At 34.5% G+C, this 134,458-nt stretch overlaps 17 protein-coding genes, 1 non-coding gene and 4 pseudogenes across 36 annotated transcripts; 12 read left to right on the top strand and 10 right to left on the bottom strand.

The window, feature by feature from the left end:
• The first annotated feature begins 1,582 nt into the window (after positions 1 to 1,582).
• Positions 1,583 to 4,252, top strand: LOC106446024 (DExH-box ATP-dependent RNA helicase DExH18, mitochondrial-like). The gene has a single exon (XM_013887694.3). The coding sequence runs from the start codon at positions 1,812 to 1,814 to the stop codon at positions 4,137 to 4,139; it is 2,328 nt and encodes a 775-aa protein (XP_013743148.2). The 5' UTR covers positions 1,583 to 1,811; the 3' UTR covers positions 4,140 to 4,252.
• Positions 4,253 to 5,008: 756 nt separating this feature from the next.
• Positions 5,009 to 9,623, bottom strand: LOC106446027 (adenylosuccinate lyase-like). 12 transcript variants are annotated; one of them, XR_007338979.1, is made up of 13 exons: positions 9,385 to 9,623; positions 9,261 to 9,294; positions 8,062 to 8,642; positions 7,852 to 7,959; positions 7,440 to 7,631; positions 7,231 to 7,338; positions 6,835 to 7,011; positions 6,626 to 6,733; positions 6,078 to 6,201; positions 5,950 to 6,007; positions 5,718 to 5,820; positions 5,493 to 5,561; positions 5,009 to 5,249 (listed from the first exon to the last, which is right to left on the bottom strand). XR_007338979.1 is itself a non-coding variant. In XM_048777442.1 (3 exons), the coding sequence occupies exons 1-3, from the start codon at positions 9,406 to 9,408 to the stop codon at positions 7,759 to 7,761; spliced, it is 303 nt and encodes a 100-aa protein (XP_048633399.1). In that variant the 5' UTR covers positions 9,409 to 9,623; the 3' UTR covers positions 7,616 to 7,758. The 12 variants fall into 12 exon arrangements, 1 of the variants encoding a protein (XP_048633399.1); XR_007338982.1 differs by having other exon boundaries at positions 5,894 to 6,007; XR_007338985.1 differs by lacking the exon at positions 5,009 to 5,249 and having other exon boundaries at positions 5,364 to 5,561; positions 8,062 to 8,238; positions 8,427 to 8,642.
• A 180-nt stretch (positions 9,624 to 9,803) lies between these two features.
• Positions 9,804 to 11,098, top strand: LOC106446025 (40S ribosomal protein S9-2). 2 transcript variants are annotated; one of them, XM_048777441.1, is made up of 3 exons: positions 9,804 to 9,950; positions 10,261 to 10,642; positions 10,713 to 11,098. In XM_048777441.1, the coding sequence occupies exons 1-3, from the start codon at positions 9,923 to 9,925 to the stop codon at positions 10,924 to 10,926; spliced, it is 624 nt and encodes a 207-aa protein (XP_048633398.1). In that variant the 5' UTR covers positions 9,804 to 9,922; the 3' UTR covers positions 10,927 to 11,098. The 2 variants fall into 2 exon arrangements, with proteins under 2 accessions (XP_048633398.1, XP_013743149.1); XM_013887695.3 differs by having other exon boundaries at positions 9,806 to 9,950; positions 10,743 to 11,098.
• A 1,649-nt stretch (positions 11,099 to 12,747) lies between these two features.
• LOC106448270 lies at positions 12,748 to 13,239 on the top strand. The gene has a single exon (XM_013890179.1). It carries the CDS (start codon positions 12,748 to 12,750, stop codon positions 13,237 to 13,239), a length of 492 nt encoding a protein of 163 aa, XP_013745633.1.
• A 3,041-nt stretch (positions 13,240 to 16,280) lies between these two features.
• On the top strand, positions 16,281 to 18,803 carry LOC106446023 (serine carboxypeptidase-like 7). 5 transcript variants are annotated; one of them, XM_022718067.2, is made up of 11 exons: positions 16,281 to 16,535; positions 16,620 to 16,771; positions 16,838 to 16,914; positions 17,007 to 17,129; positions 17,243 to 17,485; positions 17,555 to 17,713; positions 17,782 to 17,853; positions 17,927 to 18,045; positions 18,124 to 18,237; positions 18,322 to 18,381; positions 18,459 to 18,803. In XM_022718067.2, the coding sequence occupies exons 1-11, from the start codon at positions 16,396 to 16,398 to the stop codon at positions 18,667 to 18,669; spliced, it is 1,470 nt and encodes a 489-aa protein (XP_022573788.2). In that variant the 5' UTR covers positions 16,281 to 16,395; the 3' UTR covers positions 18,670 to 18,803. The 5 variants fall into 5 exon arrangements, with proteins under 5 accessions (XP_022573788.2, XP_013743147.2, XP_022573787.2 ...); XM_013887693.3 differs by having other exon boundaries at positions 16,328 to 16,535; positions 18,322 to 18,367; XM_022718066.2 differs by having other exon boundaries at positions 16,485 to 16,535; positions 16,996 to 17,129; positions 18,322 to 18,367.
• A 220-nt stretch (positions 18,804 to 19,023) lies between these two features.
• On the bottom strand, positions 19,024 to 25,987 carry LOC106446022 (disease resistance protein RPS6). Of its 3 annotated transcripts, XR_007338989.1 has the most exons (9): positions 25,768 to 25,987; positions 25,049 to 25,496; positions 22,153 to 23,263; positions 21,686 to 22,063; positions 20,594 to 21,540; positions 20,079 to 20,517; positions 19,798 to 19,984; positions 19,309 to 19,615; positions 19,024 to 19,175 (listed from the first exon to the last, which is right to left on the bottom strand). XR_007338989.1 is itself a non-coding variant. In XM_048777444.1 (8 exons), exons 1-7 carry the CDS (start codon positions 25,964 to 25,966, stop codon positions 19,811 to 19,813), a joined length of 3,696 nt encoding a protein of 1,231 aa, XP_048633401.1. In that variant the 5' UTR covers positions 25,967 to 25,987; the 3' UTR covers positions 19,024 to 19,615; positions 19,798 to 19,810. The 3 variants fall into 3 exon arrangements, 2 of the variants coding, with proteins under 2 accessions (XP_048633401.1, XP_013743145.2); XM_048777444.1 differs by having other exon boundaries at positions 19,024 to 19,615; XM_013887691.3 differs by lacking the exon at positions 25,768 to 25,987 and having other exon boundaries at positions 19,024 to 19,615; positions 25,049 to 25,666.
• A 1,586-nt stretch (positions 25,988 to 27,573) lies between these two features.
• LOC106449561 (uncharacterized protein At5g39865-like) lies at positions 27,574 to 29,444 on the bottom strand. Its single transcript, XM_013891302.3, has one exon. The coding sequence runs from the start codon at positions 28,983 to 28,985 to the stop codon at positions 27,753 to 27,755; it is 1,233 nt and encodes a 410-aa protein (XP_013746756.2). The 5' UTR covers positions 28,986 to 29,444; the 3' UTR covers positions 27,574 to 27,752.
• Positions 29,445 to 36,797: 7,353 nt separating this feature from the next.
• Positions 36,798 to 38,340, bottom strand: LOC106449560. Its single transcript, XM_013891301.3, has 2 exons — positions 37,934 to 38,340; positions 36,798 to 37,633 (listed from the first exon to the last, which is right to left on the bottom strand). Exons 1-2 carry the CDS (start codon positions 38,291 to 38,293, stop codon positions 37,055 to 37,057), a joined length of 939 nt encoding a protein of 312 aa, XP_013746755.2. The 5' UTR covers positions 38,294 to 38,340; the 3' UTR covers positions 36,798 to 37,054.
• Positions 38,341 to 44,657: 6,317 nt separating this feature from the next.
• Positions 44,658 to 46,107, top strand: LOC106446021 (plant cysteine oxidase 2-like). Its single transcript, XM_013887690.3, has 5 exons — positions 44,658 to 45,066; positions 45,162 to 45,277; positions 45,371 to 45,500; positions 45,579 to 45,797; positions 45,866 to 46,107. The coding sequence occupies exons 1-5, from the start codon at positions 44,811 to 44,813 to the stop codon at positions 45,988 to 45,990; spliced, it is 846 nt and encodes a 281-aa protein (XP_013743144.2). The 5' UTR covers positions 44,658 to 44,810; the 3' UTR covers positions 45,991 to 46,107.
• A 275-nt stretch (positions 46,108 to 46,382) lies between these two features.
• TRNAA-AGC lies at positions 46,383 to 46,455 on the top strand. The gene has a single exon. It is a non-coding gene; the product is annotated as a tRNA-Ala (tRNA).
• A 1,080-nt stretch (positions 46,456 to 47,535) lies between these two features.
• On the top strand, positions 47,536 to 47,958 carry LOC106448269 (heat shock factor protein HSF8-like). The gene has a single exon (XM_013890178.2). The coding sequence runs from the start codon at positions 47,536 to 47,538 to the stop codon at positions 47,956 to 47,958; it is 423 nt and encodes a 140-aa protein (XP_013745632.2).
• Positions 47,959 to 49,160: 1,202 nt separating this feature from the next.
• Positions 49,161 to 52,797, top strand: LOC125607922 (annotated as a pseudogene).
• Positions 51,544 to 54,441, bottom strand: LOC125608165 (zinc finger BED domain-containing protein RICESLEEPER 2-like). The gene is made up of 7 exons (XM_048778124.1): positions 54,328 to 54,441; positions 54,036 to 54,228; positions 53,869 to 53,948; positions 52,963 to 53,288; positions 52,667 to 52,805; positions 52,114 to 52,611; positions 51,544 to 51,891 (listed from the first exon to the last, which is right to left on the bottom strand). Exons 1-7 carry the CDS (start codon positions 54,439 to 54,441, stop codon positions 51,544 to 51,546), a joined length of 1,698 nt encoding a protein of 565 aa, XP_048634081.1.
• A 9,096-nt stretch (positions 54,442 to 63,537) lies between these two features.
• On the bottom strand, positions 63,538 to 66,508 carry LOC106449558 (polygalacturonase QRT2-like). Its single transcript, XM_013891300.3, has 9 exons — positions 66,330 to 66,508; positions 66,091 to 66,228; positions 65,199 to 65,372; positions 65,082 to 65,102; positions 64,792 to 64,999; positions 64,617 to 64,698; positions 64,397 to 64,505; positions 64,136 to 64,249; positions 63,538 to 63,945 (listed from the first exon to the last, which is right to left on the bottom strand). Exons 1-9 carry the CDS (start codon positions 66,477 to 66,479, stop codon positions 63,676 to 63,678), a joined length of 1,266 nt encoding a protein of 421 aa, XP_013746754.2. The 5' UTR covers positions 66,480 to 66,508; the 3' UTR covers positions 63,538 to 63,675.
• A 1,093-nt stretch (positions 66,509 to 67,601) lies between these two features.
• LOC106446020 (uncharacterized protein YtfP) lies at positions 67,602 to 70,816 on the top strand. Its single transcript, XM_048777448.1, has 16 exons — positions 67,602 to 67,888; positions 67,969 to 68,028; positions 68,472 to 68,585; positions 68,658 to 68,745; positions 68,831 to 68,976; positions 69,063 to 69,164; positions 69,242 to 69,313; positions 69,394 to 69,493; positions 69,580 to 69,662; positions 69,745 to 69,822; positions 69,914 to 70,012; positions 70,099 to 70,149; positions 70,244 to 70,300; positions 70,412 to 70,453; positions 70,539 to 70,590; positions 70,688 to 70,816. Exons 1-16 carry the CDS (start codon positions 67,646 to 67,648, stop codon positions 70,789 to 70,791), a joined length of 1,491 nt encoding a protein of 496 aa, XP_048633405.1. The 5' UTR covers positions 67,602 to 67,645; the 3' UTR covers positions 70,792 to 70,816.
• A 2,086-nt stretch (positions 70,817 to 72,902) lies between these two features.
• LOC106446019 (GTPase Der-like) lies at positions 72,903 to 75,827 on the top strand. The gene is made up of 9 exons (XM_013887686.3): positions 72,903 to 73,286; positions 73,360 to 73,657; positions 73,750 to 73,974; positions 74,045 to 74,295; positions 74,373 to 74,596; positions 74,677 to 74,802; positions 74,887 to 75,072; positions 75,142 to 75,279; positions 75,365 to 75,827. Exons 1-9 carry the CDS (start codon positions 73,100 to 73,102, stop codon positions 75,674 to 75,676), a joined length of 1,947 nt encoding a protein of 648 aa, XP_013743140.2. The 5' UTR covers positions 72,903 to 73,099; the 3' UTR covers positions 75,677 to 75,827.
• A 3,217-nt stretch (positions 75,828 to 79,044) lies between these two features.
• On the top strand, positions 79,045 to 82,451 carry LOC106446018 (beta-glucuronosyltransferase GlcAT14A-like). Its single transcript, XM_048777450.1, has 5 exons — positions 79,045 to 79,835; positions 79,917 to 79,974; positions 81,108 to 81,125; positions 81,207 to 81,322; positions 81,661 to 82,451. Exons 1-5 carry the CDS (start codon positions 79,259 to 79,261, stop codon positions 82,173 to 82,175), a joined length of 1,284 nt encoding a protein of 427 aa, XP_048633407.1. The 5' UTR covers positions 79,045 to 79,258; the 3' UTR covers positions 82,176 to 82,451.
• A 68-nt stretch (positions 82,452 to 82,519) lies between these two features.
• LOC106446016 (AAA-ATPase At5g40000-like) lies at positions 82,520 to 86,641 on the bottom strand. Its single transcript, XM_048777449.1, has one exon. The coding sequence runs from the start codon at positions 83,930 to 83,932 to the stop codon at positions 82,520 to 82,522; it is 1,413 nt and encodes a 470-aa protein (XP_048633406.1). The 5' UTR covers positions 83,933 to 86,641.
• A 3,723-nt stretch (positions 86,642 to 90,364) lies between these two features.
• Positions 90,365 to 92,324, top strand: LOC125607923 (annotated as a pseudogene).
• A 12,099-nt stretch (positions 92,325 to 104,423) lies between these two features.
• Positions 104,424 to 106,894, bottom strand: LOC106446015 (annotated as a pseudogene).
• Positions 106,895 to 107,196: 302 nt separating this feature from the next.
• On the bottom strand, positions 107,197 to 109,768 carry LOC106446014 (annotated as a pseudogene).
• Positions 109,769 to 129,846: 20,078 nt separating this feature from the next.
• On the bottom strand, positions 129,847 to 132,095 carry LOC106446013 (serine/threonine-protein kinase D6PKL1). Its single transcript, XM_048777451.1, has 2 exons — positions 131,299 to 132,095; positions 129,847 to 130,862 (listed from the first exon to the last, which is right to left on the bottom strand). Exons 1-2 carry the CDS (start codon positions 131,919 to 131,921, stop codon positions 130,004 to 130,006), a joined length of 1,482 nt encoding a protein of 493 aa, XP_048633408.1. The 5' UTR covers positions 131,922 to 132,095; the 3' UTR covers positions 129,847 to 130,003.
• Positions 132,096 to 134,458: the final 2,363 nt, after the last annotated feature.

A 134,458-nucleotide genomic window follows, 5' to 3' on the forward strand; every position in this document is an offset into this window, starting at 1 on the left:
TTAAAATAGTTACAAATTAACTTGACTATCTAAATTTGCAGTAAAATACAATATTAATGTCATATTTATTGTTAAACTACTACAACCATCTTTAAAATGTGATTACATACAGGGTTTTTTTTATCTGAAACCATCGAAAAAGTTAGTTGCTTTAATGTTAAATAAAAGAAACAAACAAGTGTGAGTGTGAGGTCACACGGGAAGAGAAATGAAAATGGATGTATGGCTAGACATTTGATGACTTTTTACTAGTATTTTCTTTTTACATTTTTATATTAGTTTATCACTTATGACTTGACATGTAAACTGTATATATTTCAGTTAATATATATAAATGATGAAGCGCAATTACCTATATAATTTTGTTTCTTCGGTAAAACTAGTGCATATAAAATGGTTTTATATATTTTTATTGATATATTAATTATATTTTCATAAAAAGTTTGTAGTAAAATATTAATATGTTTATCTTGAGCCTGTAAAATACTAGATACGTACGTCACTTTATAGGTGTAAAGCTAGTTGATGAAAAGTTCTTTGGGCATGAAGATTGGAACATTGGGACCGTGCATCATGAAAGGAAGCTCGCAACTGATGCATAGATGTCTTCTTTCTTGAGGATCACGTTTGGGATTGAGTGTTGGTTTAGACAAACAGATGTTGCTAAACCAGCTGGTCTAGCTCCCACAATCACCACTACAGTCTCAATATCTATATATCTCGTGTGTTTAGGTATGATAGATTTTCTCTTTGGTTTGTTCGGAGATTCATTAATTCTGTTGTTATATAGAGATACGAGGACATGGTGATATGTGTGAGCAAAAACATTGTAATACGGAATCTTAAAACATTTATTATTTTGAGATTATCATACCTAAATGTTTTTTATAACATAAAATTATAGTTTCGATATGTATATATTTTATGTTTAAAAACAATTAGAAAATACGTAATTTTATTTTTTATATTTTTATTTTCATTTGACATACAAAATATCAAAAAATAGTTTAGACTATTTAAAATTTTCTCTAACAAAGTAAGAGTTATGATATATATAAAAAAATCAAGACATAAAATTTATAAATATTTAAATATCTAATGTGAATAATTAATTAAACTTCAAATACAAAATAAACCAAAAGTAAAAAAATCATTGCAATAATTGTCAATAACATAAATAAACTAACACTGAATCACATCAACTAATTTTGGTTCTCTCTACCATCGTTCATTTCATTTTCTTCAGGTGGCATAATGAAATCTTTGTCAAAATCTAAAAGTCTCAAATATAAAACTAAAAAGAGAAAACTTAACTTTTTTTTTTGTTAGCACATAACTTTTTAATTGGAAACTTAAAATATAAAACATAATTCAAAAACATAATTAAAAACTAAAAAGAAAAGAAGTAAAATTTATTTATTAATTCAACCGATAGTTCAACCAGTATCACATTCCAGGTTTTACTGGGTTTTTACGAAGTTTTGCTGGTTTCTAAGTATTGGATTTTTCCCAAAACTCAAATGGGATTTTTCTTGGTTCAACCACGGGTCGAAGTCGGAATTCAAAACACTGGTCGTAGGGTTTTAACATCACTCTGTAACCTTAAAAGCCCACCATCTCTCTCTCTCTCTCTCTCTTCTTTTCTCAGGTACGATTAAAAGAAACTAGCTTCGCCCCCGTTTACCATTTCACTTCTTCCCCAAATCCACAAACCCATTTGAAGTAATACGAAAAAGGAGTCGACTTTTATTGAGCAGGATCAAAATTAACTCTGCAAAAGTTTCTCAATTTCAGTTAGTGATTCGAAGCTCATGACTATGGCCAGAGGCGTCGCTAGAGTTTTGCGTAGAGCGTATACTTCCAGAGCTAGAGTTCTCTCTTCCACCCGAAATCTCCACACTTGCAGAGAAACCCATTGTAGATCTCTTGCTAATCCCGAATCTCATGTTCTGCCCGCGACCCGGTTCTTCTCGGATAGTCCGGTTCGGTTTCGCCTCCCATGGAACGATTACACACTTGGGTTTGGTAAAGTTAGATGCTTTTCTTCAACGGTGGACAATAACGACGAGAACAAACTCGAATCCAATATAGAAGACTGTGAAGAAGAAGAAAGTCTCCTCGATTCTGACTCCGAGAGTGACGGTTACGACGAGGAAGGTGTGGTTAACGAGCTTGGCGATGTGTTTGATAATAACAACAGTGCAGAGAGTAGCGAAGCTGCTCGTGCTCTAAACGCTGCGTTTCACGACCCCGCGGCTCTATACAAAGAGCTTAGAGGTAGTGAAGTGCGTTCTAACCTTCAGCGTAGCGAGTGGGATACGTTACATGAGATCTTCGGTTACCTTGCTCAGTCTGGTTGGGCAGCTAATCAAGCTCTTGCCATCTACATCGGTAAATCTTTTTTCCCAACAGCTGTTGCCAAGTTCCGTGACTTCTTCTTCGAGACGTGTAACCTCGAGGTTGTCCAAGGACTTGTCCGCGTTGGGGCAACAGATGACGCCGTTAAGTTTCTCTTCCCTGTGTTTGTTGAGTTCTGTATCGAAGAGTTTCCTGACGAGATCAAACGTTTCAAGAGCGTTGTTGATTCTGCAGACCTCACAAAGCCAGCTACTTGGTTTCCTTTCGCTCGAGCTATGAAGCGTAAGATTGTTTACCATTGTGGACCGACTAATAGCGGCAAGACTTATAATGCTCTGCAGCGGTTTATGGAAGCTGGGAACGGTTTGTATTGCAGCCCGCTTAGGTTGTTAGCCATGGAGGTTTTCGATAAGGTGAATGCTTTAGGTGTTTACTGTAGTCTCTTGACAGGACAGGAGAAGAAACACGTCCCCTTCGCGAGACATGTTTCTTGTACGGTTGAGATGGTGTCTACAGATGAGTTATACGAAGTGGCTGTGATCGATGAGATTCAGATGATGGCTGATCCTAGCAGAGGTCACGCTTGGACTAAAGCTCTCCTCGGTTTAAAAGCAGACGAGATTCATTTGTGCGGAGACCCGAGTGTTTTGGAGATTGTGCGTAAGATGTGTAGCGAAACAGGAGATGAGTTGGTCGAAGAGCATTACGAGAGGTTTAAACCTTTGGTAGTTGAAGGTAAGACTTTACTAGGAGATCTCAAGAACGTTAAGTCAGGAGATTGTGTTGTCGCCTTCTCGAGAAGAGAGATATTCGAAGTTAAAATGGCGATAGAGAAACACACAAAGCATCGCTGCTGTGTTATCTACGGTGCGTTGCCTCCGGAGACGAGGAGACAGCAAGCGAATCTGTTCAACGACCAAGAGAACGAGTACGATGTTTTGGTCGCTAGTGATGCCGTTGGGATGGGGCTGAATCTCAACATAAGACGGGTTGTGTTCTACAGTCTGAGCAAGTATAACGGCGATAAGGTTGTGCCTGTACCCGCTTCGCAGGTGAAGCAGATCGCCGGGAGAGCTGGAAGGAGAGGAAGCGTTTATCCAGATGGACTCACGACGACGTTACACTTGGAAGATCTAACTTTTCTGATAGAGTGTCTGCAGCAACCGTTCGATGAAGTTAGAAAAGTGGGGTTGTTCCCTTTCTTTGAACAGATTGAGGTCTTTGCTGCCAAAGTTCCCGACATGGCGTTTTCGAAGCTCTTGGAGCATTTTGGAAAACACTGCAGGCTGGACGGTTCTTACTTCCTGTGCCGTCACGATCACGTCAAGAAAGTAGCAAACATGCTGGAGAAAGTACAAGGGTTGTCTCTAGAAGACCGGTTTAACTTCTGTTTTGCGCCGGTTAATATCAGGAACCCGAAAGCGATGTACCATTTGTACCGGATGGCGTCTACTTACAGCCAAGATATGCCGGTTAATGTGGCCATGGGGATGCCGAAGAGTTCCGCTAGGAACGATACAGAGCTGTTGGATTTGGAGAGCAGGCATCAGGTTTTGTCTATGTATCTTTGGTTGTCTAATCAGTTTGAAGAGAAGAACTTTCCGTTTGTGGAGAAGGTTGAAGCAATGGCGACGAATATTGCAGAGTTGTTGGGTGAATCTTTGACTAAAGCTAATTGGAAGATGGAGTCGAAAGAAGAGGTGATGAAGGGTCAGAAGAAGGAAGATGGAGGAGGATATGAGAGACCAGTTTCACTGATTAAGTTAGTTCGTAATAAGTAAAGCAAATTCAAGATTATGGGGTTTTGAGAGAATCTTTTGTATCTTTGTGGATTTTGCTGAAAGTTTTGTCTTCAACTAGTTATAAAAAGATGGGTATCAAATCTTTATACATATACTAGAGTCTTTGTCCGCGCTACGCGCAGAAAATGCTTTTAAATATTTTAATTTTAGATAATAATCTACAATAATTTGTAGTTAGCTTATATTATTTAATATATCATTTATTTAATTTAAATCTTTATATATTTTAGGATTAATACTCTTTGTTCCTACGTGATTTTCTTTTCCACTTGCTAATGTTCAATAATTTTATTAAAAAAAATATTCTTTCATCCTATATAATTACTCTCACAAATGTGTATTTCCAATAGAATTTAATTTATTAAACCTTCAGTTTCATTGCATTGCATGTTTTCTATTGTCTTTGTAGTTAGGTGTAACCTCCTTCTTACTTCATTTTTATTCTCGATTTAGAAGTTTATCTTTGTATAATGTAAATTTTGTCATTTATGTTTCCAATCTTTTTTGGACCATCTTTTTTTATATATTTAATTATATTCAGCTTTTAGGTATTTTCTACCCAAGAGAAAGATGAGTTTTTGGGAGAGTTTAATTTTTTTAAAAAAAATTATTTTCCCTTTTAAAGGATATAGTCAAAGATCGTAAATGTTGGTTTAGCGAAATATATTACCTTCCTTTTCAGCTGAAGATTTTTGTAAATATGTGATTTTATATAAAGATTCCTTACAAAATTAGTAACCACGTATCCTTAGAAAATTTTGTGAGTCGTGATTTTTTAAAAAATCTAGAAGAATTATTGTGTTGGGTTTTAACTTTTAAAACAGCTTCATGGGCTGAGGAGAGAATTATTGGTGGTCAAATATTTATTTTTTTCCAATCACAACCTGTATGCTTATTATGGTGCATAAGAGTTAAATATGGTTTGTGTGTGTGTTCCTGACTCTCTATTAGTGTTGTTGTGAAACTACAGTGTTCAACAATCTTATAGGCTTGTTTTTTGGTGGTCATAGACCTCATGGAACTCCATATATCTGCTGGAAATTGCTTCTATCTCTGCTATTGAGATTGTCAAATCTAGAAATTTTAATTCTGAAAAAATGTTGCAAACAATACAAAAAAAAGTTAATGTAAGTAATGGTTTAATGTTGTAGTTTTTAATATGTAATAACCCAAAAAATTCAGAACATGAAAAAATTATGGAAATGAAAGTTTAAAAAAACTTTGATTGATAGAAAATAAAATATTTTTTTAAGAGATGAGGAATATAGAGAGAATTATTGTAGTAGACTTCAGCTCAAAGTTTAGATGACCACTTCATGAGTGATTACTAACTTTGTATGAGATTAATAGTGTTGTCACACTAAAATCGAGTAGCAGGAGTTGTGGCGAGTATCAGATTTCCTGTAGTCATGTAAGAATAAAAGAGAAGCCATTGTGAACCACAAAGTAAACCAATAATCCATATAAATATATAAAAAAACATGTTGAAGTGGAAGTTTATTCATTCTAATAACTAAACAATATCTATATATCCCTAAAATAATTGATAATTATTACCTTTAAATACTCTGGGATTGATGCTTGTAATGATTACAACTTTGTTTTTCATGATTGTCATGCTATGTAAGTCTCTAAACTGGGCAAGCAGACCATTTTTGACCTGTAGGAATTGTGTGAATATATATAAGTTGGCCTTACGCAAAATTTTAAATAAACGGTTGGGTTTAATGTACATTTTTTTTCAAAAAAAAAAAGTTTGGTATCTGTTTAGTAGTAGACCAATTCTGACCTCCGTTGTTGCCCTCGGAGATCGTTACCTTGAAACATTCTTATTTGTCCAACTACATCTGGGATAATGTTTGTCTTTCATGTCAAATTTTACTTTTTAAGAAATAATCAAAATAAGTGGTTGTTTACCTGGTAAGTTGTTGGTACCAGTGGCTATGTCGATCAACTGTTTGTATCGGAGGGGATGGAATGTGGTAAGAGGCATCATCGGGATCATTTTCCTCTATTTGTATAACCGTTGTGAACCTTGTTGCTGAAAAAATAAGAGAAAACACATTACTTATATGGAGAATAATTTTAGATTATCGGATCACCCAATTTGATATTAGATGAGAATAGCACATTTCTTTCAAATATTTCATAGAATACAGTTTTATGAACAATAACTTCATAAAACTCCTAAAGTTTTTGCTTAATACAAAACCTAACTAAATAAGTCTCTATTTTCTGTTAGACAACAGATGGTTGACCGTTTTGTCATTTAGTTACATTATCTTTATATTGGCTAAGACGCAACTTAGTCTTCCAAGTTAAAAAGAAAAGCCTGAATACAGATTGCAATACGCTTTGACATTCATGGGTAGCACTATCTCTAGGTGACCATTTTAACTTTCTTATGATTGAAAGATTATCAATGTGTATTAGTCAGAGACTGATAAATGATCCAGAATTCTCACCTTTTGTACATAATATATAATTCTCGATGAAGACCTTAGCCATCCTTTAACAAAAGCTAATGCAAATCCACCGACGAATGTAGATACCAGCTGAATAAACTTCCCAACCTGCAAGATTCAAGAAAATATAATCTCTTTGTTAAAAAAAAAATTTAAGCTTCAAAGTTTTATTATTTTAAGCTTCAAAGTTTTATTTATTGTGGTATTACCTTCTCACCCATGGCGCGTCTTGTAGAAGAACAGTATCTCCAGACATTCTACCAACAACCTCTCCTGTGTTTGTTTCCACATTGAAAAATCCAATGTCTTGTCTGAGAATTGTTTTCAGATACATACTCCTTATCCTCGCTGCTTGTCTCTCTACCGTGACATCCAAGAAGCCACCTCTGCAGCAACAACAACAAAATAAAAACTTGTGTAAAAAGCAACGAAGAAACAAAAAAAAAATGATAAAAACTTGATGAGCTCATCCATGGACGGGAGTATAACGGAGCTAAGCGATTCTCGAAGCATCAAACGGTGGGAGAGGTTGTAGATGTCCTCAGAGGTGCAAGCGAAATGGAAAACTCAAGAACCTTAGCAAACTCTGGATGAGATATTCTCACCTTTTGTACATAATATATAATTCTCGATGAAGACCTTAGCCATCCTTTAACAAAAGCTAATGCAAATCCACCGACGAATGTAGATACCAGCTGAATAAACTTCCCAACCTGCAAGATTCAAGAAAATATAATCTCTTTGTTAAAAAAAAAATTTAAGCTTCAAAGTTTTATTATTTTAAGCTTCAAAGTTTTATTTATTGTGGTATTACCTTCTCACCCATGGCGTCTTGTAGAAGAACAGTATCTCCAGACATTCTACCAACAACCTCTCCTGTGTTTGTTTCCACATTGAAAAATCCAATGTCTTGTCTGAGAATTGTTTTCAGATACATACTCCTTATCCTCGCTGCTTGTCTCTCTACCGTGCTTGTCTCTCTACCGTGACATCCAAGAAGCCACCTCTGCAGCAACAACAACAAAATAAAAACTTGTGTAAAAAGCAACGAAGAAACAAAAAAAAAAAAGATAAAAACTTGATGAGCTCATCCATGGACGGGAGTATAACGGAGCTAAGCGATTCTCGAAGCATCAAACGGTGGGAGAGGTTGTTGATGTCCTCAGAGGTGCAAGCGAAATGGAAAACTCAAGAACCTTAGCAAACTCTGGATGAGATATTCTCACCTTTTGTACATAATATATAATTCTCGATGAAGACCTTAGCCATCCTTTAACAAAAGCTAATGCAAATCCACCGACGAATGTAGATACCAGCTGAATAAACTTCCCAACCTGCAAGATTCAAGAAAATATAATCTCTTTGTTAAAAAAAAAAATTTAAGCTTCAAAGTTTTATTATTTTAAGCTTCAAAGTTTTATTTATTGTGGTATTACCTTCTCACCCATGGCGCGTCTTGTAGAAGAACAGTATCTCCAGACATTCTACCAACAACCTCTCCTGTGTTTGTTTCCACATTGAAAAATCCAATGTCTTGTCTGAGAATTGTTTTCAGATACATACTCCTTATCCTCGCTGCTTGTCTCTCTACCGTGACATCCAAGAAGCCACCTCTGCAGCAACAACAACAAAATAAAAACTTGTGTAAAAAGCAATGAAGAAACAAAAAAAAATGATAAAAACTTGATGAGCTCATCCATGGACGGGAGTATAACGGAGCTAAGCGATTCTCGAAGCATCAAACGGTGGGAGAGGTTGTTGATGTCCTCAGAGGTGCAAGCGAAATGGAAAACTCAAGAACCTTAGCAAACTCTGGATGAGATTCACACTTTTGTTTCAAGAAGTACTCCACTGCCTTGACATCGTGGTTGGTTACTTTCTCGATCTTCTTGACTTCCAACGCGGCATCCACGTTGAACCCATCGATGATCGCTTGCAAGTAAGCCTCAGCTTCTTTACTAAAGCTTGGAACTTCGGTGAGTTCGGGAATTTTTGAAAGCTTAAGAAGCCATTGAATCTAACAAACACAAGAACATGGGTGCATTAGGACCTATCAAAGATCTCTCAAATATATGTTTTTCACTTTCTGATTCAAGAAGCAAAAGCCATAAAAAGGTAAAAAAGGAGATTTGTACGTGAATGGACCAAAACCAAGAAAGCTGGAGTTTTTTAGATTCTAACAAACAGAGCAATGGAATGAAATATCATAATTTCCACCACTAAAAACAGCGCAGAACATGATAAGATCTCATCAAAATCCTTACACTCTGGTGAAACCAAGATTCACAGATGAGCAAGAAAGCTGGAGTTTTTTAGATTCTAACAAACAGAGCAATGGAATGAAATATCATAATTTCCACCACTAAAAACAGAGCAGAACATGATAAGATCTCATCAAAATCCTTACACTCTGGTGAAACCAAGATTCACAGATGAGTAATGAATGACCAAAACAGAGAAAGCTCAAGCCTTTCATATTATAAAAACAGAGCAAAATCAAATGAAAATCATAACTTCACCGCATAGAAACATAGCAGAACATGATATAATTTCATCAAAAGCCATACACTACGGTGAAACCAATCAACACAAAACTGACCAATCTGAGACTGAACAAATATTACTGTAACAATACCTGTTGGGAGCAGGTGAGAATTGGAGAGAAGCGTCTGGTTGAGGGAGGCGTTGAAAATTTATTGGTTAATAAAATTAGTTAGGTTAAGTGGTTCTTTCTTACTAAGCAAAAGAAAATTTCATACCCGTAATTGTGGTTTCATCGCCATGGATTGAGCTTTGAGTGGTTCTAGGGTTTTGGTTTGTACGAAAGAGAGAAGATCAGTACATACAGAAAGAGGAAAAGAGGAAGATGAAACGGAATCATTATTGAATCGAAAGTATTGATTGTGTAGAAGTGGTTCTCGGCTTCTTTGCTCTTGATTGGAGAAGACGAAATGGTAGAGGTGAGGAGAAGGCTTTCGACGTTTTTTTTTTTTTGATCTGTGAGGTCTGTCTGACGTGTCCAATTACATGTTCCTGATTGGTTGATTTAATTGTTCTACGTGGACACTCTCCCTGATGCTCATATAACCCTTTTAGTATAGGTTAGATATGACACGAGAGGCAAGCATTAAAACCCAATGGGCTTAACTAAACAAGATAAAGCCCAAACAAAAATAACTGATTTAGCCGTAAAGCCTCGTAAGGGCTTTTTACACAGTTTATTATAAAAAGAAGGTTCTTGCTTCTTCCTCTTCTTCGAGATCACTCTCCTCTCTGTTTTGTGCAAGCACAGCAGCCATGGTGCAAGTCAGGTTCTACCGCAACTGTAAGCTCTCTCTCTCTCTTCTCTCCATCTTTGTTTCTCTGACTTGATCGAACTTTCACCTTTTAATATAGTTTCTTTCCCCATACCTGAATTTGGATTCTGTTTTTAGAAGAAAAATTATTTTTGTTCCGTGGTTTAGATCATCTGGGTATCATATATTTTTGATTCTTTATGGATGATGCATGCAAAGGATAATTAAAGGTTGTTCCATTAATCAGCAGAGCACTCTGTTTTGGTATGGGGTTCTCTTTGCTTGCATGTTATGTTGTGAAGATTTTGTTTGATAATCTTGAGTTTGTGTGTTTTGCAGACGGCAAGACCTTCAAGAAGCCGCGACGTCCTTACGAGAAGGAGCGTCTTGACGCCGAGCTGAAGCTTGTCGGAGAATACGGTCTTCGTTGTAAGAGAGAGCTGTGGAGGGTTCAGTACACGCTTAGCCGTATCCGTAACGCTGCCAGAGAGCTTCTCACTCTCGACGAGAAGAACCCTCGTCGGATCTTTCAAGGTGAAGCTCTTCTGAGGAGGATGAACAAGAATGGGCTTCTTGATGAGTCCCAGAACAAGCTCGACTACGTTCTTGCTTTGACTGTTGAGAATTTCCTCGAGCGCCGTCTCCAGACTATTGTCTTCAAGTCCGGTATGGCCAAGTCCATTCACCACGCCCGTGTCCTTATCCGACAAAGGCACATCAGGTAATCAAAAGTATATATATCTTTGGAAACAACTTTAAACAGTTGTAATGCATATTGGTTTTGTCCTCAGCTTGACTTGTGTAAAGAATCTGTGCTTTAGGGTTGGGAGGCAACTTGTGAACATTCCATCGTTCATGGTTAAAGTAGAGTCACAGAAACACATTGACTTTTCTCTGACCAGTCCATTTGGTGGTGGTCGACCTGGAAGAGTGAAGAGAAGGAACGAGAGAGCTGGTGCTAAGAAAGCTGGTGGTGTTGGTGGTGATGAGGATGATGAAGAGTAAAAGTACCAAACCCCTTTGTTGGATAAATAATGTTTTTTTTTTGTTTAATAGTTTTCTTGAACTACAAGAAGTCAAGTGTGTTGGTTTGTAATGGATTTAGCCTTTATGTGTGTTTTGCAATAATGTGGTAGTGTACCTTTGTGTTGTTGAACAATGATGCCACTTTCGGATCTTGCTTCTTAGTTCTTACAAGACAGTAAGTAGTAGTTAATATTTGGGAAAATTGCATTAAAAACTCTCAAATTGGCGTATTCACTAACATTTTATTCACTAACATTTTAAAGTTCTAATATTTTTTACTATCACTTTAAACCATCAACGGGCATCTGTATCACAAAAACCATTCAAGTTGACTTACCATTCAATGAGGTGGCATCAGTTTTTCAATTCAAAAAAAAAAGCTGAAAACAAAATTAAATAAAAATAAATTAATAAAAATTAAATAAAAGTTAGGAAAATAAACTTTTTTAAAAAGTTTTTACATGTTCAAATGATTATCTTAAACTTTCTAAAACTAAAACAACATTCAAATATACTTATAGCAACCACCCTACGGTGGTATCATTTGAAAAAGCCGTGCAATGTTGTTGGATGTTCTTGTTTCTTCTGATTCATTAGCAAGTGCCGGTCCTGACTTAAAACTGAGAAAACACCAGCTTAAACGCCAAATTAGATTATATATTTATGGGCATCACAAGAACCAAAACTTGCATGTATCCTAGTTTGTCGCCAAGGGTGCCTGGTTCGAATTATACATAGGGCGCCAAATTTTGTTTTTGCTTTGGGCAATATTTTAGGAGTTGATTTCTCTTTAAGACACATTTGTATATTTTTAACACTATAGGACACAATGTGCTGGAGGCACACTTTCTCCACACTTTCTCGAATCCCTAGATGTTTTTTTGACATGAATGCCCTTTGTTTATCGACATGAAATAAAAAAGTATAATTGTTTTATTTTGTTTAGTTATACTTCTATGAAATTAGTTTGGTATTTGGTTAGGCGTCTGAAAAGGTGACTTGCATGAATTAGCCATTGTCGATTTGATTCTATCAATGGAGGATCTGATTGACACTGTGTCAAGAAGATGGAACGTGACACGAGTTAGGCAACTTTTTGAAGAGAAAGATGCTAATACAATCCTCAATACTCATTTCAATGTACAAGCAGTGGATACCTTGGTCTGGGGTTTCTCGAGAAATGGATGTTATGACTCCAAGAGTGGTTATAAACTGCTTGAAACCATACAAGAGGTACAATCCCCTGATAGTCAGTCAGTGCCTCCTCTAGAGAAAAAGTTGTGGAGTGATCTCTGGAAAACTAATTAAGACCTCTCCGAAGCTTCGACACTTTCTATGGCGAGCTTTGTCTGGCGCTCTTGCAGTTAAAGAAAGACTTAGATCAAGGGGTATTAACTTGGACACAACCTGTCCTCTATGTGCAGTTCAGCAGGAGACCATCTGCCATGTGCTATTATTCACTTGTGATGTGGCAAAGGAAACATGAGATCGTGCTCAGATTCCACTTCTAGCGGGAGGTTTTTCTAATAAATCGGTTCTCCTGAATCTATATCATCTGCTCTCAATCAGTAAAAATCATAGGATTGGACGAGCTGAGAGATTACGATTTCCTTGGATCCTCTCGCACTTATGGAAAGCAAGGAACAGCTTTTGTTTTGAACAAAAAAGTATCTCATCTGTTAACATCTTCTCCAAGGCTGCAGAGGAAGCCGCTATTTGGTTTAATCTCATCCAAGAGGAGCAGAAGGAAAAGATTCAGTACATGGGGCTCCAAACATGCTGGTTTGGCGAAAACCGGCCATGGGTTCCGTAAAATGTAACATAGGAAGCTCATGGACAGCTAGTTCTCAGCATACGGGTGCGTCTTGGTTGATACGAGACTTTCAAGGTCAACCTATGAAACACAGTCGACGTTCATTCTCAGAGGTTACATCAAGATTGGAAGCTGACATTACTACAATATGTTGGGCAGCTAAAGATCTTCAGACTCTGCACTGGAACAGAGTTATCATGGAAATCTCATCAACTCAAGCTCTGGAGGCCTTGAACAATCCACACAGGTTCCCGGGTTTGTCCTACTTAATTGAGTGTACTCATCAAGCTCTATCTTGTTTCCAAAGCTGTTTGGTGGAAGTTGTGAATGTTTCAGCAAATAGAGTAGCAGATCAGATTGCTGTCAGAGTTACGAACGATGGACGATGGAGTTCTTATATAGCTCGTGGAGGTCCAAGTTGGCTCAATGACACTATTCTTGCTGAGGCAGTTAACTCTCCATCTTCATACTCAAGTTGAAGCTGCCATAGCTTGCCTTAATGGAGTATGAAGCCATGGTTTTATCTCTTTGCCCTTCGTAGGGTATTTGTCTCTCAAGCACCTAGTGGTGTTAGTTTTGTCTGTTATTTTTCTTCGTTTCTTTCTTTCTTTCAAACTTTCTGTTGGAGTTCAAACACTTAAAGTGATTTCAATGACAAAAAAGAAAAAGAAAGAGACTGTCAATTTACCGTTGTTTCTTTATACTTTTATTATTCATTCCATTTTTGATTTTTATTTGTTTCTTTTCAGATTTTAAGATACACAAAAGAAATATAATTATTACAATAAATTATAATTTCTTTTTCTCTATATTATAAGATCCATGTTCGCATATATATTTTATATATTTTTAGCAATTATATAAAAATGCATGGACATAAAAAATGTGGATGAGAAAAAATTGATCATGTACAAAAGAATACGTAAACAAAAAAAAGATGTGGACATGGATAGATAAAAAAGGTGAAAAAACTTTGAAAACTCGAACACAAAAATTGTTTGTGTTCGTGGTTTCAGAAGATTAGCAAAAAAATGCTTGTGGATGAATCCTTTTTTGTAAAACATTGGAGGTTATAATTCTGTCAAACAAAGCTTTTAATGATTTATCTTTCCTTAGTAAATATGATTAAATTTGTGGACATGAAGACAATTAACCAAAAAATATAACATGTTCAATAAACAGAGGAGGGCCGATTATATTACGGGGCTTTATAATAGTCAACAAACAAGAGCTTACATCATCTGTTAAATTTCTAAGTAAAATCTCTAATAGATACATTACAAAACATAATCACAAACTCATTGTGAAAGAACAAGAAAAAGAATTTGAGGTTTTTTGGAAGCAAACGGAATCACAAACAGAGAATCCCTTTGTGTTTTGGTTTTAATGCATGAAGAAAAAGAAAAAGAAGAATCTGGGAATTTTGTGTTAAGAGTTATCGTATGCGAATTCAGATTAGTTCTCACACCTTTCTTTGTAAGTCTTCGGAGATGTTCAAAGTGAAAGCTTCAGCTACTGATACCATAAAAACTGAAAGCCGAAGAACGCAAAACCTCCATAGCGGAAGGTGTAGTGTGAGGAGGGGATTTGGCCACCGGACAATCATTTACCAGATTTGGTTTCAGTAACCACGGAGGAGCTCAGGTAGTTTGATGGAGGTGAGTTCGGTGACTTTGGAGATCACTTTTGATTCGACGAACGAGATTTGGTTGACTCCATGGCTGAGAGATGGAACCAGAAGTAAGAAAAGACTCAAGAGAACAGAGCCGGACAGCGACACCTCCGTTACCAACAACGTCAATAGATCGGCGCAAGGAGAAGAAAAAGAGGAACAAAGGAAATCACCATGATTAGGGTTCATAAAATTGGAAAAATGATTTTGAAAATCAATTGAAAATTGAAATAGGAGAGGGTTGGCGGATTAGGGTTAGAAGATATTTGGGAATGTGGATCTGATTTTTTTAAAAAATGGATAGAGAAAGAATATTGGTTTGGTTTCCGTATGATAAAAAAAGAAGCTTTATCCATTTTTTTTTAAAAAGAAAAACATAAAAGTATTATAGTTGGCGAAGTGAGAAGAATTGTAGTTAAGAGATAGTCTAGTTAGTATTGATCAAAAAAAAAAAAAAAAAAAAAAGAGATAGTCTAGTTAGTTAAATGGCAAGTAGGACATTGCATAAAGAAGAAGTGTTTTTTCAGCTACGAGTGTTTTATAGTGTAATTTGAAAGATAAAAAGTGTGTTAGAGAGTAATAAATTCATATTTTAGACTGAGTCGGGCCTGTTCTTAACAAACCCGAAACTCTTTTGGTGAGCTCAACTTCGCGTGGCCGAGTTATAAGAGAAGAGACCGGGTTAAATAGCTCTCCTAATGTGGACCCTACTTTCGAGTCGTGACACTAGAACACAATGGTTACGTTGGAAATTCAGCTATATTGACATTTTTTTTTGAAACACGAAACACAATCAACTATATTGATTAAAAATTGGTTTATGTCCCTGAAAGTATTAAATCCCCTAAACTAAATTTGGGTATTCGGATCCTCGGATCGGACCCAGAGTGGTTCATATCTTAGATAGTTGGATCCAATAGGGTAATTAGAGTTTGTCGGTTCGAATTCGGTTCGGTTCCAGATCTGGCCCAAAAAAAACCCAAAACACACAAAAATACCTGAAAATATTTAAATACTCAAAAATATTTGAAATTTTATCCAAAATCTGACCCGAAAACATGAAAAATACCCGAAATTTTATTTGATTATCCGAATTATATTTTTGAAAATCTAAAATTTTACCTGAAACTCAAAACCATACCCGAAAACTCAAATCAGAATTTTTTAAAAATATATATATAATACCAAAATATATTGAAACACCTATATATATGCTAGAACTAGGTTGAAATCCGTGCAGATAATTATGGTTAATTTTATGTTTTTTTTTTTGTAACAGGTTAATTTTATGTTAATAATAAAATTTAGAAAGAAAGATTGGCAGGCTCTCCAAGGAAAAAAAGTCTCAAATGCTCTCCTTTTTCATTTATTTGAACTAATAAGGGAAAATACAAGAAACCCATAAAAAAATCTAACTAATCACAATGTAAATGTTAATCTGCATTATGTTACTAGTTCTTATTGTAAAGTCTATCACAAAATTGAAAATTTGATATAATATTTAACGTTTTATCAAAAAGAAAGAAGAGAAGGAACGGAAACATTGGAAAGGGAATGATGATAAATTATACGAACGACTATACAAGCGATTGTGTAATCGTGGAATGGGTTAGTAGTAGTACTTGATGGCAGTGTAGGCAAATTGAAACTTGGGTACTGTCCTCTTATACTGGAGCGAACCTAATCTGGTTTTACTTTTGAATCTGTTCTTGTTTTTTTTTTAGTAATGTATGTTGTGGACCTTGTGGTCTAAAAGGCAAACCGTCACACACTTTGGTTGGTTGCTCGGCCACTTGATTGATATTAACAAGCTTTTTCATTAATTATTTTTTTTTTATTTTTTTTAAATACGTGACAGATTCAAAGATGGAGACAAGTGAATTACGGTACGGCTTTTGTTTGTGTGTGTTTTCTACTATTAAAAATTTAATCGTTGGTCTTGTGCCGGTTTATCATAACTCCAATGGCTAACGCCAACGTTTCCTCTGTCCTGCAGCTTCTTTTTCTTCTGATTATCTTATCTGGCAATGCTGTTGATTCTACCTCTATCGTCAAGTATCTTCCTGGCTTTGAAGGTCCTCTTCCTTTTGAGCTCGAAACCGGGTTTGTTTGCTGAAAAACTCTACCATACTAAACCGGGTTTTGCTCTGAGTTTGGAGTTGAGTATCTATGACTTTCTCTTGAAAGGTATGTTGGTGTTGGTGTTGGTGAGGAAGAGCAAGTGCAATTGTTCTACTACTTCATCAAATCTGAGAGGAATCCAGAAAAAGACCCTCTTCTCCTCTGGTTAAGTGGGGGACCTGGTTGCTCTTCAATCTCCGGTCTTCTTTACGAGAATGGTAATTTGACTCACTGTTATGTTGTGTCTCTGCTTTGTTTCTGAATCAAGATTACAAAAAGAACAGGGCCTGTGACTGTGAAATTTGAGGTTTACAATGGAACTCTTCCTTCCTTGATCGCTACTACATATTCATGGACTAAGGTATCACAAAGTGTTGTACATTATTCAAATGTGACAGATAAAAACTCCCAATTGTTTATGCCTCATTTTATTTTTTTCAAGTTGTGCATCAGATATCAAGTATAATATATTTGGATCAGCCTGTTGGAACTGGCTTCTCCTACTCAAGAACTCATCTTGCTAGCAAACCAAGTGATTCAGGAGAAGTCAAGCTGATCCACGAGTTTCTTCAAAAGGTTTAAAAAAAAAAAAGAAGATTAATTGGTCATCTCTTGAAGCATCTCTTATTTGTGCGGATACATACATTTACGAGCCTTTTATTTTGTGTGGTTGTTGTTTGGTTGTGCAGTGGCTAAACAAGCATCAAGAGTTTTTGTCCAACCCTTTTTATGCAGGTGGAGATTCTTATTCCGGTATGGTTCTTCCCGCACTCGTTCAAGAAATCTCAAAAGGAAACTATTTATGCTGCAAGCCTCCAATAAACCTTCAGGGCTACGTGCTCGGAAACCCGGTAACCGATATTGAGTTTGATCATAACCATCGCATTCCGTTTACTCATGGAATGGCACTGATCTCTGATGAACTTTACGAGGTATGAAACTACTGTTGTTGTCTGAAAGTAGATAACAAAAGTAGCTGAAAACTCTTGTTTTGTAAGCAGTCGATGAAGGGAATCTGCAAAGGAGAGTATGAAACTGTAGATCCAAGTAACAAGGAATGCTTGAAACTCGTTGAAGAATATCATAAGTGCACTGATAGAATAAACTACTCACTTGTCACGACGCCATTGTGCGAAGATGACCCATCTCCCGATTGCTATGTACGTGATCCATCTTACGTACACTCTGTTAACTGTTTGATAATGTTTTTACGAGTTTGCATTTACAGGATTATAGGTACGTGTTAACTACCTACTGGGCCAATGATGAGAGTGTGCGCAGGGCTCTTCACATTAATAAGGTAATAGATGAGTATGACAAAAACTTAAGATTCACAATCTCTTTTGGTTTAGGACGAGAAACTATGATTGCAGGAGAGTAAAGGGAAATGGGCACGTTGTGACTGGGATATGGCTTACACTAATGACATCAAAAGCAGTGTACCATACCATATGAATAACAGCATCAATGGATATCCTTCTCTCATCTTCAGGTGAGCAGAGTTTTAGCCTCTTGCTATAAAATCAAAGGCTTTTTTTTCTTCTAAACTTATGTTTTGTTGGGTGAACAGTGGTGATCATGACATGTACGTGCCTTCCCTTGGAACTCAAGCTTGGATTAGATCGCTTAATTATTCTGTCATTGATGACTGGAGACCTTGGATGATAGGCGATCAAATCGCCGGGTATATTACCTTCTTTTTGTTCATTCTCTTGTTAATTTATTTCTATTGTTGTATGAACTCATTAGATTTGCTCTATTTTGGCAGATACACTAGGACTTATGCCAATAATATGACATTTGTGACTATCAAAGCAAGTCTTTCTTTGTTTCCACTCAAACATTTTGATAGCTGTTTTTGTCATTTTATCTTTATTAACTGAACCGTGTTGGGTTTGCTTGTAGGGAGGAGAGCACACTCCAGAGTATAAACCAGAGGAGAGTTATATCATGTTCCAAAGGTGGATCAGTGGCCAACCTCTTTAGCAACAAGTCCAAGTTCAGGACGGGTCCTGGCTATATAACTTGGCTATGGGCTATTCTGAAACATTGGTCAAGAACCCCCAATTTTTTAAGAATAATCTACATAAAGTATATAAATCCCAAATTATTATAGCAAAATCTTACCAATGTTTTTATTAAATTGTTTATAATTTCCAAATTCTCAGAACCGGTCCAACAACATTATTATTTTATCGAAGCATCTGTATATGACTATTTCGTCTTATCGATAAGAAACCTTTACTCTTCTTTTTTTTTTTTTGAACACAGAAACCTTTACTCTTCAAGTGAACTTTTAATGTGCTACATTATGTACTTTGATGTAGCACTTATATTTGAATCTTTTAGAAGAAGAACATGTCCGAGTGTTTTGGTCGGATGTCGAACCGAAATCTTTTTTATTTTTGTGGTAAGCCTAACCTTAGCAAGGGGAACTGTTTCAACCATCATTTTAAGGTTTTTTTCTTAGTTTATGATTCAGTTAGTGAAGAACCAAAGATGTGTATTGTGATTATTAACGAGAGTGCTAAGATGTGGAACTAAGTAGAATCATACAACTTTCCCTGCACCTAAACCTTGTATCTTTAGGCCCTTCTGGTCCAAAACCTTCAGACATGAACTCTGTTTGCAAGTACAAACTCAACAATGAAATCATATTTTTGATGGTGATGACAGAAGAGCACAAACATAAAGTAGATACTAACGGAAGCCGGATCTTGTACAGAAAACAGGAAGATCAAAATTACGCAAGTACCTATTCTGAGAATCCTCTCCTGCTATGTTTGCTGTAAGTTTCTCTTCCTCTATTCTGTCCTTAGCAAATCTTTTCCACTTGATGTATCACAATATGTATATATATATATAGTTGGACGACAAAGAATGAGACCAAGTGCAGACATAAGCGAGTATATCCACTTTGACTGTTAAAGCCTTACTCTGCCTTTTTTCAAGAACGAGGTTGATCACTCTTTTTCTTCAGAGGGCAACGACACTGGCTGCTTCATGGGATAAACAATGTAGGCTCCAGTTAAAATACGTGTTGCCTTTTCTCGGCAAAATATCTGTGATCCAACCCAAAAATAGAGGATCAGTAGCATAAGCATTTAATAGTGTATCAAACTGGATAGGTAGAGTATAGCAGATTAGCAACGAATTCCACATATACAAACTAGAAAAAAGGTATAAATCATATCCATAGAAATGCAAAAATGAAGAAAGACATAAGCCGATGATAGCATCTTACCCATCAGATATTATCAAGTCATTCCCACAAAGAAGAGGCCTTTTACTAAATGAACTCTGACTTGTTTACCGTACAAACTCTTCTTGAACATTCTCAGAAACTGCAATTTTTTCATTCCTCTGAATCTTTCATCCCTTTTCGATGTCTCTGATACTTTAAAAGAAATGACAAACATCCTCTCATTACCCTGAAAAAAAAAAATTTTTAAGGGAAATATTGATACCCTGAAATTTTTACAAAATTTACTTGTTCAAAAAACGATGCTAAAACGAAAAACTTACAGTTTGATCAATAAGAACGTCGCAACCCTCGCTAGTATCCATCAAGAATTGACGCTTTGCAGGCTGGTTAATGAATGGTCTAAGAACTATATTTCTGCCTAATTTTTGCAGCACAGGTTTCATACGTATGACTCTCTTTTCTGATATTCGTATCAGAGACGTATGCAACAAAATATTAAGACCACTTCCAACATCCAACTCACTGTCTTCCAGCAACCGCATCACATTCTCATATGTCTTATTATTGAGAAAACAAGCAATATGACGAAACAGAACCTTCTCGTTCCAATCTAACCTATCGTACAGTGCTTCCCCAGTTTCCTGGTTTAGACTACTAGGCATTGTTGCTCCCACCACATCTAAATATTCTTTTGGTGTAATATTTAGTGCAAAAGAAATATCGTCCGCCATTTTTTGAATTATCTCTGCTTCAGAGTCGCTGATTGGAAGAAACATGATGGAGTAAATACTTTAGAACTTAAAATCCAAAGTAATAGATAAAACAGATAACTTACCAGTCTGGGAAATAATATCCCTTAAGTTGGTTTAATACAGTCAAAGCTTCCACCCTTTGCTTGTGATTGTCTACTGTATACCCTTTCTTGGAGGCCTTTCCAAGGTCTAGGATCTGAGTTCTGATATGAGCAGGTTCCACACCGTAATAAACGGGTATCACTTCTTGACCAATCTCTTTGCCGCACTTTATGATCTCCACCAACCCATCCAAGCACCAGCTCGAAGACACGTAGTTATTTGAAAGCACAACTACAGCTATTCTTGATTCTCTTATCCCATGTTGCTCATCGCCTGGCACAAGCATATCATCAGTACATGCAGTGACCTTTCTGATACTGAACTCCTTGTACAAGTGACTGATTAAAGTTTTGCGAACATCCTTCCCATAGAAGCTTAGGAAGACGTCATTCTTCCAACTGCGAGAAGAAGACCCACTTGATACTGGAATGTTAATCTTGTGTGCACATTCTTGTGTATAGTGACTCTGTTCATCCAAAGAATAAGAGTCTGAAAAGAATATCACCTCCAGTTTCGAAATGTTTGGGGATATTCTTTTTAAATTTTTGCAACCTTTCATCGATACGTAACTGAGTCTAGAGATGTCTTCTATCCGCTCAGGAACTTCTTCAATCTTGGTTTCATCTAGAAAGAGATGTGAAATATTCCTTGAGATATGAGGAAAACTTCTTAACTGTGAGCACCCACTGAAGTTGAGGGAATGTAGAGACTCCAAGTCAATGTTCGCTGGAAGATCCCGCAGTTTTGTGCATCTTTTCATGTCTAGCTTCCTCAGTTTCTTGAGACTACGAATAGAGGAAGGAATCGTCACCAGACTACAGCAATCTTCAAGATACAGTTCCTCAAGATTGGTTGCCTTTGAAAGATCTGGGAATACTTTCAGGTGTTTAGATCTCCGCAAATCCATCGTCTTGAGGCTTTTAAGCACCTGATAATTACACAAGAGGGCAACCGGAAGTTAAAGATATGTAACACATGTCATAACTTCATACAGTTCAAATTTAAACTTGTTCATAGTAAATCTGATTACTCTTTCATTTGCCAAAATTTAATATATATCCATTGTTCTATACCTCAACTCCTTCCCACAATTTGTGAAGTTGACTATCCGGCATTCTGAGCTCAACAAGATTTTCTGCACGAAAGTTCAAAGGCATGCTTGTCATTGAGCACCCCCACCATTCCAGTAATCTAAGTTGGCGCCAAATATGGTTTTTGCCTTCTTGTAAATGCATGGACCCCCACCAGTACCATTTTCGTAATCCAAGTTGGCGCCTCCTACGGTTTTTGCCTCCCCGTAATTGCAAAATGGTTTCTTTATCCTCCTCTGAGACCCCGTAGATTCTTAGAAACCGAAGGTTTTTCATCCCACTGAATGCTTCCTCGCTAATAGATAATTCATCCTCGATTTCACGTAAGTTCAAAAATATGCCTAAAACACTTTTAGTTCCCTGAAAAGTATTTAGAAACCAAATCTATTGGTAACTAACATGCTTAGAAAAAAAAAAGGTATCAAGTGAGGCCAAACATAGAAACTTACAGTTCCATCAACAAGTACATCATAGATCTCCTTAGAATCCAATAAGAATTCACGTTCTCCAGGGTCCTGAATACATGGTTGCCGAACGATTTCTCTACCCATTTTTTGCAGGAAATCGTGCATCCTTATGATCTTATCCTCTGATATCTGAATGAGGCACCGTTCAGCTAGAGTAACAAGTCCAACATCCACATCCAACTTACTATCTTCAAGCAATCCTTTCACGTAGTCACATGGTTTATGATTAAATAAGCATGCTATGTGACGGAATATAGCTTTATCTTCTTCTTTTAGCCTGTCATAGCTGTCTTTTAATGTTTTATCAACCTGTCCAGCCATACGATTTACGAGCTTAGGCATCCTCTCTTCCAACTCCTCCTTCCTCAACCCAGCGAGGGATGAACCCAAAACGTTGAGAGCCAGTGGAAGATTCCTGCTGAGCTCTACAGCATCACTAGCAAGCTCCGTAAAACCATCAGGTGGAGAGTCTTGTCCGAACGCACATCGGCAGAACATCTGGGAAGCTAGCTCTTTAGACGGGTATTCCACCTCATAGATACGATCAGATTCAATTCCGCAGGCCCTAAGAAGCTCCCTGTCCTTCGAAATCACTACAATTCTACTTCTAGGACCAACACATCTAGTTTTTCCCAACACGGCATCTAAGAGGACTTGGTCATCCATATCATCAAACACAACAAGAACTTTCTTCTGCCCTAACCTATCTATCATCGTATGTAAACTATGTACCTTTATGTCCTTCTGGTCCAAAATTTCAGACAGAAACTGTGCTTGTAAGTCCAACTTGGTGTTGTAGTCGTAAGAGTTGGCCCTAGTATAAATCTCCTTAGTCTTGTCAATAAAAATGCTTCCTTGGAACTGACAGGAGAGTTGACTAAAGAGAGCTCGTCCTATGCTAGTCTTACCAACACCAGATGGACCCCAAATCCCTACCATTACCACCCTCTCTGACTCCAACTCCAACAACGAATTCATGTTTTTCATGTGAGCTTCGATTCCAACAAAGTCGTCAAAATCATTGCATGCTGTTGAACACAGTTTGTTGGAAACATCATTGACGATTTTCTCAATCATCTTTGCTTCGTCAGACCTAACACAAACCGAAAGTAGATAGTATTTAGAAGCAAAATCACTTTATATTTCTTCCTCTAAAATAGACATTACTATTTTGAGCTATATATTTAGAGAAAGGAATAGCATTCATGTATAATGTATAATAGAAACACTAGATTTTGACCCGCACGCCCGTGCGGGTGTATTTTTTAAAAAAATATGATGCTATTTGATTTTTATGTCACTATTTAGGGTTGGTAAAAAAACTCGAATTCGAAGAATTGAACCGATCTCAATCCGAATAAGTAGTACTAAATCTGAACCGGAATTGATTAAATATCCGAATTATTCAAAATTTTAGTATTTGAAGAACTGAAATCTAATCCGATCCGAACCGAAGTATTTTAGGTATCCAAAATAGATTTATATACTTATATACATTAATTATTTTTAGATTTAATATATATAAAAACATCCAGAATATATATGATCTAAATATATACAAATAATCAAACGTAAATACTTAAATATATGATGTAAATATTTAAGTTGCTTAAATGCTTGTAAATATGATGTAAACTTTTAAGTCCGCTTAAATGCTTATATATTCGCTTAAATGCTTGAAAGTATATACAAATAATCAAACGTAAATATCTTAAATAGTTAAAATATACTCAAAACTCCAAAAATATTTAAATAATTATTAATTCTCTATCCAAATATTTAAACCAAACCTATTTAAATTAGTTATCCAAATCCAAACCAAATCCTCAAAGATCTGAACTGAACACGAAATCCCAAAAAGACCCGAAAACGAACCCGAACGCCCACCCATAATCACTATTATATATATATCATATATGTGTCATCATAGGTTACAAAATATGTGTTATCATATAATTAATCATATTTTATATGTACCATCAAATAAGTTTTCTTATAATTAATAATATTTTATACGTACAATCATATAAATAATCACATATATTATATTTTAAAATTTAATGTGAAATATAAAAACCATACTTTAAGTTGGTGTTTGAAATTGGGCGTTGTATTGTATTTTTCTTATATATATTGAAAACATTTTTATAATAGTTATTAGAAAATATGTTAGTAAAAATCAAATTTTGAATATATATATATATATAACAGTTATTAGAAAATAACTAATAACTATTATAAAAATGTTTTCTATATATATATATATATTTGAATAAATTTTTGATATAATTTTAAATTATTATTTTGATTTGAATATATTATATATCAAATAACATAAATCCATTACTTTTTAATATAATGTAATGGACTTCTAATTTTTAGTAGCTAAGCCCATTATTTTTTTTCCTAAGTTACTACTATCCATGTTTCCAAACATTACTATTTTTTTAACTACTATTCATATTGCCAAACAATCTCAATGTGTACTTCAACTTTAATAATATAGATACTTTTAAATTTGCAATGATTTTTTAACTTTTTACTCTGACAATTATAACCAAAAATAAATATTTTTAATGAAATCTATTGTTTACATAATAGTTTTTACAGGAAAATATAGTGTAAATAATTTCATAATTTTATGAAATGTTAAAATAAATTGGGTTTGTTTTCAACTTTCACAAATAAAAAGTATTATTTGTAAAATTAGAAAAAAATATATCAATAATATTTTTTTCTTAGAAGAAGAAATAGAGGAATATATTGAACACAAATCCAACAAATTCATCTCTATTATAGAGTTTTTCTATTTTAAAGAGAGAAAATAAAGAAATACATTGGAAATGAGCAAAAAATGAATTCGAAATTAAGAATGAACCAGTTCCGAGAATCCTCTCCGGCTATGGTTGCTGCTTGAGTCAACGCTCGACGCCACCGAAGCTTCTCTTCCTCCTTTCTGCCTTGGCAAGTCTTCTCGAAGATCACACCAAAGCCTTCAGTTTGTTTCTTGACATGAGAAGGATCCACGTCATAGAAAATTGGTATCACAATTTGGCCAAGTTCTTCCCTGCACTTGATGATCTCCACCAGCTCATCCAAGCACCAGCTGGAACTTGCGTAGTTATCAGAGAACGCGACAACAGAGATCCTCGATCCTCTAATGGCGTTGATCAGCTCATGGCCAATGGATCTGCCTTTTACAATCTCATCGTCCTTGAAGGGAGTGATTAGTTTGCGGTTGAGCTCCTTGAGAAAGTGGGAACGGAATCTGACGCGCACGTCTTCCCCTCTGAAGCTGAGGAAAACATCGTGTGGACAGTTGATCTCTGAAGAAGAAGAAGCCATGTGAAACTCAGAGAGAAGTATGAAAGGCTTAAGAAGAATACTTAAAGTCAAAAACAAGGAAGTGGTCAATATTTAAAGAGTCATTGTTCTCTAAAGAGAACAAATCCTATAGGGACCACAAACAAAACTACTTACTTTCTCAGATTCCAAACACAATAAGAAGAAAGATGATGACTCCTTTAGACACTAGTCACTAAGAAGAAAAGAACATCCATGAATTTTCATGTAATATAAAAATCCAAATAAACTCACCATACTCCGTAACTTTGGTTTTCTTGTCATCTTCACTTGAGCTTGCGATGGAGATCGAGTGAGGAACTGAGAGCTCAATGAACAAACACAAATCCCAATGATGCCGTTTGTTAATTGGTTTGTGGAAGAAAAGTCTCAGAAAGTCATTGGGCCCAGGTTCAAGTTTTTTTTCAAAGCCCAAATATGAAATATTTATCATATCCAAATATGACAAGTTTAAATCCGGAGTTGTGTGTTCAAAAAAAAAAAAAAAAAAAAATCCGGAGTTGAATTTATTTTCTATTGGTTTTGTGATTCATAAATTTTAATTCAAATTGTGTATTATTAAATCATATGCATAATAACTTTTATTTTATAATGGTTTTTGTTGAATTTGAAGAGAATTCATTGATAAAAAAACTACATAGACTTGAAGCTGAATGAAAGTTTCATATTATTAAATAGTAAATTAAATCTATATGTTAAATTTTGAAATCAAATTAAATTTACTGATTTCCAAATAAAATTTGTTGACAAAAAAAACTAAAATCAGTAATTTTTCTTTGGATTTGTAAATTTATATAGAATTTTTAAATCAGTTAAATATATAAATGGATAGGTTTTTACAGTGCTAGCTCTCTACTTCTTTCAGAATTAGAAACTAAGCTAACTACTGTTTGAAGTTAGTCTAATGTTTATATTGCAACACGCACTATTTGGTAAATAAAGTAGAAGCAGAGCTTTAAATCAATAATTATCTTAGATGTTTGACAACTTGATTCATTGCTTTATTTGCTTGGAATTAATTAATTAACCGATAATGGATGGAACATGCTTAAAGAGAAAATTGATGTTGACCCATGTTCAATTTCTAGTGTTTTGTTTCATTCACACACCACTTTCCTCGGAGGTCAGATTTTATTAGCTGATTTATCCTCTCCACCAACCCTACAGTCTCAACTTGCTTTAATTTGCAATCTAGTCTAAGTTCATGAACTATGGAGTGTGAACAAATATCAATTTACAATCTAGTCAATGTTACATGAACTATGGAGAGTGAGCAAATTTTAATTTACAGTCTAGTCAAATAAAGATGTAAAATTATAACATTAATGAGATCAACACAAAATTATTCTTTCTTTTTTTACCAAAAAAGCACAAAATTATTCTGCTGAATACCTCCATAGGTTTCAGAAATGTTAATTTTGCCCAAAAACATACACTAAAACTCTTTCTCAAAAAAAACATACACTAAAACTTTGTCTAAAATCATTTTCATATAAGGTTTGTTTGTTTTGATTTATTTTGTTTCACTTGTTTCCTTTCCTTAAACCAATTCAGGTATGCATTCTCTTATGTACTGCATCTTAATTCATATGAAATACATAAACATTATGAAAAAACAACTTCCGTGAAATAAAAAGCTAAGAAGTAAATAAATAAATAAATATATATATATATATGTATATATATATATATATTTATTTATTTATTTATTTATGAGATCAGCAGAAAAGCAAGAGATGAATACTATTTAATACTCCGTTAGGTTTCAGAAATATTAATTTTGACCCAAAACCAACATTAAAAATAATTAATACTTAAACTTCTTCTAAACACTAATAATTTTTATTTACTTGATAGAAAGGTTTGCTTGTTTTGTTTCATTTGTTTCATTTCCTAAAACCAATTCAAGTATTGATCATAATTCATATGAAATACATAAATCATGAGAACACCAATTCCCGTGAACAAAATTGAAGAATATATATTTTATGTTTGAGTTTGGTTTTGCTTTGGAATAATAACAACAACCCATCCCCAAAATTAATAAAAAATATATGCATTTTATTTTTAAATACCTATAAGTCTCTTTTCACTATCAATCAGAACATCACTGTACAACAACAATACATTCTCCAATCTCAGCAACAAAAAATCCCACAAAACGGAATTTTAATAACCCCAAAGTAAAAACAAAAGAGATGAATTTGATTTGAAAGGACTTAACCACAACAAATAGGACATCTGACCAACCCATTCTCATTACAATCTGGACATCTTTGGAACCCATACTCTGTTTCCTCTGTTCCTTCTTCCTTTCCATCTTCATCTTCACTGTCATAGTATATTTTACAGCTTCCTGAACACGTCTCACACGGCACAAACCGAACATCACCACAAGCCTCACAGTCAATCCCACAACCCGTTAACCCATCCTCCACTCTCTCGCAGCCATCTACAACCTTTTCAAGCGTCCCATTTTCATTCAACTTCTTTATCTCTTCCACTCCGCCGAGATACTTGCTCCCCAAGAAAACTCTAGGTAGGGTTATTCCAACGCCACCGTTGAACTCATCCCTCAATAGCTCCTTCAGCTCATCTTTAAAACCCGAATGCATCGACACATCGCGCTCATCAAGACGAATCCCTAAGCTCTTTAGAATCACCCTGACATTGCAACCGTCTTCATATGTCTTCCGTATACCTCTAAGACTTGTGAAGTAAACTATCACCTTCTCTGGCTTTCTTCTACAGTCTCCTTCTTCTTCATCTGAAGACCCGGATGATACCGGATCCACATTAGGGATCCGGATGTGAAAAGGATGATCATCTGGGAGTTCTTGAAGCGATTTTCTGAAAGAGGACACGATCTCAGGAGGATCCAAATCATGAAACCTTGACTTAGGTCGATCAAAGGGAGCAGGACCATCATCACAAGGTTGGACACGAACAACATCAAAGGAGAAGCTTCTCAAATGATCAGGCGGTCGTAAAGGACACGCGTCTTCAAGCCCTTCCATCAACTCCCACGTATTGATCGTCTCCGGCTCACCGGGAGGCGTCACAATCGGAGTTTTAGGCGGCAACAACTTGGGGATTCTCTCGTTCATCATACTCGACCAAACCTTGGCTTCCATAAGCTTAGACTGCAACAACTTCTCTGTTTCGAGATCATCCTGGTGAAACCCATCACCGGGGATTAGCTTCTTCTCATCGGAGACGACTCGCTTCTCTCTGACGCCTTCCAAGTGTTTGTCAATATGGCTGAAAGGACATTCGCAGAGGGTGAGAGATCCGACGGTGGAGGATGTGAGAGCCACCGTGTGATGGCTATCTCCGGAGTGTTGCGGCGGGTGGTGAACGTGCATTGAATAGCTCCGGGGCACAACCACCGGAGATAATCCTCCTCGGCAATCACTGCAACGCCTTTTATGCTTGGAGCTTGCACAGCCCATTGTAATGATCAAAATCGATCGGAGGAAAAAACAGAGCAAAAGGGAGAGAACAAAAACAGAGGAAACAGATAAAGGTTTGATTTTTTTTTGGGAGCGAGATTGACGCAAGGATTAGATTTTGAGACAAAGGGTTTGCTAAATTCGATGAGATGTCACAAACTTTGGCGAGATTTGTGAAAAGAAACGACAGTTGAGAAAATGCGATCTAGAAAAAGACGAAAGAAAGAGAAAGCAGAGCTTTTTTTAATTTCTTTTTTCCTATTTTTCCTAAGAAACCGACAATCGTTTTTCTTTTGAATTTGGACAAATATGTGAAACAGAGGCGATTCGTGAATCAAAGAAGAATCTCCATGATCATCTCCTTCGTTTTCCACCTTTCTCTCTTCGTTGGACGATGTGGTTGTATGGTCCCACTCTCTTTCTCAATCTCTCTGCAAGTTATAGAGAGAGAGAGTCGTCTGGTACGAAAGGAAAAAATTGTGCATTTAAGAGATTTTTAATTGTTTTTTGGAAGATTCATTTTTTTGAATTGACTCTTGCTTTGGTGATAATTTTATTAACTTGTTCTGTTTTAAGTCAAACTTTTATATACTTAATTTAGGATATATTATAATTGAAAATAAAAGAAATTAGGAAATGTATTTATTTTACTTTCAACCCTTCTTTGAATTCTTTCTTTCTAGTTTTTCCAGGGACCTCGTGACACTGGTCACACATATGTTTTAGAACTTTAAGGCTCTAATTGATGTTCATGTTAAAGGAATAAAAATATGGTGAATTCTTTGTTTCTCAAAATTTTTACTAGTTATATTGAAAATTTTAGTCAAATTATTAAGAGGTGGGTCCCATTTTTTCCTCTAAATTCCTCATTGAGGAATGAATTTATGAAGAAAAAATTTCCTATGCAATTTTGGGTGATGAATAAAATGAATAAAAATTTATATTTTTTTTTTCAATTCCTCAAATGAAATTTTATTTTTTAAGTTTTTTTTGTCAAAAGCAATTTTCAATTTTTTCTGTTTAAATTATATTTGATTAAGCTATTTAAATGTTAGTGAATTAACATAGAACTAGGTTAAGATTTGCGCCTTGCGTGGAATGAGTATATATATATATATATATATATATATATATATATATATATATATGTTTTACATATTATGAAATAATAAATTTATATTGAATAATTAAACGTCAGTAACTATTACATTTATAATTAAATTTTTGCGAACATATAAATCAATTTTATTAATCCAAACAATATTTTTTCTATTTGATAGGATATATAACTAAATTTAAATAATACTCATCTATTAACAATTGATGAATAATCATATCTAATAGAATTATATATTATAGGATGATTTAATTGGTGTTCTAACTAGTTTTTTTTTAAATTAAGAAAATATTTTTTGTTACATTTTGTAAACAATACATCATTAATTATTTAGCTAACCACAATTCAACCAATAATAAAATAGTAGGTAAAATATCAATGATACTATAATATTTGTTAATACATTTTACATAGAAAACTGAAAACGAACAAAAAGATTTTCCTGAGATTTCAAATATCAAAAAAGAGTATTAAATGTTTTCAAGCAAGTCAATATATTAAAACGAAGTTCAAAAAAAAAAGAAGTCAAAATTATTTTACAACAAAATACAAGATCAATCGGGGGAATGAGAACCATTACAACAATATATAGAAATTGAAATATAAACAAAAATGTGAAATATAACCAAGAATTAAATAGTAAATTATATATTAATTACCACAACATAAATATAGAATCACCAAAGTTTGTATGGATACCGAGGTGTGGTTATCTGAAGTGGATTCTCTCTTTTCTAGTAGATGCCGAACCTGCTGCCATTGATCATTGTATTTAGGGTAAGCTTAACAAAACTAACTTATTTAAAATAGTTACTAATAGATATTAAATAAATGTTTTCCATGTTTGTTTTTGTAATTGAATGTGCATTTAGATGCATCAAGATTTATATTCAGATTTTGAATTTATAGATGTAGATGTTGCATCTAAGAGGTTATTTTAAAAAGACTAGTCTCCTGCAGAAGGAAGCGTCAGCCATGTCTGCGGGACCATATTCCTCTGTCTTTGCTGGTGTGTAATCTGCTGAAGGGTCTTTCATCTCTACTCGCTCTTCTAGTTTGTCATACCTCCTGCATTCTGCGGGTTTCTTCTCAGTCCTGCCTACTGGTAGTTTGGTTTTATTTCTTTATGGTACTGTCTCCTCTTGGTTTTATTTCTCTATGCTCTGTAACAGTCTTGCTTTGTTTTAGAAGGTGAGCTTTGAACTCTTGAATTCAATGAAATCCAGTGTTAAAAAAAATAGATTAGCTGGTTGCCTGCAAATTCACGGATAAAATAAGTTTTAAAGCTTGATACATATAATATTTAGTATGTTTTGACACATTATAATATATTTTTATTCAATAGTGAATACAATTTTTATTTTTTATATATTTTCTAAATAAACAGAATTATATCTTTTGTTATTTTAATTATTTTATTACTTTACAAAAATATAAATATGACCTTTGTAATATTTTATTAGATTTTTTATCAACACCTATAGTAAAAATAGTTAATGTATGCTGCAATTTAATTTTCTATAGTCTGATTATATTGTATGTAATTTTGATTTCCAATTTTCATTAATTTAATATTAACTAACATTTATACATCCCAATAATATTTTCTAAAATAATATATATGATAACACAAATAATATTTTCTAAAAATTACTATGTGGCCCATAATAATTTCTGAGATCACAAAATAATTTGATTTCCTAATATGCTTTAGAGTAATTAACCATATGAATTATTTAATGTTAAATATGAAAAATTTGATACAAATAAACAAAAGTTTTTTGAATTTTAAGTTACATATTTTGCATCAAAGTTCAATATTTTTGCATTACAAATATCTAAATTTTCAGTGCGTAGATTTTAAATCTAGCCAATCTTTCTTTCTTTTTTGCTAACAAGCACATCTTTTTTCGTCGCTCGATAATAAATTACGTGAGTGCTTACATGGAGCCGTCTTTCAATTCATTGGGTCAAGAGAATTAATTCAAATCATGAAGGATGAATAGGATTCGAAATCACAAGATGACTACTGCTTTTCTTTGACAATCTTCGATTATTTATTGGTAACGTTTTATAAAAATTGTCAAGTCAAGACCTGATTTTCATGCCAAAAACAAAAGTCAAGACCTGATTTGATTAAGTGAAAGATATTTTCTTAACGTTCACTCCTTCAACTGATTTTAATTTGTTATTTAAGCTATACGCATTTGATCTGAAATTAACACAACAGTTGCGCATCATTCACTAGCACAGAGAGATTAACACAACAGTGTTTAACTGGAAATGAATTTTAGTAATTGTATGCGTAGTTGTTAAGTAAAGCACGTACTACAGGAAACCTATAACGATATGCAGAACTGATAAACAGATTTTGCTAGACTGTGAAAGGAAAATGAAAACTACGAATGTAAAAACTAAAAAATGTCGCATGGTGTGGATCCCGAAATAAATATGTTAACGAAGGTCGTGAGTTAGTTGAATTTTGCATTAATCATTTCCTTTTGTGGTTTACAAGTCTTATCACTTGTTGTGTGGTAAGATTTCTTATCATAACTTCGAAATGATGCACCCAACCGCCATATGAGCAAATGATATGTCCAGCCGTATATATTCAGCAGTAGCCAATTAAATATGTCATCGTGAAAAAATATTTTCCCAAATCATGCATGATTATAGCCAATTAGATCTTTTTTCAACTCGACATTAAAAAGTCGTTTGTTTTTTTAAAAAAGACCTTCAAATTTAAACAAATAAACAACAAAATGTTACCCAAAAGACAATTTATATTTTGGGATGCATTTCCTAAATAGAAATTTAATCCACCTCAAAACATAATTAAAGAAATAAAATGAACCCAACTTTCCGTAAGAGTAGAGAGACATGATAAAATTTGTGATTAGTGCAGTCAAATGGTCGTCTAACTAGACTTACCCAATTGGATCCTTTCAGTTTTGGATAGTAATAGGTGTTTCATATTGGACGCGGTTAGGGTCTTCTCACTGTGGTATTTAGTGTTGTCGTCTGGCCTTTGTGGCGTCTTCTCTTCTAGCGGACTTGTCTTCGGTAAGGTTTCGATGCTCGACCTTTGGGCTTCAAGTTGTATTGTTCTGTGTGATGCTTCGGTGAGACGAGGTTGTGCTGTTCCTTGGTGTTTAACTGACGGGTTTCTCTGGATTTTTTGGTAAGAAACTGTGGAGTTTAGCTTAATCGCGTTCGGTCTTTGGGTTGTTTAATTGTCAACCGTTTCTTCGTCATCTGCTCGGGTGGAGATTCACTTTCTTGTGGATATTAAGTTGAATCTTGTTCTTGAGTGGTGGATGTTCGTGGTTCTTTGTAGAGATCTTCTCTCACCTCTAATAATTTAGACCGTCAATGTCTTCTTGCTTATTTTGGCTTCTCTTACCGTCTTGCTCACATCCTTATTGTATTTTGGTCCATAAAATCTTGTTAATCTTGTTTTCTCCATCGCTCATGTTTATTTAGTTTCTTTCTAGAGTCTATCTATGTTTGGCTCGGGGATATATAGTGTTCATGTCGCCGGCTATTTGGCTCTGAAAAGGTGTGTGTATCTTTACCGGTTTGGGTATGTTTCGACTGTATTTCAACTGTGATAATATTATTTTTAGATGACAAACAGAACTATTCAGAATTTTAGATGAAAATGGCTAATTTAGAGAATAAATGCAAGTAAGGGACGCACGTGGATCAAGACATAGAGATTGGCCAGGTTAATTATTACTTCATGTGGGCTAAGTGGTTTTGCCATCAATCATGCAAATGGCTCCTTGGACCCTCCTCTCAAAGTTCTTAATTCAATTGCAATTTATGGAGAACAACACCAAATTAACATAATAGACGAATATTGTTGAGTGGTGTTTTATGATATAAATCTATTCCGACAAAATATAGGACCAAGCTTAAGATAGTACTAGATTTTGACCCGCGCAGGCGCGCGGGTGTATATTTTGAAAAATATGTTGATATTTGTTTTTCATGTAATTATTAGGATTTGGAAAAAGAATTCGAGAAACATAACCGATACCGATCCAAAAATATAGTACCAAACCCGAACATAAATTGATTAAATATTCTAATTATTCAAAATTTTGTTATTTAGAGAACCGAATCTGATCCGAACCGAAGTATTTGAGTATCTGAATTTATCTAAAAATAGATTTATATACTTATATATATTAATTATTTTAAGATTTAACGTATATAAAACATCAAAATGATACTTTTAAATTGGTTTAAATACTTGAAAATATATATAGATAGTCAAAAGTAAATATCTGAAATAGTTAAAGTATACTCAAATCACCAAAAATACTTAAAATAATTATTGATTCCGTATCCAAAATTTTAAATCAAGCCAATTGATATGTTAAGCTTAAGTATTATGACATATGTTATTCAAATTTATACGTAATATATTATTTTATTTATACATTTTGAGAAATTTAAAATATATAATGATTTAAGACTTTAAAAATAATTTAAATTAGTTATCCAAACCCAAACCAAACCCGCAAAGATCCAAATCGAACTCAAACCAAAATTTAGAAATATTCTAATAAGGCTGAAATCTTTGACCCCGAAAACCCGAAATACAAACCGATCAGAACCAAACCCGTATGGGTACCCAAAAGCCCATCCCTAGTCATTATTATATATCGTATTTTATCATCATATAATTAATCGTATTTTATATGTACCATCATATAAGTAATCATATAATTAATAGTATTTTATACATACCATGGCCATCATATAAATAATTACATAGATTATACTTTTAAAACTTAATATGAAATATAAAAACCATAATTTGAGTTGGTATTTCAAATTGGGCTTTGTATTATATTTTTATTATATATATTGACAATATTTTTTTATAATGGTTATTGAAAAATAGTTTAGTAAAAATCCATTTTTGAATATATATATATATATATATATATATATTTTTTTTTTGAATCAATTTTTGATATAAATCAAATTTGAATTATTATTTTGATTTGAAATATGTATATAAAGTTTAAATTTTGTTTTATGGTTAGTTTAGAAAAAAAAATTTAGGCAATTAGATTGACCCATTTTGGTATATTTTAAAAGTGGCCTAGATAACTTTCAATTTTTTTAAAAAACATAAGCCCATTATTTTTTTTCTTAATATTACTATCCTTGTTTTCAAACAAAAATAATTTTTTTTTAAAAGACTGCAATCCATGTTTCCAAACACTCTAAATTTTTTAATAGTCCTATTCAAGTCTCCAAACACTCCAATTTTGTACTTGAGTTTTAATAAGATAGATATATACCAAATAACTTGATTGCATACAAATAAAACAAAAATTTGGTTGATTTACATGCATACCTCATTCTATAAATTCTTATGAATATACAAGTTAGTAAGCACCAAGCACAAATTAATTAATCAACATTCCACACCAACAATTGCATCGCTGCCGATATGTCATACATCGTGGCGAGGACGAATGGCATAGCTAAACATTACAGAGGGATAACAACAACTACTGTCTTTCCAATCCTGTCATGCATTTTTGTAGTCTTAGAATGAATTCTCAAGAAAGAATTCGAGACATAATCATCAGTTAGCATGCTCCTCTTCATACTCCCATTCTTCCTCACTGAACACCCCAATTACATTTGCATATCATTAACTACTGTCAATAGTCGCAATTCCTTGTTAGGACAATCATGACCTTTGAAGCAATTTCCATTACAATGGAAACAAATATGATCATGCCTTCTTTTTGCATCTAACTCAGCATTTGTGAATCTTTGTTAAGGTCTCTGATCAATATTCTCCTTGGATTGACCAGTTTCCGCGACGACCAGTTAGGACCGCGAAAATTTTAATTGAAAATTACGAAACATAAAGCATATAAACGATAATATAACTAATATAACGACTAAAAACGTTTAAGAAATTGTAAGGAAATAGACGAATTCACGGAGTCGAGATTTGATGTCTTTCCTTAACTCAATAAATCGCCCGTAATGTGTGACGGTTTGATGCGATTTTTGAACACCATGATACAACCGTGATGAGACTGTTTCGCAACACCCGAAAAAAAATTTACGAACTAATACGATACTCTCAAGACACTTTCTTTAAAAGAAGATCCAAAGAGTTTTTCTTTTCTTTTATAGTGAGAGAAAGATTGTATTGTGTGTAGTGAGAGAGATCAACGTGAATTATGAATGTGTTTTGACTATGGAGATGACCATGGATATTTATAGTTGAGTTTTGGCTTGGTCACCAAGTTAGCAAACTTAGCAACCAAGCCTAAGCCTTTTCATCATGGGTTCAAAACCAATAAGTGAATCAATTTACTCAGCACATTTGGCTTGTAAAATGACTCCAAAATCTTCATATCTCTTCATATAAAATCAAAATTTTACTCAGCCCTTTTAGCTTATAATTTTTTTCTATTCCCGCATCAAATTTCATACTCAGCCCATGGAACTTATATTAATTGGTTCCAACACAGATTTCCCTTGATATTCGAAATTAGAACCACTAACCTTATAGTCTCTTAGGTCTCGTGAATCAGATTTCTAATTTTCACCCATCACTCTACAAAAAAAAACAATTGTTTACAACCGTAAAACAACTTCAGTGTGATTTTAATTTATGTTTCACTGCATCAATGATTAAGTAACGAGAATGAGAACGTACACCTTTATTGATAAGAAAAAATCGATTACAAAAAAATAAAGATCACAATCTCATGTCGATCGGATCTATGACCTTATTTTAGTCACCATCTAGCAGCTTATATCGCTATGATCATTATAGACAAAAGAAATTTAAGAAAAAAAGTAAACATATATATGGCATATCTTTAAACTAAGTCTTCCATCTTCAGTATTATTCAACGACAAAAATTCGGAAAAAGATAGAGAGACCGCAGTTTCCTTTCTTCTAATCCAACTCATCGGCCGCCTCAGCCCTCAACCTTTCTGCTGTTTTATTACGAGACTGGTCAACACCTCCTTTCTTTTTCTCTACCTTACCATACTTGGACTGTTGATTCTTGGCATTTTCACTACTTTTTCCTTTGTTTTTGCTGCTTTTATCATCATTACTTCCTCCTTTAGATTTAGCAGAGCCCTGACGCCCTTCTTTACCTCCACGCTTCTTCTTCTTTGATTCTCCCTTGTTGTTTTTCTTATTACCGCTCTTCTTGTCAGAATTTTTATCACTTTTTGTGGAAGATTTTGTTTGAACCAATATTCTCGGTCCAACATAATTTTCTTCCTTGCTCTCTTTCTTTGTTTCAGATTCCATGCTAATTTCGTCTGCTTGCTTTGCGATTTGAGTAATTACTTTAACCCATTTTAAGATCCCATCTTTTATTTCTTTTTGTTGTTTTGTGGTTAGTTTTAATGTTCCGTTTATCTCTGTTTTGTTATTCTGCCTGCCGGTAATCTTCTCACCAATAGATTGCAACATTTTGACGGTTTCCATGGCTTCTGTTTTCTCCTTCTGTAGCTTATTCACCTAAGTAAACCAAAGGACCCAGAAAGTATGTTAGGCCATAACTTCTAGGACAAGTCATATGGTTTTTATGTTTTTCTCTTTCGATTTTTGAGGGTTTCTATATTTGTGATATGTATTCAACAAGAATTAACTTTCTTTTTATTTCGAATTCGATTCGGCGTAGGGTGAAAATAACCAATAATAATAAAATTTAGTCTTAGACTGGCACGTCGGTTTTAATTTATGCATAAACCCATATAAATTGTATAGAGCTTTCTCGGTTTTATGGACACAACAAATGCAAAATATTTGATCACGTACCATTCCTCCTTTAGATCCATTTTCATCGGAACCTAGAGCTGATATGGCTTGGAAAAGGCTACCTGCCTTAGCCTTCATGTGAGACTCATGATCCATAGAGACCGAGCATACGCACTTGGAAAATGCATTAACTTTTTCGAAGAAGTGCCTAAACTTCTCTGTCTTGGCGCATTCTTTTTCCAGGTCAGCCACGAAAGTAGACACAATCTTAACAGTATAAGGCTCGACATCACCCACACTTATTGGATCTCCGGTCTGTGGTAAAGCAAGTTTAATTTTTACGTGAGCTGAAGCTACATTGAAGAAGGTTACGGTTGCAAGAAGGATCGTAAAACATAGCAAATTCTGAAATCTTGACATTGTATGAGAAAAGTATGAGATTTAGATTTTTTTTTTTTTTTTGAAAAAGAGCTTCTTGATATTTAGATTTTTGTTTAATCTTTGAAAAACTCAAGATATCTTATATAGAAATATGAAAGTACTCTATCTTTAGAATCACGAAAATAAGGGATTAATTGAAGATAAATTGGTGGATAGAGAGGCAAAAAGAAATAGTAAAGAACCTAAGAGCACGCAACAGCGAGGAACTTTCACTGGAGATTTAAAACAAAAAGTAATGCTAAATAACTAAAAACTTATTTTTTAAGAGTTATTAAGTGTCCATATACACATAAACACCTTATATTTGCACTCTACTTCTCATAAACAAAAAAAAATAGTTTCAGTTCCTATTTTGTCCTTACCTATTTAATCCAATAGTTTTATGTAGGTGTGTAAAGTGTGTAAGCTTTTTATCAGAAAAATATTCTTTTTTTTAGCCTTCTCTCATTATCTCTTTTACCTCTTTATCATCTTGTTCTATTCTTCTTTCTTTTTCTCTCACAAACACGATTCTCATCTATGTTTTATTTTTCTAAATTTTACTTTCTAATTATTATTTCAGTTTCTTCCATTACAAATTCAACTCATTTTGTATTTTAACTATCTCCAACACAAACACCAATCGATATGGTAAAACACTATCTTTATATTGGAACCAAGTCTCCTAAAATTCTATTTTAAAAGTGTTCTATTGGGAAGCTATGGAGACTAGATCCTCTTTCAAATGAATAGAAATTCTTGCAAAAGGGAAATGCCTCCAAACAAATTTATCCAGGCAGCAAAAAGTTAAGGTAAATAAAATATTCAAAAATATTTATTATTAATTTTTATATAATTTATTAGTTGCTAAATATTTTGATAATTGATTTTTCAGTTTATACATTTGTTTCACATATGATTTTTAGCTGATAAGTTAGTTGATACGTGGTTTTAACTTGATACATTTTTCTTGTGAAATGATTTGTTATATGATACATGTTACATGTTATGTTACGTTATGTTATACATAGTTTCATAACAAATAAATGATACATAGTTTCATAACAAATAAATGATAAATGGTTTGTATGATCTTACAAAAGACTTGTCGCTAATTGATATAATTGGTTGTGTATCTTATAAATGGTTTGATAAGTGAGTTAATAGTTTATTTAATTGAGAAATAGTTTATTATTTGATAAATAATTTGTTACTTGGTATATGTTTTGTTAGTTGATAAATAGTTTGGTATCGAAAGTTGAGACATTGTTGTAAGATGTTACCAAAAACTTGTTGTTAATTGATGCATTGTTTGTATAGCTCATTAGTGAATTTATAAATTGTTTGTCGGCTTGTACATTATTTAAAACTTAATTTGGTAGCTGGAAAATAGGCTGATAATGATTTTTTTATCTGATAACTGATTCGTTATCTGTATAGTAATTGATTCTTTTTTATTTGTTATCTTTGTAGTTAAAAGATTATCCTAGGTCATCGTCTGGTCTATGTATGTGCTCATCTTTGGACTCTCATCCGGTTCATAAACTTGTCAGAATATAACTGTAAGTAGCGGATACATGTATGTTACCAAAATATATGTTATTTTGATAACATACATGTATCCGGTCCGGGTAACGAACCGGAAATTTTTTGGGTCATGGGTCATTGTGGTTCGACCGGGTCTAAACCAGGTTCGATCAGGTTTACTTAGATTAAACTTAATTTAATGATATTTTATAAATAATATGCATATCTTTTTAATAAAAAATAGATCATATCAAATAAAATGTTTAAATAGCCATAATGTGTAGAAAAATTTTAAAATAACAATTAAAATCTCAAATCAATATGAAAAGCACATTTAAACTTTATACGCAGATCTTATCACTCTAAATCTTCATCACCTTTTAAAAAATTATATACACATTACGTAAAAGTTATATTTTGAAATACAAATTTCAGAAACGAAAATGTTTCAATTATTTAAAGTCTTCAAAACAAGTGATCATGAAAAAAAAATTAAAAAAATGAGAAGTAGACCAAAGTAATATCTTGATGTGAATATTAAACTTTGTGAATCTTGTAATTTATGAGTTGCAGAGACGACAAAAAAAAAGTCGAGAGATGATACTTTATTAATCTTTGATAAATTTTATTTTTACTTAAAAAGAAGAAAATTAATTGTTTCATTAATAAAATTTTGGCTTATATACGAACCGGGGTTTGGCCGGTTCATTGGGTCGCTGGTTTCCAGGTTTTTGACGGTCGATAAGAGTTTTTAACTGGTTCGATTTTAGTTAGGTTTTAGCATTAACCTAATCCGAATTATTTTCAGTTCATGGTTCAAACCTGGTCCGACCGCCGGTTCGGTCTGAGTTTAAAAACACTGTATATAAGATATTACTAGATTTTGACCCGCGCTTTGAAAGCGCGGGTTTTTTTTTGTTTTTTTTTTCAATTGACAAATATTTAGTAAATGTCACATTTTCATATATTTGTGTTTTATTTTATAAAAGATTTAAAAAATTTATCTTTATTTATCGTATTTCATTTTAAATGACTGTTTATGTTAAAAAAAATTAAACTTTATTTTTTTAATGAATTAAGTTGGTATAACTCTGATAAATTAATTTTATTATGGGGTTAATATTTTAATTAAAAAATTATATACATTTAATAAAGATTTATACTTTTCAATAAAAAAATTCAATTATTTTTATGAATGCTTAAATTATATTAAGAAAAGAAAAAAATAATAATTAAGAATAATTGAAAAAAAATTATTTGAACTTGGACTCAATGGTCCAAAGGAAAAAAAAGTGAGAATTGAATCTGATTTTTTAATAGGCCCAAATGGTCCAAGAGAGATTTGATTTGGGCTGGATCCAAAAATAATGACCCAATATAGATTTGTTATTAATATTACTTAATTGCCCTTAATGAAACATGCAATGTTAGTGAAGGAAACATGCCCCTAAGGTAATTATGACAATATGATCCTGCTTTAATAGTATAGATATATCTTATTTTCGGTAATACTTGAATATTAAACCGATATGATATTTTGTCATATACATACCTTCATGTACGAACTGACCAATAATAAAATAAATAAATATCAAAATATAAAGTATGAATTACCATAAAGTGTAACGACAGTTATAGTTACCATCATAATAACCATGTCATATAGTGTTTATAATCAAGTATAAACTATGAATATAGATAGACATAATTCTTAGAACAATGAGTATAATAATGGCTATGTGTAAATTGTATTTCAGTAAACCGAGATTTTGTATTTTTAAAATGAAACCGGCTTTGAAATTGAATTATTACAAAGCATTTGGTGTAATGCATTAACTGTTTTGATGTTGATATGAAATATGACAAATTTTTAAACTTAGATATAACGAAAGTGGTCGAATAATTTATTGGCAATGGTCAAATCTCAAATACAATTTTCCTAAGAAGTTTAATGCATTTATTAGGGATGCTGAGAGGAGAAGTGATGATGACGCCTCAGCTTAGGGATGCTGAGAGGAGAAGTGACGATGACGCCTCAGCGTGATACAAAATGTTACAAACTTAAACAATGCTCTTCAATTAATATATAGAGGATATATATTCTTTTTTGGAAAAAATACACAAATTACCTTTTATACCTTAAAGAAGTTTTTTTTGTTGGATGGTAAAAATTGTTGTAACTACAACCAAATAAATTTAGTTGCTCTCAATATAAATTTTTGTAAATATATATCGATCTATATTTCTTCGTTTTTTGGTATGTCTTTCCCTCCTTGATTGTTTCATTAGCATATAGTTATACAAAAAAAACAATAATGAAGATGTGTAACATTTATTTTCTATACTAAAAAGACTCACATTTAAACAAACTAAAAATCCAAATACTGAAAACCAATGTTTTTAAAACTTAACCGGATACCGACTCAGTATAGCTGGTTGAGTGGTCGGACCGGTTCAACCGATTAAACCGGACATTCTATTTAAAAATAAATAAATCTATATAATCATATATTTACACTATATGAACTTAAAATATAGTTCTACATATAATATGTTTTCTTTTATTAATTAGATAATAAACAATAATCATAAGTTTAGTTATGTATAAATTTAACAAGTGAATACCATATCAACTGAAATTGATATTAAAAAAAATGATTGACCATTTAAATTACATATTTATTTATTTTTACAACTAAAATTTTTAAATTTTATGAATATCGCAAAGCGAGAATAAAATATGAGAGTCAAAAAGAGATTTTTAAACATTTTTCTTTAAAAAATAGAACTAAGAGAAAACCAATTAAATAGTAAAAGTTAAACATTGATTATGAAATATTAAATTTTAATAACAATTGAAAATACATTAATTATATATTGATTTCTATAGAACCGGGTTTTGAAGTTGAATCGAATCACCGGTTTTATCCGGTTTTACCGGTTTTTCTCAAATCTTAAACGGAACCGGACTCGACTTCTTTAATGAGTCACGGTTGGACCGATTCGACCGGCCGGTCCGGTCTGGTTTTCAAAACCTTGCTGAAAACGTACAAGTTCTTAAATTTTTTTATTCCAGTAGTAGTACAGTTAATATCAATTCAAGATTGGAAAAGGAATCTTTAGAAGTACAAGATCTAGTCTAAGCTTCAAGTGTTGAGATGAGGTTGTTGATTAGTGTTTTGTTGCTGCCAGTGATTAGCATATCATCAACATAGAATAGGACATACAAGAGAGTAGTGACTGTCGATTTGACTGAAGAGTAATGTGTCTACAACAGAGTTAGTTGACAAAACCAAGAGTGGGCAAATAATTTTGCAGTTCTTGGTACCATGCCCTTGGCATTTAACGAAGACCACAGAGAGCTTTTTTTAGGCGACACACATATGTCAAACGATCTTTGTCGGCAAATACTAGAGGTTTCTTGACATATACTTCATCAGCTAGTCGATCCTGTAGGAAGACATTACTAACATCAATTTTCTCATGTCATTGTTGACAGCCAGATGTAAGACTGAACGGACTGAAGTTGCCTTTATAACATGTCTGAACGTGTCAGTAAAGTTCCTGCCTTGTTGTTTATGGAAGCACAAGCCACCAATCTTGCTTTGTACCTTGCAAGAGAATCATCATGATTGTATTTTAGAGTAAAAATCCCACTTACACCCAACAACATTTTGATAAGGATCCGGCGGTACAATTTCATCTGGGCCATTGCAAATCTGAGCATTAATCTTATCTACCATAGCATTGCGCCAGTTAAGATCCCTCAGTGCATCAGCGACTGTCTTTGGTATTGTGGGTTTGGTCTTTGCGGTGGTGTAGGAGAATTTTTGTGTTGGTTTTGTGATGTTGTTTTTGGCTCTTGTGCGCATAGGGTAGTTATTTGGAGGTGGGTTTACTGTTGGCTGAGAGGGTATGGGAGGTGGGTTTGGTGTCGGGTTTGGTTGAGGTGGAGTAGGAGTAGGAGTAGGAGTAGGAGGTAGAGGAGTTACTGGAGTTAGAGTAGGCGCTGAGGTTGGTGAAGTAGTTGTTGTGGTGGAGTGTTGTTGTTGTTGTTGCAATACCATAATCGGTTGTTGTTTTTGTAGCAATACCATAAACCTTATACGGGTCATGTTGTAAGAGCAAAAACGAGTGAACAAGTCAGTACAATTTTAGTAGGGTGGAAGGCTAGAGTCGATTCTGGTTGATCACTGTGAGACATCGGTGTGGGTATTCTAGCTTTGGAAGGGAACACGCTTTCATCAAAGATAACATGGCGTGAGGTGTATAGATGACTAGTAGACCTCTCGAAACATGTATGCACTCTAAGATAAAGAGTACCTTACCAAATATGCCGCTGAACACCCGTAAAACCGAAACCATTTTTCTATAATAATAAATTAATAATATTCCTACAGCTAAAAAATGTTGTTTTTAAAAAGTAAAGATTTTACAACCATTTTTTTATTTTTTTTTGCTGTAGATTTGAAATATGATTTCGACATTTCAACCAATCACTCCCGTGTTTTTGAGGATCAGGGTTTTAAATTAATACAAATCATCAATTTTTATTGGTTATAGCCGTTTTCTGGTTTTTTTTTTAATTATGTATTAGATCTAATCAGTTTTGGCTTAGTAAACGAGTTTATGGTCGGAATGGTTTTCAGAACTGGTAATTTCCTATGTTCGAAGTTAATAAACCAGTGTTGAATAATTAATGAAAAGTAGATATAGAAAAACAAAAAGGGTGTAAAAAATGATATAGTGAGAAAACAAACCCGCCGTTGGAAACAAACCCGCCCATAGAAAAGGAACTTATTTTGACTGATGAAAAGGAATAGCCCATGGTTTCGCTCCACTCCTCCTTCGAATCTCTCTATCTTCTTCCTTTTATCGAATCCCTTTCCCCTTTTAAGACACATTTCCTTTTTTCTCACCGCCTCCTCGTTTATACCAAACACTGTTCTTTTATCTTCCTGTCCGAATCATAACCAAAAAACCAGACTGAATGGGAGCTGGTACAGTTGTGAGAGATCGAGTACGGAAAGATCTCTCTGAGATTTCCAACAAAACGACGAGACCCATCGTTTCTGCCTCTCCGGAGATTCGTTCAAACTCACGGAAGAAGATCCAACGGCGGAGCAAGAAAGCTGTGATCTCTCCGGTGCAGAAGCTCTTCGAAACTTGCAAGAAAGTATTCGCTAATGGCAAATCCGGAGCCGTCCCGTCCCAAGAACACATCAACATGCTTCGAGCCGTTCTGGGTAAGTTCCATAAACCACCCTTTTAGTAAAGTTTGAAACTTTGGAACATGAGTTGTGTCTGAATCTGTATGTTTTTTTTTTGTCTGTTGCATTAGACGAAATCAAGGCTGAAGATGTTGATGTGAGCTCTAAGATGCCGTGTTTTCGATCTAAATCGAACGGACGGCCTCCAGTGACGTATCTCCACATCTACAAATGTCATAGCTTCTCGGTACTAATCTTTGTTTCACTTCAAAGAATCTTTAATTCTTTCTTGTTGTTTTTATTATATACTTATTTTGTTTTGTGTGTATGTAATAACAAGATGGGCATTTTCTGTTTACCACCGTCTGGTGTAATCCCACTTCACAATCACCCGGAGATGACTGTGTTTAGTAAGCTCTTGTTTGGTACAATGCACATCAAATCCTATGATTGGGTCGCTGATTCTCCCCGTAAGTTATCAAAATCAAAAACATTTGTACTTGTTACTAGGATTAGGTGTTTGATTGTTTTTGTGGATCAAAATGTAGAGCCGAGTTCGGATACTCGTTTGGCGAAAGTGAAAGTGGATTCAGACTTCACGGCACCTTGTGACACTTCTATACTCTACCCTGCCGATGGAGGGAATATGCATTGCTTCACCGCGAAAACTGCTTGTGCGGTTCTTGATGTTCTTGGTCCTCCATACTCCGATCCTGCAGGACGTCACTGTACTTACTACTTCGATCATCCATTCTCAAGCTTCTCAGGTGCGCTACTCTTCTGTTCTAGTTTTGATTTGTTTTTACAAGATCTGATTGGAGAATTGAATTGACAGTCGATGGAGTTGAGGTTGGGGAAGAGGAGAAACACAAGTATGAGTGGTTGAAGGAAAGGGAAGAGGAGCCTGAGGATTTGACTGTTACGGCGATGATGTATAGTGGACCAATCATCAAAGAATGAATGTGTAGGAGAAAGAAAAAAAGTCTCTTTTTGTTGTTGTTTCTTTAACTTTTCTTCGTGTGGATTTTGGGTTTCTGTTGGCTTTGTCTGTATATAAAAAGAAGTCTTTTGAAAGTACACACAGCACAAGGACAAATTTTGAATTTGGATCAACGAAAAATAGTAACGCAAGTACAGGTTTGTCGGAATGTCGTACTGTTTAGACATCATCATGATCCTTTCTTAGAAGTTGTTGAGGTGTCTAATCATTTTAGGCCTAAGTAAAGTAAACAAATAGGGGGATGTAGCATGCGGGAGGTATTCTCCGTTTTAATGTTGAAACCAGAACGGTTATTAGGATGCTTCACAAGAGAATCTGAATTTTAAATGTTTTAACGCTGTCTTGATCACATGGGGATGTAGCTCAGATGGTAGAGCGCTCGCTTAGCATGCGAGAGGTACGGGGATCGATACCCCGCATCTCCACTTCAATGTTTTTCCAACTTTTAGTGTCACAAAAACGACCATTATTGTAGCGAACTCAGCCTCACCATAAGTCTCGCCGCTACTCCTCTTAATCACAAAGTTTTGTCTTCCAACAAATATAAATAACTTATTTTGAAATATGTTAAGGGTTGAAGATGACTGACAGTTTACTGGATCCAATAAGTATTTGTTCTTCTTCCAGTTATATAAATAAGTATTGTGAATGATGATCGTTCACTGGATCTAATCATCTCGTGGAGCTGGAAACGGCTACAACAGTGTCGTGGTTTGGGAGTTTTACGAATTAAGTAAACGTTAATAGAAAATGTTAACAAGTGATTTCCTCTTGACTTATTTACCTTTTGTTAACAGATGTTCAATGGATCCAACCATCCTTTGAAGTACAACATATCATCATACTAATTGGAGAAGTTACTTTTGACCGAAGAAGAAGAATGATACTACTGAGCTGGAAGTTTAGAAGGCACTAAGGGGATAAGCAGTTGAAACTTGAAAGTCAAGTTTTCGGAGTATTTGTTAACAACACAAACGAATAAAACGATGTGTCTAAGCACCAATCCTCAAGCAAAAGAGCTTTTTAATAACTTGAGCACAAACTGTGTGTTTTAGAATTAGCCAATTAGGTCACGTGCGGCACTGATTAGTGGCAAATTCTCCTGCACATATCCTGACCGTCCAATATGCATAAAACGAAAAAATAAAAAGGAAAAAAAGGAAATCCCAAAGAAAAAGGAAATTAATCACAAACTGACCGTTGAAATTCATTCGATCACATCTTGACCGTCTATTTTTAAGAGTAAAAAAGGAAATCCGAAAGAGAGAAAAAAAAGAAGGAAATTGATCATATTAGGACCGTTGAAACACTTTCTATATAATCCAATCATCATAAAGCTTAGAGCTAATCTCATTCGACAACAACTCAAAGTTTCCTTTTTTTTTACTCTCTCTCTCTCTGTCTCTCTTGATTTCTCTCCTCAAAGGATTAGGTTTACTTCTAGTTCCGTCTTCGTGCTTCTTCATCTTCTGTCTTAACTACCACCACCGATAACTAAAAAAAGGATGATTAGCAAACTCTCAACGTCTTCGTTCTACATCCAGTTATATCAGATCATCGAGGATCGCTCGTCGGATCAGATCATCTCGTGGAGCAAAAGCAACAACAACAGTTTCGTCGTGTGGGACTTGAAAAAGCTTCGCAGCGACATTCTTCTCAAATCCTCCTCTGTATTGGGCAGAAACTTGACAGAGTTTATCGCAAAGCTTCGCTCTCATGGCTTCAAAACAGTCGGCAAGGGCCCTGGGGAGTTGGAATTCTCACACGTTGATTTCTCGAGAAGCCCTGTGATGAAGAAGATGATGGCCAAAGCCTTGTCGGAGAGGATTGAGAGGTTCGATGCTCAAATCAAAGCCTTGAAGTGTCGACTCAAAGCTAAGAAAGCTTCCCTCAAAGTTGAGACTCTCTTTCAAAACCTAAGTATCTGATCAACCAAGAAAAGCTTGGAGGGAGTCCCTCAAAACTGATTCTCTTGCAAAGTTTTTGGAGGATCTGATCAAAGATTCATCTATTCTTGTAATGAAATTTGTGATTTTTTCCAGGAAACGGTATATGTTTTTGTAACGTCTTGTTCTATGTAATAAAAATTGTGTCTATATGTTTCCATCAATTTGCGAATTCGGTCTATTCATATATTAATCAAATCAACATGTGGTTTTGTTTTGACAGAGATGTTTCTTTACTTCTGCTGTAAGTAGATTTGTCAGTCGCGTTTCTATAATATTTTAAAAAATAATCTTCAACTGCATAAAACTACTACACCATCTTTGTCTCCTAAGAGACTTTGAACGCGTGGGGTATATCAGCTTGTATCATCACTTAAAACATCTGCGTCTCTATCAAGTTATTTTAGATTCTCAACAAGTTCTTTCTTTACCCACACGGTAATCTTTTGTGGCTAACGCATAAACTTCTTGCTCGTTCAAGACGATGTCAAGCTTCACAAGATCAGATTTCTGGTACTCTCTCGCAATTGCCAGTCACATTTTACTTCACCATGATCACCAACACTAAAATCATAACCCTTGTTCCCTTTATTTTTCTACCTCGTGAACTTTTCACTTTCACTAAACTCACAGCTGCTACATGTTAGGACATTCCTTCTTTATGGTATGTGAGCAGCACTCACAAACTTCTCTAATTGCTCTTTAATTATAGTGTGTATTGATTAATTAAAGCAGCTCCACTGTATTAATCTGAGCTCATACAGTGAGCGTTAGTTTTGGAATGATGCATGTGAAAGTTTTGCAAACGTGTTTGCCTTTGATTCTCATGTCTCTTAGTTCAAATCTAAGACCATCCGCATCGAAGTATCAATAGGAAAGTTCACACGATTTTCAAGAAAAAAATATTAAAATAATCAGATTTTAATGAACCCGGCTCGTACAAGTTCGCCGAAGTGATACGTCTCGTTACTGTTCCGCGGGCCCCACGACACGTGGTGGTCCGTGATAAGTTCGTTTATATAAATATATATATATATATATATATTTTTAAAGTCAAACGAAAAAAAATTAAAATAATTAAAAAAAACATTGGAAATCGGGAATCATCAGTTCGCTGCTGTTCATGCTCTAAATGGATTCAAGAAAAGGCAAAAACAGAGTGAATCGGGTAAAGAAGTGAAAGAATGATGCTGAGCTGGCACTAAGTTGATGAGGTGAAGTGCAGTTGAACCTTTAAGCACCGAATCCTCAAGCAAAATACTAAAATAGAACTTTTATAATTTGAGATAAACCGGTGCGTTTAGAGCATGGGCACGTACGGCACTGATTGGTAGATTTATACTTTGGGGCAAACGACAAGTTTGTAAATGGGAAGTTTGATATCAAGCTCTTTGTACGTGATTAGCCAGCTCAATCGATATCATACGAAAATATATCCAAAACAAATCAAACAAAATCTTAAAGCACATGACATTACCGTGTTCCTTAATGAGGAGAGAAACAAGGGTAAAAAAAATCTGAAAAAAATCTTTCCTTTTCTCACAAACCTCAATGGCTAAATAATTGCTGAAGTAAATCTTTCCTTTTTTCACCGCAGAGTCAAAGAAAAATCTATAAATATATCAAACTCCAATTCACAAACTTTCTCACGCAATTTCATTTGTTTTCTTCTTTCTTCTTCGTGTGCGAGTGCGACCACCAACAGAGCGTGTTTCGAGAAATCAACAAGAAAAGCCACCATGCGATCACCTCGTCCTTCCTCTTGTTCCAAGTGCTCTTCTGCTTCTTCTACTTCTTCAAGTTATTCACGCGCTGCAACGAGTTTGAACAGCAGACTCTTGACGGTATTCAAGAAAGCACAAGAGCTTACTACGCTCTGTGATATCGAAGCCTGCGTCATTCATTACGGACCTGACGGCGAACTCAAGACATGGCCTGAGGACAGAGACAAAGTGAGATCCCTCGCTCTCCGCTACATCCAATTAGACAAAGCCAAGAGGCAAGAAAAGCGTCAATCTTTGCGAGTTCCTCAACAAGATGAAGGAGAAGAAGACGATTCTTAATAAGATCAAGAAGAGGAATGTTGAAGAATTAAAGTACCCAATCTCTGATCACTACTCTCCCGACCAAATCAACCAATTGATTCAGTCCTTGGAAATAATTTACTCTACTTGCAAGAGAGGCGTCGTTTCCTTGCGGCAAAGAAACATAAGAATCTTTGAACCCTAGCCAGTTCACACCGTTACCACAAGAGTATAGGTTGAAAAATCATGAGGTTTGTGTTTATGATCAGAACAACAACAACAGCTTTCAACATCTTTGCGTGTCAGCGGTACAAAAATCTGGATTACATTATCAGTTGATGCCTTATGATCAGAACATGATGTGTATGGGTAACAACTTTCAAGATCCTTGCCTCTCAAACATACAAGATTACTCAGTGATCCCACTAGAGTTACAAGAATCTGTGAGCAACTACGAGTTGAATCAGTTGATGCCTCATGAGTCATGAGCTTTATGGCTTGGATCAAAACATGTGTATGGGTGACACTACCAACACCAACGTTCTAGATCCTTGTCTCTCAGATGACATCTGCTTTGATTTTCAGGACCTTTATAGTGGTTTCATGGTCGGTAACCCTAGCTTCCCTCAAGATTTTAATCCCGATATGTCTTCAAGCTATGTTGATGAGAACAGACTACTTCAGGCATCTACTCTACCATCTCTCTAGCTCCAACCTTCCTAACGAAACTCTGAGATTCCTAGCAATTTACCTGATAAATTAGCTGATCATAGAAAGAAAGTGAAGCTGTTTATGCATCTGCATGTTTTTATTTTAAATACGCACATATAAATAAATGTAACTGCAAAACACAGGTTTTGTTCGGTTCAGTACACTATTCATATATTTTTATAAAATTCACTAAATCTCAGTGGGCCTTCTATGATAGTCATTTTTAAGTTTTTGTTACAAATAGCTCTCAACAAAGAAAATGACCAAAATAAATTTTATTAAAAAGTAAAACTGTATTTTTACCCTATGGTTAACTAATCTAGATTTAGGATTTAAGATTAAAATGTACAGTTTTGGAATAAGGTTTCAAATTTAAAAAAATAAAAAAATAAACATTAAAATTTTCAAAATAAAAAAAGTTATTTTGGTCATTTTTTTCTTCAGATCCATTTTTATAACAAAAACTAAAAAATGGTTATTTGAGAGAATTGTCCAATATTTTATTAAGAAACATTGTGCGATATGTATTTGTCTCGCTGGTTGTCAAAGCAGATACGTCTTTTGTCTCAACAGATTTAATTTCAAAACAATTGCTTCTGTTTTGTGTTACTCTGCGTTTAGTGAGCACATACAAAAGAGAGAGGAGCAGAGGAATCGAGTAAAAATAATGGAAGTGAGCACATGAATTAGAAAATCAAGTCTTTGGAGGATTTGTTAACACAACCAATTAAAACGCTGCGTTTAGTCATCGAATCCTCAAGCAAAGAGGATTTGGTCACGTGGGGCACACTGATTGGCTTGTTTTAGGGACAGAGAGCACATTACTGACCGTTCATATTTTACATATCATATCATCACCTATTTCTTGAAAGCCACGGAACCAGTTCCTTGCGTAAATCAAAGCTTGAACATTTGTGAGTAGGAGATAGCTTCTATACTTGTTGAGAACTCGGCTACCAATGAATGATGATTCCGACTCCACTGTCGTGAAAGGGATACTGAGGACATCGCAAGCCATTGAAGACAAATCTTTAAAGCGGCTTACATTGTCTTTCCAGTATGACACAACATCCAAACTTCTAAAGATTTCCATATCAACCACTGGCTTATCCAAGTATGTGTCTAATGGTGATTTCCCATTACCACTGGCGGTCTTTTGAGAGAAGTAAGCATAAAATTCCTGCAAACAACAACAAACCGACGAGTCTACAAGTCTTAAGTTTCAACTTTCAAGCATCAACGAGTCTTAAGTTTACAAGTCAAGTCTACAACAACAAACCAACGAGTCTTAAGTTTATAAGTCAAGTCTAAAACAACAAACCAACGAGTCTTACATTTACAAGTCAAGTCTACGAGTCTTAACATTCACGAGAAATATATGTTTGAAGTAGTATGAACTTACATCATATCCTGAAGGTATGCTGTGTCGAGGAGCATGTGAAGTAGATGCTCTAGTGGTGCTTGTCTCCTTCTTATATGCTCCAAAAAGCTTGACCATCTTGCCACGTTTATAATCCAAATTCAATTTGGCAGTGTCAGGATCTAGAATATTGTAACAATACTCTAGAAAAGCAAACTTTAGTCGAGGATCAAGAACTGCCGCAATTGCTAATATGTCACTGAACTCTTTCCAGTATTTATTGAACTTCTCTTTCATAGCCTCCACCATTTCACAAATAACTCGATCCTCTGAATCTTCATGACCTCTCAACCAACACTTAATCGACCATACTTGCATAAAGTATAAGTTTGTTGTCGGGTAAGATGAACCAGAGATGAGCTTTGTGACTTCAACAAATGGTTCCAATAGCTTGCAGATCCGTTCTGATCTGTCCCACTCTAGCTCAGACGGAAAGCTCTTATAGCTTCTACCAACTTCTTTAAGGTTTCTTAAGGCGTCCTTAACCAATAGCCCTCGATAGCATCAAGTGTGTGGAGTTCCAGCGTGTTGTCACATCTAAAATCAGACCCGCTTGGGCCACTTCAGCTCGTATTCCAACTGTTTCGATACAGTTCTGAAACATAATTTCCCTAGACTGAGATCCTTTCACATACTTAACGCTCTCCCTGATCTTATCTAAAGCTCCACTAATCCTGCACGATCAAGTTTAGAATGTGAGCTGAGCACCTCACATGAAAAAATTTCCCACTGCACACCAAATCTCTTTGTAGCTTTCTCTTCAAAATACCTTGCATATTATCATTCGCAGATGCAGTATCCACTGTTACAGAAAATACCTTTTTCTCTAACCCCCATTCTTTTAGCAGCTCGATCAGCTTAATGGCTATCACAATACCAGAGTGGGGAGGCGGAAAAGCACAAAAGGATAAGATCTTCATCTCCAAATTATACTCTTCATCTACGTAGTGGGCAGTCAAGCACATGTAGCCTTCTACAGTAATGGCTCTCCACAAATCTGTGGTAAAGCAAACTCTACCGGGGATGTTAGCCAAGACTGCCTTAAGCTTCATCTTCTCCTTCTCATAAATCTTGTACACAATTGACGCTGCTGTATTACGACACCAAAACTCTATAGAAGGATTAGCGTAGGTGAAGGCTTCTCTTATCTTCTCATACTAGACAAAAGAATAAGGAAGATTGTGCTGAATTATAGCCACAACAATCATCTCACAAAACACTTCCATATCTAGCTTTCTATAACTACTTCTAGGAGTACTTCCCAGAGTTTTTGAGCAAGTTCTCATATAACGATTCATAGTATTAGTTCCATTTTCACGCAGATTCAAGAAATAATACTTTTGACAGTGATTACATGTGACATCAGTTTTACCATCAGAATGTTTCTCTCCTGGCGTAAAGTTTTTCCAGCACTTAGCTCTACGTCTACTTGAACTACTACTACTGGTGGTACCTTTTTCTGATGAACTGATTTCTAGAGGCATTGGATCATCCTCATGGACCTCATCAGTATCTTCATGTTACATGTTTTCATCTTCATCATAAAAGCTATCTTCAATCATCAGGTTTGGAGTATCAAAGCTCATTGTCCTGTAACAAATAGACAAACGCTTAATCAGAAACTAGATCACTAGCCACTAAATCACGTCCACTAAAGAATCGTAACACAGGAGAAGCTCAAGCAAGTTTCCTTCAAAACATATCTAGTCAAAACGAGCTAAAGCAAGAAACACATACAACTTCATCAAATGGTTTCACTCTTACGATCAAAACACAGATCAAAACTTCATCAAAGGGTTTCACTCTTACGATCAAAACTTCATCAAAGCACAAAAGCGTTTAATACCCAGAACTAATACACTAAGCGTAGCAACCCAAAACATTTAGATCCCAGAGACTCTTACTTGAGAGAGAGGTGCCGGAGAGAGAGCCTGGGAGAGAGGTCACCGGGGAGATGGAGCCTGAGAGAGCAAAGTCGCCGGAGAGATGGAGCTTGAGAGAGAGATCGCCGGAGAGAGAGAGAGAGAGCCTGAAAGACAGAGTGATTGTAGGAGAGATGGAGGCTGAAAGAGCGAAGTCGCCGGAAAGAGAGAGAGCCTGAGAGACAGAGAGATCGCCATAGAGAGAGAGAGCCTGAGAGACAGAGAGATCGCCGGAGAGAGAGATCGTCGGAGAGAGAGAGAGGTCCTGAGAGACAGAGAGATCGCCTTCAGTCGTCGTCGTAGCTTCACCTTCAACCGTCGTCGTAGCTTCACCTTCAACCGTCGTCGTAGCTTCACCCAATGACCCTCGATGAACCCTTGTTGTCATTGTCGCTTCACCCTCTTGTCATCATCGCTGCACACTCGCTTCAACCTCGATGAACCCTCGTTGTCGTCGTCGATGAACCTTCGTTGTCGTCGCTTCACCGTTGCAAGAGAAATCGAGAAGTCATCGATCTCAAAAAAAATTTCAATTCTAATTTTTTTATCAATTAAAAGTCCTAGATATTAAGTATATTGGGCTAACCCAATGCCCATTTGATCTAAAACTAATATGCCCATAAACTAAATTGGTTTTTGGCCCAACTGAAACATGTGTCATTTGGGCATGACCATGAACCACCCTTATAAATTTGGAGAGGGAGAGCCCACGGACGGCCCGACCAATTGACAGCTCTTATATAACGAGAGAATCTCTATATAAAGATGATTAAAGCTTTAGGGCTAAATGATAAGCAAGCTTATCCGTAACAAGAAAAGGGGAAGAGGATAAGAAGAAAGGATTAGAAGATAAGATAATGTTTATTGATCAATTATGATAATCCCCAAATGATTACAACTCATAGCTTAAGTAGAGAAACGCATAATGTAAAACGACAACGTTCGACACTTTATTCAACAGTAACTTCGACCCAAACTCTCTAACCCACAGAGAGTCTTCCCTTCACTTCAAACTTCCCTCTAGCCACTTTTCTTCACTCTCTGCGATCTCCTTCTCTTCTGAACAAACGCCAACGGTACTGCCAACTTATCAATACCCTCCCGTAGAAGAACCAGCTTGTCCTCAAGCTGACAATGAGGAAACTGTTCCTTCAACCTCTGTAATGGTTCCCACGTGTTCTCGAACTCCGGCAACCCAGACCACTTAACCAAAACCTCAGTCTGTTTCCCATCCACTGATCTCCTAATGCTCACCAACTCCTCTGGTTCTGCATTCCACTCCAACGACGACGAAAGGATTAAAGGGAGCTCCTGAACCTTAGTGTTAGGTTCCACTGCGAGCTTCAACTGCGAGACATGGAACACAGGGTGTATCAAGCTGTGCGCAGGCAACACTAGCTTATAAGCAACCTTCCCTACTCTCTTCTCGATCAAATAGGGGCCAAAGAAACGAGGCGCTAGCTTCTCAGCTCTGCGATAAGCCACCGAAGTCTGTCTATAAGGACGTAACTTCAGGTAAACCCAAGTGCCCACCTCAAACTCAACATCCTGACGCTTCTTATTAGCAGAAGCTTGCATCCTTGCTTGAGCAGTAGCAAGGTTGTCCCTCAGCTCCTGTAGTAACTCATCCCTACCCTTGATCATTTCCTCTACCTCCGCATTCGCAGTCGGAACATCACCAAACCGCAAAAGTCTAGGAGGATCACGACCATACAACGCCTTAAAGGGAGTCGTGTTCGTCGCTGAATGATGGGAGGTGTTATACCAATATTCTGCCCATGGCAACCACTGCACCCACGACGATGGTTTCCTTCCTGCGAAACATCTCAGATAAGCCTCCAAACAACGGTTCACCACCTCAGTCTGTCCATCGGATTGAGGGTGATACGCTGTACTCTTGTGCAGCGCAGTTCCTTGACTCTTGAACAGAGCAGACCAGAACAAGCTCAAGAACACCCTATCACGATCCGAAACCATCGTCTCCGGAAACCCGTGTAGCTTGACTACCTCTTTAACAAACGTCTCTGCGACCGTCTTTGCCGTGAAGGGATGTTTGAGAGGGATGAAGTGAGCGTATTTAGTGAGCCTATCGACCACAACCAGTATCACATCAAACCCCTTAGAAAACGGCAGCCCTTCTACAAAATCGAGACTGATATCAGTCCACACCTGTTGAGGAATAGGTAATGGAGATAGGAGCCCCGCTGGAGATAGTGTAGAATATTTGTTCTGCTGACATATTGCACACGCCTTAATAAACTCAGTGATATCATTCCTCATGTTCTTCCACAACACTTCCCTAGCCATCCTCTTAAAAGTCTTAAGCACCCCTTCATGTCCCCCAATAGTGCTATCATGAAACTGTCTCATCAAAGCTGGAATGAAAGGTGATTTCTCCGGAATGATGAGTCTGTTATCTTTCATCAATAATCCATCCTTCACACTGTAACTCTCAGTACCCTCTCTTCCTTCTTGCACAGCCTTAATAATCTCCTGCAACACTGCATCTTGAGCCACCTGTACTGCCAACTCCTCTCTGTCAATCGTTAGGGGAGCAGTCAATTGTAACTCCAAGATCTCCTCTTGCCCCGGAATCCTTGATAAGGCATCCGCAACTCTATTGTCTTTACCCGGCCTGTATTCAATGGAGTAATTCAATCCCAATAACTTGGAAGCCCATTTCTGTTGCTCCACTGATACAGCCCTTTGTTCCAACAGGTGCTTCAAACTCTTTTGATCAGTGCGAATAGTGAACTTGTGACCCGTTAGGAAGTGGCGCCACTTAGTCACCGCAAACACAATAGCTAATAGCTCCCTTTCATATACTGATTTCACTCTACCCTTGCTAGAAAATGCCTTGCTGATGAAGGCAATGGGTCGATCACCTTGAGACAACACCGCTCCAATCCCAATGCCAGAAGCATCGGTTTCGACCACAAATGGTTGAGTGAAATCAGGGAGGATCAATACTGGCAACTGCGTCATGGCTGTCTTCAATCTCACAAAAGCATGTGAAGCTCTGTCAGTCCATTTTGAAACCCTCCTTCTTCAATAGATCAGTCAGAGGTCGCGCTATTTTCCCATAGCCTTCAACAAACCTCCGGTAGTAACCCGTCAATCCCAAAAACCCGCGCAAGGATGTAACATTCTTTGGTTGAGGCCATTGCTTCACAGCGGTGATCTTCTCTGGGTCTGCAGCCACACCCTTGCCAGAAATAACATGCCCCAAATATGCTATCTCGGATTGCCCGAAGGCACACTTCTTCTCATTGGCATAAAACTGATGTTCCTTCAACAACTGCAACACTAGCCTCAAGTGCTCGCGATGCTCCGCCTCTGTCTTGCTATAGATTAGGATGTCATCGAAGAACACCAACACAAACCTCCTGAGATAAGGCTTGAAAATGTCGTTCATTACTGATTGGAATGTTGCAGGGGCATTAGTGAGGCCGAAAGGCATCACCAAAAACTCATAGTGGCCTTCATGGGTTTTGAAAGCCGTCTTGCCCACATCCTCTGCGCGTACCCGAATCTGATGATACCCTGATTTTAAGTCCAGTTTGGAGAAGATGGTTGCCCCCGCCAACTCATCAAGCAGCTCCTCGATCACTGGTATGGGGTATCTGTCTGGTATCGTGCTCTTGTTTACTGCTCTATAGTCAACGCAGAATCGAAGTCCTCCATCCTTCTTTTTGACCAACAATACTGGACTTGAGAAAGGGCTGATACTAGGACGAATTATTCCTGCCTGCAGCATCTCCTTAACCAGCTTCTCAATCTCATTCTTCTGTGTATGCGAGTATCTATAGGGTCTCACATTTATCGGTGAAGTACCTTCTTGGAGGGTGATTGCGTGCTCTCTCGTACGCCTTGGCGGTAAGCCCTCCGGCATTCTAAAAACTCCTTTAAACCTTTTTAACAAAGCGGTTATGGCTGGACTGGGGTTCGCCTCCATATCTTTGCTAGCATGCTCAAACAATGCTTGTAACTCTAGCAAGTATACCACATCTTCCTTGTCACAAAGCTTCTCCATCGTATTTAAGGACACCTGAGCTTTCAGTAACTCAGGATCACTGCAAATGGATACCCATTTCTCGTCTCGCTGGAACCTCAGTATGTGTAGCCCCCTGTTAATGCGGGTCTCTCCAAGTTCAGCCAACCAAGAGTATCCCAAAACCAGATCGATTGTTCCCAACTCAAAGAGCAAGAACTCCTCCTTAATCTGTACTCCTTGGATCACAACTTCCACCCTTTCACATTTTCCAGACCCTGAAATAACTTCTCCATTTCCAACCGCCACGCCGAACCCTACGGTCTCCACCACAGGTAACTTCAACTCCTCCACCAGTCTCTTCGAGATAAAGTTACAAGTGGCCCCCGAGTCGATAAGCACCACAACGTCTCGACCTCCAATTCTTCCCTTCATCTTCATAGTTTTCTTAGAGGTAATTCCCACCATAGAATTCAAAGACAACACATGTAACTCCTGCTCCTGAGTACCATTGTGATTCTCCGACTTCTCTTCCTCACTCAGCTCATCCTCATCTTTCTCTTCACTATCATCCAACTCCATTTTTTTAAACCTCTGAAAAGCCTTACACCTATGCCCTGCAAAGAACCGTTCTCCACAATGTCTGCAAGGGTTTTGGATGAGTTTCTTCTGATCAATGTTCTTGTTGTCACGCGGAGAGTCCACAGACTTCCTCGCTGATGTGTTCTCCCTGTAACGAGCATTACCAGAGTTAGAGTGATAATTCCGCTGGTTCGCATTGAGGGTCGGCGCCGAACTAGTCCTTTGGAAGGACCTATTGTTGTAAGCATTGCGATCATTCTCCTGTTCTTCTATGATCTTGGCCATGTCTACAATCTCATCCATTCCCACCGGCCTCAATCTCACAACCTGCTCTCGCAAACTTCGCTTCATACCGTGCAAGAATATCTCCTCTAGCACATCATTTGTCACATGAGGTACTTCTGCGGATAGCTCCTCAAACTGCTCTCTATACTCTGATATAGTTCCCGTCTGTCTCAGTCTTAACATCTGACTAAGGATGGTCCCTCCTCTTGTCGGTTTGAACCTCCTTCTCAACTTCAACTTAAAATCCCTCCAATCCAACGGCTCCTCCCGGTCCTGTATCATCCTCAACCATGTCACCGCACAACCCATCAAACACGACATCGCCAACGACAACTTCTCTCCTTCCTCCGTCTGATTCACCGAAAAACACTTCTCCATCCGAAAGACCCAGTCATCTGGGTTCTTCCCTTCAAAGTTCGGCAAATCGAGTTTCTTCGGGGGTGATTCAAGCTTTTGCTGAGCTGAATACCCAGAGGATCCCGCGTGATACGACGGAGTGTTGAGCTCCGCAGATCTGAAAGGAATCGCCGTCTCCGGAACCTGTAAGAGGCCCTTCTCTGAACGGATCTGCAACCCTTGGGTCTTGGAAGCAGATCCTTCCTTCTCACCGCGAATCTCACCAGTCCACCATCCTTTGGCTCCACCTTGTCCTGATTTGTCACCACCACCGTTTGTTTCTGGAACATCGCCATCAGCTGAGCATGACGCTCCTCCGCCTTCCGATCGACCTCCAAAAACTTTTGATCACTCTTCACCGTCGCTTCCTGAATCGATCGCTCACTCCTCGCCGTGGAGTCACGTAGATCATCGATCGCGTTTGCGAAATCATTGATCTGACCTTCGAGAGCAGAGATCCGTTCGGTATGAGTCTCCTGCTTCGGAGGCATTTTCAGCTCTGATACCAATGATAAGCAAGCTTATCCGTAACAAGAAAAGGGGAAGAGGATAAGAAGAAAGGATTAGAAGATAAGATAATGTTTATTGATCAATTATGATAATCCCCAAATGATTACAACTCATAGCTTAAGTAGAGAAACGCATAATGTAAAACGACAACGTTCGACACTTTATTCAACAGTAACTTCGACCCAAACTCTCTAACCCACAGAGAGTCTTCCCTTCACTTCAAACTTCCCTCTAGCCACTTTTCTTCACTCTCTGCGATCTCCTTCTCTTCTGAACAAACGCCAACGGTACTGCCAACTTATCACCAAATCTCATTCGATCCCTTGTGAAAATTTCCTTTCTACTAATCAAATATAGGGTTTTGGATTAAGGAACATGAGTCGCAAACTCTCAACGGGATCTTCTTCTTCATTCTACGAATCTACGTCCAGTTATATCAGATTGTGGACGATCATTCGTCGGATCAGATCATCTCGTGGAGCAAAAGCAATACTAACAGTTTCATCGTCTGGGACATGAAAAAGCTCCGCAGCGAAATTCTTCTCAAATCATCCTTTGTTTTAGGCAAAAACGTGACGGAGTTTATCGCAAAGCTTCGCTCTCATATGGGAGGTGGACAGCTAGATGCTCCATGACGTCAAAAAATCCAGGAGGAAATATCTTCTCAAAGTTGCACAATAAGATGGGAATGTTCTCCTGAAGCAGTTCTACAACTTCTTCTTTAAGAGTGTGTGTGCTCAGATCCCTGAAAAATGCTCCAATGCCTTTTATATTCCAAAAACAATTAAACACATTGTTAGTCGTATATTATTTTGCAAACTAGACCGTTATAAAATTATTGTGATATAAAACACTACGAACCTGCAAGTGCTTCATGTACGTTTGTTGGAAGTAGCTCCGCAAATGCAAAGGGCAGTAGTCGTTGCATAAAGACATGACAATCATGACTCTTCATCCCAGAGAACTTTTGACCCTTTTCAACACATCTAGAGAGATTTGAAACATACCCATCGGGGAACTTCACTTCTGATGCCACCCAGTTGAACAACACCGACTTTTTTTCTGAAGACAGTCTGAATATCGGAACGGGAACTTGTCCATTGCTTTTAATATGTAACTCGCTTCTTGAGCAAATATCCGGCAAGTCCAACCTCGATTTTATGTTGTCTTTTGTCTTCCCTGGGACATTCAATATTGTATTCATGATGTTCTCGAAGAAATTCTTCTCTATATGCATCACATCAAGGTTGTGGCGCAGAAGAAGATCCTTCCAATATGGCAACTCCCAAAATATACTCTTCTTGTGCCAGTTGTGATGAACACCGTAAGAATCAGGCATATTACGAGGGACATGCCAATTACCACCCCAACGAACTGTTTCGTTAGCTCCGTAGTAGTCGATTTGTGCTTCAATTTGTTCTCCAGTTAGATATGGTGGAGAAGTGTCTCTCACAACCCTTTTGTGCCTAAACAAATTCTTGTTTCTTCGGTAAGGATGACCAATGGGAAGAAATCGACGATGACAATCAAACCAACTTGTCTTCCTACCATTCTTCAGTTGAAACGCATCTGTCGTTCCATTACAATATGGACAAGCTAATCTCCCATGTGTAGTCCATCCAGACAACATCCCATATGCAGGAAAGTCACTTATGGTCCACAAAAGCATAGCTCGCATCGTAAAATTCGTCTTCGTTGAACAGTCGTACGTCCTCACCCCTGTTGACCACAAATCCTTCAACTCTTTTATCAGTGGTTGTAGGAAAACATCCAGGGACCTTTTTGGATGGTTCGGACCAGGTATCAATATCGTCAAGAATAGCAACTCCCGTTGCATGCACATCTCCGGTGGCAGGTTGTATGGCGTAAGAAAGACTGGCCACAATGAATATTGTCTCCCTGACATTCCGAACGGACTAAATCCATCTGTGCATAATCCGAGATACACATTCCGGCTATTGCTAGCAAAATCCGGATGTACTTTGTTGAAATGTTTCCAGGCTCTTGCATCTGATGGATGAGTCATCTCACCATCCGTCTGAGTATGCTCGGCATGCCATCTCATCTTTGCAGCAGTCTGCTCTGATTGATACAATCTTTTCAATCTGTCTGTAATTGGTAGGTACCACATCCTTTGGTACGGTACCCTATTACGTCCCCGTCCTTGCGGCTTGAATCGTGGCTTCTTGCAGAATCGACATACTTCTAGCTTCTCATCATCTCCCCAATAGATCATGCAGTTGTCGATGCAGACATCTATCATCTCCGAAGGCAACCCAAGACTATAAACTAATTTCTGAATCTCATAATAAGAATCAGCAGACACATTGTCTTCCGGCAAATACTCTTTAAACAAGTCCGCCCATTCGTTCATGCAACTTTCAGGTAGATTGTGATCAGTTTTAATATTCATCATTCTAGCAGCCAACGACAATTTAGAGAGACCTTCTCTACAACCACTGTAAAGTGGTTGATTCGCCGCGTTTAACATTCCGTAAAACTTTTTTGCATCTATATTAGGTTCTTCATCTTCATCATGAGCTACGAATGCATCAGCTACCATATCATGAACCCTATCATAATCTACCATCTCCTCCTGATGGTAACTATGTTCATTATGCAAATGATGATTAACCGGTTCTTCCTGAAAATTGCTATTACTACTACTAGCTTCATTCTGATCATAATTATAACCTTCCCCATGTTGAAACCAGATATAGTAATTTGGCGTGAAACCTCTATTTATTAAATGCTTCCAAACATTTTCACGGTTTGCCAATTTCGAATTGTTGCATTTCCGACAAGGACAGAACATCTTACCACTTTCTTGGGCGAGCGGTGTTGAATCTGCTTGGTGCATAAATGTCTCCAGCCCCGCAAGGTATTCTTTCGTCACTCTCCCGTTAGCATCTCTATGCATATACATCCAATTCCGCAACTCGTAAATAGTCCCAGAGCCAGCCATTTTTTTTTCTTTCACGTTTTTTGTTGTTGGTGTGTTTAAAATGATGTTCCAACATCCATATTTATAGAAAATTTCGAATCTGGTAGTTGTAATTTTACTATGAAATTACGACGAAAATTAATTGTATGGCCAAAAAAAAACGTGAGCCACCTACCAAGTTGGTGGATTCAAAATTTCCTCGTTAAGTACACGTAAAATATTTCGTCGTAAAGCACTCGCGAAATTTACGTGGCTTTTACGAGGAAAAACTATTTCTTCGTAAAAGCCACGTTAATTTACATCGTCTTTACGACGAATATTTTTTGTCGTTAGCTTACGACGAAATAACGATGCTTTTCTTTCTCAACGTACTTTCCTCGCAAAATCAACGTTTCTTTACGAGGATTATTTTTCCTCGTTAATCTTCCTCGTTAAAATTACGTTTTCTTGTAGTGTCCTAGTATCCATTCTATAATCTGAGGAAGAACATGCTGGAGCCCCTAAGCCGGTTTTAACATACACGAGAAGCACATCATCAGTGTCGAGATCAAACATGAACTTTAATGAGCTTCGACACGGTCAGGATAAGCTGTTGGTTGATCGATCTTGTTAAGTTGTTAATCAGGGGTACTTTAGCGAGTTAGCTTCGAATGCTAGGTAAAAGTTGGTCGCCGTTTGTGCTTGGACACCGTTTAAAGATTAGTTAACATAACTACTTGTTGATTTAGATTTCGAGATGAGTACTAATCATAGGATCAACAGATCAAGGGTACTGATCAAGGTAACTCAAAACAACTTTTTAATTATTTCTTAAGCATATCAAAATAAGAAAACAAATATGAATACTGGTGGTTCTCTTCCTAACTAATTCATCAAAAGCATAAAATAAACTAAAGAGAAGTGTGCTAGACAAATCAATGTCTTTCGGAATCTAAACAAGCTAGCTTAGGCTTTATCGCACCATTAGACTCTCCTCTAACATTGATGCATTCAGCAGGAGGATGTGACGATCGTTTGTGATATTTCTTTCCTTTTCCTTCCTCTTGGTCAAGAATGTCTATATCGTTCATGTATATATCTCTGCATGGAACTGATTTGCTGCATAGTAGTTCCACAAACGGTTTCTTCACTGCTGTTCCATGTATGTGCTTGTACATTATATTCTTGATCTCCACAGCATCAGTCTGTGAATATGAATTAGTTAGCATTCAATTTTATTAATTTTGAATATAGTCTCAAACAACAATGAATCATTAACATATCCCAGAGTAGAGAACAAACAAAAAAGGAAAACATAAAATATAATATATCTACATGCAATAAACTAATATAAGAAAATTCATTTATATAACAAGAAGAAAATAATCTACTTACATGGTTATTGCATTGCGAGTGAGGACAGTAAAACTGATCGATGATGATAGGTCGGGTTACACCATGTAGCTTTATACGTTCAAATAAAATGTTTCGAACTAGTCCTCTTCCTCCCTAAATAATTAAAAAATTTGGATAAAATATGACAAAAAATATTGTCACAAAATAAAATAGTCGGATCAAATATTGCAACCGATAGTCACAAAATAAAATAATCGGATAAAATATTGCAACTGATATAGTTTCAATCTTTGATTTTACCTGCCATGTCTTGATTCTAACTCCATTATCTGTTTTCCTGAAGATACAGTCTCGAACGATAACGTTTTCCACTGTTTCTTTAGAACCATTTCGACCTAAGCTTCCGATGCTTGTTTGAGCAATATAAAATTTGCTATAATTAGTTATAATCTTTGGATTAATTTTACAATAATCAAAGGTTATAATTGATACATGTAAGGTTATACAGAAGAAAATATACCTTATCCCATGACCCGGACCACACGAGATTCCTGATATATTAACGTACTTTGAACCATCACCAATAGATATACAATCATCACCTAAAAATACCAAATATAACATGTAACTAATTATTAAAGTTAGAGATCATTATTTGATAAATAAGATGTCTACAAAGATCAACAATGAATCACCTGTATGAATGTTACTATTGTGTACGAAGACATTCAGACAACGTTGAATGTGAATGCCATCAGTATTAGGGCTATCACCATCGGCGGTTATGGTGAGTTGCTTAACGAAAATCCATTTCGAATCTTCCAATGACATTTGAAAATTTGGACTGTCTTTAACCACAATGTTACTTATATGCACATTACTCGAATGTGATATAACCATACCCTAAGAGAAACAAATCATATAAAATAGTTTGCAACAAACGTATATTTGAGTTTGAAGATTTTATTGAAACATAATTGCATACCCGTGGTCTTCTGTGGCATGCCTATAAATTTAAACAATATAAAATGAGTTTAATGAAGATAAAATAAAGTTATTAGCTAAAATCAATAGAAAAGCTATAAAATTTAAATGAACTTACTTGTTCATACTTTTTGCAATTTAGCGACCACCATTTTGGCCCTTGGCCATCAATCGTACCAGGACCATCGATATAAAGTCCATTAATATGTGCAAATTCGATCCACTGATGACAGTAATCTTCATTGCATTTCCATTGATATGGAGCATAAGGAGCAGTTAGGTTTCCACTGATCTACAATTAAAAAATGTAGCTACGATGAAAATAATATACTATGTCGTTCAAACTTACAACTCTATGGTTATGAAAAAAATGATTTTATAATTTTAATTAAAAATAAATCAATATGGTTTAAATATCACAAATTCACTAAGTTACTGTATGTGTTATATATCGGAAAAAATATTAGCAAACTATGGCTAAGTGAATTTCCGTTCTAAAAAAACTATGGTTAAGTAAATTTTCATGAGCCTATTCGTAAGCCTAATAAATATTTAATCAACCCTGGTGCACAACCGGAGATAAGGAAATGACAAACCTCGGTCTCTTAACTCTCATGATTTGACATATTTTATATTTTTCGGCTAAAAAATTATTCTTATATCTCTTAAATATTTGAGAAAGGTTCTTAATTTTTTTTTAATTAAAATCTAAGAAAAACTAAAAATCGTCTTTTAGCTGAATCTAAGAATCCCAGTTAAGAGACCGGAGTTAATCATGGTCTAATATCTCTTCCTCCCTATGAATTAGGGCTATAGAAGAGAAAGATTAGAATAGACTAGAGTACGAACGCCGACATCATTTTGAAACATTTTCCTCACAATTAAAGTTCAACATGCCTGTAATAAATATACCCGTTAAATGTTTTCATTGATTTGTATGTTGTTGATGTAAATTAGGTTTTATAGATCTTAAACACACATACACACACACACATATAAGTATTACATACCGAAAAAACGATTTTCTTGGATTTACAAGGACCATGAAACCCAACTGGCTGAAGAAGAAATGTTCTTCCTTGAGGAATCTCCATGGTTGATTTAGATCCAATGTAATTGCATGTGTCTTCCCATGCATCCATGAATGCCTGAAAAAACATTATTACAAAGAAAAGTATGTATATTTCAATCTAGCTTGTATATTTTCAATATATATGATATAATTTACCAAAAAAAAAAGAAGACTAACCTTAGTATCGTCGGCATATCCATTTCCTATTGCTCCATAATCAAAAACATTGAAAATTTTACTGTTAACATCAGGAGAAGAATGAGAAGGACCTGTTTGATTATTGTGGAAGAGAGAAAAAAGATATGTTAAGAGCATAAAAAAATCCATTTTCTTCTGTGCGACTAGAACAAGAAAAATGGAAGTATAATATACTTAAACGTGATTGAGGTTTGTTACAAAATCTTCATGTAAGATCTGATTTTTTCGTTCATAGATTCTGATCTTATTTGATAATATAAAATTTTGGTTTTCCATATTTTTATGTAACAACAAAAAGGTATCCAGTTGTTTATTCCAGCATATCACAAATTAAATTTCCTTTTAAATTAGTATTGTAACTATATAAAAAATAAATATATTCCGAAAACCTATTTTTCATTAATCGAAATAGTTATATTGAAAATTGGTTGTTACAAAAAAAGTGTTGAATATTTAAGAAAACATAACAATAAAGAATAAAAGTATCGGTGACGCCATCTGTTTTATCCGAAGATCTACGGGTCACATATCACCATGTCAAATATAAGTTTCTGTGACGCCAAATTACTTTTTATCTAATTAAACGCAATCATCATTTTAAATACTAAAGTAATTAAAGGGGAGAACCCATATTCGAGACGCATAATAACCATTACAAAAAGAATTTAACATGTTAATGTTACAGAATGGTTTGAATATGTATCACAGCAACGGAGCTGATATATACAGTATATCGTAATAATATGTAAAAGACCATATATAGGTGAAATAGGCGAGGGGGAGGAAACGTTAGCCAGACTTGTAGTGGAAGCTGGGAACCAAAAATTTCAACTTATTTATCGTGAATGGCGAAATCTGATGCACTTCGATCCTGTTAGTTCCGCTTTGTTTTTCTAGCGTCACTCGTCATATATTTAGTTAACACTTAACAGACTCCAGTATCAGCAACTGCATTATAATGGCTTAACCATGTACAGACCAGACCACCCGTAACATATGTTACAGTTTACACATTCGTTAACTTTGAATTTCAGAGTTTTTGTACAAAGGACTTGGATTTAAAGAGGCTCAATTTTCTTGAAGGGACGACTGAAAATTTTCGGTCTATGGTTGGAATCCGAGGTGGTAGAAACAGAAGCGGGGACCAATCCGAGGTTCAAAATATTTCTATCTTTTGAAAACGCTGTCGTTTCGGCTTAAGATGAAACGACGCCGTTTTAAAATTATAAGGGGTTTTACCGGGTAGTTTTACTCATCGCTCGAATCGACAGATAACAATCAAAGTGGAGTGGGCAATGAACTTGAAATTAGCAAATCCTTTATGGGTTCCTGTAAAAGCTTTGTTATGTAGAGCAACCACCCGGAGGAGGAGTCTTTTCACTGCCATAAACAGTTTAGCCGAAAAGAAGGATGAGGATGAGGAGGTTTTGGTAGTTGTTGGTGGCGGAGCAGCTGGAGTTTATGGAGCCATTAGGGCTAAGACTCTCTCGCCGGAACTGAGAGTTTTGGTTATCGAGAAAGGGAGGTTTCTTTCCAAGGTTTTAGCTTCTTCTTGTTTCTATTAACTAAATGGATAAATTTTTATTTGGTTCATTCTTTTGTCATTTGCAATCTGTAGGTGAAGATTTCTGGTGGTGGTCGATGCAATGTCACCAATGGGCATTGCACAGATACGATTGTGAGTGTTGTTCCACACAGAAAGTTTCAAACTTTATGCTTGAAAACTTCAGAATCTTTGATCATGTGGGAAGCATATTGTGTTTAACGGTTTAGCTTACTTAATATCAGATTTGTATATAAAGTATTCACAGAGCTTTAACGATGTTACTATTGTCCGTATTGTTCACATAGAAAGCCTCAAACTTAAATGTTTGGAATTGTAGCTTGGTTTAGCTTGATTTGTGTTTCTGTTAACGTAATATTAATTTTGCAAGTAGAGAGATTCCCAGAGGGTTGCATACACACTATTGTGACTGTTGTTATATACATAGAAAGCTTGAAACTTTTCGCATGAGGAATTGCAAAAATCATGAAGCTTTCTTCTAGTTTTGTCTTTAATCCTGTGCGAAGCATATCTGTTTTGGTTTGATTTGAACTTATGTTAACTACATTTGTATGTAGAGGTTAGCGGAGAATTATCCACGTGGTAATAAAGAGCTTAAGGGTTCTTTCTTTTACACACATGGACCTGCTGATACCATGTCATGGTTTTCTGAGCGTGGAGTCCCACTAAAGGTTGTGAATCTCCCATCAACTTAATCTTTGCATATGTTTTGTTCTATTCGACCTAACTCTAGTATCCAACAGACTGAAGACGATGGAAGAGTATTCCCTGTGAGTGATAATTCAGCTTCTGTAGTTGATTGTCTCTTACACGAAGCTACTATTAGAGGAGGTATCATACAAACATCTCTTGAAATAATCCATTCTTCTTCTTTATTCCTGCCTTCTCTTTTATCCATTCAAATTTCATGAACCAGTCAGGCTTGAGAGAGGAAAGTCTGTGTTAAGTGCTTCTACTAAACCTGATGGGAAGTTCCTTGTTAAAGTTGGGAAGCGAACTGCTGACGTTTCTGAATCTATCCAAGCTTCATATCTTCTTATTGCTACTGGAAGTAGCCCACAGGTTTCTTTGAAGTAACAACATGAATTCTTTTTTTCGTAAAGCCATTTTGACAATGTTTTCTTAAGACTTGTTTGATTATGTTACAGGGTCACTCCTTAGCCACTCAGTTTGGTCATTCCATTGTCGATCCAGTACCGAGTTTATTCACTTTTAAGATCAATGATCCGTTGCTTGCTGAGTTAGCAGGAGTAATTTTCCTCTGTTTTTATACTTTTAAAATGTATCATAAACTTCATGTTTGAGATTGTTTCTTTCTCTTGCTCAGATTAGTTTCTCCAAAGTCCAAGCCAAACTGAAACTAGAACATCCACGCTCGGATATGTCAAAGCTCGTGCAGGTGTGCATCTCTCTTCCTCATTTGTTTAACATTCTTTATCATGAGGATAGGTTCTTCAAATTTACTTGTTTTGTATCAAGGTTGGTCCAATGCTTGTGACACATTGGGGACTTAGTGGACCGGTTATTCTCCGGCTCTCTGCATGGGGTGCACGCCATCTCTTTACTTCAGAGTACAAAGGTTCGGATCTTCCTTCTTCAACGAGAGAAATTTTGTTCTCTGTTCACTCTGTGATGTTAATAAAGGTTGATATGGTTTGGTTTCAGGGCTTCTTAGTGTTGACTTCATACCGGATATTAACATTGAAACTGCTAAATCTCTACTCAAACAACACAAGCTGCAGTTTTCAGTTACAGCATTTCACACTTTTACTCTCTTTCATTTTTCTCTTGGTCTTTTATTTTAAAAGTTTTGATCATTGTTTGATGCAGAAGAATAAGGTATCCAATACTTTTCCTCCTCAATTCGGTCTTGTCAATAGATTCTGGAGATACATTCTAGACCGCGAGGTTCTTACCAAACCTTCTTTCGTTGCTTTAACCTATCGTAAAACCTGTTGATCTTATGAAAATGTTCTTGACCATCTTCTTGATCTACCAGGGTTCCTCAAAAGACACTTTGTGGGCTTCCCTGTCAAATAACTCCTTGAGCTCCATCTCTGATCTTCTTAAGCATTGTACATTTCAAGTCACTGGAAAGGTATACCATCAAATATGAAATTTAGTATCATTATATTACTCAAGATGGTGGTGATGACGCTGTCCTTTGTTATGTTGCTATAAAAGGGTCAATACAAAGATGAGTTTGTGACAGCAGGAGGAGTTCCTTTGTCCGAGGTTTGCTTTTTTGAAAACTTAAAACTAATCCTGTGTTTTTTTTGGGTTGGGGTTTGTACTAGACCTAATCTATAATGTCTTCTGCTGTTTTCAGATTTCTTTGAAGACAATGGAGAGCAGATTGGTTCCTAATCTTTTCTTTGCAGGAGAGGTAAACGTTGCGTTATTTGGTACAATGTTTATTTGGTCTTTTTACATACTATACACATGACATGACCATCGTAGCATCATATCCTTCCTTTCTTACATTATGTGTCTGCAGGTACTAAATGTAGATGGAGTTACAGGAGGTTTCAATTTTCAGGTTAACATGCAACTAGGACTACTCAGACGCAATCAAAATGTTAACATGTCATAGTAATTCATGCAAGTATTTTTTTTATATGCAGAATGCTTGGTCAGGTGGATATATCGCTGGCACCCACATCGGCAAATTAGCAAGTAACATAAGTTCTACAGAAAGAAAAGTAGTCGGATTATAGTCTTCTTAAGAGACAAACATTTTAATATTTGATTTTTCTATTATCTATCTATGTAGGATCAATCTCTGTCTCTTTTTCAAAAGAGGTGTCCACAAATAATACCATGGCCTGCAACAAAGAGAAAATAAATGAGTCAGTATTTATTATGAAAACAAGCTAAACATTATTTATTTCACACATAAAAATTGCATCTGTGAATCATAATAGTCTTCTAGTACAAAAAAGATTCATAATAATCTTATCGAAAAGTTGATAGCTAGAACAAGAAAAATAAAGAAGGGTTTGCATGCTTGAAACTGAAACGCTGATATTTGGTTAACTTATTAGTCAAACTGAGACAACCTTGGTATTGTTGAGTACCTATTTGGTTAACATAAAAACTTGAGTTCTTACAACTTCTAATCATAAGCAAGTGTCCTATTTTTGCAGCTCTAGACATTTGTTTATTTTCAGACCGTTTTCGTCAATTGAAAACATGATTAACATCTTCCTTTCTATATCACATTGTGTATTTGATCAACTAGGTGTTTTGCCCGCGATGCGGACTTAAACATTTTCATAATTTTTGAAAAGTTTTTTGTACACTATATTCATTATACTAAAATAAATCTTAAAATAACTTAATATTATATTTTTAATTATAGAATTAAAAAAATATTTGATTTGTATTTAATTATGTAATTTATGTCTTTAACTTTTTTACTAAAATACTTTTTCAGATAACAATACAATATATATATATATATATAGAATTTTTTTAATTATATTTTTTCATTTTGGATAATTCAATATTCTATTTTAAATTATTTAATTAATAATTTTATTTGATTAATATTTAGTTTTATAAATCATGTTTTTAACTTTTTACTAAAAAACATTTTCAGATAAAAATACAATATATACATAAATTACTCTTTTTTAAATTTTATTTCCAGATTTGGATAATTCTTACTACAATTAATTTTAATCAATTATCTAATCAAATAAATTAAAATTTCGTTTTTATTTTTTAATTTAGTTATACATTTTATTCATTAAGTGTATAAACGTTATTAACCGCTCTTTAACGTGAGAGCTCGATTCCAAAAATTTACTTTGCAAATAATAGTATAAATTCTTATAAATATTTATGTTATTGAATTAAGTTTTTGTTATTATTCTTAAAAAATATTTTTAATTCGAGTGTTAGTTAATTTAACAATTTTTGTTTCTTATTAAATATTGTGTTATTCGATTTAGGAAAATTTCATGATAATGATATCTAAAAGAAATTTAATAGAAATTTGTTATAGAAGTTTAAGGAACTAATAACTGACTTTCTCTATTTCTATGATAAATAAATAGTCTGTTTTCATATTTTTTTAGTCAAGTTTTTATTCAATTTTTATTTTCATGTACAAAGAATCAAAAAAGTTTATGAAATTTAGAAGAAGAATGGGTTTCCATCAAATTTATTTGCATTTCTTAAAAATATAAAACATAAAATAGACAAGTGGATTAGAATCGGAACAAATAATTTAAAATCTCTTATTTTATGTATTCAACTCAATTATTTCAGGCTGACAAAAAAAAACTCAATTATTTCAAATACAATTAAAATTTGAGAAAAAGACTAGGATATCACCAAACCAAGTTTTTGTTCCCAAAGTAGCACTCAAGGCTCAAAGTCACAAAAATAGGTTTCATTAAAGAGGTAAATATACACTTATATCCATTGGGTTAATTAATCCAAACCTAGGGTTTAGAGTTAAGGGATGAAGTTTTGGAATTAGGGTTTAAAATTTTATAAAAAATAAATATTAAAATAAAAGATAAAAATTTTAAAAACAGTTTCAAAAAGTATTTTTTAAATTATAAAAAGAAAATTTGAAAAAAATAAAAAAAAATAAAAAAATAAAAAAAAGTTTCAAAAAAAAGTTTATAAAAATTTCGAATCTGAAAACATATAATCTGAAACTATTAAAAAAAATTCTTTTTTTATTTTATTTATTTTTATTTTATTTATTTTTGTTTGTTTATTTAATTTTAAACTAAGGGTATTAGGGATATTTTACCCTTTAATGAATGTCATTTTTGTGACTTTCTCCTTCTAGTGCTATTTTTGAGACATAAATTTCAAAAGGTGCTATTATTGACAATTGCCCTTAAAATTTCTTAAATTTTGATTTAGGTAGACCAGTTAATAACGGTTAGTAAGTAAAAGCGTAGTTTAACCAGTTCATCAGAAACCACGATTCGAAAAAACCGAACCTATTGGTTCTATTCTAAACCATTTATTTTCAGCCGTCTTGGCATGTTGTTAGTTTGGCCACGAGAGAGGCAAAGACAGTCGTCGTTTCAGGTTTAGGGTTTTAGGTGTCACAACAAAACTCTCTTTCTCACTTTCTCATTTTCGATTTATCCTAATTGAATCACTTTTATGAACCCCTCTCTCCTCACCAAATGCAAAGCCTTTCGCTCCCTCGCGCATGTGTATAAAGCTTGGAACCGGAATATTATCTCCGCCTCTTCCGATGTCTCAGTCACTGATTCGAGCAATCTCATCTCGCAAGAACCAATTGGGTTTTGGGTTCCTCTCCAGACTCTCTAATTCTCGCCACTTTCACTCCCAATGGCAAATCACTGCTCCCAAATGCTCCACACATTCATCTTTAGGTAAAAAAGTTTCATTCTTTCGATCATATACATCCAAAGTTGTTCCCTTTTTCTTAAATCTCTCTCTTCTCAGGCAGTTTTGTAACCGGCTCTAGACGGTTTTCCGGTAACTTGATCCCGGAGTTGAACCGCACTTGCTTAGTCCGACAGACAAATGGGCTTTGTTCGGTTTCTTTGAACGAAGTATCTGACTCAAATCTTGTGTCTGAGGGAGAAACCATTGATATAGAGGATGTTGGACCTTTGGATAAGAAGAAGCCAATGGTTGTTTACAAGAAACCTATTGACTTCACCAAAATCGATGCTAAGCTACTTCCCACTGTGATGATCATTGGCCGGCCTAACGTTGGCAAATCCGCCTTGTACAACCGGTTTGTTTTCTTGCTTAGATGTATACTGTTTTGATATGGATATGTTGTTGTAGACTCAGTTGATTGATTGTGTTGTTGTTTGTGGATTCAAGATTGATTCGGAGGAGGGAGGCCCTGGTTTACAACACTCCAGATGATCATGTCACTAGGGATATAAGAGAAGGGATTGCCAAGTTAGGTGACTTGAGGTTCAATGTCTTGGACTCTGCTGGTATTGAGACCGAAGTTTCTTCCGGTACTATTCTTGGTCGAACCACATCTATGACTGCTAATGTTCTTGCAAGGACTCAGTTTGCAGTTCTTATTATCGACGTGAGGTGAGAGTTTTTATTCTTTTAAGTTGCAATCAACTAAGCTGATGTTAGTGCTTTGATTATGTTTTTGTAGGGCGGGTTTGCATCCATTGGATTTAGAAGTTGGTAAATGGCTGAGAAAGCATGCTCCACAGATTAAGCCTATAGTAGTAATGAACAAATCAGAGTCTATAGGTGAATCTCTTGCTGAAGTTTCTTCAGAGGCTCTTGCGCTTGGATTTGGAGAGCCTACTGCTATCTCGGCTGAAACCGGACTTGGGATGACAGCACTTTATGAAGTTCTCCATCCTTTACTAGAGGATTACATGGTCCAAACCTTAAACGGTAAATAAAACTGTATCAAGAATCACTTTACTAGAAGAGTTTTTCTCTTTGCTGAACCTTGTCGTGGTATATATCAGATAGATGCAGTCAATATGATGTTACAAGTGAGGAGAATCTCTCTGAAGAAGACGAGTCCAAGTTGCCGCTGCAGTTAGCTATTGTGGGTAGGCCTAACGTTGGGAAATCAACATTGCTAAATGCATTGTTGGAAGAAGAGCGTGTGTTGGTGGGTCCTGAAGCTGGTCTCACTAGAGATGCTGTGAGAGTTCAGTTCGAGTTTCAGGGCAGGACCGTCTATATGGTACGTTTACCATTCTCATTAGCTGGACAAGGTCTCACTAGTTCACTTCGTTTGATGTTTTATATTGGATGTTTGTTAAGGTTGACACTGCTGGTTGGTTGGAGAGAACAGAGCGAGACAAAGGACCAGCGTCTTTAAGTATCATGCAATCAAGAAAGAGTCTGATGCGTGCACATATTGTCGCTTTAGTTCTCGATGCTGAAGAGGTTCTGTCATATTCAAACACAGTTGCCTTCTTTCTGTTGCACACCTAAAGCGATAGCATGTGTTTTTGTTTTCGCAACGTACAGATCATCAAATCTCAACGCAGTATGACACATTCAGAAGTAGTTATAGCCAGACGGGCTGTAGAAGAAGGACGTGGTCTGGTCGTTATCGTTAACAAAATGGATTGTCTAAGAGGGAAACAGAACTCTGAGATGTACAAGAAAATCAAAGAAGCTGTTCCCATTGAAGTTCAGACAGTTATCCCACAGGTAATTTGATTGATCTTTTGTTAAATCTTGAGGTTCTTGATTGATGAGAAAATTATCTTTTGGTCACAGATTACAGGAATCCCTGTTGTGTTTATCTCTGCACTAGAGGGAAGAGGACGTTTACAAGTAATGAATGAAGTTATTGGCACATACAAGAGATGGTGTTCAAGACTTTCCACTGGTCGCCTCAACCGCTGGTTAATTAAGGTCTGCACTTATCAATGGATTTAGACTATAGAAAAAATGTGACATCATGAGTTGTCTAATCGTTTTGTTATGTGTGTTGTGTTAGGTAATGAGCCGACATTCTTGGAAAGACTTTGCTTCACAGCCAAAGATCAAGTTCTTCACTCAGGTGAAAGCTAGACCACCAACTTTTGTGGCGTTTCTGACCGGTAAAACGCAGTTACTGGAGAGCGACATAAGGTTCTTGACTAAATCATTGAAAGATGACTTCGATTTAGGAGGGACTCCTATTCGAATCATACAACGGTCTGTTCTTCGGACTAGTCCCTCTGGTAAAAGCAGCGGTGGAACCGCCAACCGCACTGGTGGTCCTGCAAGGCAAAGAACCACCTCAGACAAACGGACCGTTTCGGTTTAAGAAGTCGTTATAACTAAAGAAATAATTCCTTTTTTTTTTCTTTTCAAGAAATAATTCCTATATCAACTAGTTTTGTTATTTTTGGTGTTCTGTATCCTGTTTCTTACTATTATACTTGTTATATACGTGCTATCCCTCAACCCTTGGCTCTCTTGTTGTTGTTATGCTACGATTCTCTGTTACAACGGATGTGAAAAGATAATGGGGAAACAGACGAAAAAATAAATTGTTATGTCCACAGGTTATTCCGAGTGCAATATAAATTATAAAAACACAATATATGAGTAAGCAAACAAAGTTCTAAAACTTTAGAGCTGACGCACATGCGGCCTTTAGATAAGTTTGGTTAAGCATAATACCACGGTCCAGCGAGATCTCTGACTGACTAAAGCTACCGGGTCATGCCAGATCTAAGGCATCTTGTACTAAACAAAGATTAAGTATGTTTCAAGACAAAAATCTATAAACAACTGAAGCAAAAGGTATGAAGAAAAACTAAACAAAAAATCATAATCAGTGATATCAGACCTATTCTGTAGAAGTTGGATAGCGCACACACTCAACATTATGATCACAACAAGATTATTCGTACCGTTCCTTCAGATCTGAAGTTTAGGGTTACTCTTGTCCTGCATAGGAACTCTGAGAAAAATAGTTCAAGAACACTTTACTTATCAAACTTTCAAAATCTTATGATCTTATCGTAATTTATCAAACTGGAGATAAGTATTATAAAACAGCTCATGTTTCTTTTGAAATGAGTTCCTGGAAATACGACGACCATTTCCTCCCGGAGCCCTCATCGTCGGGCCTGACCTCATCCATAAGAGGACTATAACCAGTGCTATTACGAGGCCAATGACTTTTGTTTGAGTATCGAAATACTCCAAGATCATCTTGATATGTGATAAAAGCTTCAATTTTTTTTCTTGATTGGTTAGTTAGTGAACGGGTGTATTCATCAGTTTATAAAGTTGTGATGTGTGAGTGTGATTCAATTCAATCCCAAAGCCGACAAAGTCTCTTTTAACTTTGTTAGTAGTTGTTACAACGTTACTATAAAGCACAGAAGGTGGGTGGGTGGACTCAGAATACATGATATAACCGGAAAATGGTTGGAACTAACATTATAAAAGAAAGATGCTCACCATCCTTTTACTTTTGTTTTATTTTTTAAATTTCTTACAAAAATTAAAATACATATATATATATATATAACTTTTATAAATGAACAGTAAGTTAAATTTTTTAAAAGATTGTATGCGATTCGAAAATTAGAATTCTGCAATACTTGCGCTTGCAAGACATATATGATAGGAACATAGAAGATCATAAGATTTTCCAAATCAATATCGATCTTCTGATACATGTAAGGATTTTTATCAACAATCAACACATCGGATACTTTACCATATATCAAATAAGCAAGATAGACTTAGTAGATAATATTTCTATAAAATTATTTTTATATTGTTGAAATAAAGTAATGGCGGTAAATTAATAAATCATTTTTTTTGTTTCAAAAATGTCCAAAAGTAGATATTTTCATATAGTATCTACTCATCCATTAGCTATCCATCTACATAATGTCTATCCATATGTTTTCTAATGTTGCCCATCCACGAACTATTCAGCTGACCACCCACGAACTGCGAGAATAGAGAGTAAATGAAGTGATAATTGTTGAGAATAAAAGTCTGGTCGAGTAAAACAATAGAATAGTGGAGGATGTTGAGTCTCCAAATGGGTTTCAAGTTCTTCAAATGGTTCACATGTTGAGTCTCCAAATGGGTTTCAGGTTCTTCAAAATGGTTCACCAGGAAGAGGAAGAGGAGGGAGAAATAGTTGAGGAGGATGAGGACTCTGCTGAGGATGAGGTACAAGCAAACTCAGCGAAAGAGGAAACTGGTAGTCGAGTAAATCTAAAGAGGTCGGCTCAAGCTGCTGGGAAGCGAGGTAGAGGGAAGCATAAGTATGTTATTGCGAATTCACGTGGGTTGGTGAAAACTGTAGTTAACAACCAAAGCAAAAAAAATTCCTCTCGTAGGAACCGATGACGTCAATTTTTGCTTGGAACATGTGTGGATTCAATAAGCCGTGCAAATAAAAAGCGGTACGATCTAGAGTTAGAGCTGCGAAGTTATCTTTAGGATGTTTGGTGGATCCGAAGGTTCGTGAGGAAAATTTTCTAGGAGTTTTAATGCGACTTTTCCAGGCTGGCAGTGTTTGCATAACTACAGTCACCATAGACTGGGGCGTATCTGCAGGGTATGCTGGTCGGAATCTGTGGATGTGGTACCAGTGCTTGTGAGTTCTCAGATGATTACATATTTGGTTCGTTTCAAGGAGTCAAATGACATCTTTCTTGCCTCCTTTGTCTATGCGTCGAATTGTATGGTGGAAAGGCGAGAGTTGTGGAGGGAAATGAAAATGGTATCGTGGCAGGTTGCAAGTGGGCCAAATCCGTGGATCGTTCAAAGTGATTTTAATGTTACTCTTTCGGCAATGGAGCACTCCCGATTCCTGAATACAGCAGGGGAGTCAGCATATGTGATTTGATATGGATATTGTTCGCATATGTGATTTGGTGGATGTTGCTCTCTCTGGTCCACAATGCACATGAACAAATAATCAAGATGATAACCCCATAAGCAAGAAGCTTGACAGAGTTGTGGGAAATAGCTGTTGGATCTCCGCTTTTGAACAGTCTCATGCGGTTTTCGAAGCAGGTGAAGTGTCTGATCACTCGAGAATGGTGACAAGTATGTGGATTTCCACGCCAGTAAACACGAAACCTTTCAAGTTTTTTACGCATGTCGCTAGCCATCCAAGGTTTTTGGAGGTTGTTAATCAAGTGTGGAGTGAAACTCCTCTTTTTCATTCTCGGTCTGCTCTGAAGAGGCTACAAAGGAAACTTAAGATGCTAAAATCAGAGGCGGACGTACAGCCAAAGATATGGGGTCACATTTCCCCATCTCATTTTAAAATTTCCTTCAGTAATTCTTATGGTGTCTATGAAATGCCTCTAACTGAAAATATTTTTTTATGTATGTGTTCTCACCTAAACAAATGGGTTCTCCCATTCATTATTGGTTGAAATGGACATGCCTAAACAATGAATGAATACCGGGCACTAGACTAGTGGTTACTAAAGTCAATCTATCTGTGTTCAATTCATACGTTAACCATTAAAAGTCCCACGTTGACTCATAAAGTTCCAAACTTAATTGAATGGCTCATCACCTAGATTCCAAATTTTTTTCTTCTTTTCCCACTTAGAAGAGGTCATACTATCATACTATCAAGTAGCAATCACAAAAAAAAAAGAAGTAGATATCATCTGAGCCTGAGGCATGATGGTTCAAGTTGGGATTAGTTTTTCGAATTTATGGGTTTACGGGTTCAGCTTTCTTAATCATTCATGTTTATATATTTGGATCGATTTTGACTAAAAACACTTCAAATTTAGATATATTTTATAATTCAATTTAAATTTCCGTTTGGTTTATTTCGGTAAAGAGTCAAGTATTTTAAAAACTTCATATCAACTTTGAATAGAATTTGACCCATTCCTTAGATCCGATGAAGAAGCTGAGAAGCTATTACTCGAATGTGAGGCATCACCAGAAACATCATCATCCAGAGAGGACGAGATGGTGGTGGCTTCTCCTCCCTTCACTCTTCTTCTTACTCTTCCTCACAACCGGGCCCCGTTTCCTCCCTTTCACCCGACCCGTTCTGCTAACCGGATCTGAACCGCCGTCCTTCGTCGAGTCCAAGATCAAACCCAAACCCGTCTCCTCCCTCCCTGCCCCGCCGCGATTCGCGTACTTGATCTCCGGATCCGCCGGCGACGGGAAGTCTCTCCGGCGAACTCTTCTGGCTCTTTACCACCCGAGCAACCGCTACGTTGTTCATCTCGACAGAGCTTCGTCGGAGGAGGAGAGGGAGGAGCTCAATGGGTACATTCGAAGCTCCTCCCTGTTCCGGAGGTTTCGGAATGTTGATATGATCGAGAAAGCTAATCTCGTCACGTATCGTGGGCCGACGATGGTGGCTAATACGCTTCACGCGGCGGCGATTTTGCTCAGGGAAGGAGCTGAGTGGGACTGGTTCATCAATCTCAGCTCCTCGGATTATCCTCTAATGAGTCAAGATGGTGAGAGATGGTTAAAGTTTGAAGCTTTTGGTTTCATTACACGGTTTAACTTCTGTTTGGGTGTTTTTTTGTAATAAGCAGATTTGTTGCATGTATTCTCGCATTTGCCGCGGGATTTGAACTTCATTGATCATACTAGTTAGAGCTGTCAAATGGTCCGTCCAAGGCCCAATTGGGCATGACCATTTGGACCATTTCAGTTTTGGGCAGTAATGGGTGGTCCATATTGGACAATGGTCCAATAAATGTCCAAGACCAATAGAGACCATGTCCAAATGGGCATGCCCATGGACACCCAATAATATTTATAATTATTTTTTAATTATTAGTTTAGATTTTATTTCTAAAATTTTGAAATTATGTTTACTTTCTAATATTATAAAAGTAATTTTTTTTGTCGAAACTGTAAAACTATGTTTTCCTCTCAAAATCGAAAAAAATTCATTTTTCGGTAAAAACCGAGAAATCTCGTTTTTCCCCCAAAACCGAATTTTTTTTATTTTTCCGCCAAAACCGAGAAATTACGTTTTCTCGCAAAAACCGAGAAATTGCGTTTTCCGCCAAAATCGAAAAATTACGTTTTCCCGCCAAAACCGAGAAATTATATTTTCCCGCCAAAACCGAGAAATTATGTTTTTCCGCCAAAACCGAGAAATTACGTTTTTCGTCAAAACCGAGAAATTGGGTTTTCCCGCCAAAACCGGGAAATTGTGTTTTCCCGCCAAAACCGAGAAATTGTGTCTTCCCGCCAAAACCGAGAAATTGTGTTTTCCCGCCAAAACCGAGAAATTGTATTTTCCCGTCAAAATCTGAGAAATTGTGTTTTCCCGCCAAAACCGAAAAATTGTGTTTTTCCGCTAAAACCGAAAAATTGAATTTTTCCGCTAAAACCGAGAAATTATGTTTTCCCGCCAAAATCTGAGAAATTGCGTTTTCCTGCCAAAACCGAGAAATTGTGTTTTTCCGCCAAAACCGAAAAATTAAATTTTCCCGCCGTTTTATGAAATTCATTTTTCCGTCAAAATTGTGAAATTACGTTTTCCGTCAAAATCGTTAATTTTTTATTTTCTTTTATTAAACTCATGAAATTATGTTTTATGAAGCCCATGGACACCCATTGTCCATTTGGTCTTCGTCCAATTGGACCATATACCAATTGGTCTTTTGCCCAGTTGGACCATTTATTAATTGGGCACGTCCATAGCCCGCCCAAAATGAATTAGACTGGGCTAGCCCATGGTCAGCCCGCCCAGTTGACACCTCTAATACTAGTAACATTGGGTGGAAAGCGTAAGAGAAAAGAGAGTTTCAAGTTTTGTTTTTTACATTTTCTGTTTTAAAGCTCAGGTTTTGATTTGGTTGTTGTTTCAGATCGCAGAGAGCTAAGCCTGTGATTATAGATCCTGGGCTGTATTTGAACAAGAAGTCTGATGTGTTTTGGGTTACGCAAAGACGAAGCATCCCAACTGCATTCAAGCTCTTCACAGGTGATTGATCCCTTCTTAAACCATCTCTGAGCAAGTGTCCTCCACTTTGTTGCTGGTCTTTATGTTGCGTAGTTTGAAGTTGGATTTGTTAAGATTTTGATCCTTGTCTAGTTTGCATAGCTGTTTAGTTCGGTCGGTCTTTCTCAGATTGCTCCATGTCTCATTAGTTGAACAACGCTTAATATACTTTAGATTGGTAGGTGAAACTTTTATCATACTCAGAACCTTTACTTATGTCTTCACATGATCTTTAAAAGTTGAGTGTTGGATGTTTCCGTTGGTTCTGCAGAAAATACCGTTTGATTCTCTTAAACTAACATGTGATTTGTTGGCAACAGGCTCTGCTTGGATGGCGTTGTCTCGGCCATTCATAGACTACTGTATTTGGGGTTGGGATAATCTACCTCGTACCGTCTTGATGTACTACTCCAATTTCCTCTCTTCTCCCGAAGGATATTTCCACACAGTTCTCTGCAACGCTGAGGAATTCAAAAACACAACAGTAAACAGCGACCTGCACTTCATAGCGTGGGACAATCCGCCTAAGCAGCATCCACACCATCTCACTCTTGCAGACATGGATAGAATGGTCAATAGCAATGCCCCCTTTGCTAGAAAGTTCAGAAGAGAAGATCCTGTTCTTGACACTATTGATGAGGAGCTTCTCAACAGAGGTCCTGGAATGCCTACACCTGGTGGTTGGTGCATCGGAAGCCATGAAAATGGGACTGACCCTTGTGCTGTTATTGGTGATACCGATGTTATAAGGCTTGGTCTAGGCGCTCGACGGCTGGAGACTCTTGTTACTTCCCTGTTATCTCCTGAAAATTTTCGACCAAAGCAATGCAAGTAAATCTTATAGTGAACCACGTTGCAGAACATCAAAGAGATCGGATCTAGCAGCCTTCATTGTTGGGATTGGATGTGATTCAGGATCTAATTGTATCTCACTAATAGTCAAGAGTATAAGTGAAGAAACTGAACAGTTTAGGCTTTGGCTCTTGGAAGCATACGTGCCATCACAGCCAGTAAGCCACAGGTTAATGTATTGTTGTAGTACTCTGTCTTTTAAGTTAGTTACTCTCTTTCAACTTCTAAATTCACCAAATAGGAACTTTTTTATTCTTAAGAGAACATTGCAAACTTAGTGGAACCGCTAAGAAAAGAGGAACAATATTAAGGTCATCAAACACAAGATCAACCAAATAATCTGAACTTGTTGCTTTTCTTCTTGTCTTCATCATGTTGACTCCTCTGGCTGTTCTTCTTTTCCTCCAAAGCTTTGATCAGATTATTCAAGGATTCATCAACGTCTATTATATGGTTTCTGGTCATTAAGTTCTCTGCAACATCAGCTGGAGAAATCTCTATCTCCTTCAACAATGACTTGATATTCTTGAACAAAGGATGATCATCAAGATCCAGGTAGTTCTTGGCAAGAATCTTGAAAGCTTCATAAGTGCAATAAGATAACTCAATGTGCATATCCATTCTTCCTCTCCTAATCAAAGCCGGGTCAAGTTTTTCCAAGTGGTTTGTTGTGAACACAACAATCCTTTCTTGCCCACAAGCTGACCAAATACCATCAATGAAGTTTAAAAGTCCAGAGAGTGTAACCGAGCTTTCATCTTTATCCTGTTCTCCATTCCTTTCCATTGAGTTTCTGTCTTTCTTGTTTCTATTACCGGTAAGATCTACAGAGCAGTCTATGTCCTCAATCACAACAATGGACTTGCTAGATGTCGATGTAAGAAGTTTCCTCAACTCCGAGTTGTTCTTTATAGCCGTGAGTTCAAGATCATAGATGTTATAGTTCAAAAAATTTACCATGGCGGAAATCATGGTGGACTTACCTGTTCCTGGTGGTCCGTATAACAAGTAGCCTCGCTTCCAAGCTTTCCCAATCTTCTTGTAATAATCTTTCCCATTGGTAAAAGCGGTGAGGTCACTCATGATCTCTTCTTTCTTCTCTTGTTCCATGGCTAGTGTCTCAAAACTCGCTGGATGCTCAAACTCAATAGATCTCCACATGTTGTGGCTAAGAATCCACTGAGAACTCGGGTTATTAGTGAACAGCCTCGTCTGCTGTTTCTTGGCTTTAATTAACTTCCCTTCTTCAACCACATAAGGTACGTATGAATCAGTTATAAGACTCCTTGCACGGTGGTGAAATGTGAGCTTGTAAGATCTTTCTTCATCAGAAGCAGTCACAATCTCCCACCAAACATTAGCTCCTTTGTATTCATCTCTGATTTTCACCTCGTCTCGTTTTAAGACCAACCCTTTGTTCTCTTTCAGCTGGCTTCCTTTGAGGTGCTTGGATTTATCGGTTGCTTTCGACTCAAGGTAGGTCTCTATGGCTGAGAAAGCGTGGTTGAGACGGTACTCATCACTCTCTGGGAAGTTGATATCGACGTAAGGAGAGAAGAGGTTGGTGAAATAATCTGAGACTCTTTGAGCGAAACAGAGTTGTTGGAATGAAGACAAAAGAAACTCTTTGATGGCAATCTTCAAATGGTTAGGGAAGATTTGTTGAACTGTTGCCCAAATAAAGAACAAACTTGCCATGCTTGATCCTATTGTTCCAAATGTATCGCCCATCATCATCATCGTTAAAACTACAATAACCTTTCTTTTTTTGTTCTTTGTGTTGTTTGTATTCTGTGACAACCCCTCCCTGGCGCTTTTATAGAAAATGAGGCTAGTAGTCTATATCGTTTGGTCATTTTGTTTAATGTTATATCGTCGGCAGAGTTCATGCAATAGTTAAAATTTCTTCTCTTGACGGATGTGGTCTTTTAATTTGTTTTATAAGAAAGTTTATGTCGTCTTTTAATAATCCTAGTAGGCTATAGTCATAAGAAAAAAAAGCCCTAGTATAATTTTAAAAGGCTAGTCTCAATCTGAACGGTTCAAAAGCTTGATGAAATCTGCCGAAAGTATTTTGAAAAGACGTCCTAGCTCTCAATTAGGAGTAAAACACGTTTAAATTGTTGAGTTTCCCATTAATCCACTCAAATAAACGTTTTAGATTCGTCTGTTTTGTTTCATAAAAAAAGATTCGTCTGTTTAAACTTGTGCGAAAATCAAAATACAGAGTTCTATTTCCATAGGCAACTTGTTCACATATAGCTTCTGTCACCGCATGACATGCCGAACGTAGATAGTATGAATAGCTAGAATCTTATAGAATTCTCGATAATTTCCGGCGAAATCAGACGAACTAATTGAAGATATAGATGTAAATTTATTTTAGAAAATTAACGTAATGACAGAGAAATTGTCAAGTTAAATAGTTTCGAATAATAACGAGATACCTGAAGAGATATATGAATGCATAAGTGAAGTTATTTAAAAATCATAAAATGATCCATTACAACGTCATTTGTCTATGCATTCCTTATTAAAACTAAAAATGATTGTTAACTACATGCATAATAAAACATCAAAACAGTATTAATATATTAAAAACTAATTATATAAGAACATGTATACACTAATAAATGTTATCAATGTAATTTTGAAAAGAAGAAAGTCCAACAACATTGATGAAAAGTCTTTCAACCTAATTAAAACAAAAAGAATCCTAAAAATATATAGATAAATCATTTAAATGCAATGTTATATATCGACAACATTTAAAAACATATCAAAAGATGATGAGAATTTGTTGTATTCCAAGTCAACATTGATGAAAAGTCTTTCAACCTAATTAAAACAAAAAGAATCCTAAAAATATATAGATAAATCATTTAAATGCAATGTTATATATCGACAACATTTAAAAACATATCAAAAAATTATGAGAATTTGTTGTATTCAAGTCACCGGAGAATTAACATTTCGGCATTGCCAGAGACAGAGGACTGACATGTGGCAACACGTGACTAGTCTGGAACACTTTTGTAGGGCAATGATATTTCTGTATAATTCAAAAAAAAAAGAATTTGTTGTATTCCAAGTCAACAATTTTATTATAAAATTTACATTGATAATGTAAGTAAAATACACTTATTAATTCATGACCATGTGAATATAGTTCATAGTTCGTATAATTTTTAGAACATTAATATTGTCTAAATATCTTGCCAAGGTGACGTATATTTCATGTAACTGTAAATCATTTTCTAAAATTCTAAAACGAACGATTTAGATTCGTTGGCACACTTGCAACACAATCTAGACCATTAAAACACTAAATGCTAAAACGAATTAGACAATCCTCTCCTGTTGGCTCAACGCGTATGCTTATGTAACGTGTTGAACTTACATATCTCCAACTTAGTGATACTTTTTAATTACATGTATCATGTATGTATTTTGGATATATCGAGACAAATATGTGATCTGATTTCAACCATTAAAGTGATTGCCTTTGTTGACTTGACCTCTTAGACGGTTCAGAACGTAGAAAACTCACAGTTTCTTGGGTCTTCTGATGATGGAATGAAGTCTTTACTCTAATAGTTTTTTTTTCTTTTAAAATCTTCACTTTAGTTGTACCGACCATTTTACTATTTTCTTTTAATTTTGTTTTAGTTTAGAAATTTCCGAGAAACTGCCATCATAATGAGCTGTGCTATCTTACCAATTACCATGTTGAGTTTATTGATTAAAAATATCTTTGTTAATGTTTTTCGTCATCTTACAAACAAACAGACATTTATATTTTTAGTGTATGATGGGTTTAGTCTGTAATTTTAAATTTTAGTTGGTAACTTTTTGATATAATTGTATTTGATAAAAAAAATAAGAACTAAATAAAAATATTCTAATACATTATTGTATACTACTTAAAATACGATTACAGTAATCAAATTCTCTAAATATTTTTTATTATATCTATACTGTTAAAACACAAGATTTGTTTTTGAAGTCCCGTTGATATGTTTTAATATTTACATGATTGCCACTACATTTTAATTTTAACTATATTTAATTTACTTTAACCAACTTGAGGGAATATCCTGGAAATATGAAATGTATTACCTAAATATAATGCCTAACTTATAGTTACTATAAATGATATTATTTTAATCGTAAATGAAACCATAACCGAAAGTATGATGCAAACAAAACACATGCATTACCATGCATCTTATTCTGTTGTTACATAATTACAAACCGGAGGTATAGTAAACCGAATTTTTATAAGGTTGAAAGTTGAAACAATTATATGAACTCCAATGCATCAAAGCTACTAAACCGTACATTTCATATAGGACAATTCTCTAAAATAATCATTTTTAAATTTTTGTCACAAAAATAACTCTCAAAAAAGAAAATGACCAAAATAGCTCTTTTTAATTTTGAAAATTCTAATATTTATTTTTACTTTTTAAAATTTGAAATCCTATCTCCAAAACCTCATCCCTTAACTCTAAAATTTAAGTCTAGATTAGTTAACCCTAAGCTAAAAATATATTTTTATCATTAAATAAAATTTATTTTGATCATTTTCTTCACTGAGAATTATTTTTGTGACAAAAAATTAAAATGGGTTTCTTAGAAATTTTTTCTTTCTTCTCTTATACGATATTATATTAATATGAACTCTACATCCTTTTATAAGGTAATAATAAAATATGAAAATACGTAATATATGATACTGATAATTTAGTTTGTTTAGGTTTCAATTTTAGTATAAAAAATTATTTTTTCTTATGAATTTCGTATGATACACATATCCATCTATTCTATTAAAGCAGAATCCTTCTTAGGATTATGCCCCTGAAATTTCATATTAATTACAAAACATTCCATTATCTTTTTCAATTATTTTAAAGGCATTTTTCAAAAATGTAAAGCCCACCATTCGTCTCTTGGTGAGATGCACACTCTAAAAATAAAGGTGACTTATTATATTAACAATACAAATATTTATTCACTAATATTCCATCTCTCCCTGATCGATTGCTTGCAGGCTTCCTTCTTTCATTTCACTTTTTGCGACAAATCTATTAGCGTTCAAATTGTTGGCGAGTCTTCGTTGATTCCTTCTCGAATTCATTTTCTTTTTTCAAACGTAGCAAATGATTGAAGAGATTGATAAATCTATTGTGAAAACTTAACCTAGATTTATTGGGGGTATAATCATTTGTATTGATTCTTATTGGGAGTTGAAATTTGTTATCTTTTAGATACATTATCAGTTCTGCTATCGCTGGTGCATATTTTTGGTTTCTGCGTGTTTATTATCTTTTTCAGTAGCAATCATGGCTGATGAAAATAATGAGATGAAGGAGGAGAAGGACTAGCAAGAGGTAAGTTGAGTTGATTTTGTCTATTTTTGCAATCCTTTTATATATTAAAGATTTCAATAAGGCTCAAGTTAGACTTTGTTTTTTACTTTTTTTGCTTGATTTGTATGATTGTGTTGTTTAAACGGTTTGGCTATCCTTAGCTCGCACTGTTTGATCCAACCACTTAGAAGAAGAAGAAAAATGTAGTCATTCAGCATCCTATCGAGGACTCAACAGAGTCACAAGTGGAAAAATCTGATTCATTGCATTTGCATGGTATCTTGATCTGAGTCTATGTGCTGTAAAACTTTTTTTTTGTTTCTTTTTAATGGAATGCACGTAACTTTGTGTCTGATTTATTTTCTCTGAAGCTAATGATGGCCGCAAGAGTTCATTTACTGGACTGAGGAAAAAGAAGAAGAAAAATGTGAGTGTTTTGACGATTTATGTCTTCTAAATTACTGGTGTCTTAAGTTTCAAAATAAGTCTCTGTCTCATAATGTTTTGTTTGTTTTGATGGTTAGGTTGAAATTTCAAGCTCATGAATGAAGAAAGTCTCGATGCTGCAGAAGACTTGGATGGTATATTTTTTAGATTATTTTTTTTGCTTATTGTTAATTGTTTCTTATTGTTAATTGTTTCTAGCAGGAAAAATTGTGTTCCCTGTTTGAAGCTTACATAAAATACATTGCAGAGGGAATATATTTGCAGCATCAGCAACGTTACCCTTGGTAGGTAAGTGATATGGGTTACATATATGACGAGATGAATATTTTTAATATTCATGGAGCATAAACACATTTAGAAAATATCAATTAAAGACCATATTTCCAATTTTATCTACGTTAAAGATTCATATGTATCTAAGTTCATAACCAAGATTTGGTTACGATTTTTCTGTTATTCCTAAAATATAGAAACTATTAATTAGAGGTCACATTTCCAAAGTTAGTTAAGAAAATTTGTTAGTGTTTATTCGGAATTTATTATATTAAAGATTTGCTTACGAATTTGTTTCTATTATTTTGCGATTTTTTGTTGTTTCTAAAATACACTAGATCTTTTTATGATTGTATAAAGATCCTAGACCTACTCTATCCATAGCTTTTGCTATAAATTACAAACATTTCCACCAGCTATGCCAATCACAAAAGACCATATCTCACTCATCTCTTATTTATCGAAATCTACAATGACTATCAAGTAAATTCCATCTTAAAAGCAGTTTAATGTTCAATATTAGGGGTGGGCACTTTACCCGATATCCGAAGTGGCACCCGAACCCGATCCAAAAAAACCGAACCGAAATCCGAACCGAAGTAGCAAAATACCCGAACGGGTATTGAATAAGGAGAGATTGGATATCCGAACCCGAACGGATAATACCCGAACCCGAATGGATATCCGAAGATAACCGAACATATGTATAATTAACCTTATGTTTCTAGTTTATATCTCTCATTTTATATAAAATATTTATATTGATATTACACATAATTTAAGTTCATATGATATACATACAATTCCGGAAAAAATGATTTGCTACTCACTTAAAATGCATGTCAAGTTTTTTATTTCAAAAATTAACAAAAAGTTATATCCAAAATTAAAAAAAAATAACTAAATTAGTGCCTTTTTAGTTTTAAAATGTTATGTCCAAATCTATTAACCATTCAATCTATTAAAAATAAAAAATTAGTTAGCTAAAAGTTATATTTTTAAATACAATAAACTTGAGAAATGAAATTTTAATATTTTTTTTCAAAATCTAAATATCCGAACCCGATCCGAAATAACCGAATCCGAACTAAAAATACCCGAACCCGACCCGAAGTACAGAAATACCCGAACGGGTTCTAGACCTCTATACCGAAATACCCGAAAATCCGAAATACCCGACCCGAATCCGAACGGGTACCCGAACGCCCACCCCTATTCAATATAGTGAAACTCTAGAGATTATTTTCCGTATATAATAATGTTAGTAAAGCTAATAACAGGGCTTTATTGAATGATTTTCCGTTTGTAAAAAATGGCCCAACTAAAAGAAAAAATCTTAAACTCATCTAAATACTAATCTATTTTTAGACAATTAGTTAAATGATTACAAAAATTAAAAAATATTCATTTTGACATTAAGTCCATAACTGTTAAAATGTAAACAATATTTCGTATAATAATGTGCATATAAGTTTTTTTTTTTGTAAAAAATCCCAATACTAATATTTGACAATATTAGTTCTAATAAAAAATTACTGTCATAAATAAAAAATTACTCTATTACCACATAATTTATTTAACAATAAAGATCACAAAAACAAACAAAATCAACTATTAATTTTATATATAAGAAGAAAGAAAACTATTACTTATATATACAAACTAATCACAACAATATATAATTATCATATAAATTGAAACTAAAGAAAATGATACAATAAAATAACAACCAAAATCTAGTCTATACTACTAAAACAAGAGATTTTTTTTTAAGATCCCCTTGATTTGCTAAGTAGTTACAACAGTACCATTACTATTTAATTTTAAATAACAAATTATGGAAATTATATATAACTATTTTGAATATGACAATCATTAGTCACGTACATCCCTTGAATATGGGCAAATAAAGTTTGATATTTTGGACAAATGATTTTGAACCAATTTACAAAGGATAAAAATATATTTAATAAAGTACGAAAAATCCTTTTAAAACACAATAGTACAAAAAGTAACATTATAAAGTATTTGAAGGCTTTAAATAATAATTATTATGTTTGAGTAAGATAGATATTAAAGCACGTATAAAAAAACTAATGAGACATTAATCTTGAACATATTATCCAAAACCCAAAAAAAAAACTGAAACTAAATTTGTAAGAATCTGAATGGTTCTTATTTCTCTAAATTCAAAAATCGAAACCAAACCAAAACTGAATTGAAAAGCAAAAAGGTATATAAATATTTGAAATAAAATAAAAATTAATAATTAGAATATATAGATAAAATATAATTTATAAATTAAAATACCCAAAACCCTCTAGTTGCCTAATTTCTTTTTTGATTTACGGGTTTAACTCGGGTTTTCGTGGTTTTTTCAAGATTGTTGGCTTTAAACATGAATCAAACTCAAATTATTTCTAATTCGGTTCAACTTCGGGTTTTACAAAATATATAAACACAACCCAAATCCGACATTGCCCAAACTGATATGATCAGAAAAATGTCTGGTTACTACCGGTCATGCACTCCAATCCGGATAACCTAAAAATAGAATAACCTAAAAAGACCAGAGCAAAAACCCAAATTTTAGCAACGTCAAAATAAATTACTTTGAATTATAGACGTCAAAACTCAAATGTTCAATTCGAACAAAAAATTGTAATAATTTCTAAACTGAAAACAAAATTAACGGGTCAAAATCTAGTTTTTAGTTAAAGCATCAAAATTCAACATAAAATTTGACTGGTCATCAACAACCATTTGCTTTCTTAGACAACTAATTCTAAAAACAAAAGACATGTAAGAAAATTTTAATTGAATTTATTTTAGGGAAATTCTCTCAAATAGCATTTTTAAGTTTTTTTCTCAAAAATAGTCCTAAAAAAATGACCAAAATAGTCCTTTTTATTTTGAAAATTTTAATTTTAATTTTTTATTTTTTTAAATTTGAAACCCTATCCCCAAAATCTCACCCATTAATTCTAAGTTTAGATTAGTTAATCCTAGGATAAAAATATATTTTTAATACATTTTTACCTTTTAATAAAACTTATTTTGGTCATTTTCTTCATTGGAAACTATTTTTGTGATAAAAAACTAAAGAATAGCTATACTAAATTCTCTTGACTTTATGCTTGAAAATAATTAAAATGAGATATGGGCTCCATCAATAGCCCGATTAGTCTGACAATTGACATGGCCCATTTTATGGGCATACCTGACAAATGTATAAGGGTTTCGTGTAGCCCACGCGATAATTTTTTGGTACGTGCAGAAACCAAGGTCCCCATAAATAACGAAATTTCACGCAGACCTTAACTGCAGTTGTTTTTTCCTTTGGGATTTGCAGGTAGAAAATAAAAGAGAAGATATCGATGAAAGTTGTTGCGGCCTACCTCCTCGTGAAACTCGGCGGCAATGAGAGTCCATCCGCTGGTGATCTGAAGAAGATCTTGGAATCTGTTGGTGCAGAGATCGATCAAGTGAAGATAGATTTGTTTTTCACTCTGATTAAAGATCACGATGTGACCGTGGACGAGAGAAGATGGCTGCTCTATCCTCCGGTGGTCCTACGGTTGCGGTTGCTGCCGGTGGAGGCGGTGCCGCTGCTCCTGCTGCTGAGCCTGCGGCGGCTGAGAAGAAGAAGGAAGAGGAGAAAGAGGAATCAGAAGACGATGGTGGAATGATGAGTCTCTTTGATTAATCTTTATGGTAGAAGTTTTGATCCGCGTATTATCTTCTCGCTTTTTATGCCTTTTTAATAACTGGAGCTTCTAGTTTCGTGTGGTTTCAAGGATTTTTATCGTTCTCGGTAATTTTCAAAGTTTGTAAAACTTGAGTCTCGTGAGAATCAATGTTTTGAATAATGAATTTTTTTTTCTATGAATTATATAGGGATTTTGCTAGTGTTTAACTCAGACTTCAGCTTTATATGAATAAAAGTATATGTTTGAATTTCTTTAATCCACTTTATTCTCCTCTTCATGAAGTTCATATCTTTTGCATGAAATCATATGCTGTGAGCAAGTGACTAATAGCTTCAACATATATGTGATTGCATTTTTTATTGAATAGTTACATTTTTTTATGGATTATAAGAGCATGTTTAATGGAAGGTTATTAGGGTGAGGTTTTTAGCGAAATATAAATATATATTTTTGACAATAATTTAAAACTATATGGCATATAGTTTAATTTAAACGATATTAATATGTAATATTTATAAATATATTTTTAATTTAATTTGAATATCTATTAAATAAAGTTTACAAAAAAAAAATTGTGAATATTTAGTTTTTGAAGTTATATCTCTAGTTTATTCGTTTGGAACATCCATAGTTTTCTTTTCTTTTAAAACATCCATAGTTTTTACTAAATCCGACACAGTGAATTACATATTCCACAAATAAGCTACTTAATTTTGTAAAACAAAAAAGCTACTTAATTTTGTACTACTCCCTCTGTTTCATAATACTTAATGTTTTGTAATAGTGCACAAAGATTAAAAAAATTACATCTCTCTGAAAAGGTATTTTAAAAATATAATTTTAAAATCAGTTAACTAATTATAAAATAAACTGTAAAATCTAATTGGTTGAACAATTTCCAATAAAGTTAAAGTTAACCTTAAAATCTCAAAACTTCATGTAAACTGAAACAAAGTATTCATTCTAAAACATCATCTATATTGAAACGGAGGAAATATTGTTTATGGAAACAGTTTTACTGGATTGTTTAATCCAAAAAGAGGGTGGATTGTATTTAACCAACTTTTGTTTCTTTCCATGAAGTGGGTTTAACCAACTTTTGTTTTTTTCCACTACATCTATATATATCTATATCTATATATATATAAACATGTTTGCTTCACTCTTGTGCTGCCACCTCAGCATCCAGCTAGAAAAGTCCTTTCATATTATTACAACACGTGTCCACCTTATTAAACGTCCCGTTTCATTTATTTTTTCCTCAGAATCTGTTGGGCTTGACTTCATATTTTGTCTGTGTTTTGATTTATTAAGTCCATACCTATATAAATTTTTATCGTTTCACGCTTTCTTCTCAGCCGTAGGTAATTCTAAAGTTTCCATCTATTCACTGATCCAACAATCAATCGGCGAATCTAGCGTTTCGAGCGATTTATCACTAGCCTTTTCCAACTCTCATTACCTTTGTCGTTTTCTTGCATTACCTCGCATCGTCTTCTCACCGTGTAGCTCCTCAATTAACACCACATACATAATTAAGTCGCTTTATATTACAGAAGAAGAAGATCTCACTCCACGAGGCTGGCCGATCAAGACGATCGAGGCAAATCAAGCAAATATTTTTGCCGGAGAAGCTTCGCGTCGCCGTAACACTGTCGTTTTACTCCTCTTCATATCTTCAGCCACCACAACGAAGGTTGTCTCATCCGCATCTACTGCTACTTCGTCTTCACCGATTCCCCCAACACTCCCAGTTTTTTTCGTACGTTTTCTGTCAATTAGCTTTATACAAGCATGTGTTACAAAGTCACTTTATATTACGGAAAGTGGAACTCTTTTCCTCCAGTTTGGAATCGTTGTCTGTCGGACGAGTTGCTGACTCGGTTATGACTCAACCGGTGTACTTATTCAAGATGAATAAGATGTAGTATGCTATCAACGCTCCTAGAAGTTGAAATGCCCTGGAAATAAAATGCAAACTAAAAGTCAGAATTACTGAAACATATGTTTCTGCGTATAACTCGAAAGTGAGCATAAACGTATATCTTTTTTTGAAAAACGTATTCCTTATGTCATGATATTTTTCATTCGGCCAAAATTTTCTAATCAAAATGTTGCGTACAAGTCTGCACAAAAATATTTTTAATTAGCAACATAAAGAGTCCAGGTCAGGAAACTGTTCCACTATTGGATAAGATAATTGTTAACGCATGGAAACAGAACTCGATTCATACATTTTTACACATTGTGGAAAGCAGTAACTAACCTTTGGTGACTATACTTGAGCCTAAACAGACTCAAAATGCATACCTTTGAGTCTGAAAAAACTGAATATTCCATGAAAAGTTCATACTTTTAGTGACACCCAACAAACGATCAAGAGATAAGTGTGGAACATAAAAGCAAAGTTAAAAAGAAACACCAAAGTTCATACCTTTGATGAAATAAAGAAGCACTTGAATTTAAATCCTACAACTAACCCCACAAGTTTAAGAGAAAATCATCCCTCAAGAACCAGTCAACGCCTTACATAGAGATAAAAATCTCTATTTTGGTATTGATTTAGAGTCCTACAAGCAGAGAAAAAAAATGACTCAGCTGAGCTCAAACAAAGTAACGACGAGCTAGCTAGAGCAAAAAGCAAAGTAAACATAATGCTTTATTGGAAAAAAAATTCTCTTTACCAAGAAGCTCTCTATGCTACAAATCTTTTAAAATGATTACTAATAGACGACAAAATGAAACATTTCTCTAATATGGTGTTATACATGGACTGTGAATTGTGATTAAGAAACAAAAAAAGACTAACCTCTTTTCCCAAAAACTGTTTCGATGATATAGGCTGATTTGGACTGATCTGTGCTTTAATATATTTAAATGGTGTTTGTTTATAGTATTAAATAAGTATATATATAATGGAAAATTGAAATCTGAAAGAAAAATCCAAGCACAAGTCGATTCATTGTTTCACATCAAAGTCTTTTAAGATATAGAGAAAATGGTAAAATAATTTAATGTGGTAAGTTTTTTTTTTTTTGTGCAATTAATGTGGTAAGTTATCTTCTTTGTAACAAATACTTTCTGTGTCTTAGACTTTGGATGATTATGTTACAAAAAAAAATATTTATGACAACAGGGACATATGGCTACAGTTTCTTCGCCAAACATCAACTATTTTTGTATGACGTTGACATTTATCTATAAGATATAATAATTAGAAAAAACTCTACCATAATCTATACATTTAAATCAGAATCCTTCTTAGAATTATGCCCCTGAAATTTCATATTAATTACAAAACATTCTATTACCTTTTCAATTATTTTAAGGCTTTTTCGAAAATGTAAAGCCCATCATTCGTCTCTTGGTGAGATGCACACTCTAAAAATAAATGTGACTTCTTATATTAACAATACAAATATTTATTCACTAATAATCCATCTCTCCCTGATCGATTGCTTGTAGGCTTCCTTCTTTCATTTCAATTTTTGTGACAAATCTATTAGCGTTCAAATCGTTGGCGAGTCTTCGTTGATTCCTTCTCGAATTCATTTTCTTTTTTCAAACGTAGCAAATGATTGAAGAGATTGATAAATCTATTGTGAAAACTTAACCTAGATTTATTGGGGGTATAATCATTTGTATTGATTCTTATTGGGAGTTGAAATTTGTTATCTTTTAGATACATTATCAGTTCTGCTATCGCTGGTGCATATTTTTGGTTTCTGCGTTTTTATTATCTTTTTCAGTAGCAATCATGGCTGATGAAAATAATGAGATGAAGGAGGAGAAGGACTAGCAAGAAGTAAGTTGAGTTGATTTTGTCTATATTTTTAATCCTTTTATATATTAAAGATTTCGATAAGGCTCAAGTTAGACTTTGTTTTTTACTTCTTTTGCTTGATTTGTATGATTGTGTTGTTTAAACGGTTTGGCTATCCTTAGCTCGCACCGTCTGATCCAACCACTTAGAAGAAGAAGACGAATGTAGTCATTCAGCATCCTATTGAGGACTCAACAGAGTCACAAGTGGAAAAATCTGATTTATTGCATGGTATCTTGATCTGAGTCTATATGCTGTAAAACTTTTTTTTTTGTTTCTTTTTAATGGAATGCACGTAACTTTGTGTCTGATTTATTTTCCCTGAAGCTAATGATGGTCGCAAGAGTTCATTTGCTGGACTGAGGAAAAAGAAGAAGAAGCATGTGAGTGTTTTGACGATTTATGTCTTCTAAATTACTGGTGTCTTAAGTTTCAAAATGAGTCTCTGTCTCATAATGTTTTGTTTGTTTTGATGGATAGGTTAAAATTTCAAGCTCATGAATGAAGAAAGTCTCGATGCTGCAGAAGACTTGGATGATATTTTTTTAGATTATTTTCTTTGCTTATTGTTAATTGTTTCTTATTGTTAATTATTTTTAGCAGGAAAAATGTGTTCTCTGTTTGAAGCTTACATAAAATACATTGTAGAGGGAATATATTTGCAGCACCAGCAACGCTACCCTTGGTAGGTAAGTGATATGGGTTACATATATGACGAGGTGAATATTTTTAATATTCATGGAGCATAAACACATTTAGAAAATATTAATTAAAGACCATATTTCCAATTTTATCTACGTTAAAGATTCATATATATATCTAAGTTCACAACCAAGATTTGGTTACGATTTTTCTCTGTTATTCCTAAAATATAGAAACTATTAATTAGAGGTCACATTTCCAAAGTTAGTTAAGGAAATTTGTTAGTGTTTATTTGGAATTTATTATATTAAAGATTTGCTTACGAATTTGTTTCTATTATTTTTGTGATTTTTTTATTGTTTCTAAAATACACTAGATCTTTTTACGATTGTATAAAGATATTAGACCTACTCTATCCATAGCTTTTGCTATAAATTACAAACATTTCCACCAGCTATGCCAATCACAAAAGACCATATCTCACTCTTCTCTTATTTATCGAAATATATAATGACTATCAAGTAAATTCCATCTTAAAAGCAGTTTAATGTTCAATATAGTGAAACTCTACATATTATTTTCCGTATATAATAATGTTAGTAAAGCTACTAACATGGCTTTATTGAATGATTTTCCGTTTGCAAAAAATGGTCCAACTAAAAGAAAAAATCTTAAACTCATCTAAATACTAATCTATTTTTAGACAATTAGTTAAATGATTACAAAAATTAAAAAATATTCATTTTGACATTATGTCCATAACTGTTAAAATGTAAACAATATTTCGTATAATATTGTGCATATAAGTTTTTTTTTTTGTAAAAAATCCCATTACTAATATTTGACAATATTAGTTCTAATCAAAAAATTACTGTCATAAATAAAAAATTACTCTATTACCACATAATTTATTTAACAATAATGATCACTAAAACAAACAAAATCAACTATTACTTTTATATATAAGAAGAAAGAAAACTATGACTTATATATACACACTAATCACAACAATATATAATTATCATATAAATTGAAACTAAAGAAAATGATACAATAAAATAACAACCAAATATTTATATGTTATAAAATAAACTGTTATAAAATATATAATCCCGCGCTTTGAAAGCGCGGGTCAAAATCTAGTTCTTTTATTAAAATAGAAGCAAAAAAACAATAAATATTCGCATAGTTTGGATGAACTCAGTTAAAATACAATAACCAGACAAAAAAATGCAGGTGAAACATGATCGCACATAAATTAAAGTAAAAGAAACAAATAAAATTAACTTTCCAACATAAATCAAAACTAAACACTCATCTCTTTTGAACCATTTTAACTATCGTATTATAAATTTAGCCAAATGCAACGATACTAAGATCCAATCTCCTTACTTTCTAAAAAAGTGATCCCATAAAATTTATAATTCACACATATTTTTAACCAAACAACGGAACTAAAATAAAAACAAATATCATCGAAATAATTAACGAATATAACCAAGTATGTTTATTAGAAAAATATGTTTATTAAAAATAACAATATGATCTCAGAATTCTATAATTTGTTTTGTATCCCTGTCTCATAATTTTATTCATTTATGATATCATAATATCATTTTCAATCCACACTAATTTTTAAATGCTTCATAAATTTATATGTATATATATATATATATATTCATATAAATAGTTTTTATTATAGCTTTCCGCCCGTAGGCCGGGCCAACCCTAGTATTAGATGATAATCAAGTTGAGAAATATTATGAATGCAAGGAATTAAAAAAATTTGAATGCCAACATCATTCCTGTTATGGAATAATATTAAATGGAATGGATAATTGCAGAGAAATATTTTTGTAACACAAATGGTAACTTTTTAAAGGAATGTAATGGAATGGAATGTAAGTGGCTTTTAATTTAAATTAAATTATCAAAACATGTTAAATATACTAATAAACGTGTTTGATATTAAATTAAATTTCATAAAAATTTATAAAAAAAAATAAAATACAAATATTTATTTAATATGTAGCAAACAAAATATACACTTGGCTATATACAACCTATTACATATAGATCAAGAAACATCAATATTTAAGCTTTTTCTCAGAAAAAAAAAACAGTTTAACAACGAAGAAAGGAGAGAAACCAAATTTTGATTTGTGGGTTTGATATCTACGTATGACTGTTTAAATAAGGAAGAATATGTTGTTATTCTTTTGTTTAGTTAGTAACAAATCCTCTTTTGCTGCAATAAATGAATTACATAATATTTAAACTTAATTAAGAATATTGTTTTTATTTAGTTTGATTCCATTCATTCACATGTTTTTTTTTATCATGAAAAGATTATCAATGTATTCCTTTTGGTTCCACATATCCCACGAAAATTAATGGAATGGTAATTTTTTTTAATTCCATGCAAATGATACATTTTTTTTTGGAATTTTTTGAAATAAACAATTCCAAATAGTTCCATTCCAAAAAATATTAATCCAGTTACAGCCGGGTGTAACTGGTAATCAAGTTGAGGAATATTATGAATGCAAGAAATTAAAAAAATTTGAATGCCAACTAATGGAATGATAGAAGTTATGGAATAATATTAAATAGAATGGATAATTGCAGAGAAATATTTTTGTAACACAAATGGTAACTTTTTAAAGGAATGTAATGGAATGGAATGAAAGTGGCTTTTAATTTAAATTAAATTATCAAAACATGTTAAATATACTAATAAACGTGTTTGATATTAAATTAAATTTCATAAAAATTTATAAAAAAAATTTAAAATACAAATATTTATTTAATATGTAGCAAACAAAATGTACACTTGGCTACATACAACCTATTACCTATAGATCAAGAAACATTAATATTTAAGCTTTTTCTCAGAAAAAAAAACAGTTTAGCAACAAAGAAAGAAGAGAAACTAAATTTTGATTTGTGGGTTTGATATCTACGTATCACTGTTTAAATAAGGAAGAACTAGATTTTGACCCGCACGCCCGTGCGGGTGTACTTTTTAAAAAAAATATGATGCTATTTGATTTTTATGTTAGTATTTAGGATTTGGCAAAAAACTCGAATTCGAAGAATTGAATCGATCCCAATCCGAATAAGTAGTACTAAATCCGAACCGGAATGATTAAATATCTGAATTATTCAAAATTTTGGTATTTGAAGAACTGAAATCTAATCCGATCCGAACCGAAGTATTTTGGGTATCCAAAATAGATTTATATACTTACTTGTATATATTAATTATTTTTAGATTTAATATATATAAAAATATCCAGAATATATATAATACTTTTAAGTTCGCTTAAATGCTTGAAAATATATACAAATAATCAAACGTAAATATCTTAAATAGTTAAAATATACTCAAAACTCCAAAAATACTTAAATAATTATTAATTCTCTATCCAAATATTTAAACCAAACCTATTTAAATTGATTATCCAAATTCGAACCAAATCCTCAAAGATCTGAACTGAACACGAAATCCCAAAAAGATCCGAAAACGAACCCGAACACTCACTCCTAATCACTATTATATATATATATCCTATATGTGTCATCATAGGTTACAAAATATGTGTTATCATATAATTAATCGTATTTTATACGTACCATCAAATAAGTTTTCTTATAATTAATAATATTTTATACGTACAATCATATAAATAATCATATATATTATATTTTAAAATTTAATGTGAAATATAAAAACCATAATTTAAGTTGGTGTTTGAAATTGAGCTTTGTATTGTATTTTTTATATCTATGTTGAAAACATTTTTATAATAGTTATTGGAAAATATGTTAGTAAAAATCAAATTTTGAATATATATATATATATATTTGAATGAATTTTTGATATAAATTAATTTTTAAATTATTATTTTGATTTGAATATATATATATCAAGTAACATAGACCCATTACTTTTTAATATAATGTAATGGACTTCCAATTTTTTTAGTAGCATAAGCCCATTATTTTTTTCATAACTTACTGATATCCATGTTTCCAAACAGTACTATTTTTTAACTACTATCCATATTGCCAAACAATCTCAATGTGTACTTCAACTTTAATAATATAGATATGTTGCTATTCTTTTGTTTAGTTAGTAACAAATCCTATTTTGCTGCAATAAATGAATTACATAATATTTAAACTTAATTAAGAATATTATTTTTATTTAGTTTGATTCCATTCCACTCATTCACGTGTTTTTTTTTATCATGAAAAGATTATCACCGTATTCCTATTGGTTCCACATATCCCATAAGAATTAATGGAAAGATAACTGTTTTTAATTCCATGCAAATGTTACATTTTTTTTGGAATTTCTTGGAATAAACCATTCCAAATAGTTCCATTACAAAAAATACTAATCCAGTTACAGCCTTGGATTTGCTGAAAGAATTTTTAAGCTCATTTTAACTACGTTTGACCTTTAACTAGAAAAATGGGAATTAGATTTTTGGCCAAAAAAAAGGGAACTGGGTTTTCAACTGATTGAAAAAGCTCCAATAATCAAGATTTTATAATACAAAATTATATTGGAGGTGATTGGTAGTTGCTCTAGGTGTTGTGCACAACCATATTTATTTCTACAACACCAAATTCAGGGCAATCAAGCTTTAAATATTTTTTTGAAACCACAGCTTTTGAAATAACCTACAGCTGTACAAGTGCTCTGCAAAGCCAAATATTCAAAGCAATTGTTTAGTGATTTCCATAAAATTTTACAGCAATAAAATCTAAAGGCACAACAAAAAATCTACAGATTTTTTTCTACAGCAAAATTATTAAAGCTACAGTAATTACCGATCGGACCCATTGTATACATTTATTTCCCAAGTTAAAATCTGTATATATGTGCATGCATTTTTTACACATAGAAAATCCCATTCAGCAAGATATAATATTTTATCATTTGTAAATATATTATCAAGATGCATGGGGTTATCGGTAAACTGAAAATAAATTGGGAAAGAAACACAATAATGGAAGAAGTAGAAACACGTCGGTATCAAGCACAGTCTTTTAATTTGCTTTGACCTCCCTCCTCCCGCTCTCGCTCCTTGCCATTGCTCTCCTTCCTCGCAAAGCCCTAGCTTTCTTCTCTTCCCCCTCTCGCCGTAAAGCTCGTAAGGTATATATATCTTTTATTCTTCATCTGTTGATTTCTCGTTCCCACTCTTAGTTCGATTGGAAATGCTGTGTTTTAGTTGTTCCTGCTGTTTTTTTTCGCAGGTTTCTGATGAAAATTGAACAACGAAACAGTTTCCATCGGGCTGAAGAACGGAACCATAGCTCATGGAACCACCACTTCTATTCGGTGTTTAGGGTTTATTCCTTTAAATCTACGACTCTTCATGTACCTTGGAACCTGTCTTAGCTTCTCAGTTGAGTATTAACAAATTCTTAGTTGTAATCTTGATTTATTTTATCTTTGTCCTAGGAATGATTTGTGCCTGAGTGAATACTGGTTTAACAGTTAAGCTTGTTTCTGTTTATGAGTTTAGTTTCAGCACTGGAGGAGGTTTGTTCTGTTATTGTGCCTGAGTGAATACTGGTTTAACAATTAAGTCTTGATTTTTTGACTGAGAAAAAAAAATGCATTGTTGATTGTTGGTTGAAAGAACTGATTCAACTGCTCTACTCCGCTGTATAACGCTAGATTTTGCATGGGAAACCGTGGTTTATAAAAAATATTTTTTTTCTTCTTCTTTTTTGAAGTCTGGTCCACCCAATGTACCAGAAGAAACATGATCAATATTAATGCCCCCATTGTAATGAGATTAGCACTTAAAAGGTCCACCTTCTTCTTTTTCATTATAAAGATGATTTCTGAACTTTTTTTTTGAAAAAAGGCTTTCATATTTAAATTGCAATGCTGAAAACAAAGTTACAAGGCTATGAGTTTTGACATCATAGAGATCAAAGTAAAGCTTGGGAAAGAAAAATGATTGACAAAATCATATGGAGCTAGAGAATTAAAGCAAAACACTCTGAGCATTTGAAGAAATTGAGAGAGGGATTAGCTCACTAAATAACTTTAGTTTTGGTCTCCGTGACGACCTCTGCCTCGGCAGCCCCGGCTTTTGCGACCTCTTACCATGTGCCATTGCATATCTTGGACCTTCTGAGATGGTTTCAACTCTCTTCCATGTCGTGATCGTTGAGCCATTTCATATTCATTAAAATAACCTGTACAATCACCTGTGAAAGGAGTAAAAGACAAACCTCCAGAAGTAGATGGTGGAATATCATTTGAAACTTTGGGTGGGGGCGTTAATAAAACACTCCCAGTGACTGGAAAATCTCCCAGAGTAGCTGCATGGTTTGTATTAAGCGGAGCATTTTCAGACAAGGCTGAATTGCTAGAAGGAGTGTCTGTTACTGTTGCTTTAAACATGGTGGCTGGAGTAGATGGTTCTGACTCAGTAGTTGTTGGGAGGATCTCAACAAAGGATGAAGGTGTAGAGGCTAGTACTTGGCCATCAGATACTGATGTAGAGTTCAAAGTAGCAACTGATGAAATAGGCAATGCTTCCATGGCTTGAATGACTGTGGTCGAGACTGAAGTGGGTGGAGCATGGATTGAACCAATATTCACAGTAGGTGAAGGAGCCATAAAAGTAGGGATATTTTCTGTGTCTGATGGAACGGCAACAACAGGAGTTCCTGTGACTGACGCAACGGCAACAACTGGAGTAGAAACTGTCGGTATAGTGGCTGAATCAATATTTGCCACAGTAGCAGAAACAGAGATAATCGTACCATCTGGAATAACTTCAGGGACAAAAACAGAAGGGTAAACACTTGCAGCAGGAAGCGAAGCTCCCATTTGATCAGTAGACGAATGAGTCGAGTTCCTAGGCTGAGCAGATTTTTGCAGACATCGTGAGTCTTTATGGCCTAAGTGTCCACATTTACCACATGTTGTTGGGATCCATGAATACTCTACATCGACCAATTGTATAGTACCTCTTTTGTCATTCAAAGCGATTTTCTGCGGGAATTGTTTGTCCAATTCGACTTCCACCAAGATTTTGGCCTCACCCATGAGTGTAGGATCAAGTCTAGGCTTGTTTGTCAGCATTGGAGCTCCCAGGGCAGAAGCAATTCGGCTTATTCCTGGAATAGAGTATAACCTGCTGGGGATATTTTTTAGAGTTACCCAAACTGGAATTGTGGAACAGTTACCGTTTATGTCTGTGGTGCCTGCATCTCTTTTTTGTCTCATCTTACTGAACGTGTTATCTTCTATAATATACAATTGGTCTCTGCGGTTATTGTTTTTCATCTTGTTTATGATGGAATCATCAAGCACCACTAACCTTATTATGTACTTGCAATGATTTAATGCAGGTGTCGATGTTAGTATGAACAGTGTCGATGTTAGTATGAACAGTCACTTAAAAGCTGTGAAACTTACTTTTAAAGGGAAGAATCCAGTCACATTAAAGTGTCAGGGGGAAACAACATTCGCTATTATATTCTTCCAGACTCTTTGAATCTTGAGACTTTGCTGGTCGAAGACAAACCAAGAATCAAACCCACTGCAGGTTACATAATTAAGCATTTCACTCTCTACTTCCCATTCATTCTTGACCATTCCTTTTGGTTTATTGCCTGCCTGTTCTCACATTTTATCTTTTTTTTGGTCATCGGTATCAGGAAAGATTCCTCCAGGCGGTCGGGACGTGGGCCATGGTGGTCGTTAAGCACACACACTATTGGAAGGTGATCCCAAGCTTGGTCCTTTTCTGTTACAGAGCAGGATTGTAAAATACCTTTCTTGTAGTGGGATTTGGTGTTATGAAGACAAATTCTTTGATATGTTATTGCCAAACTTCTTGAACTTGGAAAACAATCATTGTCGTTTGTCATTGAGTTCATTGCCTTATTAAATAAATAATCTGATAGATAAAGGCAGCCAATTAAATTAAGACAGAGCCTTTCATTACAGTCACAGCTTTGTTAGGACCCTCTGTTTTTCCTTATCGTAATAAACTTCAGTGCTCCGCTCCTACGCGAAGCCTAGAAAGCATTTACTGATTCGTTAAACTGTGCGCTACTTTTTAGCTTTCAAAATCATATTTGTTCGTCTTGAGGCTCCAGTAATGTGGTAATGAACAATGTGCACTTCCACATGCAGAGTCCTGAATAATAATAACTAGATTATGACCCGCCCGACCGGGCGGGTGTTTATTTTTTGTTTCAAAATTGTTTTGTTTATATTCATGATTTATTTGTAATAGATAGTCTGTACATTGAGTAGTAACTGTATCCGTGTTAGTAATCAAATTTTATCAACGATATTTATGATCAAATAGAGATAGTGAAAAATAAAAATGAAGATAATGATGCATTAACATAAGAAATATAAAAAACAATTTTGCCAATTTAAAATATAATGAAATAAATAATTATGAGTTAGTATGATATATAAAAAACAATTTGCCAATTTAAAATATAACAATTTTGTTATGTTAAATATTCTTGTTACCAATAATCGATAACTTTTAATTATTTAATGTTAAAAATAAATGTTGATTGATGCGCAAGGTTAGGGGAGGAATGATTCTGGTAACTAATTATATGCAATATATTTCGATGTTAACATGAATATAGTATTGATATCTTTTTGGTTAAATCAGAATCGCTTTCCATTTTTTTTCGATTTAATATATTTTTTCCGCAATTGAAGTTATTAAGTTTCTGAAATTGATTTTCTATGTATTATAATGATTAAATAGTTTAAGATTTTGAATATATGGGGATCAAATATTGTTGGTAAGTAGGATCCTGTGAACACTCGGATTTAATCAATTCTGTTTTCAAATTTTGAACATGTTGTAGAGACTTCCGCATGTAAAGCAAGGAAGAACTGATTTGGAAAAAAAAAACTACACCATATAATATTAACGTAAATACCAAAAAAAATTATACGATATATTATTAACGTATATATAAATATTACTGTTATAGTTTACGGTACCAGTAACATGATGTCAATGTTAATTAGTGTTTTGGAGGAATGTTAGATGCTATGTAATTATATGATACGAAAGAAGAATTGAATTGATGATTTACTTTGAAGTCATCCGATTTATAACCTAACATTCCATCATGTTCAAGACTTTAAGTCATTGTTTCTGTTTTTGTAGTGTATAGTATAGCATTAAATAATCGAAAAAGACAAGCTAATTTTAAGGAAAGATTAATAATAGTTTCAGTGGCATTCAAAAGTAATTAACATTGAAAACTCAGGGTTAGTTTAATTTTGTACTCCTGTTTTAATAGATTAGATAATAATAAAAAAAAGCTTAGAGATGTAAGTAAGAAGGTGAGAGTTGATCAAAGCTTCTGCCATGAAAATGCAGGTTAGTTTCTTAACCTCAGTGACCCCTACTTAAGGAGCAGCAGCGGTAACAATAATCACTTTGGCAGGACATTTCATGATGTCATCAGTTTTTGGTTGTAACTCAATGACAGATTCCCAAGATGAAAGCACAACCTGTAACCAGATGGGATAAGAAACACTTGGAACTTAATATAAGAGATGGTGTGAAATGCACAAGTAACCATGATTCGATCTGTTGTAGTTGGTTTAGTAGATCCCTTCAATGGTTTAGAGACAAGTTTATCTGTTGCAGTTCCTCAAACATCAACAATGGTAGCTCCGTTCAAGGCTTTAGCCAACATGGAGAGATCACTGGAGCTGTACTCGCAAGTTGTAATCACACGGAAGTTCAGTTCGATGAAGAAAGATCCTTTGGCTTCACAATCATCGACCCTTTTAGCAGTTAGAATCCCTGAGTGAGTTGAAAACTCAACCGTGTCAGAAGAACCGATCAGTCCGTTTGAGAATACAGTGTGAGCAGCTGCTAATGTTGCATGACCACATATATATCTATCTGTCAAAAAGATCCTAACAAGTAGAAACTTAAGATGGACTCAAACCATATGGAAACTAAAGAGTATTTGAAAGATTAAACCACCGGAGGAGAAAACAAGGTGGATGTAGAGGATCAGAGCCCGTGATGGGAAGAAGAAAAGAAGTCATCGGAAGGTGAAACTCAGCAGCAAGAAACTGAAGCCAAGAGTCATCTCTCTCATGTCCTTCTTCAAGTAAACACACTGCTGCTGGGTTCCCTTTGAAGGCTGACTCAGTGAATGCATCAACCTGTTTTAGCAAACAATTCACTGATCTTGAGAAGCTGAAACTCCTCTCAACCCAAAAAAAAAAAACGAATAAGATAACAATTACCACAAAGTACTTCACAAGCTTCTTCTTGATCATTCCCGTATCTTCTCTTATCTCACTCTGAAATCTTCATCTCTCAACGCTAACTTGTATATTCAGCAAACAAAACTTAATAGAAAATTAATGTGATCACGTTATATTTTAGAGTATTAAGAAGGCACCGAAACAAGAGTAGTTGTGCTACAATATAAATATGGAAAAAGTTGGGTGGATAAAACATGTTTCATAAGGAGATAATCAACTTTTTCCCTCACCAACAAATAATTTAGGATAAAATAATGGAGCTATAGGTCAAAGACTCATAAGCTGACAGATTTACCAGACTGGTGTGATTAACCACTATTAACAACTAAAACTCTTTATGAAAAATGCAGTTTTTTTGGTTTGTTGACTAATGAGGAACAGAGATAATAAGTTCATCAAGGCAACAGGAAGCCAGAATACATCCCATGTCAACTTTATTTGTTTATTATGAACAAGGTCATACATACATCATTTTATTGAAAACTTGATAAACTTTTTCTTCCCCATGGCAGGATTAAACTAAGACATGGCCTTTCATCACAGTCACAGCTTTGCCAGTGAGCAAGACTCTCTGCTTCTCCTTATCATAATGCACCTTCACTGTTCCACTCCTACGCGAAGCCTAGAAAAAAACATTTTTGCAAAACTCAACATTCAAGGCTTTGTCCGTAGCTTGAAAATGCTGAAGATAGAGGGATAGAGGAATTACCGCGTAAGCGAAAAAGTCAGTTTTGTTCATCTTGAGGCTCCAGTAATGTGCTAATGCACAATGTGCACTTCCACAGACGGCATCCTGAATGATATTAACAAAGAACCAATCAAAAGAGGTTGATCAATTCTGCTTCTACCCATTAAAATGAGAATGCAGGCTATAATACTGTTAAACAACCTCATCAACTCCTAATTTGGGGGCAAATATCCTACTACAGAAATCATAGACAGATCTTTCAGGAGCAGCAGCTGTAACAATTATGATTTTTCCAGGGCATTTCAATATATCATCCATTCTTGGCTGCAGCTCTTTGACAGATTCCCAAGTTTGAAGCACAACCTGAAAATCAGATGGATATGAGAGCACACATGAAAAACAAAACAGATAGATAGAAAGTTTAGGAGTATTCTTGAAGTGCTTACAATGATTTTATCTGTTGAAGATGCTTTGGAAGCTCCATTGAAAGCTTTGGAGATGACTTTACCAGTTGTGGTTCCTAGGATATCAACAATGGTAGCTCCACTAAAGGCTATGGAAAACATGAGCTTATCACTGGAGTTGTAATCACAAGTAGGAATCACAGGAAAATCCAATTCGATCAAGAAAGATCCTTTCTCGAGCTTGACGTCTCCGGAAATCTTTTTAGCCCTTAGTATCCCCGAGCGGGGTGGCAAACTCAATTGTGTCTGAACCAACAAAACCGTTTGAGAAGAGAGTGTGTGCAGATGCTAAGGTTGCATGAGCACAGAGATTCACCTGCGACAAAGAATCAAGTGATCTTGTCATTTGAATTCTCTTGGATGATTCATCCAAAAGCATTAATATGGAATGGTTGTTCACAAACCTCTAGGGTTGGAGTGAACCACCGGAGCAAGACGTCATGTGGTGAATGAGAGCCTGTGATGGGAATAACAAAACAAGTCAACAGGATATTAAGCTCAGCAGCAAGAGACTGAAGCCAAGAGTCGTCTCTCTCATTCTTTCCATCAAGAATGCACACTACTGCTGGGTTTCCCTTGAAGGCTGAGTCAGTGAATGCATTAACCTGTTTATCAACAACACTCATAGATCATACAAGACTTAGAGCAAAGAAGAAGAAATGAATTTACAACAAGTACATTGTCAGAAAAAAAAATACAGTTACCATGTAGAAGTTTAGAGGCTTCTTCATGAGATTCATGACTTTATACGTCTCTTCTTCTGTTTGAAATCTGCATTTTTCGACTTGGATTTATATTCAGCAAACACACAACTCTACAAATAATGTGTTCCATGTTGTCTAATAATAAGGCTGTGATTGGTCTGTCAAGATAACGTGTTCCACGGTGTCTAATAATAAGGCTGTGATTGGTCTGTGAAGACAAAGACGTAGCACTAGAGAGTTGTTATTCATCTGGACCATTGGACCCCTATAAAAAAAATTCTCGAAAGTCAAGAAAATGAAAACTTATTAGGATTGTTTACGGTTGAGTAGCATTTCAGATAGGTTCACAGTCTTTTGCTGAGTGAGGAGTGAGAGCAAGAGGACACAGTCACACATGTTCACGTTGAGACTCCAGTAACGTGCTTATACACAATGTACACTTCTACATAGATAGATATGCATGAGTAAACAAGATGCAACAAAAAGTAGAATAAGGTTTATAATAATTAGACGAGTTTTTGAATCTGATTGAATAATGATAGAAATTTAAAAAAAAAAACGTCTTCTGTTATATCAAATCAGACAAGATCTGATTTACTTACCACCAACAAAGAAAGGTCCCAAACAAATAATTGTCACTAGCCCCACACAGAGAAAAGTTGATGTAAAATGAAACACATGGTCATTAAACATATACATTTTATATCAATGGCTTTCTGTCTTTATTCAATAATGGAAGGAGCCTGTTTTTGTAGCAATACATGATCTCAGATTAGACCAAGACATAGCCTTCCATTACAGTAACGGCTTTGCCTCTCAGGAGAACCCTCTGCTTCTCCTTGTCTAAATGAATCTCAAGAGTTCCATTCCTACGCGAAGCCTAACCCGATTGACCATAATAGAGAATCATTCTCTGTGCTCTAAGACAGTACTTGGCAAAGAAAAAAAAGAGAGCAGAGAGATTACTTGGTAGGCTAAGAAGTCACACTTGTTCATCTTGAGGCTCCAGTAATGTGCCAATGCACAATGTGCACTTCCAAAAACAGGGTCCTGAAACAAAGGGATGAACAAACATATATAATAAGAATAAACATACTAGGAACAGAAGAAATCATTATCTTTGATCATGGACGAGCTCCTTAGAACCATAGAAAGCTCGGGAATTGGAATTGAAGCTAGATACGAAACCAGTGATGGGAGTAAGGAAACTAGTTTGGGAGATGTTGAATTATAGACTGAAGCCACGCGTTGGTAAACCACTTGCAAAATATAACTTAGAACGCACGTAACTTTCAGGCAAATTTCTCTGCCTTTTCTTTTTGGCTTTTTCATTTATATAAGATGCAAACTGGAACTAGTAGTTTCTACAAACAATTGAAGTCAATCGAGGCCCATAATTCTATCAGTCTATTGCCTGTCTACTAATATGTTTTAGATCCTTCTATATATAAATTGTGAAAACTTATGGGTGATGTGTCATTCATAGAAGAGCTCTTTAATAAATTGTTTTGATTTGATTGGTTTTTCTTTTTGACATCTAAAAATTCATTCCAAACTTAAAAAGTTTCATACAAGCTAGCTTTTCCGGCTAAACTTGGTGGATCCTTAACCTCGATGGAACTGAAGCTTTGCACTCGTGATCAGGCGTCTTTAGCAAGACTGTCCGCACGGAGATTTTCACAGCGAGAGATAAACTTAATAGAAAAGGCGTTAAAGGCAAATTTCATGGTTTCAATTTCATCCAATTCTGGATCTAGAGCAGGCCATTGTTTCTTCTGCTGGATAATGTGCACGAGCTGCTGGCAATCATATTTGAAGTTAACTCGAGGCACTCGACGTCCGCTTACCTCCTTCATCGCCCAACATAAGCTTTTTGCCTCTGCGTGTAGTGGTGATTCTGTTTGTGGCCCTTTTCATTGTCCTTGTGTAGTACTTCCAGTTCATGTTCAAACAGTACAATACCCATCCCAATACCATTGCTTTCCTCCGACCATGAAGCGTCGACTTGAAATCTCCATTGGCTCGTCAAAACTGGTACCGCGGGTAAAGGAGCTATCGTCTGATTGTTTTCCTCTGCCGTGAATGTCGTCTCTACCATTTGTGCTATCTTCCAAGATTCTGCCTCCTGACAAGCCAATTGCAGAGTTTCCAAAGGTGTAGAGTCTTTGTTATTGAAGCATTTGTTGTTATGTGCCTTCCGTTGATACCACAAAATCCATGGGAACACCGAAGAACATTCACCGAGATGATTAGGCTCTTTGGAGTATTTCAATAACGTCTCGACATTGACATATAAAGAGGAACACGGGAAAAGCCCCAGAGAAGAAGGGATATGCGACAGAGCCCAACATTGGATCGCCTGTGGACACTCTAAGAGGATATGGTTCACTGTTTCTTGATCATCTCTGCATATCTGACATGTACTGTCCGATCCACAGTGACGTTCTTTCAACTTAATTGCAGATGCTACAAATCCAAAAAATAGCCTACCATAAGAAATGTTTAATTTTTCTAGGCGCTTTGAGTTTTGAAACCTCTTTCTTTAAGTCATTTTTACTCGGCTCCATCACTTCCCTAGCCTGAGTATTTCTTCTTTGTTCTACTGCCACCTTAATAACATGTCATCACTGTATAGCTACCTGACTTGGAATGTTTCCAGACATAGCTATTTCTCTGACCCGTATGACTGATTCTCATAGCAAAAATACGGTTAACATCTTCTTCTGCTATGAGCTCCCTAACGAGCTCCACATTCCACGCTTTGAGCTCCGGGTCGATCAAGTGGTGTACCTTCAGGTCAGGGTCAGGAAACACACTTCTCGGTTTCGCTGGCCTAGCTGGCTCTGTCTGAATCTAGACGTCTTCATAAACTTCAGTGTCCGTCCCTTTTCAAATATTTCTTTTAATTGACTTTTCCAGGATATATTTAGACTCCATTAAGCTACTCTATCCATATGAAGGATTATTTGCTTTTCCTGTTACCATAGGATTGGAATGGCGGTAGTATCTTCCTTTTAATACTCGGACTATAAGGGAGTCTGGAAAGATAAGTAGCCGCCACACTTGTTTTTCTAAGAGTGCAAGGTTGAAATCGTTGGTCCCGAAAACCAAGACCTCCCTCATCCAAAGGAACACAGATCTTATCTCATGCCACCCTATGAAGACCTTTGTTATTGTTACTCGTGCTCCACCAGAAACATGCCACTGCGACAGGACAATTTCTTACAAGTATCTTGAGGCAACTGATAACAAGATATGACACATAAGTCGGTACAGCTTGTGTTACTGATTTAATTTGAACTTCCTTACCCACTTTAGAAAGGAGCTTTGCAGACCATAAATTGATTCTGCCATTCATTCTCTCTTGCACGACGGAGAAGACTTGTTTCTTCGATCCGCATATCTTTTTGGGCATACCCAAGTACATTCCCATTCCCCCTTCTTTTGTGATGCCAAATGATCTTTACAGTGGACGCTGTGACCTTAAAACCGAACAGCCCAAACAATGCTACATGCAATATATAATCTGATATTGATGTGTTGTCTCCAAACAAACTCAATAATCATATAAGTTTAAAAACTACCAAACTTATCAAAAAATATTTATAGTCTTCATTTACAAATATCTACCACCGTTAAAAGTAATGCAATATTGAACTTAAATTATAAAAATTTAGATGAAACTGAATGTTGAAAAGTATATTTAATCTTATGAATTTAGATATCACATTATATTTGCATTTTTACAATATTAAATTTATACGTGCGAGTTTGCGGACATCTACCTAGTATACTTTAAAATATGCTTTCATTTTCCCTGGCGTGACGCTGTTGCTCGTGGAGTTCGGTCGTTTTGCACAGGGCGTTCCACGGTTCAACCTCATTATCCGTGTGAAATAGGCTCTTAATAAGCAGCCAAACTCGAGCAGGAGTAAATCCAAAATTGTATCTAACCATGGTGAAAAGGATGAAACTACAGATCACTTGTTTTTGCATGTTTTCAGTGATCACGTTAATATTAAGATTCGCCTATGTTTTAAGTCTTTGTACCTATATTATATGATGGTTAGGAATCTGCAAACCAAGAGAAAGTTATTTTTAGCTAGCACGATTGAAGATCTTAGATATGTAATGAGAAAGGCTCGGAACCGTAAATGTAAATTTGGGGGCTGAGGTGATTTACATTTCAAATTTGATCTATCCACGCAATTAATTAGGAGGGATTTGTATAGAAAGTATATCCAGAACAGTGCATTCTCAGTTTAACTTCCACATATTTTGGCACCTTTATGCAAAACAATAGCGTAATTGTCTAATCGATCTCTTAGTCGACTTAAATTTTTAAAAGGCCAATGGTCGTTATGATATTATATTAGGCGACGAATACGATTATTAGAACACCAAAAAAGAGTAAAAATAGAGGTTTAGTACCTATCCATAACACAAACGACAGACATGAGACATCTGTAACATGCATACATATTCAGAAATATTATTTTTTTCTTTCATTTCTTACCACGCAAATCCTTGAAGTAATCTTTTGCGCTGTTTTCAAAATCTCTCCTGGCAATATAGCCATCCTGTCCAGGAGCCTTCATCATCTTTTCCTTTTTCGATTCCGAGCCAATCAACAATAGTAGACCTACGACTGTTCCAACGACTCCAACGATGCCTATGACTTTGGTTGCGGTTTCACAATCTAACTTCTCATCTTCTTTTTTCTTTATCTTGTTGCTGTTCATTTTGGTACGACAAAAGAAAAGTTCTCTTCTGGTTTTTGTTTATTTTAGTTAAGAGGAAGGATTCATCTGATTTATATAGTTGTAACTTGAAATCAGACCTGCTTAGAATATGCAACTACGAGTCAATATATATCGGGTTCCAAGGGAAGAATATTAAAGTTTCAGTAATCAGTTAATGTAATTTGATGGGAACTGAAGAACGTAATAAAAGATTATAATTAAGTTAAAGAGTTTCGTCAAAAAAAATTAAGTTAAAGATGAGTCAAACATTTTTTTTTTTTGAACAACAAGATGAGTCAACATATATACTAACTACAGTGGGAACTTAAACGATTTAAAGCATTTGTTCCCCTTTCTTTCCCAAAATAAAAGTAATAATAATACTATGAGCTTTTGCTGATACTGATTGGGAAATTTTGGGATAAATCGAGAAGACAATGTACGAGTAATTCGTTTGATTCAATGGCGAATCTAGATGAAGATTTTTCTGGGTGCACAAAGCTTCTAAAATAGATGAATGAGTATAATTCTAATAATTTCTTCTTCTTTTTGCTACGAAATAATCTATACTATACTAAAAGGGGATATAAGCTCCTCTTAGGGTGTCCACGTAAGCACAAAAAATCGTCCAATCAGAGAGTTCGAACTTGCCACGTCATCTCATTTATTTTTTCGTAAAAAAAAAAAAAATAATGCAAAGAAAAGGATCGAACCCGGGTTAGTACGACATAAATATAGAGCATATACCACTAAGCTATTGAACCTTCTTAGACACATATACAAGAATCACTAAATATGTAATCACAAACTCTTATGTAAATTTATAATAATATGGATTCAACTTTCAAGACTCCGATACTTTGTTTTGTAAAAAAAAATAAGTAAGTGACTAAGCTAATATATTCTTTGAAAGTGTGAGAACATTGAGAAATATGAAAAAAACATAGATTTTTGTTTTCGTGACAAAGTTAAGAATTTTGTAAAAGTAAGTTTAACATATAAATTTTCGTGACAAATATGAAAAAGCATAGATTTTTGTACAATTTTGACAAAACAACTCAAAATATAGTTCTCTAATGTCTTAATAAAATATTTTTTAAGGTGCAATAATTAAATATATCAATTCAATACATTTTGTAATTTATAGACAAAACAATAACACAACAAATTTTGAAACATTTTTTTAACCTATCGATTTCTTTTCATGAGAATCCAACTAAACAAGATAAAAAGCAATTAGATTTATTTATTACCATTTTATTCAATTTTGATTAATTTCAAATTGTAATAATGTATCTTTTTGAAGTTACAAAAAAATAATGTTATTTCTTTATTACACTAACATTATATATGGATTCCATGTACACAAATAAATATAATATAACAACATAAGCTTGCTTTCCCCGATTCATATGAAAACTTTTTAAGTTATCCACCAAAGCAAATTAATTAAATAAATCAAATTGTTATAATACAACAAATTAATATATAATTTTATTTTAAATTATTTAAAAAGTGTATTTTCATTAAAAACAAAATAATAAATAAGTAAAACCGATTTGATGGTAATTTTTATGACATATATATATTATGTGAAAGAAATATAAGCTTAATATGGAAAAAAATCTTAAATAAAAAAAAACTCTAAAATTAACAAAAAAAAACTAATAAAAAATAAATTATGATATCAATTGAAAGCTTTTTAGATAATATTAATAAAATATTTAAGCGATAATTAGACAAATTTGATTTTTTTTTGCCAGCAAAAAGTTTATTATTAATTAGCATCAGTTATTTCAAGATGTTTAAGAAAGATGGACTTAAGTGATATATGAACTATGAATATTAGTACTTTGTAAAGCTGACTTAGATAACACATCTGCACATCATTTCCAGTCATTTTTTATGCCTAAATTCAATTTCTTCTGAGCAGTTATTCCACAAAGACATCGTATGAGATATTGTTTTGATTTTCACTTTTTCAGATTTGTTTCTTGACTGTTAAGAAGATTAATAGCTGTAAAAATGTCTCCTCCGAATATTATATGTCTATAACTGAATCCCCAACATGAGACAACTTTGTTTAAAAAGTAAATAATTTCATTTTTTTATATTATATAATAAATATATATTATTTGCTGATAATAAAAATATATTTATTCATCTATCACAAATATCTATACAAATATGTGAATCAAGTACAACAATCAAACAACATAGTGATTTCCACAAAGAAAATTTAAAAAATATATTTATGTTAGGTAGTCTTATTTTACATTCTTTAAATAATGTAATACAATATTATACATTATTTTTTTAGAATTGAGAAATACATATATATCAGTTAGACAAATTAAGCGATAATTAGACAAATTTGATTTATTTTTTCTAGCAAAAAGTTTATTATTAATTAGCATTAGTTATTTCAAGATGTTTAAGAAAGGATGGACAAAAAAATAGGATGGACATAAATGATATATGAACTATGAATAGTATTTTGTAAATCTGACTTAGATAACACATCTGCTCATCCATTTTCAGTCATTTTTGATGCATAAATTCAATTTCTTCAGAGCAGTTATTCCACGAAGAGATCGTATGAGATATTGTTTTGATATTCAGATTTATTTCTTGACTATTAAGAAGATTGATAACTGTAAAAATATCTCTTTCGAATATGATATGTCTATAACCGAGTCCCCAACATGAGATAAGTTTGTTTTAAAAGTAAATAATTTTATTTTTCTTATATTATATAATAAATATATATTATTTACTGATAATAAAAATATAGTTATTCATCTATCACAAATAACTATGCAAATATGTGAATCAAGTACAACAATCAAACAATATAATGATTTCCACAAAGAAAATTAAAAAAATATATTTATGTTATGTAGTATTATTTTATATTCTTTAAATAATGTAATACAATATTATACATTATTTTTTTAGAATTGAGAAATACATATAATATCTTATCCGCGCGTAGCGCGGTTAAAAAATCTAGTTCTAATAATTTCTTTTTGTTTTACCATATAAAATGATCAAAAATTGAAAGATTAGTGGTGCACATGCACCCATCGTCTTGTACTTGGCTTCTCCCCTGGTTTGATTTGCATAATTTCAACTTAATGTACTGTGGAATCTAGTAAATGTGTAAATGAGTAATAGAGACTGGAAGGTTACAGAAGATTGCAGCTAACCAAAGTCGTTCCCGAAGCTTGTCAATCACAAGCTTGGAAGTAAAATAGGAGTCGTTGTAGCCTTAATATTAAGAATTTGAATCGGTTTTGTTACCAAGACTGAGATTCAACTACATGATACATAGCGGTATATGCGTCATTACTGTCACTTGTTATCAAAAGTTATTAACAATGCCTCAGTTTTCGAATCATCTTCTGCTTTAAAGGAACAATCGGTAATGGCCTTCTTTTTTTTTTTTGCTAAATTGTAAATATCATTTCATAATGAAAGTTGAGATTTTACAAGATGTGATTAACAACTAGAAGATCTCAAAACTTGTTTCCACGGCAAAAAAAGTAAAAACATGGAAACAAAATCAATCAATACTTTAGCCGTTCTGCGTTGGAGCGAACAGGACCAAAAGTAATGATACAAACTTGAAAAGTCCGAGCGAGAAGACAAGCCGAGACAGGTTTAAAGGGAGAGGACCGAAGACTAGTGAACGAGAAAGCACAACACTCACAAGAAGCTGATTCATCCGGCTACCTGAACAATTTGTCATCTCTCAAAAGAACAAACACAAGCCCGCTCAAAGACTGCCCTCAAGGTCCGAGCTGGGACACGGTCTGAGCCAAGATCCGACGAAATACAGGACAACACTAACCACAGAAGCTTAATAGCGCTCAACTTCCTCAACCACGCTCGTCCTCTAAGCCGGTGAAGAGAAAGGGGCAGCATCACCACTTCCGAGCCTTACTACCTCCTCTAGGAACAAAGTGAAACCCTGAAACACCAAGAAAACGAAGAGCCTCCACGTCCACTACCCGTATCAGCTTAACCTACAATCAAAACCCAGACAACCAAGCAACGCCAAATCCGACACAAAGGAGGGATGAGGAGCTAATTAAAGCTACACTCAATAGCAAACACCTAAGCTTGACCCATGGAGAGACGAACAAGCCGCCTCCAATCCTGAGTCTGAAGTCCCGAGACCACGAGCTCGTAGTGGTGCACACCCAAATGACCCTTGACAGATAAGACAACTTTCACAGCGACAATTTAAACCAAACCGTTAGGGTTTTGCGGTGGACGGAGAGGCGGCGCAGGATCTGGTGAGGAGAGGCTGCGAAGATGCGGTACAGTCGCTAGAAGCACCAGCATCTGAGCTCTCTCAGCACGGCGAGTCCTTCAATCGAAGAGATGGAGAACGCTAGTCAAGACCAGAAACAGAGCGCTGATTCACCGACCGGACCCATGACGGAGTAGCAGATGGACATATGGGAGCGACAGTGGCCCTCTCACAACGCCGAGAGGCGCCGGAGAGGCGAGTTGAAAACAACGGCGGCTGCTCTCGAGACGAAGGGTTTCAGAGAGAGATGTTGGGGCGCGTGGGTGGCACGCCCAAATTCTGGGGATTTTTGCTTAATGTATATATTGTTTCTTTTTTAAATAATGGCCTTCGTTGGATAAAAGAAGGCTTGCATGGTACTTCAAAGGATGACAACATTCTTTTCAAAATTTTCAAGGTATGGAGAAAGAAAGAGTTCTAACTACTCTACGTGATACATTGGTTAAGTAGAACAGTCCACTGGACAGACGTCAGTTAAAGGTAGCCCATATCCAAGGTCTTTTTTTTTTGAACTTTTCCCATATATATGCAAGGTTGTGTGTTTAGTTTCACCTTAAGTAGCAATGTCTTCCAAAAATCAAGTGTGAGTTCATATGTCATTTCTTAACATTTTTTTATGAACTTTGTCACTTCTTAAATCAGGTGTCAGTTCATGTGTCATGTGGAATTATATGTAGGGTTCCTCCATGGGTAGGCATGATGGTTCCTCCGAGGAAGACGAGAGCTTGAAAAAGAGTGGTAGGGATTAATTCTGTAATCTGTTTTAGAAGTGTATTAAAGTTTAGGAGGTTTAATAGGTCGTGAAAATAGTTTTTGGCTTTTGCCCGCACCATACATTATTTTAGTTTAAAACTTTAAATATCAATACTATTAAAATAGGAATACAAATTTGAAATAACCCTTACTTTTCTTACATAATTACAAGTGAATGCCATTCCTTTTTTTACTCTTAACCATAAATAATTTTAATAAATGAAATTGTTAAATAAATAATAAATATGATTTCCTTAAAAACTCGTATGTGCTACACTACATTACCTAATATAAAATATTGAAATCTTTCATTTCCTAAAAAAATACTCCATCCGTTCTTTAATGATAAACTTTTTAGAAAAAAATTTGTTTCACAAAGATGTATTTTTTGTGTTTTCTATGAAAAAATTAGAAACTTCAAGAAAATTAATTGACTTTATTGAATTATTATTGGTTAAAAGTTATTAAAAATTAAAAATTACAGAAAACGATACATTTATTATGGTAATTTAATATGTTTTCTTAATATGTATGAAAATACTAAAAAATCTATCTTTGTGGAACGGAGGGAGTATAAAACATAAAAACAAAAATATGTGACAAAGTTATGTTGTAGGATATGTTTTTCAACATATTGATTTTTTGGTCAATAGTACTTACTTTAATTTTGGGTGATTTTTATATCTGATTTTTATACCATAAAGTTTCTTAAAGTTTCATATTCTATTCAAAATTTAAATTGAAAAGTAAACTATGCAGTTATAACAAAAATTAAAATTAAACATTTTAGAAAATATTATGATATAAATTTCAATTATTCATACTAAAACAATATAGGATTGGGTCATAAATCTTTCTAATTCCAAAATTTTAGCACCCTTAAAATAAATTTAAAAAATTTTGAATTATAATTTCTATTAAAATAAATTTGTTAAAAAAATTATTTTGCGCTGTTATTGTTTATTCCTAGAGTTTGACATGTGATCGTCTGAATATTTGTTTTCACTTTATATTTTTTTGTACTAAATTGTATAATATATATTTGTAAATTAAAATGTATTAACTAATTGTTAGCATAACATTTTAAAACATAATAATTTTATTTATTACTTTGAATAATTATATTTTTGGTATTTTAATCGTTTATTATATCACAATGTTTCATAAATTTTTGGTATAATGTTTTCATATACATAAGTCCATATATATGAAAATATTATACCAATAATTAATGAATAGATTATTTTATATTTTATTTCTCTATTATATAAATTAATTATGATATGTGGTTTTTACTTTATTATTTATTACTAATAAATAAAGTATTTAACACGTTAATACAAAATATATTAAGAAATCTATTGGAAAATTGTTTTTGGTTAATATTCGATTAAGAAAATATATAATTTAAATTTTGAAAAGACAAGCATACTTAAATATATGTTCAATAAATATTTCAATGGCATGTTATTGTAAGTAAGTGGTAAAACTAAGGAGCAAACTAATTTTGTACTCTCCTTTTAATAAATTAGATGTAGATAGATATTCACAAAAATTTGGCAAATGCAAATGGTGTAGATGTGTTTTCAGAGGCTGCCAAGGGAGAGGTTGCGGTGGAGTTCTATACAGATTTGTTCAGATCGTCTAATCCTCCGCCGTTCAATACTTGGTTTCAAGGGATGACGCCTCGTGTGTCTGCCCATATGAATGAACAGCTTACGCAACCAGTCTCCGCTATAGAGGTCAAGGGTGCTGTTTTTTCAATAAATCCTGTGAAAGCTCCTGGGCCTGATGGGATGTCTGCTTTGTTCTTTCAAAAGTTTTGGCCTGATATTGAAGAGCAGGTGGTAAAGGAGGTTCAGGAATTTTTTTGTTTCTGGGAGACTTCCGAAGGAGTGGAATTATACGCACTTATGCCTTATTCCAAAAATCCCTGATCCGAAAACAATCTCTGACTTGAGACCCATCAGTTTATGCTCGGTGATTTACAAGATTGTCTCTAAGATCATGGTGAGAAGGTTAAAGTGTTGGATGCCGGAATTGATTTGCTCTACCCAATCTGCGTTTGTTTCAGAGAGGTTAATTTCAGACAACATTACCATTGCTAATGAACTGGTTCATTCGCTGCAATCTTCAGACCAGTTTGCTTCGGAGTACATGGTCGTTAAGACTGATATGTCGAAAGCGTATGATCGTGTCGAATGGAGTTACCTAAGAGCGCTGATGGAGGCAATGGGGTTTGATATGAGATGGGTAAATTGGGTTATCAGCTGTGTTTCCTCTGTCACATACTCTATTTTAATAAATGATCAACCTCATGGCCTTGTTACTCCACAGAGGGGATTACGTCAGGGAGACCCCTTGTCTCCTTTTCTATTAGTTCTCTGTGCGGAGGGCTTGGCTCACCTGCTCAATAAGGCGCAGGAAGATCGAAAATATCAGGAATGAAGTTTGGTGAGAGAGGACCTTCAGTGCACCATTTGATGTTTGCAGATGATTCTTTGTTTGCTTGCAAAGCTAACGATCCTCAGAGTGGTGCATTAGGGTGTCTTCTGCAGAGATATGGCCAAGTTACGGGGCAGATAATCAATAAGGAAAAGTCCTCGATTACTTTTGGGAAGAAGGTCCCTGAAGATAAGAGAATTCGTGTTAAACAGAAGCTGGGCATTTTTGCAGAAGGAGGAGACTCCAAATATTTGGGATTACCAGAGTTTTTAAAGGGCTCAAAGATTCAGTTGTTCTCATACATTAAGGAGAGAATGAGTAAGAAGATCTCTGGATGGCATGCAAGAACGCTTTCTCAGGGAGGCAAGGAGGTGATGATTAAGTCTGTTGCTTCTGCTCTTCCGGTGTCTGCAATGTCTTGCTATAAATTGCCTAAAACAATTTGCTCCAATCTAGCCAGTGCGATTGCAAACTTCTGGTGGAGCTCTGTTGAACACAAAAGGAAAATACATTGGTTAAGTTGGGATAAAATGTGTTTGCCTAAAGAGAGTGGAGGAATGGGGTTCAAAGATTTAGAGTGCCTGAACCAAGCTTTGCTGGCCAAGCAATCATGGAGGCTAATTCATTTTGAGGATTGCCTTATGGCCAAGGTTTTGAAGGCGAAATATTTTGAGAATACTGATATTATGAATGCCTCTTTAGGTGATAAACCTTCCTATGCATGGAGGAGTATTTTACATGGTAGGGATCTTCTGGAAAAAGGACTTAAATGCTCTGTGGGTAATGGGAGAAGTCTTAAGGTTTGGACAGATTGTTGGTTGGAAGATGAGGATGGAGTGTGCAGACCTCCTCTCAGAAGACAAAGATCTTTTAATATCAACTTGAAAGTCTCGGATTTGATTGATCTGCAGACCAGAAGGTGGGATGAAAGCCTGATGCGCGAGATCTTTGTACCTGGAGACATTGATATCCTCAGAAAGAATCAACCGGTGATATCTGATAAAGACTCATGGATTTGGAAGCCTACTAGGAGCGGGGTATATTCTGTGAAAACAGGGTATGACCTTGCTTTCTCGTTGCGCAATCAAGAGTTACTAGAAGTTCAGAATGCCATACCATCTCTGAACCCGCTTAAAGCTCAGGTTTGGAAGGTTAAAGCTCCTTCGAAAATAAAGGTGTTTATTTGGAAATCGTTGTCAGGAGCAATTGCGGTTAATGATGGGCTGAATGCACGTGGATTGAGGTGTGATAATTTATGCGAAATCTGTGGTATGGATGGTGAGTCGATCAACCATGTTCTTTTTACGTGTACTCTAGCTAGAAAAATTTGGGCAACTTCGGGGTTTCCTTCTCCTCCAGGGGGTTTCCATGAGGATTCAGTGTTTCAAAATGTAAGCTACTTATTGAGAGTTTGGAAAGACCAAAGATGGGACATAGGGGTATCGAGAGTGTTTCCATGGACTCTCTGGTACCTGTGGAAAAATAGAAATTCCCTTCTTTTTGATGGTTTCACTTTTGAGGGAAACAAGTTATTGAGAAAGCTAGAGAAGAATCTCAGCTTTGGTACTTAGCTCAAGATTTGGAGAATGGTGATGAACGGAGAGATAATGGTGGGTTATGTGCTAGAGATACGACTTGGAAGGCTCCACCTTGGGGTGTTGTTAAATGTAACATTGGAGTCTTTTGGTCAAAAAAGACGAAGATCTTAGGTGCGTCTTGGGTGGTTCGAAATCATGATGGTGTGGTGCTGCTTCATAGTCGTCGTTCCTTTGGATTGGTGAGGACTAAGGACGATGCGTTCTTCATCAGTGTGGGGTGGTCTATGAAAAGTATGGCAAGTCATAGATTTCTGAAGGTTCACTTTTCATTTGAAGGAACGGATTTGGTGAATGCTATCAATTGGCCAAAGGTAGCTATGTTGGGTAATTTTAGGTTGTGGAAAGTTTATGTTGAACCGTTTGAAGCTAATAGGGGCGCTAGACTCATTGCAAAGAGTGCGCAGGAAGATAGGTGGTTTCAGTCTTATGTTGCTCAAGGTTACCCCTGTTGGCTTTCAAACTTTTTTGAAGGAGAGGCTCTTCGTCTGTGAAGTTAGCTCTCTCGTATGTTTCTGATTATGTACATTATCAGCTTTTGGCTTTTATGAAATATTCAGACGGAAAAAAAAAAAAGATATTCTACAAAAATTTAAAACATGAGAGAAAAATCTATGGTACCCACCGACTTGATGTCTCAGAGAGTAAAGTCCAGTTTCATTCTTGGTTTGAGTGAACACTTAACTGTTTCGAGCTCTAATAAATCCATAACCTGACCAACAACACCTGCAGTAACCATTTAAACTTTTGAGTGATTTAAACTCTTGCAAATATACTATGAAATCGATGTAAAAATTACGAAATGAGAAAACATGGTTTCAGTGATCCACTTAAAACACACTCAAAATCGACCAAATGGAGAAACATGTCCTCAATCTATACGAGTAGATTTTGTGATTTTTGTATTATGCACAAAGCCCATTTGTAGGAATGTTCGGTTGATTAATACATTCATGTTGCAGGACTAAGGGTGAAATTCTGAATGTTCTTCGAAGCTCGGTAGAAGTCTTCCCATACTTTGAAGGTATGTTTCTTGTAAGATGCATGTATTGTGTATTCCTTGTACATGATAAAACCAAAACCAAAACTGTTAAAGATCATAAAAACTAAACAAATCGAAAATACATATAAAAAAAACTAAACGTATGTATTAAGCACTCACTCTCATCTGGGAAGATGTCATTTTCATAATAGAAGGTTTTTGCGTGGAATAGGGGGTAAGAAAACTTACGGTGGCTATATATATATATATATATATATATAAAATAACAACCAAATTAATGTTTTTTTTTATTTTTGAAATGTTATCTCCAAATCTGTTAATCATTCAATCTATCAAAAATATAAAAATTAGTTAGGTGAAAGTTATACTTTTAAATACAAGAAACTTAAAAATGAAAAAAATATTTTTTCTTTTAAAACCTAAATATCCGAACCCGAGCTAAAAATATCCAAACCCCACCCGAAGTACATAAATACCCGAACGGGTTCTATATCCCTATACCGAAATATTCTGAAATACTTTGATTCGAACCCGAACGAGTATTCAAACGTCCGCTCCTAAGTAGTATTAAGGGTGTTTCACATATCAACTAATCTGTAATATATTCACTGATGGACATATTGGTTTTAATTCATCGTCTTGCTTGAGAGGTGTTTTCTATAGAGAAAGGTGCTCATAACTTAATTGCTAGGCAAAACGATGAACTGTTGGTCACATATTTAATTATATGCCATCATACCATCTTAGTAACTTATAACATAAGTAATATATACAAATTATATACATATATCTTAACTTTTATATGTTTCGTTCTACACAGTCAGTCATAAACAAAAACAAAACCAAATGATACATGGACTAAATATCGGTTTGCAGGTGTGTGTGCATTACCCTGACGATTGGGAAACTCCGTTCGTAGGAGACTAATCTAATCATGAATGAGGTAAATAACTGTGGGTAGACTCTCTTCATTGTCTTCTTTGTAATGTTGATAAGTTTAAAAATAATATATAAAAGTTACAATATATTAATAGTCGAGACTAATATGAGTAGTAGGGCTGTTCAATATGGTAAAACTGAACCGTACCGAACCGAATCGAACCGAAATAGATAATATGGTTTGGTTTTGGTATATATCATATAAACCGAATGAATATAATTTTATAAAAACCGTAGGATTTGGATATGGTTTGGTATATAACCGATTAAACCGAATAAACCGAACAAAACCGATTAAAAGTAGAAACATGTAAATATGTATATATTTTATAACAATACATGAAAATCTATTTGTTACATAAGTTAAATTTGTGTTAATAAGTATTACCATAATTTTATAGTAATAAAGAACCTTACTTTGTAAAACACTTAAACTATAATTAAATAACAATACATCGTAATTTATACATCTTATTTTCTAAATCTTCTTTTGATCTTTTTTCTTTATTTTAGTCTTTACTAAATTAATATGAAGATTATAAATTTGATGGACAATAATTAATGGAAAATTTTCATAACTTTTTTCTTATCTGTAAACAAACAGAGTTTCGTGTTAAATTAAAAAAAAAAACATAACTTTAATGAACACTAAATATGGAAGGGTGGAAAAACTTTTCTTTCATGTTTCTGTTTTGTTTCATATTTTTATTTTCAAAATTTCAAACTTTCATTTTAGTTATAGATTTGATTATTTTATTTGATGGTAGAAGCATTTTTACTTTTTTGTTCATTTATTTGAACATGTAATATATTTTTAATAAATGACTGTGTTGATAATATGACTCTAAAATTCATATAATATGATTTCAAACTAAATAATTATGTTTTTTGGTATAAAACCGAATAAACCGAAAACCGACGGTATATAAACCGAACCGAACCGAAGTAAATATGGATTTAGAATGGTAGTTATATTTTACTAACCGAAATACCGAAAACCAAAAAAAAACGAACCTAAACCGAACCGATATCCGGATTGAACACCCATTGAGTAGGATTGGATTACTATTTTTTTAATTGGTTAGTATATAATTAGGAGATATAAATATAAATGAAAGACGGAATTTTTGGTAGCTTATGTGGTCTATTTTTCATTTCTTAAATTACACTTAATGAATTTTAGTTTTTAAGGCAAAGCTAATGTCACAAAAATTAATATCCCAAAGAAAGTCAAGGGCAAATCCATAAAAGGGATCCAGTTTTAATAGTACTAGGGGTTGGCCCGCCCTACGGGCGGGTGAGTTTACATTAAAACTATTTTATATTAATTTTTTTTTAATTTTATAAAACATTTGAAATTTACTTTATATTAGGAATAATAAATATAATTTATTTTTATTCTAAGATCAAATTGTAAATTTTATTAAATTTGTTGGTTTGAATTGGAAAGACCACTAACATAAGTTACAAAAAAAACACTAACATTGTTTTTTGTTAGAGAACACAAAATTATTATATTAAAATTTTTGGTGATTGTAATAATTTATATTCCTATTTGATTTCCATTTCAATTTTTCATTGAAGAAAATATAAAGTATGAATAACTACTATTTTTTATATTGTTGTTAACTATTTTTCCTATTGATTTGGGTTTCATGGGTTTTTCTTTATGTAAAGTTGGTACGATGATTTAATGTATTGTATTTTATAGTTTTGTCATATTTGTTTGATTGTTATGTGTAACAATTCTTTCGGGTGATTATAGATGATCTATTTTAGTTTTGTCATGTTTGTTTGATTGTTATGCATAACAATTCTTTCGGGTGATTATAGATGATTTATTTTAGTTTTGTATAGTGTTTGTTTTACCTGAGTCTGATGCTTTCAAGCCCGTTGGCCCCGTGAGGCTTTTTTACCATGGCGTTGGGTGTAGGTACGTCTAATAGCAAGTTCTGCTTCACCTTGTTAGGGTGCGTGCAAATGAGTATGTTCTCAGGTGAGGCTGAGTGTTTCTTAAGTCAAGTATATTTTTTGTGTGTGCGGGTGGCATTTGGGCTGACTTGAGCTAACATTTGAAAGATATTTTAGTTTTGTCCTGGGAGTGGGAATGTGGAATTCATCTCGGCTGATTTCTTGTAGCATAATAGATGCATACCTGGATTATTTCAACGTTGCGCATAATTTTTGTTGAAAGTAAATGCATGGATAATCACCATTAACTTGAGGTATTTGTATAAGTTTAAAATTTGAAGCAAGCATGATAGCTTTTGAGATTTGTATTGTTTTTAAAAGGTCAGGAGGTTTTTGTTGTTGTATATATATAATAAGATATTATATATATATATCTTACGTATTGTTGAGGAGTTTTTTTGTTGATACATATAATTTATCTTATTATATATATAAATTTTTAGGATAATCAGAATTACTCATTGTGATAATTTCTGAAAAAATTAGCAAATAAGTCAAAAATATTTTTATACTATTATATGTGAAGTGATTTATTCTTTCTTACACTAAAAGATAGAGTGTTTAAAGTCTTTATTACTCTTAATAAATAATTAGATTAGATTTGTTGATATATAATTACAGATAAATTAAAAATGAATTCATTAATTTGATAATCGCCATTATCTAAAAGATTCAATATTATGTTATTCAAAAATATTTTACATCATAGTATTTTAGAAATAAATATAAATCTATGTATATAGTTTTATGTATATATGAATTTTTCAATTTTATTGTACAGAACAAAAAAATTTATAAAAATGAAAACTTTATCTTATATCAAAAATTTAAAATTTAATTAGTTATTTAATATTTCAAAAGTATAAAATAATTTATTTCTAAGAGTTTTTGAATTGATAATATAATTATTTACAATTTTTTTGCAAAAGTTTTGCAAAAATATTGAGCACGCAAGTGCGGACAAAATACCTAATTGTTTTTAATTGTAAAGACTAGGTAAGATGAGATTTTCTTTGATGGAAGAGGTGGGCGAAAATGTGAATGATATATATATCACACCTATGTGAACTCAGCTTGTAGTTGATTTCTCTGTTTCAGGTGAAACGTTAATGAACATCCATCTACATAGCACCCTTTCAACAGTCTCGAAGATTAACCATCCATCTATTGCACTACCATTGGTGAGAGACTGCTAATAACGTAGGAAGGTTACGTGGGTGTATTTATGGAATGAATTAACGGTACATATATTGTAGTAATTGTCGGTGCGTTTGATGTAAGCTTGCCCCTTCACGTCATGATAGTCTTATATAGTAACTTAGTTAAATTACAGTTTCAAGAAGGCTTAAGATGTTAGTGTTTGCAAGTCGAGCAAGGGAATGTGTAATTCGATGTGAATCAAGTTTGTAGTTCTTCACCAATTCATTCGTCGCTGGGGTAAGATATGGTATACACCTATACAGTTAGTGCTATCTGCAGACTGCAGGCTATGATGTAAACTTGAGAAGCATGTAAAGTCATGTATTTCTTAAATAGTCCAGATAAATACCGAATCCATCTTAATAAAGTTAAAGAGACTCAAATTTTGAAGATTTTTAAAAATAGAATTGCTTGATGAATATTACATATATAAATCATTTTAAATGGCAGAGTTTTATTAACATTTCGATAAGGACCATAATCATGTTTTTTTTTTTAAATGTGTTTTTGATTATCTACATGTACTCGAAGTATGTAAGATCATAACAATGGCATCGGCTTCAGAATATGAGACGTGGAAATCAATCAAAAAGACTGCATTTAATTAACAATACCATTGGGACGAAAGCCTAAATTTTAGGAGACTGGAGCAGTTGAAACAGACAGCCTCCACCTATTGAGCTCTGAGCGAACCCCCCTCTAGTCATTATCTTATTGTCCATTCGACGTTGACCTACCTGTTCTTCATCTAGCTGTCCTAGTAACCTTGTTTTATTTGTTTTAGCATTTGTTCCCAAGTAACTTTTTTTCTCAAGAAACTACAGCTAATCTTGTTCCAAAGTGTTTTTTTCTAAATCTCTTTTTGGGTGTTTAGGAACCACCAAGCTGCATAAGGAGAATGGGATCCAAGCTAACAACTTGTATCAATTTGTACTGAAGTTAAAACAAAAACTTTTATTCAATTTGTTCACATTCTTAGCAAACAAAAAAAAACAGTTAAACAGTAGCCTTTAGCTCAAAGATACCTTCTTCAATGGTGAGAAGAGAGCCACCAAAAGCACCACCACCAAAATCAAAGATCAAGACGTTCTTCTCTCCAACACTGTCACCTTCTTGTCAAGACCATAAGCAATGGCTGCTGCAGTGGGCTCGTTGATGATACGCATAACATTAAGACCAGCGATGACACACCAGCGTCCTTTTTGGCTTGACACTGATAGTCGTTGAAGTAAGCTGGAATAGTGACAACAGTACTCTTTACAGTGACATGAAGCTATGGCTTCAGCGATCTCACGTATCTTGATGAGAACCATGGAAGAGATCTCCTCGGTGTCGAACTGTTTCTCTTCGCCTTTGTAGTTGACGAAGATCATGGGTTTATGGAGAGAGATTGAAGATGATTACCATTAAGATGGATTGAATCGGAGAGGATGAAGAATCAGAATCGTTATTTTCTCTAGCTCTAGGTTTCAAACTAACTCTTCCGTTTCCAAAAGCCAAAAGCATTTTTAAGCTTATTTTTTTTTTCTTTCCGTATCATATTTAACATATTGGGCTGCGAAATAGTTTAAATGGACTGGACAGACTACTTATTTTTTTAATTGCAAACCCACTCCGCCAGTGACGTGGCACTTTGATTGGTGCTTGATTATTTTGACTATGTAGATAGCCTTAGGAAGCTTAAAAATAGCCCCTTTTATATAGTGGGATTGATGATTTTTCTTTCACCATTAGCGACCTTGGTATAAAAGATGGTACAACATACATTTCATTCTTTTACTATGTGTTGTCTCATTTCAGTTTTTCTTTTCAGAAAATTTACAATCTTTAGGAAAAAGATTTTTAGCATATTCAGAGAATAACTGTTACAAAAAGTCGAATATTTCATGCAAAAAGGTTTTTGTTTTGTCTTTATAAGAAAGCTTTAAAAGCGAAAACATGAAAGAAAACAAAAGCTATAAACTTGATGTGGGGACTAACATATAGATAAAAACTTTTAGAAAAAGCTAGAAAATATAAAAATGAATATGATCAATTCAACTATCCAAACCATAACCTATAAGATATACTTTTATTTATATGATAAAAGTTTGCATCTTGTAAAATTTCACTTTTTTCGATTGGACCACCAAAAATAAAATAAAATTCCTGCAACAAAAGACTCGAAAGATTATGCTTTTTCCTATAAACCATTTCCCAACTCCTTGTGTTTTCTTCAATGTTTGAACCTTTATAAACATATAAATCGATAATGATCAATTCAACTAATCAAACCATAATCTAACAGCAAACGCAAAACTGTTGCTTAATACAGAGGCTAAAAAACCGAAACAAAAGCTAAAAGCAAAAAGAAAGAAAAATTCATGGAGAAGATGAATACATGTACCCATCCATACATTTTTCATCAGAAGAACTCAAACTCTAAATAAGGACCTGATGAAGAATCTGATTGTTGTGAATGCTTTTCTTGTTGTTGTTGAACTGATGACTTGAGGGTCTCATTTAGTATCGAAAGATCGATAGGTTTCGGTATCTCTGGCGGGTTTGTGCTTCTGATAAGAGCCCAATTCACATTGTTAAAGAAAGGATGTTGCTTAATCTCTGTAGCACCTTTCTTGAAACCTAGCCTCTTCTTAGGATCTTTAGCAAGCAAACCTCTTATCAAATCTTTAGCTGCAAAGCTTATAGACCCTTCTGGAAACTTTAGCGGCTGTCCAACAACGTTGAACAGCGTTTCGCGGTTACCGTTACCTTTAAACGGCGTTTTTCCGGTTAACAACTCGTAGAGGAAAATACCAAAAGTCCACCAATCAACAGAGCTTCCATGACCATCTCCTCTTATAATCTCAGGTGCTAAATACTCGTGAGTCCCCACGAATGACATAGACCGAGCATCCGTTGGCTCAGCTATCAGCATTGGGAGTGAATCTGAACCACCTTTCTCGGTTTTGTTGGCCTTTCTTGGTTTACCGTTGAGGAAACGAGGCTTGAAGCACGATGGTTGGATACATGCTATTGGTAATTTGCAGGATGGATCTACTATGCAAGACGGTTGAACACAGTACGAAGCAATGTCACAAGAAGGCTGTGAGGTGGATTGAATCAGTGTAGGACTCGCGAAACTCTGCAAGGAGAGATCGAAATCCGAAAGCATAATGTGACCATCCTCCCTCACCATTACATTCTCTGGCTTCAAATCTCTGTACACTACACCCATCATGTGAAGATACTCGAGCGCAAGAAGTACTTCAGAAGCATAAAACCTGCAGATTCGAGAAACAGAGGATCCATTAGAATGTGAAAAATTGTTTCAAATTCTTAAAAGAGCGTAAACAGAAACAATCAAAATCAATTTGATTTCACTATTAGCCAAGAAAAAGACAAAACAGAGTTCAATGGATTCAGATTCTTAACAAACAAACCAAGTTGACTTCACTTTCAGACAAAACAGACGATCCATTAGAATGTAAAAAGGTTTCAAATTTGATTTCACTATTAGCCAAACCCAAAACATTGCCAAGAAAAAGACAAAACAGAGTTCAATGGATTCAGATTCTTACAGCTACACACTGAACAAACAAAAACCAATTTGACTTCACTTTCAGACAAAACCCAGAATCAAAAACAGTAGATCCACTATGTTTTCAGACAAAACCCAAAAAAGCATGAAACTGAAGAGATCAAAAAGCAAAAAGTAACCTGGCGGCTTGCTCGGAGAAATGTTTTCCGGGCTGTTTTTGCCGGAGAATATGAAGATCTCCGCCGCTGCAAAACTCCATGAGAAGACAAGAAAACTTCTCAGTCTCGAAATGGGAGTAAAGCGTCGGCAAGAAAGGATGATCCAGCAAACCGAGAATCTCTCTTTCGGTCTGGGCCCTAACCAGTTTCTTCCTCCCCACCAACATTCCTTTATCCATCACTTTCATGGCGAAGAAACATCCCATCTCTCTTAGCTCAGCTAAGTACACGCTCCCGATATCTCCGCATCCCAGCTTCTTCAACAGCCTGAAATGCCCTAAACCCAGATCCTCGTTCTTGCTGCATTTCACGCTCTGAATCGCGTCCCATCGGAGATCGTTCCCTTTATGCGGCTTCGAGGGAGAGAAGACCCTTTTGAAAGCGGCTTCATTCGTATCGAGATTAGCTTCGCTGCTAACACTGTTGCTGCTACAGAAACTTAAGCTGACACTGTTGTTGAGCCTTACGTCTTGGGAGCCATTGCTGCTGCTGGGTTTGAAGCTCTCGGATCCAGACGCTTGACTCGAGTCAGCATTGGAGGAAGAATCATGTGAAGACTCGAGATTTGGAGTTTGTCTGCTCATGACTAGAGAAGAAGATCGATAAAATGAGAAATGGAGAAGAAAGAGTGTTTACTTGTAAAGAATCTATGGGGTTTGTGTTGTGTTGTTGATGGTCAAGGTTCTGTGATGTGACTCGAGGTGGTCAAAGAGAGAGAGAGAAAGAGACGACATTGAGATTGTTGATGAAAAAAATGTATTTAATTTATTTATGAAGGGGATTTTCAAATTTTGAAACAGTGGTTTGGTAAACTGTGTGTGTTGAGAGTAAAACAGTGATGTTTTGTTATTGTTAAATTAATGTGATTAACGATTAGTATTGCTGTTAACCCCAATGAAACCAATAGTGGATAATACTCGTATCATGTGTCACGGTGAAGATTATATAAAATAAAATAAACAATTGCGTAGTTGTAGTTATATGCTTGTTTGTTTGTAATGTGTACATATTAATTTCTCTTCTGAATTGTGGGTCATGTATACCATCTTAGTTTTACATAATATACTATGATACAGGGAAACCTCTATAAATTAATAGTGTTGTGATTACACCAAAGCTATAATTTTTTTATTAATTTATAGAAATATTAATTTATCGATATAATTGAACCAAAAACTCAATTTGAAACTATAAAATTATATTATTTTATAGAGATTTTTTGTGTATATTAATTTACTAGGTGTTTTGCCCGCACTTGCGGGCTTAATAATTTTATAAAATTTTGTAAAGAAATATATTATCAATTCAAAAAAACTTGAATACGTTACTTTCATGCTTTTTAAAGATTTAATAATTAATTTAATATTAAATTTTCTATATACGCTAAAGTTTTTCATTTTAATAATATCTATTATTATGTAAAATAATCCTCAAAAAATTTATATATACATAAAACTATATACATGAATTTATAGTTATTTTAATATAATATAGTAAAAGATAGAAGATTTATGGGGTTTTAACGTTAAAACCCCTCAACTAAATTTTTTTTATATTGACATGTAATAAATATTATCTAAAATTATTTATTAAACTAATAATTGAGTATAAAATATTATTAATATTTTTTGAATAATATTAAGTTATATGTTTTCTGTGTGTTTTTAGTTTTAAATTTTTAGTATTTAAATTTTTTATTAAAATATGTTTTCGGATAACAACACAAAATATATTTGAATTATCTTTTATTTTAAAATATATCTTTCAGATTTTGGATAAGTTTTGTTTATTATTAATAATAACTTATCTAACCAAATAATTTTAAATTCGTTTTTATTTTTTAGTTAATTTATAGATTTTATTCATTAAGGGTATAAACGATATTAACCGCTCTAACTTTTAACGTGAGAGCTCGATTCCAAAAATTTACTTCGCAAATAATAGTATAGATAGAGTATTAATTTAAAGAGGTTATATTGTAGTTAGAGATTTTGATCCACACTGATGTTTGTTCAATTTATAATGGATAACATTCATAATTAATTGATGGTTTTTAGTTGTTTTTTATTTGTTAGTTATTCATATTGTATATTGTGGTTTGACAATCAAAATAATATATTGTGGTTATTTGTTTTATAAAATTTAAATTCTACTCGACATGGAAGAACAAATATATAAACTAACAAATATATAAAACTATTGTATTATATTTCAAACTGTATAATTGAATTGGTTTATTTTAATGATATAATTTGTCTTGTAATATTCTTTTGAATATATACGAATGTTTGTAATTCTTTCAGTTATTTGCCTCTACCCTAATTACACTAGAAACCGTCCATTTCCAGTATATCCTTTGTAATCACAACGTCAATAACCATGCCCATGGAACTGAACAATAAGCTCGGATTGGTAATGATTTTGGCTCTAAAACTATGGCCGTAGAGAATTTGGCTGTTGAAACCTCATTTTTTATTTGCGTTTTATTAAAATCAAATTGATAGTTAACATTGTTGAAGTTTTGATGAATAATATTTAAAATATTTATTTTAAATGTAAAATTATACAACAATTAAAAATTTAAATATATATGATTGTAAAAGTAGTACAATATGGATCTCAAATGAACAAGAAAAAAATCAATGATTAATTTGTCAATCTTTAATTTTAATAAAATTATTACAAACTTAAATAAAATATTTACTTACGAAGGAAAATAAAAAAAGAAACAGTTTTTTGAGAAAAAAATTAAAAAAAAAAAGGAAAAAGAAAAAACAACACAAAAGAAGAAGGAGAAAATTATAATAACTTTACAAACTTTTTGGGTGATTATTTTTTTTAAAAGCCTGATTGGTAAAAAAATAAGTTTTTTAGACTTTCTAATCTCACAGTCATACATAGTATATGCAATATTGAAAGGGTGTGTGATGACAAAATTATCATTAACAAAAGCTTTAGGTTTTAGTTAAAAACGATTGACATAAGTTGTAATTTCCCACTTGAAAATAAATTTAAATTGTATGTTGTATTTTAATATGTAAAATATTAGAATTTACTCATTTTGAAATACGAAAAATATCTTATATAATAAAAACATGTTTACTCTCCCCTGGATACGCCA

This window comes from Brassica napus, chromosome A4, assembly GCF_020379485.1.
Source record: "Brassica napus cultivar Da-Ae chromosome A4, Da-Ae, whole genome shotgun sequence".
Taxonomy (NCBI): Eukaryota; Viridiplantae; Streptophyta; class Magnoliopsida; order Brassicales; family Brassicaceae; genus Brassica; species Brassica napus.

Bases quoted from the DNA above. Each gene is read 5' to 3' on its own strand.
- LOC106446024 (XM_013887694.3), top strand. From the start codon at position 1,812: ATGACTATGGCCAGAGGCGTCGCTAGAGTTTTGCGTAGAGCGTATACT.
- LOC106446027 (XM_048777442.1), bottom strand. From the start codon at position 9,408: ATGGCGATGAAACCACAATTACGG. The intron at 8,643-9,384 runs GTATGAAATTTT...TGTGTTTGTTAG, and splicing joins CGATGAAACCACAATTACGG to ATTCAATGGCTTCTTAAGCT. The intron at 7,822-8,426 runs GTTCTTGAGTTT...GAGTTTGCTAAG, and splicing joins CTCATCCAGAGTTTGCTAAG to GTTCTTGAGTTTTCCATTTC.
- LOC106446025 (XM_048777441.1), top strand. From the start codon at position 9,923: ATGGTGCAAGTCAGGTTCTACCGCAACT. The intron at 9,951-10,260 runs GTAAGCTCTCTC...TGTGTTTTGCAG, and splicing joins AGTCAGGTTCTACCGCAACT to ACGGCAAGACCTTCAAGAAG. The intron at 10,643-10,712 runs GTAATCAAAAGT...TTTTGTCCTCAG, and splicing joins ATCCGACAAAGGCACATCAG to CTTGACTTGTGTAAAGAATC.
- LOC106448270 (XM_013890179.1), top strand. From the start codon at position 12,748: ATGGGTTCCGTAAAATGTAACATAGGAAGCTCATGGACAGCTAGTTCT.
- LOC106446023 (XM_022718067.2), top strand. From the start codon at position 16,396: ATGGCTAACGCCAACGTTTCCTCTGTCCTGCAGCTTCTTTTTCTTCTG. The intron at 16,772-16,837 runs GTAATTTGACTC...CAAAAAGAACAG, and splicing joins CGGTCTTCTTTACGAGAATG to GGCCTGTGACTGTGAAATTT. The intron at 18,238-18,321 runs GTATATTACCTT...CTATTTTGGCAG, and splicing joins ATAGGCGATCAAATCGCCGG to ATACACTAGGACTTATGCCA.
- LOC106446022 (XM_048777444.1), bottom strand. From the start codon at position 25,966: ATGATAAATATTTCATATTTGGGCTTTGAAAAAAAACTTGAACCTGGG. The intron at 23,264-25,048 runs GTTCATTCTTAA...GGTTTGTGTTAG, and splicing joins GGAGAGGATTCTCGGAACTG to GTCTGACGAAGCAAAGATGA. The intron at 21,541-21,685 runs GTATAGAACAAT...TGTAATTATCAG, and splicing joins AATTGTGGGAAGGAGTTGAG to GTGCTTAAAAGCCTCAAGAC.
- LOC106449561 (XM_013891302.3), bottom strand. From the start codon at position 28,985: ATGGGCTGTGCAAGCTCCAAGCATAAAAGGCGTTGCAGTGATTGCCGA.
- LOC106449560 (XM_013891301.3), bottom strand. From the start codon at position 38,293: ATGTCAAGATTTCAGAATTTGCTATGTTTTACGATCCTTCTTGCAACC. The intron at 37,634-37,933 runs GTACGTGATCAA...TGGTTTACTTAG, and splicing joins ATGGATCTAAAGGAGGAATG to GTGAATAAGCTACAGAAGGA.
- LOC106446021 (XM_013887690.3), top strand. From the start codon at position 44,811: ATGGGAGCTGGTACAGTTGTGAGAGATCGAGTACGGAAAGATCTCTCT. The intron at 45,278-45,370 runs GTACTAATCTTT...TGTAATAACAAG, and splicing joins ACAAATGTCATAGCTTCTCG to ATGGGCATTTTCTGTTTACC. The intron at 45,501-45,578 runs GTAAGTTATCAA...ATCAAAATGTAG, and splicing joins TTGGGTCGCTGATTCTCCCC to AGCCGAGTTCGGATACTCGT.
- LOC106448269 (XM_013890178.2), top strand. From the start codon at position 47,536: ATGATTAGCAAACTCTCAACGTCTTCGTTCTACATCCAGTTATATCAG.
- LOC125608165 (XM_048778124.1), bottom strand. From the start codon at position 54,441: ATGACAACAAGGGTTCATCGAGGGTCATTGGGTGAAGCTACGACGACG. The intron at 53,949-54,035 runs GTAAGAGTCTCT...GCTTTGATGAAG, and splicing joins CTCCGGCACCTCTCTCTCAA to TTTTGATCGTAAGAGTGAAA. The intron at 52,806-52,962 runs GTTAGAGAAAAA...TTGATCGTGCAG, and splicing joins GAGCTGCTAAAAGAATGGGG to GATTAGTGGAGCTTTAGATA.
- LOC106449558 (XM_013891300.3), bottom strand. From the start codon at position 66,479: ATGGATTTTTTTATGCTCTTAACATATCTTTTTTCTCTCTTCCACAAT. The intron at 66,229-66,329 runs GTTAGTCTTCTT...ATGTTTTTTCAG, and splicing joins GATATGCCGACGATACTAAG to GCATTCATGGATGCATGGGA. The intron at 65,373-66,090 runs GTATGTAATACT...TTTTAATTGTAG, and splicing joins CCAAGAAAATCGTTTTTTCG to ATCAGTGGAAACCTAACTGC.
- LOC106446020 (XM_048777448.1), top strand. From the start codon at position 67,646: ATGAACTTGAAATTAGCAAATCCTTTATGGGTTCCTGTAAAAGCTTTG. The intron at 69,663-69,744 runs GTTACAGCATTT...TGTTTGATGCAG, and splicing joins AACACAAGCTGCAGTTTTCA to AAGAATAAGGTATCCAATAC. The intron at 70,150-70,243 runs GTTTGCTTTTTT...TGCTGTTTTCAG, and splicing joins GAGGAGTTCCTTTGTCCGAG to ATTTCTTTGAAGACAATGGA.
- LOC106446019 (XM_013887686.3), top strand. From the start codon at position 73,100: ATGTGTATAAAGCTTGGAACCGGAATATTATCTCCGCCTCTTCCGATG. The intron at 74,597-74,676 runs GTACGTTTACCA...ATGTTTGTTAAG, and splicing joins AGGGCAGGACCGTCTATATG to GTTGACACTGCTGGTTGGTT. The intron at 74,803-74,886 runs GTTCTGTCATAT...CGCAACGTACAG, and splicing joins TAGTTCTCGATGCTGAAGAG to ATCATCAAATCTCAACGCAG.
- LOC106446018 (XM_048777450.1), top strand. From the start codon at position 79,259: ATGAAGAAGCTGAGAAGCTATTACTCGAATGTGAGGCATCACCAGAAA. The intron at 79,836-79,916 runs GTGAGAGATGGT...TGTAATAAGCAG, and splicing joins TCCTCTAATGAGTCAAGATG to ATTTGTTGCATGTATTCTCG. The intron at 81,323-81,660 runs GTGATTGATCCC...TGTTGGCAACAG, and splicing joins TGCATTCAAGCTCTTCACAG to GCTCTGCTTGGATGGCGTTG.
- LOC106446016 (XM_048777449.1), bottom strand. From the start codon at position 83,932: ATGATGATGATGGGCGATACATTTGGAACAATAGGATCAAGCATGGCA.
- LOC106446013 (XM_048777451.1), bottom strand. From the start codon at position 131,921: ATGAGCAGACAAACTCCAAATCTCGAGTCTTCACATGATTCTTCCTCC. The intron at 130,863-131,298 runs GTTACTTTTTGC...TCGAATCTGCAG, and splicing joins TTCTCCGAGCAAGCCGCCAG to GTTTTATGCTTCTGAAGTAC.